The 121,896-nt window shown below is 38.1% G+C and overlaps 1 protein-coding gene across 2 annotated transcripts; it reads left to right on the plus strand.

Annotated features, from left to right (window-relative positions):
- Positions 1-32,630: 32,630 nt before the first annotated feature.
- FAM120A (family with sequence similarity 120 member A) lies at positions 32,631-100,853 on the plus strand. Of its 2 annotated transcripts, XM_070936978.1 has the most exons (18): positions 32,631-33,805; positions 40,776-41,022; positions 45,750-45,832; positions 73,134-73,262; positions 73,562-73,658; positions 75,040-75,137; positions 75,262-75,542; positions 78,264-78,351; positions 80,292-80,516; positions 81,239-81,413; positions 84,982-85,231; positions 86,432-86,546; positions 91,008-91,217; positions 92,194-92,374; positions 93,971-94,108; positions 95,337-95,478; positions 98,266-98,362; positions 98,951-100,853. In XM_070936978.1, exons 1-18 carry the CDS (start codon positions 33,332-33,334, stop codon positions 99,260-99,262), a joined length of 3,342 nt encoding a protein of 1,113 aa, XP_070793079.1. In that variant the 5' UTR covers positions 32,631-33,331; the 3' UTR covers positions 99,263-100,853. The 2 variants fall into 2 exon arrangements, with proteins under 2 accessions (XP_070793079.1, XP_070793081.1); XM_070936980.1 differs by lacking the exons at positions 91,008-91,217; positions 92,194-92,374; positions 93,971-94,108; ... (1 more) ...; positions 98,266-98,362; positions 98,951-100,853 and adding an exon at positions 88,055-88,258.
- The last annotated feature ends 21,043 nt before the right edge of the window (positions 100,854-121,896 follow it).

Here is a 121,896-nt window from a genome sequence, read left to right on the forward strand (position 1 = left end):
ACGCTTGTAATTGTGAATTAGCCATACAGCTCAGTCTTACATAAATATGTAGGAAGTATACCATTCTGCCGTTGTAACTTTGAACAGCCACTAAATGAACTGCTGTAAGTCAAGGACTATCTGTGTGGTAGACCTAACTTTCATAATTGAACTCTGACTGGGAATGATGGAAATTGAAATTCAACAAACATATTAACGCGGACAAATCTCTCTCCTTCTCTCATCTACCTGCCCATATATCATATTTTTCAGAGTATAAGATGCACTTCCTCCCCCCAAAAGAGGGTAAAAATTTGGGTGCATCTTATACACCAAATGTAGCCCCGCTCACCCGCCAGCCCCCACCCTTCGGCCTCCGCCTGTCCTCTCAGACGGAGCTTTTGGAGGCTGCAAATGCAGCCTCCCAAACAGAGAGCCTCTCAAGCAGATTTTTTTTTCTTATTTTCCTCCCCCCCAAAATAAGGGGTGTCTTATACTCCAGAGCGTTTTATACTCCAAAAAATATGGTATATGATTTAAGAAAGATAATTTAAGAGATAGTTCTAAGTCTTCTCTGAACTTATCTCTCTTTTATAATGTGTTAACATTTACTTTTTGTTACAACAAAAAACTAAATATACTGTGTACATTGTATGTTATATTATTAACATTAATTTATAATATTATATAATAAATTATAAATGAAAAGGCAGTTTGGTACAGTAGTTAAGATGCTGACCTACCGGTAGAAAGCAGGAGACTGTGAATTCGAGATCCACCTTACAGATGAAAGCCTGCTGAGTGATTTGAGACCAGTCGCCCTCTCACCCTCTCCAACCCACCTTATACGGTTGTTGTGGGGAAAATAGGAGGAGGAAGGATTAGATATGTTCACTGCTTTGAGTTACTTATGAAATAATAAACACGGGATAAAAATGTAATAAATACAATACAAATACAATACAAATACAATAACCACTCAAAAAGCAAACTAAAAAAGAAAGAAAATGCAAATATATGTTATTGCTCTAAATGCAATAAATACTGAGTAAAACATACTTTCATTGAAACAAAAAACTATTATGGTTGTTCACGCAGACAGACAGAAGCTTAGACTGGGTTTGGAAGATCGAACCTGGGTCAGCCTTCCGAGCTTTCAGACTCATAGTGAAGCCCATGGATTTGGAGATGGGTTTGGCTATTATATCCACCAATCTGAATCCTTCCCAAGACCTGGGATAGGCAAATGGTTGATGTTTGATGGTGTTGAAGCATCGTCGCAGGATGTAAACAGTTCTGAGTAAAGCTGCCTTTTGCCATTGACTGATGTTGATTTTATCAATGCAAATGGCATTCAAGTAATGCTCCACTTGTTTTGGAGTTGCACTCAGGACGCCTGTTATTATTGCTACTACAGTTACTTTCTTTTGCTATAGTCATTCTGCAGTACTTCTATTTGCAGGCCTTTGTATTTTGTTATCTTTTCCTGTTCTTTCTTTTCTACCCTTCTGTCTCCAGGCATTGCTATGTCCACTATTCAGACTTCTTTGTCTTTCTTATTGACGATTGTTAAGTCTGGGGTGTATATGTCTGTTTGAATTCTAAAATTCAGGAGGGGGGAGCGGACCTGGCGGGTATTACTGAGACCTGGTTGGGCCTGGAGGGGGGGGTCCCCCTCGTAGAATTGTGCCCACCGGGTTTCCGCGCATTCCATCAGCCAAGGGCCCAGGGTAGGGGTGGGGGGGGTGGCGGTTATTGTAAAGGAAGGTCTTGATCCTAGGGAGGCCACTGTACCTCAGATAGCCGGTTGTGAGTCTCTCCTTGTGAAGTGGGGCCATGGGAGGCAGATGGGCCTGCTGGTTACGTACCTGGCTCCTTGCTGCGTGGCAGCGGCCCTGCCCGAGCTCCTCAATGTTATAGCCGGGGTGGTGGTTGATACCCCCAGGCTTTTAGTCATGGGGGATTTCAACCTGCCGTCCATCGGTGAAGCATCTGAGGCGGCTCGGGAGTTCATGGCTTCCATGACGGCCATGGACCTGACCCAGTTAATTCAGGGCCCCACTCACATAGGAGGAAACACGCTGGACTTGGTTTTCGTCTCTGGTCAGTGGTTGAATGGCTTAGATATAGGGGATATAGTTATTGAACCCTTGTCATGGTCAGACCATTCTCTCCTTAGACTTGACTTCCTGACCGCTATGCCCCACCGCAGGGAGGCGGAACCAATTAGGTGGTTCCGCCCCAGGCGCCTGATGGATCCTGATAGGTTCCGAATGGAGCTTGGGCCATTTCCTGAGACTCTGGCACGCGACTCGACTGAGGACCTGGTGACCGCCTGGGATAGGGCGGCCGCTGGTGCTTTAGATCGGGTCGTGCCTTTGCGGCCTCTGACCCGGCGCCGAATCTGCCCAGCTCCTTGGTTCTCCGAGGAGCTGAGGGGGATGAAACGCCGGAAAAGATGCCTAGAGAGTAGTTGGAGGGCCAGTCGCTCCGAATCTGACCGTACACTAGTGAGGTCTTATATCAAGACCTACTTAGTGGCGATAAAGGCGGCGAAATGTAATTACTTTTCCGCTCTTATCGCGTCGGCAGAAAATCGCCCAGCTGCCTTGTTTAGGGTGACTCGCTCCCTTCTCCATCTGGGAGCGCGGGAAGACCCCTTGCAAGGTCGTGCTGAGGATTTTGCGCATTATCTGCACGATAAAGTCGCTCAGATTCGTGAAGGCTTGGACTCCGACTGGGTAGGTACGGGCGGGTTGTCCGAGGTCTGTCTTGAGACGGTTATCTGGGATGAGTTTGACCCTGTGACTCCCGAGGACGTGGACAGGATGCTGGGGAGGTTGAACGCAACCACATGTTTATTGGACCCGTGTCCCTCCTGGTTGGTGCTGGCTACCCGAGAGGTTACACGAGGCTGGCTCCAGAGGATTATAAACGCTTCCTTGAGTGAGGGGTTCTTGCCTCCCGCCTTGAAAGAGGCGGTGGTGAGGCCCCTCCTCAAGAAGCCCTCTCTGGACCCAGCTGTTTTAGCAAACTATCGTCCAGTTTCCAACCTTCGCTTTCTGGCGAAGGTTGTTGAGAGTGTGGTTGCGCGACAGCTCCCCCAGTACCTGGAGGAAACCGTCTATCTAGATCCGTTCCAGTCCGGCTTCAGGCCCGGGTACAGCACGGAAACGGCATTGGTCGCGTTGGTTGATGATCTCTGGAGGGCTCGGGACAGAGGTTGCTCCTCTGTTCTGGTCCTATTAGACCTCTCAGCGGCTTTTGATACCATCGACCATGGTATCATGCTGCGCCGGTTGGAGGGGTTGGGAGTGGGAGGCACTGTTTTACGGTGGTTCTCCTCCTATCTCTCCGACAGGTCGCAGTCTGTGTTGGCTGGAGGGCAGAGGTCGACCTCAAGGCACTTGGTTTGTGGGGTGCCACAAGGGTCGGTCCTCTCGCCTCTCCTGTTCAACATTTATGTGAAGCCGCTGGGCGAGATCATCCGTGGTTTTGGGGTGCAGTGCCATCTGTACGCTGATGACACCCAGCTGTACATCTCCACCCCAGACCACCCCAACGATGCCCTTGAAGTGATGTCCCGGTGCCTGGAGGCGGTGCGGGTCTGGATGGGGCGGAACAGGCTCCGACTCAATCCCTCCAAGACTGAGTGGCTGTGGCTGCCGGCGTCCCGATATAGTCAGCTGGTGCCATCGCTGACTATTGGGGGCGAGACATTGGCCCCCACGGAGAGGGTGCGTAACTTGGGTGTCCTCCTGGACGCACGGCTGTCCTTAGAAGAGCATTTGACGGCCGTGGCCAGGGGGGCTTTCTATCAGGTCCGCCTGATACGCCAGTTGCGCCCCTTTCTGGATCGGGACTCCCTATGCACGGTCACTCATGCCCTCGTTACGTCCCGCCTTGACTACTGTAATGCTCTCTACATGGGGCTCCCCTTGAGGAGCACTCGGAGGCTCCAACTGGTGCAGAATGCGGCCGCGCGGGTACTTATGGGGGCGGCATGGCGCTCCCACGTGACACCTCTCCTGCGCGAGCTGCATTGGCTTCCGGTGGTCTTCCGAGTGCGCTTCAAGGTGTTGGTTCTCATCTTCAAAGCGCTCCATGGCTTAGGACCCAGTTATTTACGAGACCACCTTCTGCCTCCGATAACCTCCCACCGGCCAACACGCTCCCACAGAGAGGGTCTCCTCAGGGTGCCGTCTGTCAGGCAATGTCGGCTGGCGACCCCCCGGGGAAGAGCCTTCTCTGTGGGGGCACCCGCCCTCTGGAATGAGCTGCCCCCAGGGATACGACTAATCCCGGATCTCCGGACCTTCCGCCGGGCCCTGAAGACGTTTTTATTTCAGCAAGCCGGGCTGGGTTAAAAAATTTTTAATTGGTGAATTTTATGGGTAATGGGGTTTTAAATTGGAGAAGCCTAAGATAATTTAATTCTGTTTTAATGTATTTTAATATTTGTATTGTGTGTTTTTAATTTTGGCTGTTCACCGCCCCGAGTCCTTCGGGAGAGGGGGCGGTATAAAAATTTAATAAATAAAATAAATAAATAATAAATAAAAGCTTACAGCACTTTAGCTTCTTCATTTTGTCTATTTTATGGTGCCACTCATCCTTTATTACCATTATTATACAGTAAATGTAGCATCAGGCCTTCGCTGGTTTTAATTATGTGGAAGCCAAAACAACCAACTGCAGAATTATTGACAAAGGAAACTAGACATATATTTATTCATGAGGATATTAATATTTAAACTCTGTTCATATCTAGGTCTACAATTCCAAACTCATTCACTTGGAACTATGTCCTATGTCCCTGCATTTTTATTTTAATAAACTCTTGGATATTTATTTTATTACCAAGATGTTTAGATTCAAACCCAATGGCATGCAGCAGCACCTCTGGAAATGTTAGTATGGTGTCATAGGAATGTTGCAGTAATAAAAATACTTTAATAACTGAATTTTAGAATCAGACTTAGAGAGCTATGCCTTTTTCTTCTGGGATTTAAGATATTTAAAGTGTTGTCAGATGTAATGAATGAATAAAACATGCAGCAGTATACAATATAATTCATTTGGTATTATTTACACTGGGGAAGGGAGAATCCTAATTCCATAGTTCTACAAGGTATGGTCTTGGGCTAGGATTCTAGATGAATTCAATTGTTTTACTATATCTTGCCTGAAAAAGTACTACGTCTCCTGAATTTCCCAGTAAATAGTGTCACTGTATGATCCTAGATTGTAAAATTATATGGAACACCTCCACTCCCACACAACCGGTGCTTGCTTCATGTTCATGTACCATCTGTTTAACTGCTAATATTTCAGTGTTGCAACTTTTATTCCAGTTGCTTGTTATGCTTCCAGTTTTCCCTTTCTGTATTATTTTAGCTCAATTTAGCTTAATGGTATTTACAGTAATGGGAAGCAGGGCCAATGCACAGGACTACAAAAAGCCATAATTTTAAAGGTAAAAAATATTTAGAACTGATCAATTAGATTTGCCATGACCATGAAATGGTCACCACTTTAAAGGAATGGATTGGCATGTATTTTTATTGTTGTTTTTTGGAAGGCCCTATTAGTTAAAAAGTCAGCAAGTCTTATTTATTATAACTTATATTTTATTGTGCTTCTGCTTAAAAGGCTATTGGTGTTAAATTTTGGTAATATCTGAGCACGAACAACAACAACAAAATGTTGGAAGTTTGTTTTTTGTGGCAGATGGCATAACATTAGGGGCTCAAATGAACTGCCAACGTTGCAGCTAGGTGTATCTACAGGGGAGGAAAAAATCCTGTCATTTGTATACAAAACCTGAAAAAATATTATCTTTTTCAAATAGAAAACAATATTTATGAGTTTGGAAAAGTTCCTACTTCTTCTCCCCTTTCAAAGCATATGAGTGTTTGCATTCCTAGGATTGTGTCATGCGGGATTCATTGGTTCCTGCCAGAGACTGGATTCCCTTCTCTCCCCCTGCATGATCCTCCAATCTGCTCTGGATGAATGAACAGTCTTTTGGAACAGATTTGGATTTGCTGGGTTGCATATACAGAAAAAAACAAAAGCGAGGAGGGAATCCCGCTGTGGAACTAAAGTCTATTTGCGTTCCATTTGAGGTGTAAACTAGTTATAATTCTACAACATCATTAGATTCTAGAACAGAATTTTTCTGGGAGAACCATCCTGTGACTCCTCAATCACATCGCCAGCTGATCTGGCAAGAAAAGTTACTGAGTCAAATTTATAGTCTCCTAGTCAAAAATGACTTTTACAGGCTAAGTAAAAGTCAAAAAGTAATTCTATCCTGAGATTGAGTGTGATCTTGAGAGAGCCACTCCAATTCCTTTTTCTGGTAGTTTTCCCCCCTCCTTAAAACTAGAGTTAAAAGGTCTGTGAAATGGAAGTTGTCATGACAGCAATAAATTCATTACATGTGTTTTTAGATAATAGCTCTGGAAAGAAATACAGAATTTTAAAGAAAATTTAAGTGCAAAGATGTCATTCTTGGGGATATGTAAATACAGCATGCTTTTACTTTTATTAATCTACATTAAAAATAGATACTGATAAAAAAAAAGTTTGAAAGATATTTTATGATTTTGGAATACTTCTAAACAAAGATAAATCTTACCAGTTACTTTCTGTCAAAAGGAGGAACTTTAATAATTAGGTAAATGGATTGGAAAAAGAACATAAAGATATTTTGTGCAAAAGTGTTTCCACAGTCCAAAAGGAAAGTCTTACCTGCTTCTTTCAAATAAATGTGATAAGGACATGTTTTTAGATCTCAGTGTACAAATGTAATAGTGATAATGATTGTGTACATTCTATTTATGTGTATCTTAATACTCTGGCCTGTTTTAAACTATCATAGGTTTGCATTTTTTTTTAGTTAGGAGAGAAAAGTACAGTACTGCCCAAAAGAATAAAATAATTAAAATTAAGTCCCTTGAAAAACTCTGTGTCCTTGAAAGTTTGATTATTATTTCAAAATGAAACATGTCCACCTAAATGTGGCAAGTGAAAAACTGAAATAAAATATAATTGTTTTAAGAGATTTTTGAGGCAATCACCCAATCTCTCACAATCTTGTTAATGGGCAGAGGTTGGAAATGTCTAACTACAATCTAATCATAGAAGTTAGTTATAATTTTAATTACTTTATTGCAACTGACCACTTGTATGCATTGGTTATGTGTCGAGGGTTGTCGTTCTTTGGCATCTGTGCTGCGATGGAAAAACAGTTGACTCCAAATGCTCATGTGTAACGCTATTGGTAAGGGTTCTCCTCAATCTTTCTAGCTAATGAGATCATTTGAGATTTCAGGAATTCATGGCAGTCATTCTTACAAAATGGCTGCTGAGAGTCTTACTCACCCACAAAGTGGCTATCGTGGTGTTAATAAATCAGGAAACACCCTTTAAGCAGAATGCTATTGACTCCTTCTCTTTAGGACTAATAATACTAGTTTTTATTTTTAAGCAGGCCAATAAACTTCAAAAATTAGACTGGAAAGCCACTAAAATTGCTTTTTGCTTTCTAAGGAAGCTTTTGGATACTTTTCAAAAATGTAAAACATCCATTTGGGTAAGGAAGCTGGCAGGCATTCAGGAAAGTACCTACAGGCATTCTGGCATCACAAACAAAGGGAGACACAGCCTTCTTCTTTAAAGAGTGGTTATTCAACAGCAACAGTGTGATGAAAAATACAGTTCAAGGGCATGTACAGTTCAGTGACATTAGATATGTGATCTTTGGGGATGTGTACAGCATTCAAAAGAGGAGCTCCGAACATACTGGATAAAGATGGCTGCGAAAAAGGGTGAGGTGGAAGTTGTTGGACATTCGATGCTGGCGGAGAGGCGAAGCGGAGGTCGCCAACGGAGGAATGATATGGCTCAAATGACGAGGGGGGATGGAAAGATCTGGGATTGGAGAGTCCGGTGGATGGCTCTGGGATGGGGCCTCCATGGGTGGCCTCTCCTCCCCCTTCTCCCCCCCTTTCTGGCCCTGTTATCGGCCTGGGAGTCAGCCTTCCTCCCCCCGCCTCACCCTCTCCTCTCCCTTGTGTATACATCTATCCTCCTACGGAATTATTGGGCAACTACTGGGCAGCTTTATTTGTACCCCGCTTTAAATCAAATCAAATCATATTAATCACTTCCATTGAAACTCCCGGCAGACGGGGACTTGGACAGTATTTTGTGGACCCTGAGGGAAGTTGGCTGTTTGAACCATCTTCTATCAGAAGGGATGATACCATCAAATTCCTTGCTTTTTGGACATCTGGCCGGCCACTGTGAGAGGGTGGCTGGGAAAAACTTTTCTCCTGCTGACTGTATAAACCAACTCCTTCCGCTGCTGTGAGAGAGCAGGGGATTCCAGGTTGCTGCTTATAAAAAGACCTTCTGTCCTAGGACTGTGGACCCTACCAAACTGCTTTCTCATTCTGATCTTATTTGATGTACTCGGCGGCAGAGCTATGTGCACTGCGAGACTCCCCCCTCTCGCAGGTTTGGCCCTCCACTTTATCGAGGGCCTACCTTAATGACGGGCTTTGGAACCCCGAGAGGTGGCATGGTGCGAGAAGGGGGTTGAGGGGTTTTTTAGCTAAATTTTTAACCAAAATTTTAAGGGGACCCGGGAGGAAGGGAGGGGGTTGTAAAAGTGGACCCGGGGGGGTTCAGATAGCAACTGAGCGGGGTGATGGGTCGATTGGCTGCAACAGAGGGGTCGTGAAAGGAAATTTAACCGGGGAGCAGGGGGACGATAGGAAGGGCTGTGTAATTGAAACAATGAGTGGGAGGGGCAGGTATGACGGGCGCAGGGGGCCATATCATGTGCTGGGGGTGCGCACACGCTGTCTACAAGTAATTACGCACCCCGGCCCCCAATGCGCGACTCGTGTCCTGGGTTGTGCAGAATCTCAGGCCCAGGGTCCGCGGCTGATGTTGTGTAATGCCAGGTCGGTCGTTAATAAAGCCCCCCTCATTTGTGATCTTATTTTAGAGGGGGGTGCGGACCTGGCAGGTATTACGGAGACCTGGTTGGGCCAAGAGGGGGGGTCCCCCTCGTTGAAATGTGCCCACCAGGTTTCCATGCATTTCATCAGCCAAGGGCCCAGGGGAGGGGTGGGGGAGTGGCGGTGATTATTAGGGAGAGTCTTTGTCCGAGGGAGACCACTGTTCCTCAGATAGCCGGATGTGAGTCCCTCTTTGTGAAGTGGGGCCGTGGGGTGCAGATGGGTTTGCTGACTGCGTACCTGGCTCCCTGCCACGTGGCAGCGACCCTGCCCGAGCTACTCGACGTCATTGCCGGGGTGGCGGTTGACACCCCCAGACTTATTGTCATGGGGATTTCAACCTTCCGTCTGCGGGTGAGGCGTCAGAGGCGGCTCGGGAGTTCATGGCTTCCATGACGGCCATGGACCTGACCCAGTTAGTTCAAGGCCCAACTCACATAGGGGGACACACTCTGGACTTGATTTTTGTCTCTGGTCAGTGGTTGAATGATCTTGGTAGAGGGGATCTAGACATCAAACCCTTGTCATGGACAGATCATTCGCTCCTTCACTTAGACTTTCCTGCCGCTTTCCCCTGCCGCAGGGAGACGGAACCGACCAAATGGTTCCGTCCCAGGCGCCTGATGGACCCTGAAAGGTTCCTGATGGAGCTTGGGCCGTTTCCTGAGACTCTGGCACACGACTCGACTGAAGAGCTGGTGGCCGCCTGGGAGAGTGCGGCCGCCGGAGCTTTGGACCGCGTCGTGCCTTTGCGGCCTCTGACCCGATGCCGATCTCAATTGGCTCCTTGGTTCTCTGAGGAGCTGAGAGAGATGAAGCGTCGGAAAAGACGCCTAGAGAGCATTTGGAGGACTAGTCAATCCGATTCCGACCAGACACAGGTGAGGTCTTATATCAAGACCTACCTAGTGGCGATAAAAGCGGCGAAATCTAATCATTTCTCCGCTCTTATCGCATCTGCAGAGAACCGCCCAGCCGCCCTGTTTAGGGTGACCCACTCCCTCCTCCGGGGGGGAGTGCGGGAAGATCCCTTGCAAGGCCGCGCTGAGGATTTTGTGCAATTCCTGCATGATAAAGTCGCTCGGATTCGGGATGGCTTGGACTCCGATTGGATGAGTCCAGGGGAGGAGACAGGAGCAGGCCTTGAGAATATTATCTGGGAGGAGTTTGATCCTGTGGCTCCCGAGGATGTGGACAGGGTTCTGGGTAGGATTAGTGCCGCCACATGTTTATTGGACCCGTGTCCCTCCTGGTTGGTACTGGCCTCCCGGGAGGTTACACGAGGCTGGCTCCAGGGGATTATAATTGCTTCTCTGAGTGAGGGTGCCTTTCCCGCCGCCTTGAAAGAGGCGGTGGTGAGGCCCCTCCTCAAGAAGCCTTCCCTGGACCCGGCTGAATTAGCTAACTACCGTCCGGTCTCCAACCTTCGTTTTGTGGCGAAGGTTGTTGAGAGTGTGGTGGCACGACAACTGCCCGGGCACCTGGATGAAGCTATCTATCTAGACCCGTGCCAGTCGGGCTTCAGGCGGGGGCACAGCACAGAAACGGCATTGGTCGCGTTGGTGGATGATCTCTGGAGGGCTCGGGACAGGGGTTGCTCCTCTGTCCTAGTCCTATTAGATCTCTCAGCGGCTTTTGATACCATCGACCATGGTATCATGCTGCGGCGGTTAAGAGGGTTAGGAATAGGGGGCACCGTTCTGCGGTGGTTCTCCTCCTTCCTCTCTGACCGCTCGCAGTTCGTGTTGGCAGGGGGGCAGAGGTCGACCTCGAGGCATCTCGCATGGGGAGTGCCACAAGGGTCGGTCCTCTCGCCCCTTCTGTTCAACATTTATGTGAAGCCACTGGGTGAGATCATCCGTGGTTTTGGGGTGAAGTGTCATCTGTACGCTGATGATACTCAGCTGTACATTTCCACCCCAGACCACCCCAACGATGCCCTTGCTGTGATGTCTCGCTGCCTGGAGGCCGTGCGGGTCTGGATGGGGAGGAACAGGCTCAGACTCAACCCGTCCAAGACCGAGTGGCTGTGGCTGCCGGCGTCCCGATATAGTCAGCAGGTGCCATCGCTGACTATTGGGGGTGAATTTTTGCCCCCCACAGAGAGGGCTCGCAATCTGGGTGTCCTCCTGGATGCACGGCTGTCTTTAGAAGAGCATATGACGGCCGTGGCCAGGGGGGCCTTTTATCAGGTTCGCCTGATCCGCCAGTTGCAGCCCTTTCTGGACCGGGACGCCTTGCGCACAGTCACTCATGCCCTTGTCACCTCCCGGCTGGACTATTGTAATGCTCTCTACATGGGGCTCCCCTTGAAGAGCACTCGGAGGCTCCAACTGGTCCAGAATGCGGCCGCGCGGGTGGTTATGGGCGCAACCCGTTGTGCCCGTGTGACACCCCTCCTGCGCGAGCTGCACTGGCTCCCAGTGGTCTTCCGGGTGCGATTCAAGGTGTTGGTTACCACCTTTAAAGCGCTCCATGGCATAGGACCCGGGTACCTTCGAGACCGTCTTCTGCCACCAATAGCCTCCCACCGACCAGTCCGCTCCCACAGAGAGGGTCTCCTCAGGGTGCCATCAGCCAAGTTATGTCGGCTGGCGACACCAAGGGGGAGGGCCTTCTCTGTGGGAGCCCCAGCCCTGTGGAATGAACTGCCCCCGGAAATACGCAAGATCTCCGACCTCCGGGTGTTTCGTTGCGCATTGAAGACCCTGTTGTTCCGCCAGGCCGGGCTATCGACTTAATAATTTTAAATTGGGGTATTTTAAATTTTTGGGGTTTTAAATCGGCCAAATTTATTTAATTATTTTAATTTTTAATTATTGTTGTGTCTTGTGTTTTTAAATTGGCTGTACACCGCCCTGAGTCCTTCGGGAGAAGGGCGGTATAGAAATAAAATTATTATTATTATTATTATTATTATTATTATTATTATTATTATACAAGACTGCAAACATAGCACCAAAATGTTAAGACTTCGAGTTGCCAAGTTTGGAGATCTCTGATCTAGCAGTTTATCTACCGAGTTTCTATGCATTTATGCAATCTATCTATGTTTCTAATACTAATCACCTACATACAAAAGCTCTCTAGCTCTTGGGAGCAATATCTTCCATATAAGATTATATGGGCTCACCAGTCAAGGATTGGTTCTCCTATATCATCAAAATGACACCCTCCTTTCCTAAGTCTTCCTTTTCCTTGGAAGCAAGGAAATTATTGTCCTTATAGTGAGAAGAATTTATCATGTTCTATCATATTCTCTGACTGTCTAGGCAAGTCCAGTACCTTCATTTCATAGGAATGTACCATACTTGTTAATTGAGAATAAGGACTATTATATTGTGCACAATAATTGATAGAAGGCCTTAGACTTATTAGTAATGATATATTGACAGTTTTACTTTTCTCCTATCTAGGTGCTTGATCTTCTGATCTATAATCATAATACTTTGTTGTTGCCTATTTATTTATTTATTTATTTATTTATTTATTTATTTATTTATTTATTCAATTTATATGCCGCCCCTCTCTGAAGACCCAGGGCGGCTCACAATACACTCAAAAAATCACTATAAAAACACTTAAAAATTAAAAACATTAAAGACATTAAAACCCATTCACACCATTCATGGCCAGATCTCGTCAGATCGCAAAGCGAGATCAACGGCCCCAGGCCTGCCGGAAAAGCCAGGTTTTCACTGCTTTTCGGAAGGCCAATAGGGTGGGGATGGTCCAGACTTCAGGAGGTAACTGGTTCCAGAGAGCTGGGGCAGCCACAGAGAAGGCCCTCCCTCACGGGCCCGCCAGCCGGCATTGTTTAGACCAACTCTGTGGGATCTTACTGGTCGCTGGGAGCTATGCGGTAGAAGGCGGTCTCGAATTTAAAAGATAGCCCTTATTTTATGTCTTTAAAAAGTTTGGAGCCATGGCTTTCTTATCCAATTTATAAACTCACTTGGATTCTTAGTTTCTTGAGACGGGTTATCATGCTGCTGTTACCCTGGTCTCTATTTGTCATTCTATTTGTTAAACATCTTGTCCAAAACTCCTGTTGGTTGCTTTAGAAGTTAATCCCAATTGTCTCTGCTGTCATGGGCATATGGGTAGTCCTTGTTTAGTGACTGTGCACAGTTATAACAGTGATAAAAAAGTAATGTTGTGACCAGTCTTCATATTTATAACTTTTATAGGGCTGTAAAGAAAAACTGAAGTAAGACCATAAAACTGATGCTTCATTTATCAATGGCTTTGCTTAATGTCAGAATTGTTAGTCATAATTGTCATTGTTAAATAAGGACTAGCCTTTCTATCTGCTGAGATGCCTAAGATACCTAAGAGAAGCTTCTAAAACAAGCATATAAGCTTTAGGAAAGACTATAACTATTTGAAAAGTGTGTTGTTTGTATTTCTGCATATTGCATAACATCCCTTTTAGACATGGCATAGCTTTAAGTAGTTCTCATTTCAGCTGACCAGTAACATCGAATATAAATTCAATAAATTCTATAGTGGTCAATCCTTCCATTTACATCATACATTTTCCTGTTCTATTTTATTCTTCATTTGCAAATTATAATCATTCAGTGATTAAATTCAGTCTTCAGTTGAGCAATATACTGATGCAGGGAAGCAGCCCCAAACTGGCCAATGTTGCTTGAGGCAATTAAATGGATGAAAATAAAGAGTGGGCCTGTATGAGATGCTTCAGCAAGGAGGTTTGCACCATGATTTAATGCTTTAACTTTCAATGCCCAGTGTTTTAATGCTTTAATCTAAACCACCCAGAGTCACTTGATAGTGAGATGGGCAGCATATACATTTAATGAATAAATACATGATTTGCTTAGCTGAAGGGATTTCTGTCTAGGATCTGTATCCAGAGACAGGCAAGGGCATGCTGGAGAAACTGAGCCGCATCATCACATCTCACTAATGCTTGGAGCAAACCATACCCGAGAAGCGGTTGCTGTATCCTCTTCAACTTTTGGTGAACAACCTGAAGCAGTACCTACTCCTGGAACACTCACTGAAGTCCAGTTAGTTCTGCCAAAGAGCAGCTATAAGCGGCTATCATGAAGAATGGAGCAATGCAACCAGTGGTGGGATTCAAATTTTTTTACTACCGGTTCTGTGGGTGTGGTTTGGTGGGCATGGCAGGGGAAGGATACTGTAAAATCTCCATTCCCACCCCACTCCAGGGGAAGGTTACTGCAAAATCCCCATTTCCTCCTGATCAGCTGGGACTCGTGAGGCAGAGAATAGATGGGGGCGGGGCCAGTCAGAGGTTATATTTACTGGTTCTCTAAACTACTCAAAATTTCCACTACCAGTTCTCCAGAACTGGTCAGAACCTGCTGAAACCCACCTCTGAATGCAACATGGTAATGTCACGTTGCTGTTAGAAGTGAAGTGGCCAAATTGCTTCATGAAGTTGTTTAAAGGAAAGTGCTTGTTTAAGCACTGTTTCTGAAGTAAGATTCTGTTTCACAACTTAGTTCTAATCAGGATCTACCTTCAAGGTATATCATAGGAAACAGACGTAACCAAGAAATACAGGTAGTCAATTTACGACCACAATTGAGCCCAAAATTTCTTTTGTTAAGTGAGACATTCGCCCCAGTTTACAACTTTTCGTGCCACAGTTGTTAAGTTAGTAACAAAGTTAAGTGAATCTGGCTTCTCCATTGACTTTGCTTATCAGAAGGTCACAAAAGATGATGACTCTGAGTCATAAATATGAGTCTATTGGCGTCTGATTTTTGATCACATGACCATGGGGATGCTGCAAAGATCGTAAGTGTGAAAAATGCTTTTGTCTTCTGTTTTCCTATTTTTTTATTTATGTTTGTTATGATATGCCTCAATCCTTCATTGATTGCAGCTGCTTTATACGATATCTTATGTTGAAATTACTATTCTGTTAACATGTAAAATTAAGGATATTATATGATGGTGGCAATTATTCTAGGAAGATCATCCATTCTCTCTCTTCACTTGCTTCACAAATGAAAGTGATAAGACATTTTTTTACAACACTGCCCTTGGTTGACATAGCATTACTCTCTTTGTAAAAAGAAAGCTAGCAGGTTAACATAGAGTTCCTGGTTGCCTTTTGTCAACTAGGACAAAGTTGTTCTGATTTTCTGTTTCCCAGGAAGAGTATGATCAAGCAGGCCATTAAAATTGTATTTCCTTGCCCATGATTTCATATCTGCAGTGGTATTATCTGTTTTATCAAGTCAACAATTTCCCGTATTATTTTCTTTCACATTCATGATCTACTGCAGAGAAAATTGTGAAAGGAGGGAACTAGCTGAGAGACAAGAACTTTTACCAAAAAAATGTATAAATCTCATTATTTGGGCACAATGCCAGACTTATTTTGCAAGATTGATGCTATTTACTTTGGGAAAAGCAGATCTCGGAAGCTTGTTGTGGATTGTTTCCTGTCTTCTCAGGGTTAAATCCTTTCAAATTCAGTAAGCAATAAGACTGCTAACTAAATGTTTTGCACTCATATTTTTCTTAGAAAGCGCCTTAATAGTTCCATAGAATGAGAAAAGATCTTATAAAATAACATTTTATATAACAATATATAATGGTCTGTGCTATCAGACTATGGTACTGATGGTATTGATGAACTGCTGAGGCTAAATAAAGTTTCCTCTTCTCTGATGATAAAAGTATGTAGAATTGTGCTTCCTTTAGGAAACTATGGAGTATTATCTGAAGAAGGCCTTCTATTTGACAACTGATTGTAGCATTTTATATGCAGTAAATAAATCAGTAAACAAACAAATAAATGCTCCTTATCCTAAATCACCAAATAGCAATAACACTTATACTTATATACCACTTCACAGTGCTTTACAGAGTCAGTATATTGCCCCAACAATCTGGGTCCTCATTTTACTGACCTCGGAAGGATGGAAGGCTGAGTCAACCTTGACATACACTGGTATATTGAATGTGGGGTTGTGCGATTCTTCATCTGCTAACTCCTGTCAGTTCAACCTGCTAAATATGGGCTGTTAAAAATAACTTACCTTATTGTAAAATGTCCAAAATAAAATCTGAGTTCCGTTTAAAATACAAAGTTACACTAACTGCAATCTGAGTGTTTTACTGGAGCTGCTTGAGCAAAGATTGAAACTGCATCAGTAATAAATTTCTACATCTGCATTTCTCGCTTACTGTTTTCTTAATGATGTTTTTCATTTCCCTTGTTGCTGAATTGCTATTTCATTCTTTTGGCTCATTCATTCCCTCTTCACCTCAGTTCCCCCACCTTCCCAATTTCCACAAGTTTTATTCTACTGTACACTGTTGCTTAGCAACATGTTTCTCTCTTCTGTAGTTTACTTAAGAGGAATAGATCAAAGACACCCACAGTTTTTACTTATTTTATAAATGAACTTGAAGAGATATCTTCCAAATGTCTATGGTGCTTGCATGGGGAAAAGAAAAAAAGTATTTCACTCCCAAGCCAAAAATTTCAGGAAAAGTAAGGTTCCTCCTTGTCTAAAACTGCTTTAGTTATTATCATTGGATTATCTTTTCGAACACTTCTTCAAAGTTTAGGAACATTAAGCTTTATTCAAGTAATAACTGCTGTAGACTTTCAAGAACACTTTAAGAAGGGATGTAATATTCTTAGCATATTCATAGATGGCTGACTTTGGCTTGCGTTCAACAGAAGACTGAGTATAGACTAGAAGTAATTTTAATTATTGCTTTCATTCAGAACAGGAGATAACAGAAAAGGAGACATCAAGTTTATACTAGAGGTAGGGTACTGCATGTCTGAATATTCTCTCAATCATCATCATTGCTATTACTGTATCATGATCATTCCTTCCTGTTATCTCAAAAAGTAAAATGTTTTGTAGAATGTATTTTGAATCTTTGTTTCTAATTCATATTTTTCAATGTGTAGTTATTGTTTACCTTTTTATAAAATGAGCTTTCACTGTAGGATTAGGTCTCAGTCTAATCTATAATCCACTAGCCCACATACAATGTTAAACCACCCAGTAGAAATTACACATGTAATTGTGTAATAGTATGTGAGAAAGACCTTGGGAAACAAGGCAAAGAGATGCTGCCTAGGGAATGGTCAGATAAGAGAGAGCATAGCCTAGGTGGGACAAGAGGCACAGAAGGGACCCTCCCTAGTTTCTCAGGGTGTAAAGGAGAAGGCAAGAGAACTGTAGCTTCAGACTTATAGATTCTGTTAACGTAGATTATTACCTCTTGGGCATATAAGGGTGGTTTGTTATTTAAAGAATGAGTTATTTTCCTCACTGTAGCATCCATGGCTGGAATTCAAAGCTTTTCCTTTCCTTTCCTTTCCTTTCCTTTCCTTTCCTTTCCTTTCCTTTCCTTTCCTTTCCTTTCCTTTCCTTTCTTTTCCTTTCCTTTCCTTCCTTTCCTTTCCTTTCCTTTCCTTTCTCCTTGATTTTAGAAATACATCCTTCTTCCAAAATAAGATTGAAAAGAGTAAGTGATTTGCCCCCAGTTCATCTAACCGTTTCCATGAAAACATTATCTTATTTTTGTTACATATTCTATTTTTGATACAGGCTTGAGATCAGCAGAACTTGGTTTTATTTGTTCAGATGCGCGTCAAAAGGGCACATACAGGAATTCAGACTACTCTTAATTCTTCATCTCAGCTTTTTTTCCTGGAAGTGCATAGCTAACAATTTCTCATTCTGTCTAAGAGCCAAAGTGCTTTCATTCTTCCAAATTCAAAAGGAAATGGTTATTCATTCTACAGAGATTGCTTTGGATTGGGTTGCTCCGGGCTGCAGATGTGTGCTGAGAGCCAAATCTCTGCAATCTTGGATGCCTGCAACCCTGAGGAGAGAGAGAGGGCCCTGTTTGGAAAGGTCCCTGGGCAAGATTCTTACTCTCATGCTGCGGACATCTCTGGCTAATTATTTTCGTCATCTGCAAGAGGAAAATTAGTTTTTTTTTCAGAATATCAATCAGTCCCAATCCAGGATTCTTTACTAGTCTTCCTGTGTTTTTCACTCTACAAACACCATCCACCATTGCACTAGAGAATATCTTGTCTGCTTCTCTCTTTCAGCTTCTCTGTAGTCAAAGTAGTGAACATTGCTCATTTTTTTTCTTCTTCCTGTTTGGAATCCACCCCATTTTAGATTATGACATTTGACAAATTGTGGAGAGCTTTTCTTATATTACTTCCTCGGCTTTTCTTCCTTTCTTGATCCTACTCTTCTACCTTCTTTCTATTTCTATATTATCCAGTATAGTTTTCCAGATTTTTAAAACACCCTATTCTGTGTCCTTTATAGAAGAAACCTGTTCAGGATCTGTTTTTGGCTTTGTTACTGGCTTGTGACTCTGCTTCCTTTTTTGTCTAAAATCCTTAAGAGAGTTGCCTTGTCTCAGTGAGTCTTCTGAAAGCCTGGTCAAACTGAATCAATCAGGATTTTGGACACTTAAATAAAATGCCAAGTTATGCTGGCATTGGTGTTGTCCTTTTTAAATCTGATAACAACATTTGACACATTAGACTATTCAATATTGTCTAGATATAGTCTTTGGGCATCATAAGCTTGTTTGCATTGAATTTCTGTCTTCTTGTTCTTTTGCAGTATCGCATGATGGGTCTCAGTCACAGGAATTTCCTCTTGCAGTGGTGTCTGCCAGACATTAGTCTTGGATCCTATTCATTTTTTTGTTTATTCTTGATAAATTTTCCTTTATATGGGTGCCCTGATCCACTATCAGGGCTTTCAGTATTATTATTAAACTGATGATATTCAAGTCCATTGATCTTCTGTGGCTCTTCATGGTCAGTTGTGTGATGAAATGTCTTCTTCTTGGACCATTGCTTTAAATTAAAACTGGACAAGAATGAGCTTGCTCTATTCAGTCTGCTCATCTTTCCATCCTCAGCTGAGTTTTCCCCCATTTGTTTTCAGGTCTCTCAGACTGCTCATTTTCTCTGCCTATTAATTGATTTTAATTTCCTCATAGAGTATTATTGGTCCCTATCATAGTTCTCTTATGTCTAGATTACTGTAATAGTCTTCCAGTGGGTGTTTTCAGTTAGTTCAAAATAGTGCTATTTGCATGTTATTCTCATGTGGCCTGGATTTTTCATTGACTCCCCATTCAAGCCAGGGCTTTGTTCAGATCACAAATGCTTGTTTAGAGGCCTCTGATCACAAGGTTTGCAGTGCTGTAACAACTTTCATTTATTTTCCCCTACAATTCACTTTTAACATTCCTCTGAGCATTGCCTTCCTTTTATTCCTTGCTCCAGGGTCAAAATTTCCAGGGTTTGACCTCTAGGCCAGTATTTTTCAACCTTAGCCACTTTTAAGATACATGGACTTCAACTGCCAGAATTCTCCAATCAGAGGTCCATATACATTATAGTGGCCAAATTTGAGAAACACCGCTTTAGCTCTGCAATTCTGAAATCATCCCCCTTTCACTCTTTGTGAAAATTTGACCAGGTTAAAAGGGTTTTAGAAATATTTTATTTAAATAGCAAATTAATGTAAGGTCTGCTTTCTCCACCCTATTCTTATATAATATATTGGTAATATCTTTTAAAAATTATTATACTTAATTTTTTACATATTGCATTGGTTGTTGTAGTGTTTAGTGTTTATTTACTGGGTTATGAGATAATTTTATTTGTATTTATTGGGGGGGTTGTTTCATACCACATCTTGGTAAAAGTGTGTAATTGTTGTTGTTATTTCTGTTATTATTACAGGATTTTCTTGAACCATTTGAAACATCGATCTACCTAATCTAATTGGTAATTCATTGTTTTAAAACACAAATGAATGGTTTAAACCTGCACTTAAACATTCCTAAACCAAGGTCAATCAAATCAATCAAGTGAGTGAATATTTCTGACATTCACCATTATTAGGCAGAAACAGAAGAGCATCAAGGTCCTGGAAAACTAGAAAATAAAAATATGTTCAATAAATTTGATCAAATAAAAAGTAAATTTGATGAGTTCACAGTTAAAACATCCTTATTAGTTTGATACTTCATTTCATTGGAGATTTTTAAAGAACTGCTTGGGTAGTATTATTATTATTATAGCTCATTGTAATCACTTATATGTTTAAACTGGATTTCTCATTTTTATCCACCTATCTACTTTCCCAAGGATCCAGGATAGGTGCTTCAAGGTTTTGATTACTACCTTTAGAGCGCTCCATAGCTTAGGACCGGGTTATCTACGAGACTGCCTTCTGCCACCAGTGGCCTCTTACCGACCAGTACGCTCCCATAGAGAGGGGCTCCTCAGGGTGCCGTCGGCCAAACAATGTCGACTGGCGGCCCCCAGGGGGAGAGCCTTCTCTGTGGGCCTGCCATCTGGAACGAGCTCCCCCCTGGAGATACGGAGGATCCCAGACCTGCGTGCTTTCCGCCGTGCCATCAAAACATTTCTTTTCCAGCAGGCCGGCCTGGCCTAACCTCTCTTTTAAAAAAAATTTTAAAATTTAAAATTTTTTAAATTTTTAAATTTTAAATTTGTCTTATGAATTTGGGGTGTTTTAAATTTCGTTTTTCAGGCCAATTATTTATTGTATTTTAATGGTTTTTTAACATTTGTATTATATGTATTTTATTTGGCTGTTCACCGCCCTGAGTCCTTCGGGAGTAGGGTGGTATACAAATTCAATAAATAATAATAATAATAATAATAATAATAATAATAATAATAATAATATTATTATTATTATTATTATTATTATTATTATTATTATTATTATTATTATTATATGGTTTATGTTTGATGGTGCTAAAGGTATCGTCCCAGGATGTAAGCTATTCCAAGTAAAGCTGCCTTTTGACTGGAATTACTCAGGAGCTAATAGGCTTGATGGTATTTCTGTTACCGAGCTTGGATTTTAAAATCTTCCTTACTCTTCTGATGTACTCACTACTAACTTTCTTCTTGTCTTCAGGGGTTGAAGGGTGCACAGGTATATGTAGTAACCTTCTTCACTCAGACTTTTGATATTATTTCCATAGGCATCTTGATTCTTTCAGTTTTGACTATTTTCCCCCTGTTGACTGTGAGAGTGGCACATTTGTCTAGTCCAAATTCCTTTGCAATAATTTGGCTATATACGCAGACAGTGCTGAGCATCAATTACATTATTATTATTTTAATCTACCCTTTCATATTTCAAACCCAGAGGAGAAAAAACACCCAGGAGATGATGCCAGTTTCCAGCTTGTTTAACCTTACTTTCATAGGCAGAAGACAGATGAGAGCCGCATATATATTTACACAATCAAACCAGAGTAATTTCCTTCAAATCCAGAAGATAAAAGAATGTTTCCCTATAGGGGAAAAACAAATAACCCCTCTAATGAAACCATACAGTAAGTAATAAATGAGCATTCAGAAAGGAACAATGATTCTTTTATGTGAGACAAAAGGCACTCAGTTCTTCTGGAGTGGCAGCATGTGGGTATTTTCAGGCACCAGAAACATATCAGTAGGTAAATTTCTAAAGGCAAAGGAGGTGTTATCTATCAGAAGTCAAAATTCACTACCATCCAGTGCACTTGCTCAATAAAATCTGTGGCTGTCAAGAAACTGGTCTGCTATTTTATAGTCTTCTTTATCTTGGGACATATGGTTGATTCTTGTTACATTGGTAGGGAAATAGTCCAATCTTAGTAAAAATCTGTGTATTTTTTTCTTAAGATCAAGTAGGATAGCAATAGTACTTAGACATATACCACTTAACAGTGCTTAAGACTTCTCTAAGCGGTTTACAGTCAGCATATTGGGTCCTCGTCCAATCTGGGTCCTCGTTTTACCAACATCGGAAGGATGGAAGGCTGAATCAACCTTGAGCCAGTGAGATTCGAACTGCCAAACTACAGTCAGCCAGCAGTCAGCAGTATTGCATTCTAACTACCACACCACCAGGATCCCTTGCACAACACTAAACTCTTAAATATAATCTATTTCAAACACTTGTGTAACGTCTATAAATCAGGACCACCTACAGGCTGTACTTGGTTTTTCAGAACTTTAGCTCTAGGATGCATAGATGGCTAAGGGAGACTTTGCCTAATTTTGGCTAGTGCACCAGTTGCAGTCCTAATGTGATGGAAGCCCATGGTGATAGTGCCCAATGCTTTTATCACCACCCAGAAGAACGAGGCCTGACTGAAGACCATTCAGAAGATATACCGTAGTTAGTGGCAAAAGGTAACAGCCAGCATGCTGGCAGGTGAAAGCTGCTACAGCTATATAAAACCGGTGTTGTGGTGCAGCTTTGTGTGCCAACTGATTTTTGTGTGTAACCAAAGGAGCTACTTTTTAACTTTTAAAACCCTACATACTTTGGCATGTAGAAACCTTGAGGTGCTGCAGACTGAAAGTATCATTTATGAATGCCCAGCTGACTGACGGCCTCCCAGAACCCAGCTGGCCGGTGTTAGCTGCAACAGAGCAGCAGCGACCCACAGAGCGGGGACCGAAGGCCATGACGTACTGGGACACCGGATGCTGGGAGCCACTTGACCAATTTGCTTCCTGCAGAGGACCTGTTTGCTGATGCCGGATGGTGGTTGAGTGGGTAGGCCCAGGCGGAGGGGGCATAGCCAAGGGTGGTATTCACTTACCTTCGCTACCAGTTCACAAGTGTGAGTGTCCGTGCTCGCTTTGTTCGCACCTCCACACATTCACGCATGCACAGAGCGTCAAAAACGGGATGTGATGACATCCAGGCAGGTGGGCAGAGCCTCCCGCCACTACCAGTTCACCTGAACTAGATAAAAGCGGCTAAATACCACCACTGGGCGTGACCCCACCTATAAAAAGTGCTGGGAGGCGGTATCTCCCAGCGCTAACTTTACAATGGACTGCTACTTTTACAGAACTCACTTTGTGCCAAGGCTCTGGCCTAAATAAACCCTGATTCTACGGTTCCAGAACACGTCTGCTTCTGTGTTAACCAGGTCTGGGGTTATATATAGAAATCATTCCAGAATACAATTCTAAATTTTGCAGAGGATCCAGAATTGATTTAGGTATCACTAACCTTTACATAAGCATAGTTCTGGCACCCACTGTAATATATGTGTTTACAGGAAAATGTTACTTTCCTCCTAATACTTGGATAGTATATTGGAAAATAAGGCTACTTTGCATGATGTCTGAAAGCATGATAACATTTTTGGATATCATTCAACTTTATTCTGATATTATTGCACATTTGTACAATAAGATATAAATAGGAAAAAAGATGTTACTTCAAGGACACAGTAACTGTTGGACTTAAAATGACTTAATGAGGAAATTAGTTGTATCTTTTTGAAGTAGACAGCAGTTGTGCATACCGTCATGTGGCCACTTCCCTTCACTGACCACTGGTAAATACAACTTTATTCATGCAAATGGGCAGCATCCTATCATCACAAGTTTTCCCCCTTAAAAATGTGAATCGTCACAGGTAGTCAAATAGTAAGAGAAAGCTCTCTGGTGACTTGCTATATAATACAGCTGTTATCTTCTATTGTCAGAAGCCTCAAGGGATGAATGGAAAGCCTTTAAAGAATAGATACAAATTATAGCAATGCCAAAAAATCCTGTCTTTTCTCAAATATGCAAGGATTTGCAAAAGTTAACTTCATATTAACAACTGTTTGTCCCTATGGGGTGTGCCTTCTGTACTATCCATTTTATTCATTTCATTTCATTTATTTATTTATTTTATTCAATTTCTATAGCCACCTCAGTCATTCAAGTGACTTTGTAACTCTCATAACAAAAAAATCCATTGAATCATATCTTAGGACAAAATTCTCTTCCCCCAGTGTGCCTACAGGAAATCCTTAAATAAGACATGAACATTATAGCATCCCCACTGCCACTATGCCAGTTCCTTTCCAAACAGAAAACAGAGATTTTTCTACCTCTGATATTTGAGGTAAAATTTACTATGGTGTGGAATATTGCCACATTCTTAAGGTGGTCTCTGATTTATGACCATTTGTTTAATGACAGTTAGAAGTCAAAAACTGGCTCTGAAAAAGCGACATGACCCATCCTTGAAGTTATGACTGTCACACTACCCCATGATTACATGATTGCAACCAGGCACTTGGCAACCGGCTTGCATTTACAATGGTTGCAATGTTTTGTGGTCAGGATTTGCGACCTTCCCAGTCGGCTTTTGACAAGTAAAGTCAATTAGGGAAGTTGGATTCACTTAATGATTAGCTAAAAACTGCAGTTAAAATTATTATAAAATTGGTCTGATCGTGTGATGAGTTACTTAACAACCACATTGCTTAGCAACTGGTCCCAATTGTGGTTGTAAACTGAAGACTACCTATGTTTTCTGTTTGGAAAGGAACTGGCATAATGGTGGTGGGGATGCTAAAACCTCTATTTTATATTATAAAAATGGTAATAATGAAATGGAACCGGAAATTAAAGCTTTTTATACTCACTGCAGGGAACTTATAATGATTCAGTGAAAATTCATCAGTAAAACAGTAAACCATAGCAAAGAAAGCACTATTTGATTATTACAAGATAGACCAGATTAAGAAACAGACTCTACAGGAAGATTAGAACTAAAGTTTGCTGTGATAGGTCATAGTAACAAAATTTTGCAAGCTTGATTGTGTTTTACCTCCTGTCCCCCTTATATCCATGTGAATCAGGCAGACCCTTGTATGGGTCTCCTCAGAATACTATCTTTGTTTCTAGGACTTAAGGAATATTTCAACCTTCTTTGCTTATTTCTTTCAAAGTTATCTCCTTAACTTGCTAGAGCCATCCAGTGCCATTGATGAATGAGAAATTTAGAAACTGAAATAATAAATAAAGGCAGTAGACTACAGAAAGAAGTCTCCAATTAAAACTATGGAACTGAGCAAATTAGTACTTAATATTATAGGTGGTGTTTGGCCACAAAACCTTGTGCTGTAGTTGTATAACCTAGTGGTATGCTAAATGGTTTCTGAAACTACTATTTTAATTAATGACATGGAACTAATTCATCAGTAAACCCTATAAATCTTGGAAGGAAAATACAGCAGAGGAATTTAACTGAAGTTGACTCTCATATTCAAAACGCTTTATTCCAAGTTCAGAACAACTATCCTAACTTTATTTTTTTAAAAAAGACCAAAGGATGAAATAAAGAGCTGCTTCAAACAGTTAGAACAGTGATGGAATACCTGGTGACAACCCTTTTTGAACATAAAAAACTGTTTAGAGGTAAAAATATTTTGAATTAGAAACATTTTTTACATTCTTATTAAAATCACAATGTGAGAGACAAAAGTTATCTTTGCACTGGCAGTTAACTTCCATATCAATGATTCAAAATGAAAGAAGGCAACAGAAAGGATTATATTTCTAAAGCATACTAGTTTGGCTGAAATAAGCAGACCTTGCAAATGGAAAAAATAGCTTTTATTTATAGCTTTTGCAAATCAAAACTTAATGCTCTGGGACAAACTTAAAGATGAATGAAATACGTTCCCAAAATGAGCTTGTTATCTCTGTAATACAATAATTGGATAAATTACAGTTAGATAATAAAGTCTATTTTTTTTCTCCAAAATTCTACAAGTTGATTAACAAAACTGAAATGCCTCCAAAAATTAACTTGGCGTTTGTTAGTTGTATTTATTTTTTCCTGCAGTTTCCAAATTGATGTAAAGTCTAATTTCAGCTATGTCGGGTTCCTGGTTAGCTGATGGACATGTTCATGTTACTTTTGTGGCAATGATAAGAAAGAGATTTGCCACTTTACTTTACTTTACTTTTATTTGATTTAAAGCCACTGCTTTGTTCTGCATTTAAAAAATAAAGTTTCCTATAGTACAGAGTAGTTTACGGCCCTGGGATTTTCTGGTGGTCTCCAAGTATAATCAAGTCCAACCATGTTTATCTTAATGAACCACTGGGGGAAAAAAGTACACAGGGATTTTTCTATCTCATTTCAATCTTCCACCAGTAGATTTCATAACATTTAACATCCAGGCTGATAGCCAAGTAATTACAGCAGAACAGTCAAAATAGTATTGTTGCATTTTAGGGATACACTATGGTGGCTTCAAGTTATTGGACTAGACTCCCTTTTCAGTGGATAATGAAAAAGTTTGCCACAAACACAATGTTAGTCTTTTGTGTACCACAAAGCATTTTTTCCATAATAATTGTTTTAATTGGTTCTTAAGCCATTGTAATAAGATGCAAATCTGTCTAGAGTTAAAAAAAGTTCCCAGTGCAAACAACACTCTAACCTTGATAAAAATTAATATTTCTTTGAACTGTTCTATTTTGAACAATTGTGTTCTTTGCCTAATTATAGTCTGCTGGCACGAAATTGGGTAATAAACATATAAACTACACATTTTAATAAAGCAAATGAGATCAGTTTTTAGTATAAACGGGGAAGACAGACGGTTGTTCTTTCCTTAAAAGATGACATAAAATAGTCTTTGAGCACCTTGCTTTAGAAAACCAGAAATAATTTGAGTTGAAACTAGAAGTTATAAATGATTATGGTTTTTTATTTATATAATTTATAGGGCAACCCCTAATCAGAGAGTACATCAAAGAAAATACAAAACAATCAAAATTTGAAAAAAGATACAATATCAAACTAACACAACAAAACAATGCAAACAAAGCTGAGGGTGATTATAGCAAATACTATGGCAACAGAACTGATTTATTTACCATGCTGGCTCAAAAGACAGGGGAAAAAAACAGGTTCCTGGTATCCAGGTAACTTCTGATTGTTAGATGCAAGATAGTCCTATTTTAGATAATTAGAACATAACAGTCTTTGAAACACTTTGGAATGCAGCTTATATTAATGTTTATGCTATGTAATTTTGAAAGGGTTTATTCTGTATTCTAGTTTCACCTTGATATAAAAGTCTTACTAATTATCTTATGAAGAAGTAATTGTGGGCATCCATTACAAAATGACTAATCTTCTAAGCAATATTTCTTAAAATTTGTGAACCTTAATTTAATGTGTGTAGGGGAGTAGAAAGGAAGACATTTTCAATTTTTATATGAAAATTATCAAGGTGATTATTTCTTTAGAATAAAATATTAGTACGGGATATCAGGAGACAGCAGTCGGTAGTAGTAAGATATTACACTACCCTGATATTACAGTAATAAACGGTGTGCAACCACAATGCCAGGTGCCATCTGAAGCTTTATCTAGGCCATGTGGCTGAAAGTTATCAGCCATGATATTGGAAACAGTTACAGGAAAGGCTGATGGCTCTGGTTGTTAGCATCCATCACTGACTATGCTAAAGAACCATTATGCCAGAAGGAAATGAGCCTGTTGTGAGGTGTTTTTTTCTTTTTTTTTAGACCTAAAGCAGTTTTTTATCTGGGAACTTCACAGGTGTCATTTTTATTATTTATAAAATATCAATTGTAGAAATTGATTGAATACACATCCATTCAGCCATAGCCCTATTCAGAATTTAAAATATGAAATTAGATAAGGATGAGACACAAGAAGAACAAAATAAAGGAGAGCGAGCCATGAATTCATTATATTTTATGACTATTTTAGGATTATCAAGCCAGGAGAAAACATCTTAGTAGAAATAGGGAATTTTGAATCATGAAAACTGACAAAACATACCCAGGCAGAAAGCATCAGCATAGATGGAGCAGTAAGACACTTTTAAAATGTATGTCTTTTAAAATAAAGTTCATGAGAAGTTTTAATAAGAAACAAAAGAGCAGAAATTATAGTAAAGTTAACTTAAAATATAATGAAACTGTGTTGGACATCAATGGACAGAAACATTTCACAAGCTAATTAAAGGATAGTCTTGGTTTAATTAGCAAGAAGGATAATGTTAACTGCTGCATTTTAACAGGAATAGAAAGTTCAGCAACAGAAAGATGGATGGTTGCACTTGTTTATGCATGAGAATGATTGTACTACAAAGGCTGTGAAAGCCAAATTATGGAAGATGTAATTGATTTTCCAGATGCCCCAAAACCAAGTGTTCCTACAATGAATTTCAATACTTATTTTAATGTAAAGAAAAAGAAAATAGCAAATCATATTTACACTTCACTCAATTGAAATCAACACGTACAATAAAATAAAGTGTGTTGTTGCTGATTTCATACACTTATGAAAAAAATACTCTACAATCATGATTCACAACCTGAGGCCCCCCAAGGTTCTATATAATCCCAATGCCAGGAGTACAACCCTACAAAACCTTTCTCTAAGTTGCCACCCATATTAATTAATTCAGTGGTGGGTTCCTACCGGTTTGCACTGGATCGGACGAACTGGTAACGGCGGCCGCAGGAGGCTTCGCCCACCCACCCAGACATTTCTGCACATGTGCAGAAGTGCCACAGGAGCGCGCTCGTGTGCACGAGCAAACCGGTAGCGACAGGATTTGGAACCTGCCCCTCAATTAATTACTGTTAAAAACAGGTGTCTAGAATAGCAATAAATACATATTATTAAATATATACTTCTATTTCTTTATCCTGGTCCTATCTGTTTTTTGCAGTAGGACCCCTGGCATGCGGCTTTAAAGTCCAATGTAATATTACCTTCAAAAATACAAGTTAAGAAAAGTATGAGTTTGTTTAAAAACATGGACATCAATTATTCTGATGAAAGGAAACTTAAGGTAGGAAGTAGAATTTCTTTTTCTTACGCAATCTTGTTCCTTCTTGTTATAAATTGATAGCTTAAGGGCAAGACCCAAATATTTTGTATTATTTTGCCTATCAATGGATGCATACAGTTCGGTTATTTAAATAACTAAATGTTAATATTCTTTATAATGCAGGTAAATATAAGTAAATAAACTGGCAGTGCAATCATTTTAATCAAACCATTAAATTATTGTATTTAAAAGAAATCTCTTCAAATCCTATTTCAGTGCCTCACCATAGCAGAATGTATGTGTGTATATGTTTCTGGCAGATATGAGTGATGAATGCCCTAAGCATATACTGTTAGAATATATTTCCAGTAGGCTCACCCAAGGCATCCTAGGTAAAGAAAACAGGAATCAATATTGGACAGGGATTACAGCAAAAGGCAAAAACACTTCTGTATTTTACAAGATAGAAAATAATAAAGTGATTGGCAATACAGAAACAACTGATGGACCTTCCAGTCAAATGGCACCCAAATAAGAGCCTTGATAGTACAGTGGTCTAAGCACCCTGTTATTAACACAGCTGCCTGCAATTACTTGCTGGTTCGAATCTCTCCAAGGCTCAAGGTTGACTCAGCCTTCCATCCTTTCTAAGGTAGGTGAAATGAGGACCCAGTTTGTGGGGGCAATAAGCTGACTTTGTATAAATATACAAAAGTATGAAGGCTATTGCTTAACGCATTGTAAGCCGCCCTGAGTCTCCGGAGAAGGGCAGCATATAAATCAAATTAAAAAAAAAAATATGCTACTGAGGGAGATCTGAGGATCTATGGGAGTTTATAGTATTTGTGATATTGCTAGGTTAATGTTTTCAGGATGTGTAAATGCTGATGTTGTAAGACAAGAAAATCCAAAGTTGCTGTCGGAACATGGAGCATATGAAGCAAGAATATGGGAAATTTATGCAGTAAAATAAGAAATTTATCCACTACTAATTGGTTTCCTACATGTCAATGAACTGAAATGGGTTGATTTTCAATCAGAAGTGAAATGAAGTCATACAGCTTACTGTTCAAGGCACAAAAAACAAAGGTGTACACATTTTTGTTTAACTGATATTTGTATCTACAACAATCAGATTTGGCCTTGTCAAATTGGTTTTGGAAAAAAAATGGAAAGGAAAAAGGAAAGGGGTTACTATTATTGCATAAATGTTGCTGCGGTTTTAAAATGTTTAGTCACTACTTTCTAAAAAAAATCATTGTGTAGTACTGTTTTAAATATTCATGGATTTAATTAATACTCTAATGGCCAATCTATATAAAATGCATTGCAAAGTATCATTTACATTCCTGTTTTCCCTCCAAATATTTTGTTTCCCCCCTCCCTCAAAATAAGCCAATTGAAACACTCCAGTAGGATATTCAGGATTTCCAAATATGGTTTGTCCAGAACAGGAAGTTGTCTGCAGTTTACTGGATGTAGTAACATCCAAAATATGCAAATGAAACATTTTCCATGCCTGATAGTGAATGCTAATGGCTGATTTTGGGGTTTTTTTCACCTCAAACTGTTAAAAGATTCTTGAGACCAAGAGCTCCTTTGGTATCAGTGAAGACCCAGCTGTTTACAGGTTGACAGAAAGCCAGTCAAAAAGAAGATAAAGCATTCTCTGTCCTGATGTCCTTTGGGGCAGGTATTGCTTACAGTATTACATACAAGATAACTGAGAAAGTCAAAGAATATTTTAAAAAAGTCAGTACATGCTTTGTTGATTATGGAAAAAACATTACTTTTATCAAAAACATCAAGCAGTGGAATGTGCTTAGGAAAGTAGAAATCTCAATACAAAATTATCTCGATACAAAACCTATACATAGGTCATGAATATGATGAGATTGAGTCATACAAGGTTATATACTCTTCCCTTAGTTATTGAACCTGTATGTTAGATATGTATTAAGAGAAGCTGGATTGGAAGAAATTTTACTGTTCTCTAATTGAGTGTTTTCAGAAAAGGCTGCCATATTTCTGTTCTGCTGACTACTGTCGATACATACATTTATCTTGTAAGTCACCTAGGGTATGTAGAATTGGATGATATATAAATTCTCATGAATAAAATTAATCAATAAACGTAGAAAATTGTATTTTTTCTTGGATTTCTGGTTTCCTAACTGAGGGGAAACCAAGAGGAATTGTGTTGTAATGATTTCAGTCCTTTGTGGAAAGTTTAAAGTATTTACTGTATTAATATTGGCATATCTGGTTGATGCCAGGGTCTTTGTTTGGCTTTAGCTTGTCATAGTCAGCAAGATGTTTAGATTGGATTTGGCTTTTTTTCTCCATCTACTGAGTCCTTTCCAAGGACCTGGGATAGGCAGAAGCTGTTATTTAATAATATTAAAGGTACTGTCTCAGGATATAAGTGTTTTAAGTAAAGCTGTCTTTGCAATTGATTGTGATTTTGTCAATGCCAATGGTGTTCAGATAGTGTTCCAGCTGTTTTGGAATGTTATATTTTAATCCGGCATATTTATATATAACTCAAGGTGGTGAACAATACTCCTGCCTCCTATTTCCCTACAACAACCCTGTGAGGTGGGTTGGGCTAAGAGACGGTAACTGGCCCCCCAAATCACTCAGCCTGCTTTCATGTCTAAGGGAGGCCTAGAACTATCTTCTACATAAATGGTCCTTCGCCTGTTTGACCCAAAACCAGTTTCCCAGTCTTGAATATTGTAAATAAATAATAAAAAAAAACCACAAACATCTAAGCAGCAGCAGTCCCAAACTGGATCCTCAACTCACAAAAAAGCAATTACAAATTGCTCCATTACCCCCAGGATATGCCAAATTATTCCCAGTTTAACAGCCGCTACGTGGAAAGTCAGAGATTTGTTTTAATATGCAGTTCTATCCCTTATTTCTTTCAAGTGTCTTAGTACAACACGTATGCAAAGCAGTTTCAGGATGGATGAGCAGAACCAGAGTGTAGGACCAGAATAATTGAAGTTAAATTGTTAGAAATTTCTGATGATAAATTTTGTTACTTAAGGGAATAGGCTGCCCCTTGAACTGGCAGTCTCCTTAAAGGTATTCAACTAAACCGCATAACATCTATCTGAAATGTTTTGCAAACCTTGCTCCAAACGGGGTTGGACTAATGATTTTTGACGTTAATTCCAACAGTACAATTTCTTGATTCTTTCAAGATCTCTCTATGTGCATATATATGATATATATGTGCATACATATATTATTCTTTAATCTTATAAATCTTGTGCGTTAAGCTTCGCCTTGTTATAAAAGTGAGTTCACTTTACATATAAAGTAACGAATTTAACTCACACGCATCCCTGAATGGACTTGCCTAATGCGTGTCACGTTATTGTGCATGAACTGAGGCGTGCACTTTCACGGAGCGGGGTTCATTTTCTCAGGCGCAAATGCAGTCGCGGGAGTAGAGTTCGAAAGTGGGGGATTTTGCACGTACAATAAACATTAGCACTCGTGCTCATAGTCATCCGGGAGCAAAGCCTCGCCGAGCGAGCTTTGTAGAGTTCAAGTCGGCCGCAGGTGGTTTTGTACATTTCCAGCCACCGAACGGCCGCTCCTCCTCGAACCCCCGGGAATCCTCTCAACCCCCGCCCCCACCTCCACCACCACGTCCCCTCCCCCTCGCCGCTCTCAGGCCCCCTCCCTCCCATTCCCTGCAGCCACTCGCCATTCACGCGCCTACCCCCCCCCCTCATTTCCGCTTGCGCGGCCCCGGCTGCTCCAATCCTCCTCTCCGCTTTCTTCCCGCCTGTCTCGCCGTGCGCATGCTTGGGTTATGCAACAGGCCATGCGCCCTAGCGTCCCAGCTGCAGGGCGGCGCTGCTGGGGCAGTTCTGTTTGCGAGAGGAGGCTTAGTCGAGGGTGGTGGTGGTGGTGGTAGAAGAGGAGGCCCGGAAGAGGAGACGGAAGGGGGGAGCTGAGCTGGCCTGACCCGGCCAGCCTGCCCTCCCGCTCTGCCATTCAAGTGGAAGTGGAAAGAGGGGAGTGCGGGCCGTCGGCCCTCCGCCAGCTGCCTTCCGCTTGCCAGAGCGAGCTGGCGGGCGGCAGCGGCGGCCTCGGCACTCTGGGCCAAGTCCCGCCTGTTCCGCGACGGCGAGTGGGCTGGCTTCCTGCGCGTTGTGCCGCTCCCCCCCCCTTCTTCTTTTCCTCCTTTCCCTTCTCCTCCTCCTCCTCCCTCCCCTCCTGCTCTCTCGCTTTTCCCTCCCTCCCTTCCTTTCCCCGGCAGTAGGAGCCGCAGCGGCAGCAGCCACAGCAGCAGTAGTCCGGATCCCCTGAGCCATGGCGCTGTGAGAGCAGCACATGGCGGGCGCAGCAGCCATGAACCCCCCACTAATCCATACAACTCCCCCCTGAAGGGCCACCGTGTAACTGCAGCCGCCGCCCGCCCGCTCACCCACCAACCAACCAGTCCGCCTTAGTTGAATAATACTAGACAACCAGCACCAGCTCTGCCCAGCACTACCCATCGCAACTGCTCCTGCCGCCTTCACGCCCGGACCGAAGACGCTCTTCTCAGCCAGCTCCTTCCCTGCGCCGCCGCCGCCATCTAAGCCCCCGCTAACAGCCAGCCCGGTCCCACCGTCGCCATGGGAGTGCAGGGCTTCCAGGACTACATCGAGAAACACTGCCCGAGTGCCGTAGTGCCGGTGGAATTGCAGAAGCTGGCCCGGGGCAGCCTGGTGGGTGGTGGTCGCCAAAGGCCTCCTCAGACCCCGCTACGACTCCTCATCGACGCCGACAACTGCCTGCACCGACTCTACGGCGGCTTTTACACGGACTGGGTGAGCGGCGGGCAATGGAACCACATGCTGGGCTACTTGGCGGCGCTGGCCAAGGCCTGCTTCAACGGCAACATCGAGCTTTTCGTCTTCTTCAACGGCGCCCTGGAAAAGGCCCGGCTCCACGAGTGGGTGAAGCGGCAAGGCAACGAGCGCCAGACCGCCCAACAGATCGTCAGCCACGTCCAAAACAAGGGCACCCCGCCGCCCAAGGTCTGGTTTCTCCCGCCTGTCTGCATGGCGCACTGCATCCGCTTGGCCCTCATCCGCTTCCACATCAAGGTAAGCGAACGAAAGCAACGGCCTGGTCGGAGGCTGCCCAGCGCCGTCTTCGCTGCCCCAGTGTCCCCTTGCATGCCCGTGACACCAGGGCCCTCTTGCAGCCCTGGTCTGCCCTCCAGCCCTGATCTGACTCTGCTTTTCGCTCCTTTTCTACTCCCTTCGCGCTTTCCGGCTCCCCGCCCGTATCACGGGGAGGGGGGCCCTTTAGCAGGGGCCTGACGCCCATCGGGGACCAACTCCTGCGCTGCCGTCCTTCTATTCATGGAAGCGACTCGCCACCTTACTGGGTTGAACACCCCCCCTCCTCCTCCTCCCTTCCGTGCGGTGGACAGAGGGGCAGCATTAATAAAGATGGCAGCAGACTTTTCCCTCCCGGTTATGGTTTGACTAATTCCAGAGGGAGGAAGGGAGGGAAGTTCTGTTTTCCCATATCCGCAAAATGTCGTCGAAAACTAGCTGAATTACAACCTTGGGCGGGGAGACGAGATTTCCTGGGATCCAGCGTGCTTCCTGCTGGTCGTTAATAATCATCCAAGGTTGCCCGGAAAAGTTTGTACACTATTGCGTTTGTCTTGGCTACAACTCTTCCCCTCCCAGGAACAGAGTAGAAATAAGTCTCCCTACGTCCTCACTAAGAGGCAGGAAGGTAGAGGGTGGCCGAGCTGGCATAGGAGAGGACTTAGTAAGCAAACTGATGTCCTCAATCTCTACAGGGATTTTTCTATTTATATATAGAGCTTTGAAAATCAGATGAGAGGAATAGGGAACATCCAAAGGCTCCCATCCACAATGTAAGAAGTCCTAATGAGTTGCTAAGATTAAACATTTCAGTTCAATTTATTACAGTCATAGACCAGAGACCGATTAAATATTTCAAGGAATCCTCTTTTGCTTTTTCAAACTTGGATTTCTAGTTTGTTAATAATACAAGTTTTTTTGCCATCTCTCAGGCCTTCTGCCATAATTCTTAAGTACAGGTCAAGTCCATTCTTTCCCAGTACAAATAGCTATAAACTATAGTTTAAACTATAAAGGAAGATAATTGGAATCATTGTACTTGATCCAGGAGTGAGAGTTGCATTGCCAATAAGGAACAAAATCCATCTTGTTATGTTTCTGTTCTGGGTTCACTCTTAATTTTTTTAACCATCAGGTTCAGGTACTTTAATTCCATTGTTTTGATCCCTCAGATTAGTAAAATGACCCTTGAACCTAATAACCACTCTTTGAATCATGGTTATTTTTTGATCCAGTTGTTTGTTTTAAGAATCAGAATCATTTCTATAATTTGTTTAAATCATAAATGGGAAATTAGGCAATTGTCCAGAAAATGCATGCAAGCAACAAGTTTTTTTAATTATGATTTAGAGAGCAAGGGGAACTTGTGGCTTGAACTACACAAAAGTTTGAAGTTTTAGGCTAATAATATCACCATTGTAAATCATTTAATTACAATTTTGTAGAAGATACTAAATTAAATTGTTACTGTACAGCAATGAAAAAACACAATGGTTGAATAAATTTATTTACGATATACTTTGATTTACAGATTTTATTACATGTAGATCAATGACCATAGAATTATTCCTCCATTTTTTCTTGTCTCCCCTCCATAATTATGTAGTATTGTTCTCATAGTAATTGTAATAGCATTTCATTTTAGTTCATTTTTGCCCTTAAAATAAATCTACTGGTGAGGTATCCTGTTTGAACTGTTAGTTCTCCTAAGTGGAGAGTTTTGACAATTATGCTGCATAGTTGAGTAAATATGTGACCTTTACAGATAATGTACAGTTTTGTAATTGAAGCTTGATGTTACTAGTCTCTACCTTGTGGCATATAAAGCCTTAGCTGTAGAGAGACAAAGGATACTCTCCCACCCCCAGGCCCAGAATATTTTTAGGCATGGATATTAAAAATTAGTTTTTAATAAGTTCAGGGAAACTGAAAACATAATAATACTTTGTTCTGGAAGTGTGGGTTAAATTATTTTCTGACTGAAATTTAACAGTTTAAGGCCTAGAATTCATTCTGTGTTGTAGAATGGCTGTGCTACTTCAGACTAAGTTGCTAGTGGAAGTCCCTCCCCTTGTTTCAGTTGTAATTGGTAAGAAATTTAATAAGCCTACAAGTCCACAAATCTGGTATAATGATTGGCTTACATAAGTGACAGACATTAAGTGTAACATCATAGTGAACAAGTTAGATTGCTCTGTTCTTGTTACTCATCTATCAGAAATGGAAAGCTGCTAAGTGCAATCATATTTCTCTAAATCTCTAAATGATTTACATTTCTAATGAATATATGATTTGAAGTTAGAAACCCATTTTTACAGTAGTCTTTGAAGAAAAAGGATCAGTGATTTCAAAGAGTATTGACATTCTGAAGTTTTTATTAAAACATTTTTCTTTCCAACAATCAGAATTTTCTTGTACAATAGAAATAAAAACAAATGTTATATCGTAATGTAAACTTTTAAATCCACTAGTAATAGCTCTCCTTACTCTAAATTTACAGAAAGTTGCAATAAGATATTTCTATGCAGTAACCTTTAAAAGTGAACTGGCTTAATGCCATTACATCTAGTGGAATAAAGTTCTTGTGAGCTATATTAAAGATAATATTAAAAATATAAAATAAATTCTATCATGATGACAGTTTATGTTATAACATGTACTGGGATTGTTATATGATTAATGAACATAATTCACATTATATTGGTGATATATATCAAGTGCATAATTTTAATAAGTTGCATAAGCAATAGAGAATATCTGTGAGTCTAAACAGTAAGAGGATCATGGGAAGCTATATTCAGAACACCTAATATGTCAATACATGACATATGCATTTTAACTGCCTTTCAGATTAGATACATAATACAATTTTAAATAGCTTTCAGTGAAATGTTGTGTTTCTGTGATTTGACACTCAGCAATACCTATTTGACTTTTACTCCAATTTATCCAAATGTGTCCGATTATACATTCTATCACCCATCTACTCTGGCCAAAGTTTGTATGTAATGAGGATTATAGGAGTTATGTTCCATTACTGATAGAAAAGAATGCTTGTAGCTCAGGATTGAGCTACAATCCTGAGCTGTGGAATCTTTGGTGGTCTCTTGAGCTTGGTTGTTTAGACATCCATGAACACCAACTAGCAGTCAGAAGACATGACTGTTCCTTAATTTCACAATTCATGGACAGATCATAGTTTTTTGATACTCAGCATCGTAGACCAAGCTAAATCCCAATCTCAAAAAATGCTAGTGAATTACTGAAAGCCTGGCACACAGACAAATCTGCCATCCACAGTCATATAGAGATAAACAACATTTACACGCTGTTCAGAAACAATCAAAAAGCCAAAAAGGAAACAAAAAAAAAAATCAAAATATTTCCTCATCAGCAATCAACACCCAGATGAGCAGAGATTAAAAGAAGTAAACAATACCCCAATCAAGGCACCACCAATTCAGGCAAGCAAGTTAACAGTAAACAAGATCCTAATCAAAGAATCACAAGACCACTTCCACCTACATTGACTGGGCAAGCCACTAGTATATAAAACAAGAGCAAACATTTTTTAGAATTGATGACGTTACCTTGTTTGATAATGAAACCAAGCACAGTAAACACCAAGGACCCTACATAATCCATTAAATTTGAAGGAGCTCAAATCTGGGAGACCTAATCTGTAATACAGTTATTTTGAAGCAAACATTTAGGCTATCATGCATAATATATTTACTTTCTTTTTCATGATTTTGATATTCTTAAATCTCTGAGAAGAGTTGTAATACTGGAGTCTTTCCATTGCTTTTATATTTTAATTAGCATTTGCTCATAAAACTTGACTTGTCAATCCCCCCCTCCCCCGCAATATTGGTTTTATGTGTGGGCATCTAGTCACCACCAAATTGGAGTGCTTTTTCTGGGCAATTGAGCAAGAATTGGTCGAATGGTCATTGTGGAAATTGAAAATTAATAGTTTTACTTTTTAGTTTTTAATGGAGCAAATAGGTTAATACAAAATATGGATTTATAAAAGGAAAAGGAAGTTCTGTTTATGGTTATGTTGAGTGTGGGTGTGTTTAAGAGACTGGGAGAGAATGTTCTAAAGAAAAATGATCAGTTCTGTTCTCCATATTCAAAATAGTTGTTCAGATGTATATGAATTATATTGTATTAGGAAAATTAGGGTATTAATTAATCAATACAAGAAACATTATAATATTCTTTCTAGAAAAAAGTCCCCCAAACTTAGTGTGTCCTGCATGATTGTATTATACTACCTATACATCATTTAAGACAGGGGTCTCCAAACTTGGCAACTTTAAGACTTGTGGACTTCAACTTCCAGAATTCCTCAGCCAGCAAAGCTGGCTGAGGAATTCTGGAAGTTGAAGTCCACAAGTTGCCAAGTTTGGAGACCCCTGATTTAACACATCTAGCATTCTGGTAAATTTAACAATTAACAGTTAAATACAGTAAATTACACATATTATTTATTTTTTTGTTTGTTTGTTTTAATTTGCATACCGCCCTTCTCCGACAGGACTCAGGGCAGTGAACAGCCAAAATAAAAGAGAACATACAAAATTTTAAAACAGTTTAAAAAATAATTAAATATTTTTGGCCACAATTTAAAACAACCCAATTAAAATCAATTCAATTTAACCGAAAACTGGGATCAAGCCAGCCCAGCTAGGTGAAATAAATAAGTTTTCAGGGCCCGACGAAAAGTCCGGAGGTCTGGTATTGTGCGTATCTCTGGGGGAGGTTGTTCCAGAGGGCGGGCGCCGCCACAGAGAAGGCTCTCCCCCTGGGGGTCGCCAGCCGACATTGTCTGGCGGACGGCACACTGAGGAGGCCCTCTCTGTGCGAGCGTACTAGCCGGTGGGAGACTATTGGTGGCAGAAGGTGGTCTCGTAGATACCCTGGCCCTAAGCCATGGAGCACTTTAAAGGTGGTCACCAACACCTTGAAGCGCACCCGGAAGACCACCGGGAGCCAGTGCAGCTCGTGCAGGAGAGGTGTCACATGGGAGCACCCCATCGCTCCCATAATCCCCCGCGCGGCCGCATTCTGGACCAGCTGGAGCCTCCGGGTGCACCCCAGGGGGAGCCCCATGTAGAGAGCATTGCAGTAGTCCAGGCGGAAGGTGAAGAGCGCCTGAGTGACTGTGCATAGGGAGTCCCGATCCAGAAAGGGATGCAACTGGCATATCAGGTGAACCTAATAAAAAGCCCCCCTGGTCACGGCCGTCATATGCTCTTCTAAAGACAGCCGTGCATCCAGGAGGACGCCCAAGTTGTGAGTCCTCTCCGTGGGGGCCAGTGATTCGCCCCCAATAACCAGCAATGGCATCAGCTGGCTATATCGGGATGCTGGAAGCCACAGCCACTCGGTCTTGAATTTAGCTTCTTAAAAGGATTGATGGAAAAAGGTGGTTTCAATTCCTGTTATGAAAATGTAGAATCTAAATGTGGAAAACAGTTCATAAATTTGAAGCAATGTAAGAGAAGGCCCCTATCTGCTTGCCACAAAGCCGGACATCTGACATTGTGGCATTTTTATGGAAACATCTCTCACTAAATGCCTAGTCCGGTTATTCTGAAATTCCTATGGCATGAAATGGAAATGGAAATTGACAAAATGATAAAGAGGGTCTCAGAATCATTAAATGAATCCATGTTCATAATCATATCATAACTAGCTTCCTAGGTGTATAAATTTTCCAGAAATGTTGATGTAATTAGAAAAAAAATACTATTACTGTTGAGAGTAGACCAACATTTTGAGGAAAATTGAAATGTATGAAATACATAATTTTGAAATGCAAAGAGTTTAAGATAAGTTGTGTTAATTTATAAATGTATGGAATATGCTAATTAAAGTATATTCTGTAAGAAACAGTGGAGCATGTATTTTTATTAGAAAGTTTATAGCTAGTTAAAATAATTTAAATTTTATTAAATTCTAAATAAATAGAATTACAGATTGCTGAATTCTTAGAAATGTGGAATCTACTCACTTTTTCTGGGTAAAGAGAAACCAGTAGCCGAAAGGTTTGAAAAAAAAAAATCACCATCACTGTAGTAAAGTGAAGAAAATTTTAAATTCTAATATATGCAACAAATATTGAAAGCACATATTTTTTGGAAAAAGGACTCTGAGAATAATGAAGGAAATCCCCCCCAGTTGACAATATTTGTTTTGCTATATAAAATATCATGTAATCAGTATTTCTGAAGCTGAAGTACTGTCATCTTCATTTTTACTTACCCTTTATTTTTTAAAAACCTTTTGAGAACTTGAGAAAGACCTCCCTATCCTTTCTAGTTCTAAATTATTTTGTATAGTATAAAAATTGTATTATGTTTTTTTAAAAAATATTAGGAAATGTTTCATAATACCTTTAATTGTTTTCCGCTTTGAATGATCTAAAATAGATCTCTTTCAAGGTGTTATTTTCCATAGAAATCGACCTAGTTCAAGTTCCAGGGTCATTCTGTAAGGAGTAGAAATAGAATTGTAGGTGAATTTCAGGGAAAGTTGGTCAAACTGTCAAGCACAGAAAAAGTTATTTGATTGATCTACCATCAGAAGAGTAGGATGGAATATGATAAACCTATTAAGGCATGTTTTCTCAAAATGCAGGCTGTGACTTGCCAGTGGGGAAGAGGTTTTAAAGAATTAAATGAAGTGTCACTGTACAATGATTTCCTTACAAGTTCTTTTTGAACAAGCTTACTAGTTTCATCCAAAGGAATGCTGAATATAAAGCAGTGTGGTGTTGAGGAGTGCCTGAGTATTTTTTTTTTATTTAATTGTATAAAGTTTAGCAAGCTATAACTTCATATTCTATATATGAACTTTTAAAAATGTTATATTAAAGTAGTATATGTACGAATGGGAGCCAACTTTTAATATACTGTTTTGCATCTCCTTTTCTTTTGCATAGGTTGCACAAAGTATCGAAGATCACCATCAAGAAGTAATTGGTTTTTGCCGAGAAAAAGGCTTTCATGGATTGGTTGCATATGATTCAGATTATGCATTGTGCAACATCCCTTACTATTTCAGTGCCCATGCCCTAAAACTGAGTCGTAATGGAAAAAGCCTCACAACAAGCCAATACCTGATGCATGAAGTTGCCAAGCAACTGGACCTGAATCCAAATCGGTTTCCTATTTTTGCTGCTCTTTTAGGTAGGTAAAATAACACATGACAATCTCTGTGTACATGTGTGTGTATGTATCCTGAAAATTTGTTAAATGGCGACTTATATGTTTGTAAACATAAACAGTGAATGTCCTGAGAACTTCCATTGAATCCGTGTTTTAGGTATTTGGAAATCAGACTACTTTCCCAATTTAATCGGGAAATTGTCAAGCCAAAATTTTCGTATCACTTAATTGAATGTTATATGAACTGTACATGCAATTAAAATTTTCTTAATTTAATTGGATGATATTTACAGGTACAATCATTATTATGAATGAATAAAGCTTACTAGAAAAGGAGACAATTTTAGTTCTGGATAATTTTAAAATGAAGAGCATATCTGTATAGAAAATGCTAATGTCCTATAAAATAATTATAGAATAAAATAAGATAAACAGGGAACGTCAACAAAATAAGAACTATCTATTAAAATAGAAATTTTTAGAAGGAGTTAGTGACTACAGATGTGTGGGATTTTGTCCTGATTGGGCAGTGAAAAAGGCAGGAGAGTGCTGTTTTGCACGCAGCTCAAATTATTGTTTGGGTGTTGGGTGTAACTGCCACCAAAATGCTACTTATTTAGCTAGAAATTAAAGCATTTTATTCACTACAGTATATTCTAGTTGAAGAGACACTTAGTGAAATGCAGTATTACAGTGCTACATATGAATAGCTTAATTTTAATAAAAATCTAACTGAATAAGACCAGAAATAGTGAAAGAATGGTGATATGTAAATGCTAAGGTAATTATTAAGCTTACTCTAGTACCCACAGCAGCACATTTGTGTACACATACAGTACATAAGAAATTGAGATAATGATTTATTCCAATAAAGCTAATCAAGAAGTATTTGTTTGCATATAATTTATTTGAAGATTTCAAATGGTAGTTTAATATTATCAATAAATCCTCATTTTAAATCATGGTTTCAAGTTATTTGTCAGCCTAATGAGGTAGATCAGATAGGAATAGCAATAGCACTTAGACTTATATACCGCTTCACAGTGCTTTACAGCTCTTTCTAAGCGGTTTACAGAGTCAGCGTATTACCGCCAACAATCTGGGTCCTCATTTTACCAGCCTCGGATGGATGAAAGGCTGAATCAGCCTTGAGTTGGTGAGGATTGAACCCCCGGCAGTCAGAGGAATTAGCTTGCAATACTGCAGTCTAACCACTGTGCCACCACACAACCAGATGAGCTAATTCTACTTAATTGTAAGGTCACATTAGCAGAATCTTGCGTGTCTGAGAGTATATCCTCATCTCTATAGCCCTAAAACTAGGCAAGGGCTCATTGAGTCTCAAGCTCTACTCACTTCCCTGCTGTGACCAGCTGCCTTTTATCTGACTGTTCCCTTAGTTGTCCTGTGTCCCAAAGGTTATTCCCACATACCATTATACTTCATTGATGGACTTATTTATTGACAATATTTGTTAATATTGTAGCCCACCCCAATCAGTATTAATTCTGGGCAACAATAGTATATCACAAACTTCAAAATTCAAATTATATACCAGTGAAAATAATTAAGAAAAGATACAAGCTATGAGAGATTGCCAGGTTCAATGAAAGACTGAAAGCATCCAAAATTGCTTTAACTTGCTTAGGAGAATTGGGACTATTATACTTCTCAGAGAAGGATATCTCAAGTAGAGAGCACCATTGAAAAGGCCTACTGTCAGATCTGCATATTCTGTTCCTTTTGAGGAGAAAGAACGAACACTCTCTAAATGTTCTTTGTTGTTGTTGTTAGTTGCGAAGTCGTGTCTGACCCATCACGACAAGAGGTGGGTTTCAGCAGGTTCTGACCAGTTCGGGAGAACCGGTAGTGGAAATTTTGAGTAGTTCGGAGAACCGGTAAATACCACCTCTGACCGTCTCCGTCCCCATCTATTCTCTGCCTTCCGAGTCCCAGCTGATTGGGAGGAAATGGAGATTTTACAATATCCTTCCCCTGGAGTGGGGTGGAAATGGAGATTTTACAGTCTCCTTCCCCTGCCATGCCCACCAAGCCACACCCACCAAGCCATGCCATGCCCACCAAGCCACACCCACCAAACTGGTAGTAAAAAATTTGGAAACCCACCACTGATCACGACCCCATGGACAACGTTCCTCCAGGCCTTCCTGTCCTCTACCATCCTCTGGAGTCCATTTAAGCTCACACCTACTGCTTCAGTGACTCCATCCAGCCATCTCATTCTCTCGTCCCTTTCTTCTTTTGCCCTCAATCTTTCCCAGCATTAGGCTCTTCTCCAGTGAGTCCTTCCTTCTCATTAGGTGGCCAAAGTATTTGAGTTTTATCTTCAGGATCTGGCCTTCTAAAGAGCAGTGAGGGTTGACCTCCTCTAGGAATGACCAGTTTGATTGCCTTGCAGTCCAAGGGACTGCAAATTCGATTTGGACAAGGGTCACACACAATTAGCCAATTCACAGAAGAGAAATCAATGATGTTTAGAAAAACTTTTTATTTATAAAAATATTGTTCAAACACATATACAAAATAAAAAAAAGGCAGTCATGCACCCTAAACACAAAAACAGCCTTTTCTGCTCCATACTAAGACAGCCATCCTACAAATACCCCAGTGGTGGGTTTGGAACGGTTCGCACGAACCGGTAGTAAAACCGGCGGGAGGCTCCGCCCACTGCCCCGGATGTCATAGGCAATATGCTCAGAAGCTTGGCGCACGCACAAGCGATCCCATTGCAAACCGGTAGTAAAGGTAAGTAGAACCCACCCCTGAAATACACCCTCTAACAGACTCTGGTTCAGATTGTTTGAGTAACAAATTAGGTATTGGCAAAAGAGATATAGGGAAAAATCTTAAATCAATTTAATTTAGTCCTTGAATGTAGGCAAGCATCTACCACAAAACTGGATATAGACAAAGATTGTTTTCAAATCAATCAGTTCTTCAGTTTTGTGTTTTAAAAGATGAAGACAAGAATGATAACTGGTTGATGCTATCAGCAAAGAGAAGATGGAACCTCTAGAAAAGATATGTTGTACAATGTAGCTTACTTTGTGAATATAGTTAGTATAAGGATTGTAAAACTGCTGCCCATAGCAGCAGTGATACTGTATATACTTTTTCCTGGAATAGCGACGCCATCTGGATTACTGAATTTAGCATTGGTCAGTAATGTATTTCTTATTTAACTGTTTTCCATAAGAAAATGAGGATCAAGAAATGTTTCAATACAGGATTTCCTGATTAAAAAGGCTGGATTTGAAGATAACAGTGGCTCCGGTATCCCTATCAAATATACTGTATTGCTTAAACAAAAGTGGAATTTTTGTACGATTGATAAGGCTTGCCATCCAGTGTACAATTCCTTTCTCTTTTAGGATGCTTGCATCAAAAATGTAGTCTTCCATCTTATTTCTATCTTGGTCATTTAACTGTGTGTTTTTCCAACAGTTGCCAAGAACTTTGATAGAAGTAGTCGGTAGTATTTCAGTATGTTTTGATATGACTGAAAGTACTGATTCAGCAACTTTATATTTGTTTTCTCAAAACTGGAACATCTTTGACAATCAACCTCAGTGTCTTGTGTATTGTCTTCATTATCATCATAATCATCATCAATCTTATAATTACAGATGAATGATTGCTTGGCTAGCCACTTAGTTGATGTTTATATTTTCTGGGATGGGTCTGTCTATTTTGCTTTCTGCATTCTATTGTGACTCAGAACTCTGACAGAAAAGTTCTTAGAACAGAGGAAGACAAGTTTGCAGTTGATTTCAGTATTTTACTATCTGAACCTACACTGTTGCATCTTAACTTGTTCGCATGGTAGAACCAACAGTACCATAATGAAACTATGACTTATAAACTATCACATGTTTTAATCAGATAGATTTTTGGGATGTCAATATAAAAGTTGAACATCAGCATTTCATCTTTGTTGATTGGCAGTGTTGGAAATGTATCCATTCATTCCAGAAATATGGGTAGATCACATATTAGAATGGTTCTATGCTATGCTGCCTGTTGTACACTGATGCAGAACCATAATTTAAATTTTGGTATATCACCACCACAGAAGTAGAAGTATTGGAAGAAGGGAGGCTTGTGTTTCTTGTTTCCTTCTTCCTTCCTACTAAAATGTTTACACAGCTTAGAATGGTTCAAAAAAAAATTTGCCTTAGTGAATCATAGAATATCTTCAGTTGTTCAATTTTTGTTTTATGGTTGTTACTTTTTTTGTAACAGATGTAGAGCCCTGATTTTACATTCTGTAGCTTAGGAATTGTTTCATTTTGTTGAAATGGTCCATGTAGCAAGTGATGTCTGAAGATCTTAACTCCTAAACATGATTACTTGGAAATAGGTTTCTGTTAAAGAGATTTTACTTTCAGATAAATATATGTAAGAATTAGAAGTGATATTAGGAAAAAATATAGATTAATTATGTCTATTAACATAATGGAATTCCATGATATGGGAGTAGAATTTGAAGCTAATCTTTAAAATAAAAGTTCTATCAGGCTTCATTAATTCCAAGCACTTATTTAAGTTAATGCATATGTGGAGATTCATCTATCTATATAAACATACTATTTAAAATAAATTGCATTCATATTCTTACAGTTTTAAAAGTTATATTGACCCTAGTTTTAGTACTGTAAAATAGGATATTTTAATTTTCCAGATACTGATGTAATTCATATGGACATGTCTTGTATTGTATATTTTAGGTAATCACATTCTACCTGATGAAGATTTGGCTTCATTTCATTGGAGTTTACTTGGTCCAGAACATCCACTGGCCTCTCTTAAGGTAGAACTTCAATACAATTTGTTTCATTTTGAAAAAAAATAACAGGATACAAATAATCCATAATGTGAGGCATCTTTTATTATTTTTGGATGTTTCCTGAAAAATAGTCTACTTAATTAGAAGAAGTGACAAAGACTGATAAGAGTACTAATGTCGAGATAACAGATTAAACTGCAGTTGCTTGCTTTAAGGATTTTTTGGCACACATACACTAATAGGGTGTTGTAAATCCTGTTTTTTCTCATTTCAGTTCAGTTCTCATTCTTTCATTCTAGAACCAGCAGTATGTTTAGACCTTTTGGTTTTCACTTTTACTCCCCTTTTATTAACAAACAGTCTGAAAAAAATGTTTTCAAGTATACTATGGTACATATATTTATAAAACACAAAATTTGAAACATTTGTGTAACTATAAACTCTCTTATGAAAATCCAAACTCTTTTTTTTAAAAAAATAGAGCACTTGTATGTTGATGAACCAGAGTTCATAAAGTAGAAATTTGAAAGAACAACTGTGGATTGGGAAGAACTAGGTTTATTGGATTTGACTGATTATGCCTCCCTTTTAATCTAGTTTGGCAGCTAAAAGATAAGTTAAATTAAAACATTTGAAGAATTTCTCTTGTTATCTATAACCAACATTAAAAAAATACACCAGCAAACTGGGATTGGGCCTGTTTCATAAATAATTTGGGAAAAGTCCTTTGAGCCCTGTATGAAGACTAGCCCCTATCTTCTGTTCATAAAAGAAGCCTATTGCTTTTTAGACTTCTAAGTGAACTTGAAGAAATTGCAGCTGTGTAGGAGTCATATTCGGATTAACTGATTTTTTAAAAGCAGCTGCAGCTTTTTTCCCCATCTTCATTCAGTAATTTGAGAAATGGTTTTTTTAATGAGTAGCAGTAAAGCGCACAGAGATTTTTCTGAATTTGTTTTCAAAATATTCCTAATATAGCTAGTTGCTTAATTCAGATTTTGTACCCTGTTTCCCCCAAAATAAAACATCCCCTGATAATAAGCCCAATCAGGCTTTTGAGTGTATGGCAATAAGGCCAGTACAATAAAAAAATATAAGACAGGGTCTTATTTTCGAGGAAACATAGTAGTATTTTACTACTTTCTCAACTGGAGAAATTCTTTATAATAAAAGAAAATGTAGCAGGAACTCTAGATCCATTTATGGCTTTCAGATTCTCTCATTCTTTATTTAAATTTTTTTAATACTATTATGTTGAGTAATGACCATTTATGCACAGAGGAAAACTTTATTTCAAGAATTATTTTTAAATAGGATATATGGAAAATATCAATCTTAATTATTAATAATTGTGTGTTAACATTTACTTGAAAATAAGTACTACTGATGATAGTGGAACTTAATTTCAAGTAACTGTGCTTGTGATAGTTACCTAAGCAATATAAGACTAATACAGCAACATAAGTTGAAAAAGATACTAATTTTATTTTATTTATTCAACTTTACATTTTCTTTCACAAATTTTTTTTGGAAGGAGTAGAAGTACTCTTAGGCCAATCCTCCAGCATCACAAGATCACAAGCATAATAAGCCATGGCATCACATGTAGATAGGATATTTCAAATCTGCATGCAGGTTGCTTCACTTGATTTTACGATATATTGATCCAGGCATTTACTTTCTGATCATAAGCACCAATAAAATGCTTTTATTGGAAAATTCCACCCAATACATTATAGCTTACTGAAAAGGGGATCCATTGCGTGCAGGTGTATCTGTCTTGTATACCTTATTAAATCAGCAATTTTTCGCCACTATCAAGCAGTCGATTGCCTTTTCTTCTTTTGTAAATCAGAAAAGAACAGAAGAGTTCCCATGACTCAAGATGGTGGTCAAACCTCTTGCAACAAAGCTTTTAACTCTTTATTAACAAACTTGAGCAGTAAAGGCATGTTTTGATTTCTAAGTAGTTTATTAATTAGAGATTCAATTAGTGGAAATATGTATATATGTTCATATGTCTCCTCTAATGTACAAAATGGAGTAGAGCAAATCTAACTGCAGCAAAGAGAGATGTTTGTTTTAAGGGAGTGGTATCCTTCCTTGTATTTCTCCTGTACTTAGCTGTGTGCAATTTTACTTTGAGATCAGCTCCGATTTCATGAGTTAAATCTGTGCCCATAGATGTGAACAAGTCAAATAAACAAAGTAACTGCCCATATCCTGTATTAGATATGGATTTGGACCTATTTATGGATGGCTGTATTTTTCAAAGAAGAAACTTGCCTAGCAAAAGCATATTAGGTTATAGAGAAGGCCTGATACAAAGGTGTTAATATTGCAGTAAATTCTTTTTTTTTCCATTATAAAATTAACAAAGAAGGAAAATGCCAAAAGGAATTTATAGCACTCATTTCACTCCATTATTTTTTAAAATTTGGGATTATGTAGACAGAGAATATAGAAATATAAATTTTTAACAAACTAGAAACCATGGGGAGTTGAGTTTTTATATATTGGTTCTTAAGGAGGAAAAGTAGAAACTTAATGCAATCTGGATTTTGTTACTCTAAGAAGATAAAATGCATTATGTATACATTATGTTAAAATTGAAAATACAAGCCACAGTAATTATACTCCAAAGGTTACTATGGTTATATTTTAGTTAATCAGAATATTGTGTGCATATATATATGAATAACTTTTATTTATGTTTTGATACATATTTTATTATATTATTTCAGCCCATTTATAGGCTGAATATAGTTTGAGATTAAGATATTTGATGGATTTGACTGTGCTATATGTATTCATTTCATTTCTCTTACTGTGCTTTTGTACTACCGAAGAATGGAATTTATTTGGTTTGTTCAACAATAAAAGTTAAAATCGTAAATAAGAATGGAACCAAAATTTAAAAGAAAAGCAACAACATAAAAGCAGCATATGACAGAAATAATCAATGGTATATTTGGCTTATGCAGGCAGCAAGTTTACTCACTCACTCACTCACCCATCCATCTGTTCTGTCCTCCGCCCAATACAGCAGAGAGCTATATGAAATATAACATAGCCATTAAAATGATTTTTAAAATTGTAGCTTTAGATTTTCCTGTTTTAATATACATCAAAAGCATAGCATTTTTCACTCTTTTATGCTATAGCATAAAAATGGCTTGATTCACAATAGTACCATACGTGAATACAGCCATTGTTATTTCTAAACCATGATTTATAACTTAATATATTGTGTTAACTAGATCACTAACCCTTGTTTGAATGGACTAGCTCAGAAGGAATACAGCCATTGTCTGGTATCTGATTAGTTCAGATTTTTTTCATTCAAGATCAATTAGATATTTTAGTGTTTTGCAAACCTGGGTAATTTCAGTCTTGTTACTTTTACTGCATGACATATTTTTCTACATTTTCTACATACAATGTGTTTCTGCATTTACATAAGAAAACACATACTTGAATTTAGCAACAGCATGGAGTATTTATGAATATATATATTTGCTTATAAAGGGTCTTATTGGATTTGAGCACTCTTAGTGTCTACGAGTTTGGGATACTTTACCAGACTTTCAGTACTTTATAGGCTACTGCTGTAAATTGAGTCTGTTGGCACATACCTTCTCCACACTAAAACCTATAAATATTTATTAAACAAAACATATTAATGAATAGAACTGGTACTGCCACTTGTCTATCCTCTAACATTGCTATAAAATTCTTTGTAACGAACAAATGGACATTCTATTTTTAGCGACATTCTCCTAAAGTACTCAGTCTAGCCCTTGTCTGATTTGGAAAAGCATGAAATAGCATGCATTGATTTTCATGCCATCATGATAAGATCATATGAATCAGAGTGCTACTCCTGTTTGACTGATTACAGCAGTTCCTGGTATTGTTGAATTACTTATGGCTTCCTCAAAGTGCCATTTTTATTGTATAGTAAGAACATTGTATATGAAATTATGCAACCTGTATGTAGATTATCATATAAAAGTTATACAAGCATGTAACCTTTATCCTCTATCTTCAGTTCTAAAATTAATCCATTTAGTCATTGGTTGTACTATATTAGTTTATTGGTTCCCTTTTCTTTTTATATCGTTTTTAAGCTTCTGTTAATTTCAGAATATATTTGTTCTTTTGCTCCTCTTTATTACCCATATTTTATGTTGTTGCTTTTGTTCCTCTAATACTTACATTCTCTGTAAACGAAATATTCATTCTTTTTATGTGTTTTAATGCCTTGCCGCTTCATTACAAGTTTTTACCACTATAACATATGTCTAATTCCTTCCATATTTTTAAATGAGTGATGAAAATTCATTTCTTCACTGTACGATTCTTCTGCTGATCTCTCATTGTTACCATTTTTAACACTGCCTTTTCCTCATGTGTCTACTATACTTGAAAAATTTAATGTTTAAGGTGCTGGCACATAATGCCGTTTGTTTAGACACTTTGAGAAAAAAAGAACTATATATGCATTGTGATGAAATATACATATATATGTATACACATATATATGCAAGTCTTCTTCCTCCATAATGTCATTGCTGGAAATGGCTCTTGGAGGAGTCCTGCTGGCCAATTAATGTCCTAATGGATTTGCACTTAAAAGGCAATGCAAATGTCTCCATTCCTTAATCGGAAGTATCTATATAAGACTTCATCAGTTTACATTGCAGGTGTTGGATTTTATGTTTTGTATCTTCTTCCATATTCAAGATAAAATAATGTAACATGAAACACTAAATTAGAAATCTTTCAAACCTGTAACTTTGAATGTAGAATTATTTGTATGGAGAAGTTTACAGAACATGAAAAAGTATAGCATAGTTGTACTAAATGAAGTCAAATGAATGCTATCACATGCTGTTTGTTGTAAGCAGGACAGGGAAAAAGTTGTATAAGGATGAATAAATAGGGAAACTTATACAAAACAAGAGGATGAAGAAGTTGCCCTGAAGGATTCTACTTTCTTTGTAAAATATGCCTGTTATGAGATAATACAGTGAACATGACAGTCTTGTTTTGTCTGTGAACATGCTTGCTCATTTATTTTCGCAGAAAAGGAGAACCCAACATAATATGTTTGAATTAAAGATTTTGAGATCAAGAACTTTCCACTTGACCTCCCTCCCCCTCCCTCTGTGCTTGTGCAGAGTGGAAGAGTTGCTTACTCTTGTCAACATGCATATTGATTTAGGAAACTGTTAGCAAATAGTCTAGTCCAGTCTAGAAGACATAAAGATTTTTTTGAAACAGAGACAAAATAATATTTGGTATTGGTGCAATAATAATTAGACCTTATGAAACTAAGTCTTTGGGAAGTTGTTTGACTCAAATGAGTGGTTTGCAATCAAATTTGTTTCTCATTATTCTTAAACCACATCATTTGTAGTTTCCTTTCCTGTTTTACATTTTAGACTTAACAATTTCAGCTATATTCTCAGTAACCTTATTAAAAACTTGATATTCATTTTAAAATCATCTAATGGAGCTTACACATGAGCATTTTTTTTTCTTTAAAAAATCTGTAACCATTTTCTTTTACATGATCTTCTCTTTGGCTGTGCTTTATGTCCTTTATGAACTTCAGAGCATCCTCATTATGCTAGCAGAACTTTTTGAGGTATTTCTTCTAGTAGTTATAGAATAAAACTCTATTCACTGCCTGTCTTTTTCAGCCACTTAAACTGCTGCTGCTGCTACTTTCTTTTGTGGACTTCTCGGTTCCAGTTACTGGGTAAAAAAATTAAATCTTCTCCAGGATTGCAGAATTCTCCTTTCAAACTTCCATTGTCCAGGTGTGATGTCACTTCCTCCACCATAATTATAGTGCTACCCAGTTAGATTTCTTTTTTAAAAAATAAATCACTACCCATTTAAGTATGCTTTGTAACTGACTGCTATGCTATTAAGTGCTTTTGTTACAACATCTATATGTTGTGGCTGTAAGAAGTGTACCATAATAAATTCTGACTTTCAATTCCAACAGAAATGTGTTTCCACAATTGATTACAATATGAAGTAAATCTAAAGTTGATGACTGACAAAAATTGTTACCTATGATGTTGAATTTCTGATAACTGTAATAATGGACAAAGTATAGGTATCATTTTAAAATAAAAATAAAAAAGAACCCTTATATCAGTGAGCATTTTTAAGTGGTATTTCATTAAAAATATCACAAATAAAATTAAAGGCCAGGCTATTCCTTCCTTTAATCTGATCATAGTAATATTTATTGGAAGTTCTTTTCCATTCATTACTATCTTATTTTGGAGGTTTTAAAAAAGGAGAGAGAAAAAAAGACTTGGCAATTAAAATTTTAAAACTTGTTAAACTATAATTTTCTAATGAAAATGCTGTTTTAAAAAAGTTTATATTAAATGCAGTTGGTACTATTCATATAAAGTGTTTTTAGGTGAAATGGCATCAATAATTGAAATGGATTTATCTTCATCCTGAATGAAATATGCACTCTGGAAGAGAATGTGAAGGGGGAAAGAAAAGCTGTGGAAGAATAGAAGCCAAGTCATTCAGTGTTTGATATCACTCAGTGTGGCTTTGGGGTTTTTTTCATTTCTTTTCTTAAAAAAATAATTTCTTCACCATATGTTATTAAATAGTTTTACATTATTACGTTAACTGTACTTAGAGAATTTACTTTATTCTAATCTGTTATTAAACTTCAAAAATGTACTTAAACCAATATTGATTTTTCAGAACACTTGGTAATACATCATTTTACTTCTCCTGCAAGGTCCCAGGAGTGACCAAGAATGGGTTGAATCGTATGTTTCCTGCTGAGACCGAGCTGTCTGTTTCTTTTAACCACGCCTCCTGCCTCCACTTTCCTGCCCCAGTTTCGGCTCAGTCTTAACCTGAACGAGACATTTCAAAGCATTCCTGGTCACTTCTGATCTTCACTTCACAAAAGAATCACATCGTATTGGTATGGTAAAATAGTTTTGCAAATAGGTAACCATAGAATAAGGTCTAAGAGTTCATTGGAAAGATAGCCTTACTAGGCAGATATCAAGAATATGGTAGTACTCATATATTATGTTAAAAAGTTCCTCTAAATATGTGCCAAATTCCAAAAGTTTGAAATTGTCCTAGTTCTATCACCTACAGTAGTAAACATAGGATTTGTGGCTGTTGTGAGGCCTGTGTCTTAAAAATGAAACTCTATTCCCTTTTGCTTGCTGTTCTGGAGAGCAAGATATTTCTCCCTATAATAATCTAATGTTTTAATAGCTCTGGTGTATTTTTATAGGTCAGTTCCCTTTTTTTGCCTCCTCTTTCAAGTTATCAATCTGAACCCCCAGTTGCTAATATGAAAAACTAAAGATCTTTAGTTTTCATAATATACCTAATTACTTGGCTATACAAGGTTCAGGTTCATCAATTTAGCCAAAGGTCACCACCATTGGCAGCCTCCAGATTTAATTTTTGCTGGAAGTAAACTTTCATAAATACCTGAGATAAGACATTGTGATCACAATTCTCCTTAATATGAGACATATTTTCAGTCTTACTGCCCGTAGTCTATTTATTCATTTTTTTGTGCGAGCACCCTTTTCTAATAAAAGTTACAGTAAAGATACCAAACTATTAGAGAATAATAGGAGCTGACAGAATGCACATATTCGTATTTGAAATCTGATATTGCTTAACATAAGCACTGCTTCTAAAAAATATATATATATATCTGGCTTGAAGCAAGATAATTTGTCTTTTTCATGCCATACTTTAGGAATTCTCCCTATGTTACTTTTTATTATTTTTCAGGATTATGGTAATTGTTATTTACTTGATATTTGTGAAATATTTGAAAGATTTGTTTCTTCCACATTGGTTTAAAACCTTAAAAAATTACACTTGAAAAAGAACTGTAGATTTAGTGTATTACACAAGATTTGGAAAAGGCATGTTATGCAAGAGTGGGGAATGTAGATAATTTCTGTACTCAGAAATAGTTTTAAGATTCTTCTTTGGTTGACAGAACTGCAATTGGCTTGTGGTTTTGAAGTTTATTAAATTTTTGTTTAAACTTGTGGGACATCTCCAATGTAGAAGACTGGAATATACTGTATAGTGCTTTATAACCATAACAGTGTTTTATAACACTAAGTTCATAATATCCTTCTTACATAATTTGTATATGTGTTTTATTTGACTGAGCAGCCCATGTAAATAAAATAGAATAGAAAAATACATAGTCCCATCATAATAGAATAGAATAGAATATAAACATGACATTCATGACAGAATTATATTACAAAATATATATTACTCAAGTTTCAACTGCTTGTAGAAAAATCCAGGTGCTTTTTGTTTCAGTGCTACAAATTACATCTGGCTGTCTTTGGGAAGATTTTTCTAGAAGGGCAGGGATGCCACCGAGAAAGATAGCTTCCAATATACTCACTAATCATTCATAGAGGAGAACTGGATGAACTTAAATGTTTCTGGATAAACATTTAAACTGAACAGCGGGGACAGAGAACTAATTGATACAGAACATTTCTGTCTCCAGCAAACTAAAATTATTAGGGTTATCAGTGCATGTAACATAGATATTTGTGTGGGTAAGATTATCAACCTTGCTGTCAAGCAAAACCAAGCATTTAATAGTGAGTGCCATACCATGTGCACTAATCAAACAAGTGGCAAGAAAGTAGGGACATTCGGCACAACACAGGTTATGTAGACAGTAAACACAGGGTCAATCAAAATGGACTCAAATGTCTATACACCAGTGCACAGAGTATGAGGAATAAACAGGGTGAATTAAAAATTCGAGTAAATGAGGGCAGATATGATATTGTTGCCATTAAGGAAACTTGGTGGGATGCAAATGGAACATACAGCTAGAGAGATTAAAATTATTTAAAAGAAATAGACCAGATAAAAGAGGAGGTGGAGTTGCACTATATATAAGAAATAACTACATCTCTACAGAAATCGAGCGCAACAATGGCGAAAATTACCTTGAATGCATTTGGGTCAATATTAAAGGGGGAAAAGTGACATTGCCATAGGTGTATACTATAGACCACCCAACCAAGCAGGAAGAAATAGATGAACTTTTTGTTAGTCAGCTAACTAAGGTATGTAACTAAGGAAGCACATCACAATAGTAATGGGGGATTTTAACTACCCTGACATCAACTGTGAGACAAACTGCACCAAGTGGAAGATCCAACAGGTTTCTAACAACCTAGCAGACAACTTTGTTTCCCAAAAAGTAGAGAAGGGAACAAGGGGATCAGCCATATTGGACTTAATTCTCATTAACAGAGATGAAATGATAGAAGGTGAAGCTACAGGAAGCTTGGGGGCAAGTGATCATGCAATATTGGGATTCAACATTATGCAAGCACAAGTAATAGAACAAAGTCAAACTAGAGTCTTGGACTTTAAGAGAGCTAATTTCAATAAACTTAGAGCTTGGGAAGGATTCCATGGATGAGAATCATCAAGGGGAAAACAACTCAAGAAGCTTGGGAAATTTTGAAAAGTGAGATTATAAAAGCCCAGTCTAGCACAATAACAATGAAGAAGAAAAATAACAGCTCTCAAAAGAAACCAGCATGGCTGCATAAAGAACTCTCTTGACAAATTGAAAGACAAAAAGGACAAGTATAAAAAGTGGAAAGAGGCAAATAACTAAGGCAGAATATCAGCAAATAGCCCGAACCTGTAAAGATGAAGTGAGGAAAGCTAAGGCTCACAATGAACAAAGGCTGGCGACAAAAGTAAAAAATAACAAAAATGCTTCCAACATGTTAAAAAAAGTCAAGGAAACAATTGGTCCATTGCTGGGAGAAAGTGGCAAGAAGGTGACAAGCAATAGGGAGAAAAAAGAACTACTTAACTTGTTTTTTGCATCCAACCTATCAAAAACAGCACCACAAAAAACAGATTCGGAACACAAGTTAAAATAGGGAAGAAAATGGTAAGTGAACACCTGTCTACCCTAGACAAGTTCAAATCACCAGGATCGGATGGATTACACCCCAAGATTTTGAAGGAACTGGCAGACGAGATCTCAGAACCACTGAACTATTATCTTTCAAAGATCCTGGAGCATTCCTGGGGAATTGCCAGAAGACTGGAAAAGAGCTGATGTACTTCTCATCTTCAAAAAAGGAAAAAAAATAAATCCAGGAAACTACAGACCTATCAGCCTGACCTCAATACCGGGGAAGATTCTGGAAAAGATAATCAAGCAACGAATCAACGAACACCTAGAAGCAAAGTAATAACCAAAAGCCAACATGGGTTTGTCAAAAACAGATCATGCCAGATCTTATTGTATTCTTTGACAAAGTGACAAAATTAATGGACCAGAGGAATACTGTCGATATAATTTACTTGGATTTCAGTAAAGCATTTGATAAAGTAGACCATAACCTACTACTAGATAAAATAGAAAAAATGAGGGTTAGACAGCATCACCACCAGATGGATTCGTAACTGGCTGACCAACCACACTCAACTTGTAGTCCTTAATGGAACTGCATGTACATGGAGGGAAGTATGCAGTGGAGTACCCCAAGGCTCTGTTTTAGGCCCAGTACTCTTCAACATCTTCATCAATGACTTGGAAGAGGGGATAGATAGGGAACTCATCAAATTTGCAGATGACACCAAGCTGGCAGGAAAAGTCAACACTCCAGAAGATAGGCTTAAAATACAGAAGGATCTTGACAGACTTGAACATTGGACGCTCACAAAATGAAATTTAATGGTGAAAAAAGTAAGGTTCTATATTTAGGCAAGAAAAACAAAATGCACAGGTACAGTCTATGTGGTACCTTGCTCAATAGTAGTAACTGTGAGAGGAATCTTGGAGTCCTAGTGGACAATCATTTAAATATGAACCAGCAGTGTGCAGCAGCTGCCAAAAAAGCCAACACAGTTCTAGGCTGCATAAACAGGGATAGAATCAAGATCACGTGAAGTGTTAATACCACTTTATAATGCCTTGGTAAGGCCACACTTGGAATACTGCATTCAGTTTTGGTCGCCACGATGTAAAAAAGGTGCAGAGAAGAGCAAAGATGATTAGGGGACTGGAGGCTAAAACATATGAAGAACAGTTGCAGGAACTGGGTATGTCTAGTTTAATGAAAAGAAGGACTAGGGGAGACATGATAGCAGTGTCTCAATATCTCAGGGGTTGCCGCAAAGAAGAGGGAGTCAAGCTATTCTCCAAAGCACCTGAGGGCAGGACAAGAAGAAATGGGTGGAAACTAATCAAGGAGAGAAGCAACTTAGAACTAAGGAGAAATTTCCTGACAGTTAGAACAATTAATCGGTGGAACAATTTGCCTCCTGAAGTTGTGAATGCTCCAACACTGGAAGTTTTTAAGAACCATTTGTCTGAAGTGGTGTAGGGTTTCCTGCCTAAGTAGGGGGTTGGACTAGTGCAATATTTCAGGCAAATTCTGCCCACAACCTGGGGTTTGATCCTGACAGGGTTCAAGGTTGATTCAGCCTTTCATCCTTCCAAAATTGATAAAATGAAGACTCAAAATTGTTGGGGACAATATGCAAATAATGCTTACATTATAAACCACCCAGAGAATGCTGTGGAGCGGTATGTAAGTCTAAGTGTTATTACTATGCTATCTTGCTCAGATCTTCTCCAAGCAGATGGTATCAGGGTCTCTCGGGCCCTACAACTTTAAGTTAATAGCTTTGGAAAGGGCTCAGGTTGATCATATAAAATAAAGTTACCTTGTTGATTTTGTTGCCTCACTAGGATTGTAGATGTGAGGATAGTGGGAAAAAATTCAATCTCCCTCACCTTGGTTAAAACCTACCGCAAACTACTTAATGCTTTGCAACCACTGGATGAGTTAATAGCTAAGAATTATGGTTCCTGGTTCTCTGACTATAAAAAAGTTTCCCTTGGAAACAGATGATCTTCATTTTATTTATTTTAAATATTTATTAATCACACAGAAAGCAATTCTGGATGGTGTACAACAATCAGTAAAACTACAAACATAAAAAACACTCATTAAAATATAAAAAGTAAAAATAAAAAATGCTATATAAAGCTAAAATATACAGACCCATGAAAAGAGTAAAACAATCTACCACAGTGGAGCCATCTAAGAATGTCATATGGTGAACACAATGGTAAAAAAGGCTTGCCTCTTGGGATCCACCAAGGGTAACAGTAACACATGGGATTCGCAAGATTTCTTCTCTACCAGATCTAATGGGATGATCTGATGTAACTAGGGAGCGATTGTCCCTCAAATAATCTGGTCTCATGCCATGAAGGACTTTAAAGATTAAAACCCACACTTTGAATTGGACCCTAAAAAAATCCTTACAGTTCTAAATCTCTGGAGATATAGAGACCCTAAACAAATTTTGAGACATTTCTTTCCAGTCTGTTACTATTAATACCAATGTGTCTGCCTCCAGTTAATAAAAAAGGCAGAATTAAACATGACAGAAATTGAGATTAGGTTTATTTTGTGGTTCACTCCTTGAAAAATCTAGCAGTGTATTGCTGCTCTCCAAACCTCATTACTGGAATTTCAGTATTAAAGAATCCTGCACTTGCTTATGCTTTAGTCACCTCTATGCCCTACATGGGGCCCCTCTTGAAGACCATTTGAGACCTGTAGCTGGTCCAAAGTGCACAGACAGTTCGACTGCACCTTATAAACCTCAGCTCTATAAGATGCACTAGATTGTAAATGTACATCAGGATGGAATTAAAGGTGCTGATTGTCAAGTATAAAGATCTCCATGACATAAGATCAAGTTATTTCCAGAGCACTTCTCTCCAGTTTTCATTTGTCCCACTAGGTTCATCAGAAGGGACAGACCATAAGGTGTCTTCAGTTGATGTTATCTTTCAGGGCCTTGAAAGTATGTCTTTCTATCATGGCACCTGCCAACTCCTGGAAGTCTATTTACACACTTGCACACATACACAGACACACACACCAGAGATCAGGTTGGCCATGACTCTTTCATAAAATGCTGAAGACCTGAATGTGTTCCAGTTCCTGGGAGTTGGAAAGTTAGATGGCTTGTTGACAGATTTCTGTCTATTGTTTTATTAGGTTCTTTCTCAGTGATCATTTCTTTAGTGTTTGCTTTTTTAAAAAAAATGTTTTGATAACTTTTTTTTAGCCATTCAATGTAGCATTTTTGAGAGGAGAAGCCATATAAATTGATTAATTAAATAAATTTTCTGATGTGGTTAGATGAGAATAAGATTTGCAGTGATTTAAAATGCAAAACATTCTTTAATTTGAACACTGCAGTTCAATAAAACAGTAGAATTGCAAGGGTGGAACTAAATGCCCAGTTACTTATGTTGCTTATGGCAATACAAAGCAGTCTTTGTACAAGTGATACACAATTCTTAGTTTTGACTTTATATGTCATTTGGCCAAGTGCTCTCTGGTTCATCAAGATGCTGTATGCTTCAGTTTCAGCCATAGAACCATGCAATAATTTAAAATTTGCAGCTTGAAGTTAATCTCATACAGTACCAGTAAAAATGTAAAAAATGCTAAAAATTCAAACACACACTTCTCCTTATAATTCAGCCATGATCTTATAATCTATAAATTTGGTTTTCCCTATAAAAAGTTATTGCTATTGTAGACTCTTAATATTTACCTGTTATCAAATAAACTAAGTCATTACTTGGCTCCTGTTGACTAAACCAGTTAGTTCATGGGAGTACCTCAGTAACATATTGACTTTTGTTGTAGTTCATAAAGGTCACAAATTCACATAATTTCCGCTTGCTTTGGTTATGACTGAAGATTCTAAAATCTAAAATCTTGCTATCTGGATTTTAAAAAGTTTACATTTACAATTTTAAATTTAAATTAGTTTGCTTCCAGGTACAGTTCAAGGTGTTGGTAATCAAATTTAAAGCCCTTTATGCATGGGTCCAAGGTACTTGACATATCATCCTACTGGGATTGGCACACCTCACCTATGCCAGCAGAAGAGGCATGCTGCGAGCCCCATCGACCAGGGTATTCCAACAGGTGGAGTCCAGGAGAAGAGCTTTGTCTGCCATTGTGCCTGTCCTTTGGATCATTTTGCTCCCCAAGCCAGAGTGAGGTTGTCTCCAATCCTTCTGACTTTCCTCAAGAGCTTGAAGACCTGGCTCTGCCAGTTGACTTGCAACTCCAGTGGAGCGGTTTCACATTGGGGTGGTTGACAGATTAACAACATTCCACAGGGTCATGTCATCATACTTCCTCCCTCCCTATCTTTTAACTAGGTTAATTATCAGGATTTTTATTCATATACATTTTGTACAGTTTAATTTTAATACTGTAAACTGTCCAAAGTTATAGTAAAATGGGTGGCTAATACATTTTACAAATAAATAAATAAATAAATATAACACCATTGTAACATATGCAGTTGGAAAATGGGAAGTAGAACTGTTTTCTTAAGGAAAACCAATTTCTTATTTAATGTAACTTCCTGGATTAAATGCTTCATCTATCTATCTAATGTGGCGAAGATGGAAGTAGAGAAAGTTGCTGTTTTCTTTAAAAATTGCTGTGTGACTCATCACATTCTTATATAGCAACTTTCAACATGTGAAGGCATGACTACTCAAACACAGGTTTTAAGTCTTGAATGTGTAGAATAGTAATCATTGCTTGTTGCTGAATATAACCACTAGTAAGTGATTTGGGGTCTTTTCTCCTTACATAAGGCAAGATTCTGATTACCATATGTTGGCAACTATAATTACTAACAGGAATTTTTTCCCCTCTGGGCATTAACTTTATGCTGGAGCAGCTGAATAGTTTCATAGCCACACTAAGCTGTTTAAAATGCAATCTTACAGTAGGCTATTTTCTACTGAGAATTCTTTTCTTAAGGCTGAATAGCGGTTGCCTTGCCACCCAGTTTTCTAAATGGGTTCTAATGTTCCCTTTGCTTTTCAGGTAAGATTTTTCTCCTAGTGCTCATGCTCGCTCGCTCTCTTTCTCTCTCTCTCCCTCCCTCCCTCCCTCACACACACACGCACACAGACACACTTCACACTGGAATTATAGATGTTCTAAAAATCATTTTAATTTACTTAACCTTACAGTCTGATTTCCAGCACAATAAAATTGGTAGTCCAGAGTTAATATTTCTTTTTAAAAGATGGAGTTATTTTCATAAGTTTTGTACATTTCTGAGTCAGTGATTAAGGGTTAGAATTGAAAAGATTACATTTCTGAAGCATATCTGACTATAGTTGGAATAAATTTAAATTATACTTTAAATATATTTTGTAATATTTTATCAGGTATCAAGTAAATAACCACAGTACAGGTACTCCTCAATTTATAACTACAGAAGGATTGGAATTTCTGTTATAAATCAATGCAATCACAAAGCAAGTTATCATATGAGCAGTCCCAATCTTACTACCATGGACATTAAAAGAATCAGTCAGTTGTTAAGTATGATAGTATGTGTACCTGGATAATCAATGGATAATCGTTTGGGCAATATAGATTTTCCCAGAGAAAGGTCCAGATTAAGGAGACTGTGCAGTGCCAAAATAGATGAAGGAGGGGAGTAAAGAGCTTCAAGGCAGTCGTACCCTAGAATCTGTCAGGATATATTTAGTAGATTTGAAGGCTTTAGTTTGGCAATATTCTGTCCATTAGGTATAAGCAAATAAAAGGTTAGACTTGACTGGATTTTGCTGTGTTCTTTTTGGCCTTGGGCCTGACATTAAGTGAACTACATAGTCATTAAGCAAATCCGGCCTCCTGAATTGACTTTGCTTGTTAGAAACAAGCTGGGAAGATCGCAAATCATCATCACATGACTGCAAGATGTCCAGCCATTGTAAATGTGAATGGCAACCAAATTACAAAATTACAATCACCTGATCATGGGGGTGGTACAACAATCATAACTTCAAGGAAGGGTCATAAATCACTTTCCAAGACCATTATAATTTCAACTGTTGTTAAATGAACAGTCGTAAGTCAAAGACTAGCTGTACTCATATATCTGTCTAATCAGCTATTATTCTCTCAAGTTAGGAATGGCTGTTCCTTTCTGGACCATGATGACTTTAATCTAAGATATCTGGAGGTCATTGGTATAGAAAAAATATAGCATTGATGACTATTTCATTTGTTAACTCTATTCCATCAATAGAAATAAATATATATTTCTGATACAGAATTGCAGAATACAGTTGCAGAGTTTTCTATCAAAACTTAAAATAGTATCTACAATTATGTTTACTAATTATGTGTTTTAAATAAATTCTAACTATTCATGCCACATTTCTTTGTTCTAATGGGGTCTACAGACAATTAAAATAATTGTTGTTAAGACCAAATTACTGAAATTAAGAATGCCATTTTTTTTCTTTTTACGACCCTGTAATCCGTTTTTATCAGGGTTGAGTCAAAGTGACTAAATGGAGGTTTGCAGCAGATATTTTCTCTTTCTGCCTTGACAAGAGTAAATTCTCCAAATACTTTTAAAATTTTCATTAAGCCCTTCACTTACTCATGCTACTTTAGCCACTGCCCATGCAATAATTTAGTGAAGAAGACATCACATAATGATTGAGCAAAGCAGCCATGCAACAATAATTTAACAAAATTGCATGGCTATCTGCACAAAAAATATCCGTGATCAGGTTGTTCATATGTTAGCTGGAATTTGTTTCAGAATCCTAGTTTATATGGAAGTTAAGACAAAAAGGGGTTCCTGAATAGGCTTCTTCAGGTGAACATATAGCAGCCTGGATCAAGATTGACAATTCAGCCCAGTTATTAGACAGATCTACATACTATATAATGTATATATTGCCAAAATTATAGTAATTCGGGAAACAGAATTTTCTGCAGGTGTTGAAGTGAAGTCATGTAAAGTAAATGCTATTGTTAAAGTATATGGTATGTGAGAGATGATAAAATCTAGTATCTCTGATCTATTTGAGAATCATCTTAATTTGCAAATACTGTTATGTTTTTTGTAACTTCTCAAAGGGAGTTTTTATAAAACAATTTGGTTTGTATTGCATTTTAACACCAGATTGAAAATGACTTCATTCATTCATTCATTCATTCATTCCCTTTGGCTTCAAGAGTGCCCTCTTGTGGTTTTATGTAACTAAAGTAGCATGTGTGCAAGACATTTTCTAACAACTCTGTTCAGTTAATGGCTATCACCTCTGTAAATAAAAAAAATTAGGATTGAAATAAATACCAAGACAGCTAAAATAGGTCTGGTATGCAAATAGATATAACTTGCATACATGTTTTCAAATCATGAGAAGGCGGTGGATGAGAAATCGGTGAATGTGGAAAGGATACAAAGCCAAGAATAAATATATTTCTTCAGTAATAGAAATATGTTGAAAAAGTGTTAGTTCAATACTAAGAGTTTAGTAGGTTCTGAATAGATTTCTGTGTTTGCCTTGGCAACTGTAAAAATGGTGGAAATAATAGCTGCTTAAGATGTTACCTTGAGAGAGGAATATCTGAAGACTCGCATATCAAAACACCTAGAAATTTTAATTAGAAATTATATATGGAATTATAAGTCTCCTACAAAGAAGTATTATGTTTCATGAGGCAAAACTGTGTGGTATATTTGTGGGTAGTGTTGAGTTTCCCTTATTTCGTAGGAAGAAATGGTATTTCCTAATTAAATACTTGAAATTATCTGACTGATAGCAGCATTCTAAGAAGGCTGCACTGTACATAGGCATCTTTTTTGCATAATGCTGCAACAGCTGATTTATTATTTTTGGAAGGCATATTTACTCTTTTGTACTGAAGGCTTATCTCTACTGTTGTACAGGATACCTCTATATTCCTGTAATCTGTCTTCTCTAACATACTATTAATGTCATGTCTCTCCTCAACTCCCCTTTGCTAAAGAAAAAAAAAGCCATCACAGTTCAGTTTGTTGTGTAGTGCACTTGTTATATTAATTCTAAATATAGTCCTTTTCACTGCAATTTATATTATAATGCAGTGATAGCTATTTCCAGAATACTGCCGAAGTAGTCATGCAATAATATCTTGATACCTTGTGTATGAAATTTCTCTTAAAGACTTTCAAAAATGCTGTTACAGACTACATTAGTGCTAAGGCTATACAATTTGTACTCCAGGGAGGCATATAAATATATTGCAGATCATGCTAACTTTAAGCAGTAACAGATGCTTTAATAAAGAATCATTTTTTATTAATCTAGACCATTTTTCTGAAAAACAGTTTAGGAATGTTAACTTGATTACAATAAACATATTTATTAATGTATTTGTATCATGCCTTTTTAATTTTTCCAAATAAGTCAAGATAGCAAACATTTCCAACACACCTTCGTCCTATTTTTCCCACAACAATAACCCTGTGAGGTGACTTGGACTGACAGAGAATGACTGGCCCATAGTCACCCATTTGGCTTTCATGACATGGGCATTGGCTTTAAAAAGAAATAATGTAAATGCTGATATCCTTGAATACTAAACAAAATTAATTTGCCTTGTATAAATCATACCACTAAGCTATAGTTTTCCAAGGTCTTAAGGAGATATTATCACGGGCCCTCAATTGAAGATTGAAAGTTTTCCATTCCTTTTCCATTGAAAGAATGAATCACTGGACTATGATCAACCATATAAGACTGTTGTTGAACTTGTTCATCTGGTACAGACGGCAGCAGCCTATGTTCTAATGGGTATTCTACTTATTAGAATAATGGCTGTCAAGATCTTACCTTAATTCCAGAGTATAAGCTTATTATTTAGAACTCTTTTGCTTTGGATCTACCATGAAATCTGCCTCATTTTCGATGCCATGTAACAATTTATACTATTAACTTAAGCTCTCCCCTCACTGTACCATCTCTGTGCAGAATCCATATGACAGGGATGCAGAAAGAAGCATTCTTGGTGGCTGCTCAACCAGTTATGGAATTTTCTTCCCTTGGAGACTTACTAAAGTTCATGGACCTTTTGGAAGCATTGTAAAATGTTTTCATTTGGTCTGGCTTCTAGTGACTTGGGGCTAAGCCATTAATAGGGTGATTAAAACTTACATTAAAACAATTTCAATTTAAAAGTAATATTACTGTGCCTTAATTTTTAAAGTATTTTTATGAATGTCATACTGGGTAAAACACTCACTTTTCAATTTTATGTGTCTTAAAATCTGATTTGGGACATACTTCAAGCAGGCAAGATTTGTATTTAAGGGCACAGAAATACAATGCTTGAGACAAAAAGCATTTACAAAAAGATCTACAAAAGATTTAATTGCAATCCTAAATTTAATATGCTTGTTTTGAAATTGGGTAAAATGTTTTCTAGGAAGAAAGCATATAAAATTTATGACATTAGGCAATAGAAATAATCTATTAAAGCTGTACTTTGGAAAACCAGAAGAATTGCATCTTTTTATTTAATTATAAATTTATTGGTCACTTGGCAATAATTTTCTTTTGAGCAATTTAGCAAAATAAAAAATACTGCACTAAAAATGTAATATTAACAACTATGGAAAATCAAAACTTTCTTTCAGACCTGGAACACTAGAATGGCTCTTGCTTGTCATTGAAATAATGATGATCTAGGTGCCTCTAAGAATTCTGTCTCCTTAGTTACCACCTACCACACCTCATTTCATTGGTTGTGCGCATGTGCGAAGATGGCGGCATCCAGCTAGCTCCCGTCTGACGATGGGACTCTTTTGGTCTTTTTCGGGGGCGTAGGGGCCGTTAATATTTTTTATGGCACTAGCCCCGGCGAGGAGAACCCTCACCCAACCTGGGGAGGGCTTTATGCCCCTCGGAACATCTCGGCTGGAGCTGGGGAGCCGGCGGTCGATGGGGCCCTGCGGAGCGCTGCTGTGGAACACCGTGGAGATAAGGGCGGCGGTGAGGGAGGCGACGCCTTAACTCGGCTGCAGCGACTTTCCTGGCTGCAGCTTGATGCCAACAGAGACAAGGGGTTTGGAGGGGGATGGCGACTCTGGCGGCAACGCGAGGAGTCGTGGGGCGATGTCCCCCCTCCATCTGAAGTGGCGGAGCGGCGGCAGCGGCGATGAAGGAGGCGACGCCCTAACTCGGCGACTTTTCTGGCTGCAGCTTGATGTCAACAGAGACGCGGGGCGACCCCTCCTTCCCCCCTCCCCCCCACTTGGAGCAGCGTTAGCTGAGATGTGAGCGAGGAATGAGGAGATGAGGGCGGCCAGGACTTATTCATCGGCGGAGGAGGAGATGTATCCTCCTCTGGGGATATTATTCCCCCCTCCCTCTCCCTGCCTCACCCTCCCCCCTCCCTTTGTGGGATGGGTTTACGAACTGCTACGCAGGACCTCTTCCCATGTTCCAACCTACGCCTCTCGCCGGAAGGAGAGACCAAGCACTACTATGGGGGAGCTGAGGGACTTTTATACCCAACGGAGGAGAGAGAACATCATCCCTGGTGTAACCATCTCTAGGGAGACTAACCATCGTGAGAGGATGGTTTGGATATGGCTCTCTGTTGGGTGAAAGAAAAACATCAAAGGACTTTGGACCTTCTCCCTGTCATGAGAGGACAGTGGAGTCCAGCTCTACGATGGACATTTGTGATCTGTGCATGGTTATCTCTCTGGACTATGGAGGAACCCCGAACTGGCCCTCCTTTCCCGTCCTTGGTTCGGATGATGCTTTTAAAAGCTGACCTTCTAGCACTGCGAGACTCCCCCCTCTCGCAGGCCTGGCCCTCCACATTATCGAGGGCCTATCTTGATGACGGGCTTTGGAACCCCGAGAGATGGCATGCAGCGAAGAGGGGGTTGAGGGGTTTTTTATTGGGATTTTTAAGGAAAATTTTAAGGGGACCCGGGAGGAGGGAAGGGGGTTGTAGAGATGGACCCGGGGTGGTTCATATAGCCACTGGGTGGCATGATGGGTTGCTTGGGCGCAGCAGAGGGATCACGGAAGGAAATTTGTCTGGGGAACAACGAGGTGTTGGAAAGGGCAGTGCAATTGAAATAGTGAGTGGGAGGGGCAGATACGACGGGCGCAGGGGACCATATGTTTCGGGGGTGCGCATACGCTGTCTACAAGCGATTGCACACTCTGGCCCCCAATGCGCGACTCGGGTCCTCAGGCCCTGGGTCCGCGGCTGATGTTATGTAATGTCAGGTCTGTTGTTAATAAAGCCCCCCTCATTTGTGATCTTATTTTGGAGGAGGGTGCAGACCTGGCAGGTATTACGGAAACCTGGTTGGGCCATGAGGGGGGGTTCCCCTCGTTGAGATGTGCCCACCAGGTTTCTGTGCATTTCACTAGCCAAGGGCCCAAGGGAGGGGTGGGGGAGTGACCGATTATTAGAGAAAGTCTTAGTCCGAGGGAGACCACTGTTCCTCAGATAGCCGGATGTGAGTCCCTCCTCGTGAAGTGGGGCCGTGGGAGGCAGATGGGTTTGCTGACTATGTACCTGGCTCCCTGCCACGTGGCGGCGACCCTGCCCGAGCAACTCGATGTTATTGCCGGGGTGGCGGTTGATACCCCCAGACTTATTGTCATGGGAGATTTCAACCTGCCATCTGCAGGTGAGGCGTCAGAGGTGGCTCGGGAGTTCATGGCTTCCATGGCGGCCATGGACCTGACCCAATTAGTTCAGGGCCCCACTCACACAGTGGGACACACTCTGGACTTGATTTTCGTCTCTGGTCAGTGGTTGAATGATCTTGGTAGAGGGGATTTAGACATTAAACCCTTGTCATGGACAGATCATTCTCTTCTTCGCTTGGACTTTCCTGCCGTTTCCCCCCACCGCAGGGAGACGGAGACGTTTAAATGGTTCCGTCCCAGGCGCCTGATGGATCCCAAAAGGTTCCTGACGGAGCTTGGGCCATTTCCTGAGACCCTGGCACACGACTCAACTGAAGACCTGGTGGCCGCCTGGAAAAGGGCGGCTGCCGGGGCTTTGGACCACGTCGTGCCTTTGCGGCCTCTGACCCGATGCCGACCTCAATTGGCTCCTTGGTTCTCCGAGGAGCTGAGAGAGATGAAGCGTCGGAAAAAACTCCTAGAGAGCATTTGGAGAACTAGTCAATCCGATTCCGACCGGATACTGGTGAGGTCTTATATCAAGACCTACCTAGTGGCGATAAAAGTGGCAAAATCTAACTATTTTTCCGCTCTTATCGCATCTGCAGAGAACCGCCCAGCCGCCTTGTTTAGGGTGACCCACTCCCTTCTTCGGGGGGGAGTGCGGGAAGATCCCTTGCAGGGTCGAGCTGAGGATTTTGTGCAATTCCTGCATGATAAATTCGCTCGGATTTGGGAAGGCTTGGACTCTGACTGGGTGAGTCCAGGGGAGGAGACAAGGGTAGGTCTTGAGAATATTATCTGGGAGGAGTTTGATCCTGTGGCTCCCGAGGATGTGGACAGGGTTCTGGGTAGAATTAGTGCCGCCACATGTTTATTGGACCCGTGTCCCTCCTGGTTGGTACTGGCCTCCCGGGAGGTTACACGAGGCTGGCTCCAGGGGATTATAAGTGCTTCTCTGAGTGAGGGTGCCTTTCCCACTGCCTTGAAAGAGGTGGTGCTGAGGCCCCTCCTCAAGAAGCCTTCCCTGGACCCGGCTGAATTAGCCAATTACCGTCTGGTCTCTAACCTTCGTTTTGTGGCGAAGGTTGTCGAGAGTGTGGTGGCACGACAACTGCCCAGGCACCTGGATGAAGCTATCTATCTGGACCCGTACCATTCGGGCTTCAGGCCTGAGTACAGCAGAGAAATGGCATTGGTCGCGTTGGTTGATTATCTCTGGAGGGCTCGGGACAGGGGTTGCTCCTCTGTCCTGGTCCTGTTAGATCTCTCAGCGGCTTTTGATACCATCGACCATGGTATCATGCTGCAGCGGTTGAGGGGGTTAGGAATAGGGGGAACCGTTTTGCGGTGGTTCTCCTTCCTCTCCGACCGCTCGCAGTTTGTGTTGACAGGGGCGCAGAGGTCAACTTCGAGGCTTGCATGGGGAGTGCCGCAGGGGTCGGTCCTCTCGCCCCTTCTGTTCAACATTTATGTGAAGCCGCTGGGTGAGATCATCCGTGGTTTTGGGGTGAGAGTCCATCTGTACGCTGATGATACTCAGCTGTACATCTCCACCCCAGACCTCCCCAACAATGCCCTTGATGTGATGTCTCGCTGCCTGGAGGCCGCGCGGGGAGAAATAAGCTCAGACTCAACCCCTCCAAGACCAAGTGGCTATGGTTCCCGGCGTCGCGATATAGTCAGCTGGTGCCATCACTGACTATTGGGGGTGAGTCTTTACCCCCCCACAGAGAGGGCCCGCAATCTGGGCGTCCTCCTGGATGCACGGCTGTCTTTAGAAGAACATATGACGGCCATGGCCAGGGGGGCTTTTTATCAGGTTCGCCTGATCCGCCAGTTGCAGCCCTTTCTGGACCGCGACACCTTGCACACAGTCACTCATGCCCTTGTCACCTCCCGACTGGACTACTGCAATGCTCTCTACATGGGGCTCCCCTTGAAAAGCACCCGGAGGCTCCAACTGGTCCAGAATGCGGCCGCGCGGGTGGTTATGGGCGCAACTCGTGACACCCCTCCTACGCGAGCTGCACTGGTTCCCAGTGGTCTTCCGGGTGTGATTCAAGGTGTTGGTTATCACCTTTAAAGCGCTCCATGGCATTGGACCTGGATACCTTCGAGACCGTCTTCTGCCACCAGTAGCCTCCCACCGGCCAGTTCGCTCCCACAGAGAGGGTCTCCTCAGGGTGCCATTGGCCAAATTATGTCGGCTGGCGACACCCAGGGGGAAGGCCTTCTCTGTGGGAGCCCCTGCCCTTCGGAATGATCTGCCCCCAGAAATTCATAAAATCTCTGATCTCCGTGTGTTTCGCTGTGCCCTCAAAACCATGTTGTTCCGCCAGGCTGGGCTATCAATGTAAAGATTTTTAATTGGTTTTAAATGGGATTTTAAATTTGGGGTTTTACAAATTGGGCCTATTATTTAATAATTTCAATTATTTTTAAATTTTGTCTGTCTTTGTGTTTTTAATTAGGCTGTACACCTCCCTGAGTCCTTCGGGAGAAGGGCGGTATAGAAATAAAATAAAATAAAATAAAATAAAATAAAATAAAATAATAAAAAAATTAAATTAAATTAAATTAAATTAAATTAAATTAAATTAAATTATTAAATTAAATTAAATTAAATTAAATTAAATTAAATTAAATTAAATTAAATTAAATAAATTAAATTAATAAAATAAAATAATAAAATAAAATAAAATAAAATAAAATAATAAATAATAAAATAAAATAAAATAAAATAAAATAAAATAAAATAATAAATAAAATAATAAAATAAAATAAAATAAAATAAAATAAAATAATAAATAAATTCAATGTAGAGTCCTCCAGTAATGATGTTTTACAGTATATCTCCACTGTTTTATATCTGAAAATTTAAAAATGTTTAGGTGTATTACCTTTATTTTATAGTAACTCTGAAAAATTGTTAGCTGACAGGGACAACTTAAAAGACAGTTTGGATACAAAATACCAATTGTGTTTATATATATAAATTACATTATTTGCAGAATCTAAGTATAATGGTTGCTTTTTCAGATCAATTCCCCCAAGTTTAATAAAATTATCAGATAAGCATTGGAGTTGTTATGTAAAAATTGTGAATCATAGTTCTCTCTCTTCCACACATTTTTGCAGCCATTACTATAAAAGGCTGTTATTAGGATATAAATAAGATTTATTATTAGGTAAAATAATATCCAGCTGAAAGAAAACAGTAGTAATTTCAAGTTTGGGATTATCAAATGTGTGTGTGTGTTTCTGTTTGTGATTACTTATTCTGGCACATGATCTGTAAAATTTTTTTTAAAAATTTAAAAATGTATAATACAATCCTATAAATGTCTGCTCATTAAGTTCAGTGAAACCTTTTACTCTACCAGATAACTGTATAGGAATGCAGCCTTATGGTTCTAATTTTTCCTGCTTTTGAATAATAAAAATTATGTAATAATCCAATAATGTTTTATAAAATGTGCAGTGTGTGTCCTTATCCATATGCCAGATCATTGTGTTTTAAATATCTTATAATATGGAAAACATCTTTTAGGCTGCAATCCTATCCAACAGTTACTTAATTAAGAGTAATCTGATCTCTGTAGCTTGCTTATAAATCTCTGCATAAGGTTGGGATGTTGAAATAAAAAGGAAAATGGAGGAGGCATAATGGATATGCCAAAATCACCTAATATAAGTAATTTTGTAGAAGTTATGTAAGTAATAGTGTGGAACGTTCTGAAAATTGCATTAATACTGTTAAAATTAGAAATGTAGGAAATATATTTATTCAATATGTCCTTAAATATGAACCAGTTTTGAAAAGTACTCAGTTGCCCATGCTATTCTTCACTAAATTTCATTCTGATTTATATATTTTGCCATCAGCTACTAAAAATAATTTGCTATAAGGTTTACATTTGTAGATTATTGAAACAAGAATAACTTTTTTGGTCAAAATAATTGCACGTAAGTGTACATGTATATAAATGTAAGAATTATGTTAATATTCTCTTGTCTCTCAAAGTATTAAAAACATTTTATGAATTTTGGTATTTAAAGTTTAACATTTACAAATAATGTGAGTGTCTTTATCAATTTTAAATCCAAGTTTTTCATTAGGTAATTAATATATTTCCTGATCAACTGTGCATATTGGAAATGAAATAATAGAATTTAGGAATATCTAAAATCTGAAATCTTTGGTCACCTATCTGCAGGAATTGTAGAATTAGATCTGCTTTGATTTACCTTATATTCATTTGAAACTATTAAACAAAATCACTTATCTGTAGTTACACACTTGTTAAAGCGAGACAGTTGTTTTGTAGGAAACATGCATAAAATCCAACTGTTTACTGTCCAGAACTTTCAGAAGCAGATAGGAAAATAGCATTTCTATCAGAGGCAAGGAAAAATTGTCTTACAAAAGTTATAATTTGATAGTTAAAATGTAAAGATGAAGATTGTAAATCGGATAAGAGGAAAAGTTCATTTACGTAAGTTCAGAGACTTTACAGATTCTATGGCATTGTACTATAGTACAATGAAGTCTTAATAAATCAGCTAGGAAGACTATTGTTAGTAATACAGGTAGTCCTTGACTTAACAACCAATTGTTCAGTTTGAAATTATCACGGTGCTAAAAAAAGTGGACCTAACAACCTGTGCTCAAGGCAGTATACAAGATGGCTGAAAGGGCAGAGATGAGGGGTTGGGGAAATAGGTAGGTGGAGGGAGCTGGAGGTAGTGCTTCTATTTATTGTATTTATTTTTTTATCAAATGTATTGGCCATCCATCTTACCACAGGGTAACTCTAGGTGGCTTAAATGCAGTCCTTTACTGTACTGAGGTTCAGGCAAGGCTAAGCGGGGCCAAGTCAAGAATGGGTGGGTGATCACTTAACTACCTACAAATCTGAGTTAATGACCACAAAGGGAAGAACCAGAATTACCCTCAGAAATCAGTGCAGTCATGTGACATCTTGCTTTATGACCGCACCAGTTTACGACAAGTTCCTGTTCCAATTGTGGTCATGAGTCGACAGGACTACCTGTACATTTTATGTGGCTTATTGTGCCAATTATATTTTTGTCTGTAGAAATTAGATGTTCCCTGTCCCATCTGTCTTTGTGTCTCCTCTTTATAAAAAAAAGTAGCTTTTAATAGCTCTTCGTAGTTGGCTGAACTTAAAACATATTTAGATATTAATGTGCTCTCTATGTATTTTAACTCCATTTTAAATGAATTAACTTTAAACAAGATACTGTATAATTGAAATGTTAAAATCATTTTTTTAAGCATTGATTTTATCTGGTTTGCAAACTTTCATATTGCTCTTTTTCCATTAACTTTTTTCTTGCTCATTGCCATCGAGTTTTAAAATGTGGCTCCACTTGATTATGCTCACGTATCCCTTATGGAAATACTTCAGTAGCTGCCACTTAATTACCAAATTACTACTATGAATATAGAAACATGCTTCAAATCTGCCAAATCAGAAGAATAGCAACAATATAATTTGCTCTTGTTTTAAAAAAATATTGTAGAAATATCTCAAATGATTTATTTATTATTTATTAAAGTTGTCAGTAGAATTCCTTGTTAGCATATTTTACAGTGGAATTTAATTCAAACTCTGTTACTTATTGTAAATGGAGTGTGAGTAGGGCAGTTCTAACATATGTTTGTGTTTCTAGGTACGAGCACACCAGTTAGTTTTACCACCTTGTGATGTAGTGATCAAAGCTGTAGCTGACTATGTCCGTAATATTCAAGACACCTCTGATTTGGATGCCATAGCTAAAGATGTTTTTCAACATTCACAGGTAAAAAAAAAAAGAATAAAAATTCATGGGTGTTTAGTTCTTAAAGAGTATGTTGCGGTACTTGTGAACTGCATTACATGAATATGGCTTTTATTTTTACTTGTGTTTTATTATTCTCTTTGTAAGAATTGCTAAAGATGATCAGAACTTAGAAGAATTTTTGCTTATTACTTGTCCATGAAAGAAACCCTTAGGTTCACTGATTGCCTTTATACAGTTGCAAAAAGTTTATAACTATAGTAATGTTGGTTCATTTGTGTATTTAATTTTAATAAAAGTTAATTTTAACATTCTTTTAGTCTAGAACGGATGACAAAGTTAAACGATTTAAGAGAGCAGTTGCATATTATTCAGCAACTAATAAGCCTATACCATTTCATCCACCACATTACCTAGGTAAGTTCTTATACTCATGTAAGATATTGAAGGACTTTGGTTAAAAATGAATTGTTTCTGCAAACTGGCAATTTGCAGTCTGAAATTGAGAAATATTATCTTATGACATGTAAAATAATAGAGAAGGTATAAGATGGATCACACTAATTCTGTCAACTAATTGACCATTACTAGTATTTTAAATGTAGCAATAGTGTGAAATACAGTATATTTTATTTGAAGTGTATGTATGAAAAAGTAGCCATTTGGGCCTCATTGGTCAGTGTAGTACCTCAACACAAAGGTAAACTTTGTTTTGAAAGAAAGGCAAATAATTTTATGTAGATTCAGAATGAAATCTCTTACTAATCAAGACAAATTTTATTCCATATAATCATGAAAATCTAAAGCTAGAGGTTTTACTATTAATTGCATTAGTAGAATAGTTTCTTTTTTAAAAAAAAAATAGAAGCACAAAACGAGCAAATGAGTAAATGTCAATCTTCATTGGTTGATGATGTTACTTCAATTAACAATTCAAATTGTAGTTGCTGAGACTTATTCTGTAGTAGATATTATGACACTTGTCTTCCTATTTCACAATAGTCTGATTATTCTGAGATTTATTTATTTAGTGTATTCTGAGTTAAGTCACATTGACAAAGGATGCAATGTTGATTTGTTGCATGGATTGTCTTCTGTATCTTAAACTGAAGACTGGAAGAGCAATCTGTTTATGTTCTGTAGAATAAGACCTATTTTCCCAATTTTAGTGGGCTAGTTAAAAGTAACAACATCAGTAGCTATACAAATAGTGCTTGATCACAGTATGCAAAATAAGGTAATCTTCATGTACTTTATTCTTTGTCATTTTAAATCTTGATTTCTGACCACCATAAAAGAATATGTTACTCGACTTAAGACAGTTATGAATTGTTTACTGCTATAATAAAGTCCCTAGATTTTATGTTTTTATTTCTGCTTCTAGTTCTAAAAAACAGAATCAGAAGCAGTACCTGTACACTGCACTTCTTTTCTATTGGGAAAAAAAAAAGAAGCAAACAGTAGAGACTAAAATGGTGGGACTGGATCTATTATGTAAATAGAAAAGGAGAGTGTTTTGGAAAGAACATGAGATTGCCAGAAAACTGGCAGTCAGCATAGAAAATCTCTCCTGAAAGAGGCAGCAACGAAACAGAAATTGACAAAAGCTCTGAAATTTGAAGTAAACAAAAATAAATATCACTTTAATAAATCAGGTCAGAATTAAAAACATAAAATGGAAGCCTAACACCATGATTTAGATCTTTTGTTTTCATATCAAATAGTCATCCAGATTTACATTGGACTACACTTCATGTAAGAGGGAAAAAAAAACCCTTTTGTTTCCTCCCCTAAACAGGCAGGCCAAATCACTTGGGAATGCCGGGTATAATGCCACCATATGTGTCTCCTCAGATGCTTAACATTCCACAATCTGCCCTGCAAGCAAAGCAAGCGGCAAGTACATCCCCCCCCCCTTTCTGCTAATCCTTCTGCTGTTGGAACCCATGATGCATGTATATGCGTGTGGGCAATATGCACAACTTTAAGAAAACATGGCCTAATTTATACTTTCTTTTAGGCCCAGCCTATCTCTAGTCATGGTAACGCCCAGGGTCAGGGCCCATATCCCTATAGTCTGTCAGAACCTGCCATCACGTTGGACACAAGTGGAAAAAATCTTTCTGAGCAGAATTACAGCAACATTCCTCATGAAGGAAAACATACTCCATTATATGAACGATCCTCTCCAATAAACCCAGCTCAGAGTGGGAGCCCCAATCATGTTGATTCAACATACTTTCCTGCCTCTTCTACATCATCTTCCTCAGATAATGATGAAGGCAGCGGAGGTGCTGTGAAGTAAGTACAACAAAAGACAGCAGGATTGGCTAAAACAACCTGCTGTTGGCATCCAATTTGTTAAGATGGATCCAGATCAGGGCAAATAACTGTTTGGTGGAAGATTTCCCAGCTGTCTCCTCAGCAGACCTTCAGCATGAAAAATATTGAAGAGTATAAGAAGGATCTTGGGGGAATGGTATGAGCTGTAAAATTTGATGAAGATAAAGTGGGAATTCTTTAATTAAGGGATCTTTGACGTGTGCCCTTTTGCTTGAAAGAGACTTCTGAAGATCATGCTCAAGTTGGTAAGACAAGATAAAGTGAGGAAGATCACATTGTGCCCATCGGTTTCTGTGGGATCCCTCTGATCTATTGTCTCCATTCTTCTTGTTATTTGTATATTAATCCATATTTATGGTAACAATTTTACTTATGAAGATTTTTTAATTAAGAAAAGGAGGAGATTTTTAAAAGTGGCATTTTCCTAGTTGCCTCAGCAAAATATTTTACACTGGTCCTATTACTGAAAAATTATATAGTATTTGTGAAATATTTTGTATATTTTAAAATAATATTTTGCTCTTAACTGTTTGAAATGTCAAAAGCTTTAAACTTTAACATAAATAATATTAAACTAAAGCCTTCAGAAGCATAGAAGCAACTTTCAGAGTAATGATGACATAACCATAGTTTGGTCTGTACTAATCAAAATAAGTTAATCAGTCAATCAGAATAGAGCTGGAAGAGACATTGGAGGTCTTCTAATCCAATCCTCCTGCTCAAGCAGGAGTCCCTATATCAGGGGTGGGCAACTGTGGCCCTTTTTCAACCTGTGGACTTCAGCTCCCAGAATTCCTGAGCCAGCTTGGCTGTCTCAGGAATTCTGGGAGTTGAAGTCCACAGGTTGTAAAAGGGCCATAGTTGCCCATCCCTGCCCTATATCATTTCAGACAGGTGGCTTTCCAGTCTTTCCTTAAAAACCTCCAGTGATGAACCTCCCCAACATCTGAAGGCAAGCTGTTCCACTAGTTAATTGTTCTCATTGTTAGGAAGTTTCTCTTTAATTTCAGGTTGCTTCTCTCCTTGATTAGTTTCCATCCATTGTTTCTGGCTTTTATTAATAAAGTTAGTAACAAATAACATTCATGAATTGCCACAGGCACATGTGTTGACATATATAGGTTCAGTAAAGGGGGGGGGGGGGGAAATCCATTCGAATACTTTTTTATTATTTGCATCCATAATTTGGGTGCAAATGTGACTTCTTAAATTATTTTTGTCTTTTGTTTCTTTAATTCTTTATAGATACTTAAATCCATCCCTTTCCATATTCTCAAAGTGCTTTATTAAAAATTAATATGACATAAACAAATCATGCAAATAAGCAGAAGCAGCCACTCTAAAAGAGCAATGTAAAACAAGCATATTTAAATCAATTAAAAATTTTAAAAGGACTTACCTGGCATCATGACATCAGCTTGGGTGCAAAATACCAAGAATGGTCACTGAAAATGCTTTTTCATCTGCTGGCTGAAACTTCAGTATAGGTAATCCTTGATTTACAACCACAGTTAGAACAGGAATTTATGTCACTAAGCAATGCGATCATAATGTGTGTCCTCACGTGACGCATTGCTTAGTGACAGCAATTCTTGCAGTCCTAGTTGCTGTTGTAACTCCAGACATACAGATCATTAAGCAGGAAATAGGAAGGTAAGGTGATCAGGAGCACCATAGAGGTGAGGGAAGCTAGTTGGGATACTGCAGTACGGTGCAAGCTCTGGGAGGCTGGGGAAAGAAGATGTTGAATCCGTGCCTGTGTTCCAGTGCAGGAAGGCTGGAAAAAGACTATGATGCTGCTCATGGGTTTCTTGGCAGTCTGCAGCTCTTGAGCTCTCAGAAGAACCCCTGAATTGCAGCACAACATGAAGCCTAGCCCCAGCCTGATCCAGCAGTGTGGCCAAAGGAGCTTCTTGCCAGTCTGGAAAGTGCGCCACTTCCAGCCTAGACCCAGCTGTCTTACCGCCTTGTACTCCAAGTTCCGTACTGCACCCCACTGCCCCAATTGACCTTTTGCCAGCTGATGAGGTGCCTGGCTTCGCCCTTTATGAAGCAGCTGCTGGACAGATAAAAGCCATCTTCTCCAGGTCCTGCAAGGAAACTACTGTGTAAGACAGGGAAGAAAGCCTTCTGTGAAGGACCAGGCCAGGCATGTCTCATTAGCAGCTGCACAGTAAGAAGGCAACAAAGGTCAACTTAGGGTTGTAGGGCTCTGATGTGCAGGATATAGATTGAGGGAAGTAGGCAGTGGGGATAGTTAAACAGCCTCATTGACAAGCAATCAAATTTTTATCATGTGGGGTTGTTGCAGCAATCATAACTTGGAGATTAGTCATACTGTAAGTGTCTAGTTCAACACCATCATAACTTTGATCAGTAACTGACTGAATGGTCATAGATCAAAGATTATCTGCAGAAAGAGAAGTCCATGGATTTTCAATATGCAGCCACACATATTGAAGGAAAAGGAGAAAGGTAGAGAGAGAGAGCCCTTTTGATTGCTCAGAATCAAGCTATCACAGTCCTTTCAAAGATAAGAACCTGTTACTTTGACTTTATTCTGAAATAGTTGGAGTCAGCATAGCACAAAATAAATGTGTGTTTTGCCTGGATACTCTTTTATAGAGTCTTGCATTATAATCCTTTTGTTTGTCTGGGCTTTTCTCTCTCTCTCTTCAGTCATGTTGGTGGAAACAAATTGAACTGGGAAAAAATAGGAACTCAGTCAGAAAATCAAGCATGTGGGGATCCAGGAAACCAATCAAAGGTAGTGTTTTGAGCAATATTAAATTTGTGTATATGTTTTAATGATTATTTGGTTGTTGGTAGAGGACACGGAATCACCTAGAAGATGCACCCATCATTTTTCCTGGAAGATACAAATTGGGCTCCATCCACTGACCTGTGAAGCAATGTTTTCGCTTCCTTCTGTGCAAGAAAAAATAATCCTCTCTGACTGCTATTTGACTAGTAGTGCAGAGCAGAAGAAAAGTAGTCTCTAGTGTCCATGAATGCTTAGAAGGCTGAGCAAGTTGTAACCTAAAACTGCCAATGAAGTAGTTTTATTAATGTGATAGTTCTATGCTTACTGGTGTAGAACTTTAAACTCATTGAAATTTGTTGTGTTTACTTCTCAGTAAAAACATGAATTATATTACCTGAGATAGAGAAGAATCAGGTTGCATCTAAGTGATATACTTTGCTCTGCATAATAATGAATGTAATTTTAGGTGAGGTGAAGAACTTGAGATTCTGATACTTATTTATTCTTTATGGCATCAAACAAGTAACTGCAGATTTATTTTTCTTTTCCTGCTGAGAATAATGTTTATCATGGCATGGGCACAAATGGAAAAACAAAGTATAATAAGTTCATTCAGAAACTGTAATAAACCAGTTTTCTTTAAAATTTGGCTTATCTAAGAATACTTTATATAATTGAATCTTGTCCCAGTTCAGCTGTTCCTGCTAAAAAATATGACTAACACAAGTTTTAAAATCAGTTTGTACTGATAAGAAAATCACCTAACCAAAATATCTTTTTTTTTTTTTTTTAAAGGAAGGCTTAGTCTATTATCTAGAAAGGTTGTGGGAACTTGACCATGATTCACATATAGAATCATGATGTATAGCATGCACTGTCACCACCCCTGGCAATTACACTGTCCTAAATCAGAGAGGAGGCACTCGGCTTTAATTTTTATTTTCTCTTCTCTCATATCCTTCTTCCTCCTCAAGTGTATATTGTAATGGTTCGAATTGATAACTTTAAATCTAGTGTTGAAAAATGTGCAGTGCATAATGCATAATGCAAAGACGTGCACAAATACAAAAAAAAGTGCTGACCTTACCTTACACAGTGGGTTGTCAAGGCTTTTAAAAGGTTCCCCTTACACATATGTGCTAGTCATTCCCGACTATAGGGGGCGGTGCTCATCTCCGTTTCAAAACTGAAGAGCCAGAGATGTCAGAAGAAGTCTCCATCGTCATGTGACCAGCATGACTAAATACCAAAGGCACATGGAATGCTGTTACCTTCCCACCAAAGGTGGTCCCTATTTTTCTACTTGCATTTTTTACGTGCTTTCGAACTGCTAGGTTGGCAGAAGTAATGGGAGCTCAACCCGTTACACAGCACTAGGGATTCGAACCGCTGAACTGACGACCTTTTGATCAACAAGCTCAGCGTCTTAGCCTCTGAGCCAAGGCTTTTAGCATTTGTCTAATATTAAGATTTCCTCCATTGGCAGGGGAGCTGCCTTCCCTATTTCTCTAATCCATAAATTAGTTCAGTCAGTAGAAAATGTATCACTTCTTAAAAATTAAAATAAAAAATGCAGAATAAAAGTAATAGGGCTTGATATACAAACGACAATACAATTTTTATCAAAATATTAATTTTGATAAAATATTAAAAGTTTAGGAACTTTATTTTAGGATTCTAAACAAGCCATTTATAAAAAATCAAAAGGAATTCAAACTGTTTGAACTATGTTCAAGCTATATCATTCATGAATATTATACATTATTATTCTCAGCTTCACCTCTTCTATACTGTAAAATTGAATTGGGTTGCTTGTTCTATTTTCTGTAAATGTGTTGCAAATGTAATTGAATATACATACAGCCTTCTGGCTCTTAAGATTTCACAATATTCTCATTGTAAAAATGTTTCCATTTCAAAAATGACTTTATTGTATATTGTAGGTGGAAGGTTCCTCTACTGTTTCTTCAGGGAATCAGGCAGCTGAAGTTAAAGGGAACCAAACCAGTAGTGCACAAATCCCATGTCTGTTGTCAATGCCCACCAGGAACCATATGGATATTACTACTCCTCCATTACCTCCTGTAGCACCCGAAGTATTAAGAGTAGCGGAACACAGACACAAAAAAGGATTAATGTATCCCTACATATTTCATATCCTAACCAAGGTAAGATTTTCTGGCAAGAATTCCAAAGAGATTAATGTTATCTCTTGCTTTTAGTTCCTATGTGGGAGAAAATTTGATTTAGTAAAATTAACAATATATTTGGTTCACATTTATTCAGTTTACTCAGTACTTTTTAAAAGAATTTCCTTTGATAGTGTACTTTACAAGATCCTATTTCTAGTTTGATGCCAATTATCTTAATGGTTGAATATATAAGAAATATTTGTATAAAACAAATTTTGTGTTAGGTTGTTTTAAGTCCTCAGTTTTCATTCAGAACAAATCTCAAAGCTCCCTCTTCAGTTTATCTATTCTAAAATGTGTTCTTTCACATATTTTTAAATTTTGCCCATATCATATCTTACTTACATGCTACCATGTTACTTAGTGATACTCTTTGGGATCACATTCCTGTCAAATGAGATCTAAATTTTTAATATATTTGAAAACAGTGGCTTTATAGATTTAGATTTTAGAAATATAGCTAAATTATAAATATACATTTATATACAAACAAGACATGAAATTAACTGAAACTGAATTAAAATTAAAAGGGCAGTGGTGAATGAGGTTGGGGTATTAAAGTTATTGTGTAAATACTAAAAGAACCAAATTTGTATGTCATACAATTATTTCCTGAAAGTTGTAAATCTTTCAGCAGGTAAGATACCATGCCATAAATAAGATCCCTGAAAGCTGCTCATCATTTTGTTCATCTACAGGGTGAGATTAAAATTGCAGTTTCTATTGAAGATGAAGCAAACAAAGACCTGCCTCCTGCTGCTCTTCTTTATAGGCCAGTTCGTCAGTATGTTTATGGAGTCCTGTTTAGTTTGGCAGAAAGCAGGAAAAAAACAGAGAGGCTTGCTTTTAGAAAGAACAGATTTCCTCCTGAATGTATGTATTTGTCTTTTATTATAATGGTGAAATCACTTGAAACATCACTAATCTATTCTTTGCATCAGTTATGATGTAGAATAAACTGTGATTTAAATTTGCAAATATAAAAAAACTATAATTTGCCAAAGTAATTCATTTTTCAGTTGCTCAGCATTTTTGTACCTATAGTGCAGGGGAATTTGGGGGTGGAAAGCAATGTTTAAACAGCAGGTAGCACATCAAGGTTTGGAAATCAGCATTTTGAATCATGCTCTGGACAAATTAGAAGCACTACAATATTTTTAATTAATAAAACACAGTAAACATCACACTGGATTGGTTGCAATTGCTGACTATTCATCAAGAGTATGGACAATTTTGCATAGGCTGTCCATAGCCGGGGAGATATAGCATTTAAAATTATTTATATTTTTCTAAATCTTTCAAAGTAAAATAATGAAAGTTACATTTTAGTAGTTTCAAGTAAGCACATCATGGAATCATAGAACAGTCCAATCAAGAAAAGTGTTTTGCTTTTTTGAATATCTTACATGACATTCAAATTCATAAATTTATACCTGCATTGATTTTACTCTTAACTGGAATGAAGATCTTTGATGTGTATAAAGTATGCATAGCCCCCATTAGATATAATTTACTAGATTTGTGTATAGATTTTCCTAAAATAAATGTACTTGTGAAAAAAATTCTGATAATATTTCAGTTACACAAGGAACTATTAATTCCATCCCTATGCTAGACAGGAACAAACCACATTATTGTATAATGGGAGAGTGATAGAATTAAGCTATTCTTTGAGAAAAGATAGAGTTATTAATGGCAGGAGGAGCAGATGTTAACACAGGTCCATCCATCAAGATTTATTTTAAGCAAATCTGGCAAAATCATAGTTTAGCTAGACTTTTGCCACTTTTCAAATGAAAATTTTGGGGTTCATTTATTTGTTTTAATTTCTGGCTGTGAGATCAGGGGTCAGTCAGGGTAAAGAAGCAGATAAAGGAATGCCAAGAGAATCCATACCAAAAGGAGCACGGAATAGGTTGCCAAAATATTTTGTCCAGGACACTGGACACCAGGACACACAGGACACTGAGGAGATTAAATCATTAAAGCATGGAGCTAGGTTTATCTGAAGAGAGAAACAAGATGCCAGAATAGATGATCACCCTTATTTGTTACTGCTCGTTGGGCCCTTGTCCCATTCACTAATGAATAAATTTGCTTTTCCTCTCTCGGACATTTTCTGTAACTTCTTTTTTTTTTTTTAGTAAAAGAAAAAAGTCCAAGAGAGGGTAGATCATTATAGAACTGAGCATTTCTATAAACTGAAGTTACCATAGCTTTGGTTTGAACTCAATCCTTATCAAACCAAGCTTTGTGCTTATCAGAGCAATAATGGGTTGAAGTTTAATTGGATTTTAAATGGTCCTGAACTAAAACAGAAATGTTTTGAAGAGTGACAAAAATGTCATGAATATCACTGGTTGTGTCAATAACTATTCTTTTGAACAGAAGAAATAGGCAAAAAGGTTGCACACCTTCCTTTCATTGAATTATGCTCCTTTCCAGAAAAATATAGCAATCTGGATTTATAAATATTAGATGTCTGTAATTCTGGCCATAGTTTGGTTTTATTATTTATTCCTGCTGTATTTTATTCCAGTTATTGTTTGCAATTTATACAGAATTTAATTTAATTTGGCAGAAATTGAAAGCATATTCTAGTTGCTATATAAATATTAAAACCTAATGGAATTACCAAAAAACAAAGAGGTGTTCAAATTATCATATACCAGAAGGTCATTTCCCAAATATTTCAGAATCAGATGTGCTTCTGACATTGGGGAAAGTTAAGATATGTATTCTGGCATGGAACCTAACCACTTTTCTATTCATGCAAAAGAATGGGGCAGTTTCTGCAAATGTATCAGTTTTCAGACCTTTATACCATGGTCTATAGTACCATCCCTTATGATTACCTAACAGGAGCAAATGGAGCACACGAAGATTCCAGTGGGAGATTGCAATGAAAATGTCCTCTTCTGTGGATGGGAACTTTACTCTCTTTGCAGAAAAGAAGCTAGGGCATAGATCAGTGTGTTATTTTGCATTGATTATCATGAACAGTTGGTACTGGAAGGAGCCAAATCTTGTATAAAACTCTGCTGCTCCATTGTAAAATCAGCATTCCTACCCACTGACAATTTGCACTTTTGAGGTAGTAGCCATCTCCCCTATTAACTCGCATTACATATTTTGGACGAGCTCACCATAATCATTTTGAAAATCCCAATTTAGCACACCACATCAAATGGCACTATAATGCCTTGTTTGGACTTTGAAACTAAGCATCATCAGACCTGGTTAGTACTTTGATGGAAGATTACCAAGGAATATCAAAGCTGTAGGCTAGCTTGAGAAATCATCTATAAGAAGACAATGGTGAACCATTTCTGTTGCCAAGAAAGCTCATTTTGTCATCAGGATACTGACCTCAACTAAAGGAATTTCATTTTTCCTTTTATATTGCAGTTTCATAGAATTGTTGGGTTGGTAAAGATTAAACCATCCACTAGAATTCAAATGTTTGAATCTGATTTTGGTTGTAGCTAATACATAGCATTATCAGACTAAGGGCTCCAACAGTGATGAGTCTGAAATTGATTTAATCAGTTTATGGGATGAGTTTGCCATAAAGACAGGGAAAGAAACGAAGTAGATGAATACAACAGTATTGTTTCTTTCGGACTTCTGAGTAGCTTTCAGTACCATTAATCATTGGATCCTTTGGATATTTGTATTTCTATTTGGATTCACTGTACAGAAGGTGAAGCTGGGTGATTATTATTCTGTTCTATGGCATTCACAAGGTACTTCAGGGTTTAGTTTTCTCCTGCTCAACTGCTTATCAGTATGAAATGTCACTTACTATTTTTCATATAATGAAGGAGACATAGTGAATTTTTTAAGCTGGTCCCTGAGCAGGATAATGGGCTTCATGATGGCTAATAAAGTAAACCTCGGTCTAAGCATCCTGGAGGTGGATAGGTTGAGGTTTTTTTTCATCCATCCATATTCTTCATTCTGTTATGGAGGAATTTTTGTCAATGGAGATACAAATGGCCTCAGTGGTTAGAGCTGCCTTTTATCAGTTCAATTTGATATGCAAGTTTTGATACACAAGCTGCAGCCCTCTTGGGCAGGATAACTTGGAATACTTTATACATGGGCTAGTAACATTTGAACATTTAGCTATCTGTGCATATGGTTTTGGAATTTAGTTACTTCAAAATCCAACTGCCAGATTATTAATCGAGAGAGGTTTCTGCAGTTGTAATCACCATGTACTGGCTGCCAGGCCTGATTCAAAATGTTAGTGCTAACTGTTAAAGCCATGAACAACTAAAGTGCCAACTATCTGGTGAAAAGTCTCCTCAGTGTTTCTTTGGCTGATTCCTAGTATAAGTCTTTGCATGTTATAAATGCAAATAAAATACATAAAAGGTATGGGCAAAACGGCATTTGTGCACAAACTATTTTGTTTCTTTTTTAAAAAATTCTGCAGTCTCGCCAGTGATAATTAAAGAATGGGCTGCTTACAAAGGAAAGTCTCCCCAGACTCCTGAGTTAGTAGAAGCTCTTGCATTTAGGGAATGGACTTGCCCTAATTTGAAGAAGCTTTGGTTGGGGAAAGCAGTAGAGGACAAGAATCGACGAATGAGGGCATTCTTGGCCTGTATGAGGTCAGACACACCAGCAATGCTAAATCCAGCTAATGTGCCCACTCACCTAATGGTGCTCTGTTGCGTATTAAGGTGAGTATATTGTTGATTAGCATATGGTAAAAATTCCTCTTGATAATGCTGTATGTGTGTAATTATGTAAGAATGTTATTGTTCTATTGAAAGAACTTTTCATGTGACTTAGAGCATAAATAATTTGTAGAACTGTCATTTTTCTCTAGACTAAACACAAAACAAAATAAGACTTAAAAGTTTGTTATTCAGTTTACTTTACACAACAATTAAGAGATATACATGGAAATACCTACTGGGGTGGAGAAAGCAGCAAAGCATTTCTTTTTTTAGGTACAATGGAAAAAACAGATTAGTTAAAAGAGAATATTTATTTATTTTATTTTATTTTACTTCAAATTTATATACCGCCCTTCTCCCTAGGGACTCAGGATGGTGTACAGCCAAGTAAAAACACATAAATACGTAATACATAAATTAAGAACAGATTAAAAGGAAATATGTCAATTTGGCCCAAAATTTAAAAGACAAACGAATTTAAAATCATTTAAAAGGATTTGTTAGGCCAGGGATTTAGGGATGTAATCCATTCAAATATGGAGGTATAGGTTGAAAATATGTTGAGTGACTAAAATAGAAAGCAGTTTACAGAAGGCAATCTTAAAACTCCCAGGGTTAACAGTTCTTGATTTTCAGCCATGTCGGTTTGATTCTAGCATTGAAAATAATGTGCTTAGTTTAGTTCCAGACTGTTTTAAGCCTCTTCTGCCATAATTTTAGTTAGATTAGTTAACTTAAATATTCACTGACTTTTTTAAAATTGTCACAGGAAGACTACGTAAGATCCAGAATAAAAAAACCAAAAATTCTAATCTTTTATTAAATACATCCTATAGTACTTTCTATCAAAATAATGTAATTAAGTTTCAGTTTTGTAAAATCATAAGTTGAAGTCTCACACAAATTAAAGGCCTTCTTTCCATTTCATAGAAAGAAAGAAAAAAAAAGCTGTCCATTGATTCCTCCCTGGTACCTCTTCTCTGTTCTAGATTATGCTATGGGCTCTGGAGCAGTTTCTGACTTTTCCGCCTCTTGCTCTCATAGGCTTAATTTTCCACACCAATATTTTGGATCCACTTTGGATGTAATTACAGTGTTTTAATTAATACTATACCTTATTTAAACATTGTTGTATACAGACATGAGAAGTATTACACAGCTTTTCAGAAATGGTTTACCCAAAATTCTTTGTCTTTGTAGATATATGGTGCAGTGGCCTGGAGTTCGGATACTTCGTCGCCAAGAACTTGATGCCTTCTTGGCTCAAGCTTTATCTCCAAAACTCTATGAACCTGACCAACTGCAGGAACTAAAGGTGACTTCTGAAGTTGGCCTTTATGGAACATTTAATCCTTATTAATTCAAGCGCTTTGCAAAGCAGTATTATTTTCTTTTGTCAGTATTTTCTATTTTCATCCACTTGTTCATCAAAATAGTATGTGGACAGGAAAAGTTTCTGCCTTCAACACCAGCTCAATAATAACTTGCAGATAATGAAATCTGCTTCAATTTTCAAAGGAAATGTGCTGGTTTTTTGCTTTTCTTTACCTAATACTGTATTCATTTTTGTTTTATATCAATGGCTTTCAGAGCTCTAACCTTTAAATCATCACTTTTCATTTTATTTTATCTTTTCCTAAAGAATACTTGCATGTCTCCACAAGATTCCACCTCCACATATGTACTCCTAAATAAATAATATCAGAGAAATTGTTACTTAGGCATATTGATCATGATTATCAGTAGACTATACAGTAATGGGATGGGTAGAATTAAATTCTATTACCAGTTTTCATTTTCATTTGAATTTCTCCATTTAAAGCAATTACATTAATATTATTAAAATGATAATTTACTACCACATTTTAAAATTCATTCATGACCTTGTTCAAATAGATTAAGCATCCATTTTCAGTAAAGTATTTATAGATGGATGCATGATAGATACTGAAAACTTTTGTTGCATTGAAGAACTGTTGTCTTAGTAGATCACCTAAGTATTAATGATATTTCCAAGACGTTCTTTTTAATCATAGAAAAACACTATTTTACCCATTTTTGCTTTAGATGTAGTCATGTGCCTTGCTTTAAAGTCCCTACATATTTTGTAATGAAAGTTAAATAAATTTAATTTTTAATTTTTCTCCCTGCTTTGTCAACAACCATATACAATTCCTTAATGGAAATGACATTCATAATTAAAACATTTAAATAAATATGTGATAGGCTAAAGGATCTGCACAGAAGTATGTATACACCTTTTATTAAAAAATATCTGAATTTCAAGTAAAAGGTTGAAGTACAAGTATTTGGCACTTTCATCTGAAAATATCTGCATTTCCTCCACTGAAATAGGCAGCAGAGAGGAGAGAATTCCACCCTGGACTTAATCCAGTTTTTGGTGGATTTATTCAAATCAGTATTTTTTAGTCAGTTTCTTAAAAGGTTATTTGAATTGGCCCCCTTTTTACCAAGAAACCCAAATACGGTTATACCCATGTTGTGGAAACCATTGATATCATTTTCCATTCCCAAGGTTATTCTGAAAAGTCTCATATAAGACATAATTCATGTTTAATCTCAAAAGATTCTCAAATTTAGAAAATAACAACATTCAAATCATTCAGCAGAAAGAGTTTGTGATTTTTTTTTTGTTAAACTGAACTTTTTGATGAAGATTTTGTCCCATCTATATAGGTAATTTTTGTTTTTGCTTGTCTTGCTTCTTTCTGTAGAACTTCCCTTTCCTCCCCTTCCCCACTTTTCTGTCTTTTTCTCAGCAACCGCTCACTGCTTTCCTGCTAACAACTTGTACTTCCTTAGGGAGGCCTACCTCACACCATGGCTCTATCGTCTGATATAGGCTAGCGTTGAAGACAGGATGCTGGGCTAAATTGATCATTGGCCAGACCCAGTAAGGCAGTATTTGTATTCTGAATGTAAATTACCCCAGTTAAATCAGTATGAGCTTAGAATTACAGGTGAGTGACTTGGAAAAGAACCATACTGGATGACAGTAAATCTCAAATTTTGTCCAACAATAAAAGGCTGAATTCATCTTGTTGACTTGTACTTTCATTTTCAAAATTCAAGCATGTAGAATAATTATGTATACACAGTCTATTTTATTAGCAAGTTAGGTTTGACAGAAATAAAATACATTTTTCGGTCAACAGTAATGCATGCTATATAAGATTTATGGCATGCTGTGCACATCATATAGGACTTCATTTTCATAATGCTACTGTATTTATTGCAGTTATGACACTGTCACCATAAGTTTGTTTCTATAGGACACATTGGAAGTACCTTGAAAATCTGATCTTACTGCTCTTGTTTGGTAAACCTATCCCTGACAATACATAAATCTACATTTAAGAATTTGAATGTTCTGGCCAATCAGTTGTTCCCTTCAAATGTATTAGACTTCAGCTCTTGTATTTCCTAGATAGCATGGTCAGTGGCTATGCTGGTTAAGATGTGGATGTTGAAGTCTAAAACTTTTTGATAGCATATAGTTACTATCCAGGTTCAAAACATAGGCTGATATTGATAGATTGTTGTACCAATGTAAACGAAATTAACATTTGACAGGTGGAATCCTAATATACACCTACGGCAATGGAAGAGTCTTTGGGCTGTTAGAAACTTTTGCTAATGGAAAGTGAAAGGATCTGATTTTACTAGTCTCCTGCTTCCCAAAGCTACTTCCCATTCTGTGCAAATCCTTCAATGTGTGTTTCCAGAGCTACTGCAACGAAACAAACAGACAAAATATTTCCTCCTCTCTTTCCAAGAGCAAAACTTGATAATATACTTGTTGATTCAGTTCTGTAAATTATATCAGAGATAGTTATGGTACTCATAACCACCAATGTTTATGGATATCTTCATATCTTTAATTTTTAAATGATTCCTTTCATTTTAAAGAAATGAAAGTTTCAGCTTTAGCGTCACTTTTATTTAGGATCATGTCTCTGTCCTCCAAGCAAACTCCACAGACGTTCTTTGAAAACAAAAATGGCAGGTAAAGGTAGTTCTGTGCTAAATTTACATGTGTATCTTCCTGCTACCCAAAGCTAAAGAGATTTTGCTGATCATACTGTTTCTGATTAGACAAGCTCTCTTATAGTGGCAGCCATTTTATAATTAGGCAAATCTTCATCTTTGGCACCCATTTTATAAATAAAGCTTCTGCTCATGGCAACCAGTTTTTGAGAATACATGCAGCAAAGTTGCAAAAATCAAAACATCTCACCATCTGAAAAGCTTGTTTACCCCTGCAATAGACTATTAGAATTCTTTCACATATAAAATAGTTCTAAGCTATTTTTTCTCATATCTAGAAAATCCAGTCATATCTTGGGCTCCTTGAGGAGTGAACAGTGGATAATCCATCATCTGTACTAAGTGACAGCTCCTCTGATTTTTAACTGAGAAAAGGAGAGAAATAATTGGGTTTGGCTAGAAAGCTACCCCAATTTCCTTTTATAATAATAGTCTCATAAAAAATGTGAAGATATGCATTATGTTTATTAATGTTGCTAAATATTGTACTTAAGATAACAAAAAAAGGATATGCCTCAACTTTTACTGCAGATATTTGCTATTCTGTTAGTTAAATTGTGATTTGCATCATTAATTTCCATAAAATGTCTGTACAAGCTTTTTCTACGATGAAATCAATTTATTTTTTTCTTTGCCTACTAAGGCATTCTTGCATTTTCCTCTGCCTTTGGGATATTTTCTTCTCCAGCTTTATCATGCTAGCAGTGCTATAGCTAAACTAATCACACCACTCATTGTTCAGGTTTGTCAGTAATTGGGGCAAATTTTATTCTTTTGAAAGAGGCAAGAGACATGCTATATTTCAATAATTAAAGCAAGCATGGCTGACTTTTCAGTATCTACAGACTGCAGGTATCATTTGGGGGAGAATCAAGTGTTGCAGAGAACAACATTGCAGATATGAATGTAACTTGTGGGGATTTCATTTTTAAACTCTAATTTATTTATTTTTGAGGCGTTGGTTTTCAGCTGTGATGGCGAAAGTGGGCTTGGGTAGGTACAAAAACTGAATTTGGAAGCCTCATGCAGCCCCAGTACTGCAGGCTGTCTATCTTTAAATAACTTAGGGCTTCTGTGATCGGGGAGGGACAAGCATTTCTTCTTAAAATCAAGTCTTGTGCAGGATTGGCAGAAGAGAGAGACAGACATCCTAAGAACATGCATTGCTATTTTAGATGTCTGTGCAAATGCCTCTTTTGGGCTAGTGATGGAAGAAAGTTAGAGGCTCTGTTAAGTCAGGTATAGCTTTACAGGTACATCCATGTATTTCTTTTGGCAATATTGAAATGCCATAATGTCTTTCATAATAGTTTTTCCCAGTATACCGTACAGCTCTGGTATAGTTTTTCTAGTGATTCTCTATCTAGGTACTAACCAATTTGATTCTGCTTAGTTTGAGTGAGGTGTGGAAATGGCTAAATGCTGTGAGTATTAATATACAATTTCCAATTCATGTGCACTCACAGATTTCTGTAGTAGTTCTCACTAATTTACAGAGAATAGCTAAGCTAACTATGATTTATGGGCTGTTTCACAGACTTCTAAATAAGACTAACTGCTTAACAGCAGTGACTGCAAAAATTCATGCCTATATCTTTTTAAAAGTATTATTTAAATCTATTTTAATACTTTGTCTATAGTTTAATTCTTTAATCTTGGATCCTTGTATAGACTTTAACCAATAAAGTTCTACACTTTTGTTTTTAAGATTGAAAACCTAGATCCTCGAGGAATTCAGCTCTCAGCATTATTCATGAGTGGTGTTGACATGGCATTGTTTGCCAATGATGCTTGTGGGCAGCCAATTCCATGGGAGCATTGTTGTCCATGGATGTACTTTGATGGGAAGTTGTTCCAGACGAAGCTCATCAAAGCAAGTCGGGAGAAAGCTCCCCTCATTGACCTCTGTGATGGTCAGGTAATGTTGGTCCTGTGATGGGTGCGATGTCTAATTGAATGTGTATGTGTATGGACAAATAGGTAGTCAGTATGATTGTTTTTGGTAATGAGCTCAAATTCATTTGTAGGCAGAGGATTTTAGCCTAAGGGCAAATGTATAATTAAACATATAATAGAATGTATTATTTATCTGATAGGTTGTATCGTGCTAAAAGCTTTCTTCAATGTAGATTGCTATAAGTATGTCTGTATGCAAGTAAAGAGGTTAATCCTTGATTGTTCAAATCCTTAAAATGATGATAATTATTTTGTGCCGCAGTAATTTGAGTTGATTTGGAATATTTTTTTAAAAAAATTACTTCCATTTAAATGGCCACCCATCTCAAATTCATGATTCTGTGTGCTAACAATAGTTAATTTGTAGTAATTTGATATGGGGTATGGACATACGTAGGTGATCTGTGACACATACAAATTTTATATTTGCTTACTTTTTAAGTGATCCAGAATCTGCTTTTTTTTTTTGTTAATTGGGATGCAGTATTTCTTTAAAAAAAGAGAGAGAGAGAGAGAAGTTTCAAACAGGTGGAGATGGCATTTTTCAAATCCAGGAGACCCTGTCCTTCTTTGACATTCCTGTATAACTAAAATTCAAATAATCCATATTTTTGAACACTATTTGAAAGATTTTTAAAGCTTTCAAATCACTCTGGGTATTCTGACAAATTCTTTATTTTCCAAAACATAAACAACGAACAGAGGATTATATTGTTTTCAATATTTTGTTAAGAAAATAAAACATTATATGGGAAACAATTTTGTCTTACAGGGAGATAATTTGTTGATGTCTTGATTTTCTGTCCCTTAATGTTTAATGTTTGCAAATACCATCAATTACCTGGCTAGCTGCCTTCAATAATGTCATTTAGAAATGTATGAATATACTTAATTTGTATTCATAATAAAAATATGTTGTGCCATATTGTTTGTTGTAGGCTGAACAAGCTGCCAAGGTAGAAAAGATGCGCCAGAGCATCCTTGAAGGTTTAAATTTCTCCAGGCAAAACCATCCACTCCCTTTCCCACCACCACCTGCCATGCCTTTCTATCCAGCTTCTGTTTATCCTCGGCACTTTGGGCCAGTTCCACCTCAGGGCAGAGGCCGAGGCTTCGCTGGTAAGACTGCTTCACTGTTAGATAGTTAATCCAATATAAATTAATGAGAGATTGTATTAGGACCTTTGTGTAGGAAGCATGTTTTGGCTAAGATTTTGGACTATAGTAGGGAGACTCGGGTTCACATCTCAGACCAACCTAACTCATAGTTTTGAAGTGAAAATGGAAGGAAAACCCCTACATCTATCACCTTCAGCTCCTAATGGAATGGTGGAATATCAGTCAAGCAGATCAATACAGATTAAGACAATTGAACTGGCAAAAATAGTTAATCAATTTACCCTGAAAAGCTGTTTATATACAAAGAGAGATATAAATCTAGATAATAGCCAAATTTAAATATGTAATTCAACTACATATTTAATTATATATATATAATTGCATATTTACACATAGAGATAAACAAAATTACACACCGTTCAAAAGAGTTGATAAAAAAGTTAAAAGAGAAAACAAAAGACCTGAACATATCACCAGCAATCAACAACCAGATAAGCAGGAATTAACACCAGACAAACAATCAAGTAAACAGCAACCGAAGTAAGGGACTACTGAGGAGAAAAAAACAATCCCCACCAGCACTGACAAGGCAAGCCACTACATATACTGTAAACAGCAAATCTCTTCTAGCACTGAAGAAGTTATCAAATTGTGAAATGAAACATCTGCAGAAAAACAACCAAGCTCAGAGAGCACTAAGGACTCAATATGTAATCTAATTATGCTTTAAATTTTGAAATATAAATTGTCCATCATTTCTTAAATCTCATCATTTAAGAGTAGACATTTTTTTAAAAAATACTTTCAGATTTTAATCACTCCTTATATATAACATTGGCACGCATCAGAAATTGACAATGCAAAAGAGACTGACTGACTGACTGATTGATTGATTGATTGAATTGATTAGATTTATGTGCCACCTGGCTCCAAAATGGGTCTGGGCAGCTCACAATTTTTTAAAATAGCAATATTTTAAAAGTGCATAATACAGTATAGAATAATAGAATTCTTACTGGCCAAGTGTGTATATAATATGTATTTATATACACACTTGTATATAAATAAACAAGACAGTGTCTGTCCAAACAGTGCTACAGAGGGAGGGAGGGAGGGAGGAAGAGACAGAGATTAACAGGAAAGCAATATCAGTTACTAGCCCTAGTCATTTCTCTTGGATTATTGCAAGCATTCTACATGGGGCTGCCTTCGAAAAGAATCTGGAAGCTTCAGCTAGTACAAAATATGGCTACGCAGGCAATCTTGGGTGCCCTAATAGTGGTGCATGTAACACCTCTGCTGCACAAACTGTTGGGTGCTGGACTCCATTTGGTACAATTCAAGGTGTTGGTTATGATTTATAAAGCCCTATATGGCATGGGCCCAGGTTACCCTTGAAACCGTTTTGGTCCCATTATATCAGCCTGCCCCATTTAGTCAGACAAGGAAGGTATGTTGCAGACCCCGTCAGCCAGGTAGTCCTTGACATACACCGTAATAAAGTCTGCCCATTGCAGTCATACATCAAATTGTCATAAAGCAATATTAGTTTGGAAATTAATCCTCAAAGAGGTTCTGTCCCTTTCCTTTTCACAGGAGTCTATGGCTTTGGAGGCCCTTATGGGGAAACAGTTGCAGCAGGCGCGTATCGGACCTTCCGAGTGACTGCCACAGGAGGACACTCTGGACCTTTCTCTGGCAACGATGGCAACAGGACTAGCAAGTTTCAGGGCGGTAATACCACCAATCCCCTTTTCTTATTGCTCACAACAGCAGTGCATTGACTGGAACTTTCCAAAATTCATTGTATGAGTTTGTCTTTCTAAAATAAAGCACATACTTTAAAGAAAGAGTTCTCCCATTTTCTTCAGTGTATGTATGTGAAAAGATAGAATAGGAAATTCCTACATTTGAATTATTTTTCACAGATTGCTATGTGGTCTCTAAATCAAAGATCCATTTAATGTCCCTTAAAGTTAAGGTTGTCCTCAGACTGAGCTCAGTCCCTGGTGATTACAGCCGTGTAGTAGCCTAACCTTGCTTAGCTTTTGAAATTAAGTTGGCTAGATGCTGCACTTGCTATTTATTGCTTAGTAGCCTAATGTAGCAGCTAGTGTGTTGTTACCAGATAATAAAATACAAAAAAAGAATGAAATTCTGTGACTATATCAACATTGCAGTCATTAGTACATTTACATTACTTCTGACCCAACTACTTTTAACCTTTTTGCCATTAGCTCAAGTTAGTGATGTATAGCTAACGTTCCTTCCTTAGATCATTGGAAATGCTTGTTTGAAAGTAAAATAGAAATTGTAGTAATACCGGTAGATACTAATGTTCAAATTTAAAATTAGATGCATTTTGAAAGAAAAGCTTTTTAAAGGTTTTAGAATGCATTTATACCTTTTTTCAGTGTTTTTAATATTAGTTAATGCAACATTCCTTTTTTGGTAAATATTAAACATTTGAGATTCTCACAGCATCAGGGTATTTTCAAGTTATTCAATAGGAAAGTTTGAAACAACTGGATTAAACATCCAAATATTTTCTTTGAAATATCAAGTCTATCATGGCTATGTTAGCAGCCCCCTAGTTATTCACTTACATGCCAACAAATCCCAAACTACTCTTTATTGACAACAGGATGAGGGTTGTGGAAGCAAAGTTTCTGTTGGACGGGACAGTTTTGTCTTCAGAACAGGTCACTTAGAAGTAGTTTACCCAAGTGTAATTTTGGAATGATACATTTACATTGTACCCCATTTCACAAAAATGAATTGGATTTTGTTTGTGCTTGCTGTGCCACTGATCTCAGTGGTCTTAAATCCTACTTTGACACAAAGGCTATGCAGGTATGTGCCAGATTTCACTCTTGCAAAGAAAAAGAACTTTTTCAGAGATAATAACATTCCTCCATTTAAATTCCTATTGCAGAATAACACATTTTAAATCTTGGTTTAGGTGTCCAACCTATTCCTTCTCAGGGAGGGAAGCTCGAAATAGCTGGCACTGTGGTGGGCCACTGGGCTGGAAGCAGGCGTGGTCGAGGAGGAAGCAGGGGGCCATTTCCTCTGCAGGTGGTTTCCGTTGGAGGGCCAAGAGGGTAAGCAAATACCAACATTGCAATTATGTTTGGATTAATTAAAAGAGATGCCTGCTGGATTTTGACTTGATTATGACACAGTGGTGGTGATTGTCTAGTTCAGAGTGTATTGGCTCAGCTCTTTATTTTGTTAGAATGTAAATTGTAAAGACTGATTAATTTTATTTATCAAATTTTTATACCGCCCATCACACTTGTATTACTTTGGGCAGTTTGCAAGGTGTGGTGTTAATTGCTGTAAAATATTATTGGTTTCCTTTGTGAGCCTCCTTCATTGGACAATGAAATTGACATAAATCTGTGAATCGTTTCTCAACATAGAAGGCTACATTGCTGACTCTGAATTTATTGGAAACACTCAAGTTTTTTTTTATTTTTAATAGTATTGTTATATACAAATATTTAAAGACAAAAGGCAATCTTAACTCAGATATAATTTTAAAAATTAATATTTCATGCTAAGTAATGAGAAGATGCAAACCGATCTATACATGTATTGTGAATGTATGACCCAGGCACTTCTACAGAATGCAGATTCTCAGTCCACATCCCTGTGAGCGAGGGCTGGCTTCTTGTCACATGCAGAGTAGATTGCATCCCTTTTGGATATAGAAAAGGAATTCTTTTTGGAAAAATGAGCACAGAAGCTGGGCAAAAAACATGGCATCCTATGTTCTTAGAACTTCTGGTTAATGTTGGAATCTCCAAGAAGCTGGACAAATCCAAAAATTGAAACAGGACTATTCAGGAATTTTTCTGTTTTCTATAGAAGTAGATTAATGTATGTGGCCAGGAATTTGTGCTAGCTTTTTTTTTTCCTGAAGAGTTTATCATGATTTTTTTTAAAGAAATTGATTTATATGCCGCCCTTCTCCAGAGACTCAGGGCGGCTTACAGTGCGTTAAGCAATAGCCTTCATACTTTTGTATATTTTATACAAAGTCAGCTTTGCATATGCATGCATATTTCAAGCTAGTTTCACTTTTTATTTAGAATTATATTGTGATTCATAATATTCAGGCAGAGACTTCTTCATCTATAGCAGGGGTGTCAAACTCAAGGCCTTTGGGCCACATCCAGCCTGTGGGGTGCTTAGATCTGACCTGCGGGCCCACCCTGGAAACAGTGAAGGACCAGCCCACAGTGCCTCTGCCAGTGAAAACGGAGCTTGCGAGGGCTGCATGCAGCCCTCCTGAGATGCATTTTCTCTGGCAGACGCTTGTAGGAGGCTGTTCCAGCTGAAAACAGAGCTCGGGAACCCATTTTCACTGGCAGAGTGCTCAGGCCACCAAAAGCGCCTCCAGACATCAAGCTGGCCATGCCCAGCTCAGCCCCCTGAGGTCAAACACAACCCTGATGGAGCCCTCAGTGAAATTGAGTTTGGCACCCCGATCTATAGCATATCATCACTTTGGGTTCTCTAGAGAACATTAATCATGACTGTTATGCGACATGGTTACGAGGTGACATTATTGTAACTTTCGGATTTTGACTTTTTAATTGTAAGAAAGGCAGCACAGGTAGAGTGAGCTTTGTCTCTCACAGCTTACCAGGCTAGACATGTATATCAAGTATGGTAGTCCCAAAAGATAGTTGTTTGCATCCAAAAAGCCACGACCTGAAAGAAAGTATACAGGAGATGGGGTTAGGGTATGAAGAGCCTCCGGGATTGGAGGTTAGTACATCTTGCTTTTCGCCCTGCAAAGTCTCATTACATTGGATTACTGTGCATGGGACACCAAAAAGTACATGGGCTACTAGAATGTTTCTCAGTGCAATTCCAGGTGCCGTATTCACTTTCAAAACCTTTCATGGCTTGGAACCAGGAAACTTACAGGACCATCTCTAACCAGTTGTTTCTCCCCATCCTATCTGATCCATGGGGGGAGGGGGGAGGCATATTCCCATTCCTTTCTGCTAAGGCATGTTGTATGGCACAGTTTAGATGGACAGCCTTTTCTGCTATAGTACCTGCCCTCTGGAATGCCATTCCTCCAGAGAGAGATTGTCCTGACCCTACTGGCCTTCTGCAAGGCCTTGGAAGCACAGTTCTATCTCAAGCCTGGGGCCCTGAGTAGGTGACTGGCATTTCCTGGTTGTGTTAATTATATGATCTTATTAAAAAAAATCTTTCCTGCTATGTGTTTTTAATGTGATACTTGTATGCAATTTTATTATTATTATTATTATTATTATTATTATTATTATTATTATTATTATTATTATTATTATTATTCATTGGCTAGTTACTTTTTTGAGATGTGCAGCCATGTAAACCAATAAATAACTAAAAGTATATTGCATTATAATTAGGAAATTAATGCTACAATAATTAGGAACTTAACCCTACTGCAGTTGGAAAAATATAGCAACACTAGGGTGAGATTGTAAAAATAGAGTGGTAATTAAGAATCAATAAAGAAGTATAATTGAATCTATTCATAGAAAGTTTCTTCAACTCTAATCTTACAGTTAAGATTGCTTAAGAACATGTTTTAGAAATGAGGATAATTTTATTCCAATATAAATTATATCATCAATGATTACTCAAATAAACATAAAGTTTTCTCTTGCTAGATTAATTAGCTGATAAGTGGGAAATGCATAATGTAAGGAGAAGAAATATTGCAAAGCTAGAATTCAATCTATTAAAATAAGGTTTTAGTTGCTTACTGAAAATAAGAAAAACAGTTGCTTTTTTGGTTATGCACAGGAAATTGAATTCTGCTGAATTTCCAGATAAATTTATGAAATTAAATGTGTTTACCTTTTTCTGGTTCTATAAAGACGTCCTAGAGGAGTTATTTCCACACCAGTGATAAGAACATTTGGCCGAGGAGGAAGATACTATGGGAGAGCTTATAAGAACCAGGGAGTTATTCAGGTAATGGAAACAAAAATAGGTATCAGCTCTTTTTGTTAATGTACATACATTAATGTTGCATTGGGATTGTGTTTTAGAAAACACAATTGTGTTTTAGGTACATTAGGCCAAACAGAAGGTTAACAAATTCATTTTCATTGTGGTTTTTGTTAAAGAATAAAAAACCAGTGCCAAATTGTTGAGTGAGATCAATGTCCTGCTTAGTATTCTATTTCCAGAGAAAGCAGTAAGATAAATCAGCATATTCTCCACTATGTATAGTATAGTAATATACTATAATATATAGTAATTGTTTAAATAACTTTTGTTTTACAAACATTGATATTTTATTATCAGATATTAAGCCAGTTAATACCCCTGACTATGTGGATTGCAAATAGCTAGCTAGAAAATGTGAGTTACTAACAATATTTCCCAGACTGGAAAGTGCTCTTAGTATCACAGGCATCATATTCTGTGTAACAAAAATCTCAAGAAATGCTGAATTTCAGTAATTTTCCTAAATTCCTGGTAACTCTTTCAGTTGTGTTAATAACTAATTTCATTATTTCTTTCTTATTATTATTTTATTTTTATGTTTAAAAACAGGGCAAACCTCCTTATGCTGCTTCAGCAGAGGAAGTGGCCAAAGAACTTAAATCAAAATCAGAGGAAGGAAAGTCCTCTATTGTGTCTTCAGAAGGATCCCTGGCTGAAAACGGCATAATGAATGAGGAGAAACCAGCTTCCCATATGAATGGGAGTACAGCAGATGTCAGGGCTTCCAACCAGTCTGAAAGTGCCTTGAGTAATGACTCTAAAATGTGCAATACAAATCCTCACTTAAATGCACTAAATGCAGACAGTGTTTGCCATAAAGACGATGCTCTTGAGGCTACTGTCTTAAAAAAAGAAGAGTAAACTTATTTTTTATAGAGGGTGAAGGATGTTGGAAGGGTCAGGATTAGGAATATCTGGAAAGAAAGAGAGCCTACAGTTACGTACATTTTTTCCTTTCCGTAAGAGAAAAATGAGGACTTGGAAATTCGGATCCCTCTTGGATGTCAGAGATTTAAAGAACACATTTTTAGTTTTAACCAGTTGTAGTCAAAATGCTACAATACAATAAAAATGAAAGAGAATGAAGAGCATTTGACTCCCGCACTTAAAATGATGTATACACAAAGTTTAAACTGGTTATGACAAAAGCTTGTAGTTTTTGTTTCTTGAAATATATTAAAAAGGAAAAGAAAAACAAATTTTGGCAGTCTTTCAGTATATATAGCTTAAAATATAATTTTTAGTACTTGGCACCATATGTATGCCATTATATTTGATTTTGCATTACTGTGTCACAAAGCTTTCCTTAAGGCTTTGATTTCATGATTATGGGGGGGAAAGGCACAACCACAGTTCTTTCTTTTCTTAAATTTCATCACCGTTGATGTGGTTTCTTTTTATGTTTAAAATGTGCAAACTATCAAAATAAAAAAAAATTATAGAGTAATATTGGAGTTCTGCTGATTTTAAATATACATCATAATACTTTACAAGCAAGTTAAAATGGATTTAACTTGAAAATCATAGAAGATGCAAATGACCTTTTCAAAAGAAACACAATGTGTTCTGATACTTTTTGTGACTAATACCATGCATCCGTGATCAATGAACTATGTGGTTTTTGAATCAGACGTAGACCATTAGTACTACTATTTGAGCTAAACTTCTGCATGGTTCATAATTTTAAAGTGTGTAGTTAATATTATGCATGTTCTTGTCCTTTCTTCCATTCTTACAAGTACTGTGCCCATTTGCAAAACAAAAAAAAAGCTAATAATCAGTAATAGTCCTATAAAAGATGTTAACTATGTTTAGTCATTGACTGATCTTGCTCTAACCTTAAAATTTTGTGATTATTGACCTCTGTTGCATTTATTCTAAAACAAAAAAAAAATTATCTAGCCGTTTTGAATATCAACGTTACCCTGGTGTACTCATTGCTGTATGCATTATTGTTCTCTGTTGCTGTTTTATGCCTTCATATTAGCAAATATGAAATTCTGTGGAAAAACACAAAAAAAGCTTTGATCTTCAAGAAATACCCCCCTTCTGTAGCAGGAAACAAATGGCTTGTTCTTGAGAACTTTCCCATCAAGAATTTAGTATAAGCAAATATACCTGTATCATTTTGATGTTTTTGTTAGTGTTTCCAAACTTAATGTACTTCAGAATCAGAATCATTTCTTTATATTCGTTTTCATATAATTCTCCTGATGCTCTTCATCACACATTAGTGATCAGAAATGAGGTGTAATTCCCTATTCCCTGCCCGCAAGAGCTAAGTAGGTATCTTAATGTAAGTTGAAGGGAGTTCTGCCCCAACTCATGGATTGTGCAAGAATGAACTACTGTTGGGTTTGATTGGTTGTAGATGGATTGTGGTGTGGTGTATTTGAAGGCTATTGAATGCAACTTACAATGCTTAATAAAAATCTTTATTCTTTTAGTATAACCTTGTTGTATGGTGTCTTACTTGTGTTCCCAATAATTTTCTTTTTTAAAAAAAAAATTTCACACAAATTTGAAGTCTTCAAACATCAGCAATTTTAGTAGTTGATGATGAGCTCTAGAAATAAAGATGGTAATGACAACAAAGTGGAGCCATGTTGAGCAGATGTTAATTTTCTTCAGCTTCCAGGATGTCAGTTGCAGCTGATGGGTTTTTGTCTTGAGAACAAACATCAATACACCACCTCTCTGGTGGAACTTTTAAATATTAAAAGTTCCTGTTGAATCACCTCCTTTTATTTTGCCATCCTTGAAAGCAAAAGGTTGGAGTTGCAATTTTGTAAAATTCTCGAATACCCTGGAATATAAAAATGAATTCCACATTATCTCTCTACTATTAGAATTCATAATACCGGGAAATCTCATAAATAATAAACCTTGCTATTTTGAGTTCTATAATGTGCTATAAAGCATCTTGCTGACATCAACCAGTGATTTTGAGAGGACATATAACATGTATCGGCACAATTTGCTTTGGAACCCAAACTAAACAAGCATTCAATTTCTTATTCCATTGTGGACAACGGCCTCTGTGCTCCTATATTTCATTATAGAATTATGAATTAATTTAATTCAATAACAAAGCTATGGCATTCTCAACAGAAACCAAGAAAGGACTTCTTCAAGTCATATCTGAAGTGCGACTTTCCTAATGAATGATTTTCAATGAAATAAGGCTAACCTGCAACCATTTTAAGTGGGGAAGATTGCCTCCTGATTTTTTTAGTTTCCCATCTTGTGTGGAACTCATTTTTTTATTTAGAATTATATTGTGATTCATAATATTTTGGCAGAGACTACTTCATCTTTAACAGATTAACAGAGTTGGAAGGGACCTTATAGGTCATCTAGTCCAAACCACTGCTCAAGCAGGAGAGCCTACTCCATTTCTGACAAATGACAGTCCAATCTTTTCTTGAAAGTCTCAAGTGATGAAGCTCCCACCACTTGCGAAAACAAGCTGTTCCATTGGTTTATTATTCTCACTGTTGGAAAGTTCCTCCTCATTTCTAGGTTGAATCTCTCCTTGGCCAGTTTCCATCCATTATTCCTTGTCTGGCCTTCAGGTGCTTTGGAAAACAGTTTAACCCCCTCCTCTCTGTGACAGCCCCTCAAGTATTGGAAGACAGTGTCTAGTTTTCCCTGGTCCTCTTCGCTAGACTAGCCATACCCAGTTCATGTAACCATTCTTCATATGTTTTAGTTTCCAGTCCCCTAATCATCCTGGTTGCTCTCTGCACTTTTTCTAGAGTCTCAACATCTTTTTTTTATAGTGTAGTGACCAAAACTGGATGCAGTACTCTAGGTGTGGTCTTTCTAGGGCTTTATAGAGTGGTATTAGTACCTCACTTGATCTTGATTGTATCCCTCTGTTAATGCAATTTAGGATTGCATTGGCTTTTTTAGCTGCCTCTGCACACTGCTGGTTCATGTTTAGCTGATTGTCCACTAAGACTCCAAGATCCTTCACAGTCACTGCTATTAAGCCTGGTTTCCCCCAGTTTATATGTCTACTTTTGGTTTTTCTTATCTAAATGTAAGACTTTTCTCTACATTGAATTTCATTTTGTTAAATAGGGTCCAGTGTTCAAGTCTGTCAAGATCCATCTGGATCTTGAGCCTATCTTCTAGGGTGTTATCTATTCCTGCTAGCTTAGTATCATCTGCAAATTTGGTGAGTTCCCCTTCTATTCCCTCATCTAAGTCGTTTATGAAGATATTGAAGAGTACTGGGCCTAAGGCGGAATGCTTACTTCTCTCCATGTAGACTTAGACCCATTAAGGACTATTTGTTGAGCATGGTTTGTCAGCCAGTGGTGAAGCTAGTTATCCCACTTTTTTCTAGCTTACAAAGAAGTAGGTTGTGGTCTACTTTGTCAAATGCCTTGCTGAAGTCTAAGTATATTATGTCCACAGTATTTCGCTGGTCTACTAATTTAGTCACTATGTTGAAGAATGAAATAAGATTGGTTTGGCATGATCTGTTTTTAACAAACCTGTGCTGACTGCTAGTTATTACTTTACTCGTTTCTAGGTGTTGGCTGATCTGTTTTTTTATTATCTTTTCCAGTATCTTCCCAGGTATTGATGTTAGGCTGATTGGTCTGTAGTTTCCTGGGTCTGTTTTTTTTTTTTTTTTTCCTTTTTTGAAGATGAGAACCACATCAGCTCTTTTCCAGTCCTCAGGTAGTTCCCCGGTATTCCAAGATTTTTGAAAGCTGTGGTGCATCTATAGCAGAGGGAGTCAAACTCAAGGCCCGTGTGCATAGGGTTGAGACAGAAAATGAATTTCATTACTCCGCAGCAACTGCCATTTTCAAAGTGAGGTGTTCACCTTGGAGATGCCAGCAGTTTTAACAAATATAGTGCCTGGTAGTGAGAATCTCATCGCTATTGTCAAAAGAAGACAGGTATTTCTTTAGATAGATAAATAATTGTCTGGAATTGGTCTACTTCCTGCCACTTTTCTACTTTTTTGAGGCCGATAGGAAAAAACATAGGACAGAATCCAAATAGATTGTAATACATACAGTGCATTTCTGTTTTCTGGCTATCGATGGAAAAAAACAGGAAGGAAAGACTGCTAAAGATCCATTCCCATGGTCTTTTATATATTGTTTCTGATCCCCAGTTGTGTATTTTGTCCCAACCTCTGTATCTTTGTTGCATTGTCCCCAAATTGTTACTATTAGCGTGTATGCATTCAGTTAAAATATTAATAGCTATTTTTGTGCTGACTGTGCCAAACTAGAGCAGTCTAGTTTCTACAGCAGTCGTAACTATTTTTGTCCCTTGCTTCAAACTGCACTGAAGCAAATCACTAACCATCTGGTGCAGATTTGTGGGGTGGCACTGCAAGGTGAAGGAGAAGTCCATTCCTTTTCTTTCTACCATTCTGGTTGTGGACAAGCAGCACTAAATGTTGCCTAGTGAATTAATAATAACCTGCTTTCAAATACTCTAGAGCAGATAGATTCATTATAACAATAGAATAAGAAATCCTGGGAATTTTCTCTGGTCCTCCAGTCAAATGTTCGGTAAAGTGTTACCAGATAGCTACCCAAATTTCTACTTGAACATATCCAGTGAGACCCAACTTTTCATCTCTTGGCTAATCTTATTGTTGAATTATTACTACATTAACTTGGAATCTGCTCTCCTGTAATTGAAAATAAATCAAGTCATTCAGGCCCTAGTCATCTCACAGTTAGACTATTGTAATGCACTCTAGCCCTGAAAAGCATTCAGAAGCTGCAGCTGGTGCAATGTGCAGCAACGCGGACAGTTCTTGGGGCCCAAAGAATGGCCCATGTAACACCATTGCTCCGCACACTGCATTGGCTGCCGGTGCAATTCAAGGTGTTAGTAGTAATCTTTAAAGCCCTTCATGACATGTCCAGGCTACTTGAGGGACCATCCCATCCCACTGGGATAGGCCTGTCCCATCCTTGCCAGCAGAAGAGGCATGCTGCAGGCCCCTGATTATTCCAGCTGGTGGAATCCAGGAGAAGGGCCTTTCTGATGTACTTGCCCTCTGGAACATCTTGTCCCCTGGAGTAAGGTTGGCTCCAATCCTTCTGACCTTTCTTAAGAGCCTAAAGACCTGCCTGGGCCAACTAGCTTGGGGCTCCAATGTGGGAACATCACAATGGAGGTGGTTGATCAAATAACAACAAATCTCACCTCCATACATTCTGTCCCCGCCCTCCCCATCTTTTATTGGATCATAGCATTTGGCTTGTTTTATTTTTTTTTTTGGTATGTATAAATATTTTTATATGGTTGTAAATCATCCAGAGTTACTCTGTGGTAAGATGGATGGCCAATAAATTTTATAAATAAAAATTAAATTAAATATTCACTGTTTTGCACTCTAGAATGATGGAAAGGGGAGTTTCAATGATATACATTTCTAAAAACCCCGGTACCCATCCATCCTTTGAAGTTCTTTGTAATTGTTGCTTTAGTATTTACTGTACCTTAAGTTCCTTTTCCCATTCTCCTGTCATGGAATCTCCTGTCATTGCTCTTTTGAAAGAAAAAAAAATCTAATTCAATCATACTCCAACCAAGTTCCCCTTAAAAGTCAAGAATTCCCCTTAAAAGTCAAGAATTCCAGCATTACACGGTCATTTTTCTCCAATATTCCTGTTACTTTTATATCCTCAACTAAGTCATTTTGGGTTAGTGTCAGTGAATGATAGCTGTTTTTGTTGTGTTTTCCTCCAGTCTGAAGGTGAATGTTATCAGCAAGACAAGTCAATAGTTTGTTAGAAGAACCATACATAGCAGAATTTGCCTCTCAACAGATATCAGGTTAATTTCAGACCTTCGTCTATACTGCTTTCTACTCAGGTGAAGTGAATAATTCTATTAGTGTTCCCCAACTTAACTGTTTGTAGCATTTCAAAAATATGCTATGATGATAGTATTTCAATTGCCCAGTCACCTACTGGTTACCATTGTGAGTGTTGCCAGTCATAAAATTTACTTAACCAGAAGATATGGGAGGTGAAGAAAGTCCTCAAACATCCTTTGTAACTTCCCACTACTCTTGACTTACCTTGGTCTTTATTCTGGGTGAATAAGTATGCTTCTTAAAAAAGGGCTGGTCTCTAACTACTGAGAGTGACAGATTAATTCATTTAAAGAATTATTCAGCCCATATAGTTAAAATAAAGTTGGATTCAAAATTTAAAATAAATAAAACAGCCGGGGCATATTCTGAGCTATGTTGGGAAACTCAAAGTTTACAATTCTACTATTCTCTCGCTTTCCAAAAGTTGAAATCCATTTCACAGACTACTTCCACTGCTTTTGGGACCAAAAAGGTCCCAAAAGCCTCCCCTGAGGTGACAAAATAATAAATTTCAATAGAGGTTTGTATGTGAATTTTGGTTCTCAGCTGTATAGAATACTTTGAGAGTTACTTGTATGGAATGCAAGAGGCTCTTGTGACCAGGAACAATATCAGGAAAAGGAACTCCATTTAAATGTTTGCTTGTTAAATCTGGTCCTGTTACAAAAAAGCCTGAACTTCTGTGGATCCATGTTAATAAAGGGCATCGGAGTGCACTGCAATTCATTTCTGTTAGAATGCCATAGTCGAGTAGTAAACTCTTGATGTACACAACTTTCATTATCAGACTTTGGATGCAACAGACAAAAACCATTTATTCTCTTTCAAACCATTCTGACATGGTCTACGTCTTCTCATGAGTTCATTAACTTGAAAGTTTATGCCACTGAAATGTATGTATTGGTAGTAGCCTCTTCCTTTCAAGGAATAGTCAGTCACTGTAGCATACCAGATTCTAACCATTTACTAAAGACAAAGCTGGAAATATTTGCTGTTGCTTGACCTATCAGTCATTTGCAGAGATTCTTTTTTATTTAATGCCCTGTGTGTAGTCTGTGAAGTCAGCTGTAGAATCATCCCTTTGGTAGTTGTTGGACTCACACCTGGTTTCACACTGCTATTTAGGTGCAATGAAGACTTTATTCTTTTTTATATGTGTTGCTCAACTGGTCAACCATCTGGCTGGAAATTGGAGAACCCATATATTACACTTAGTTAGAACAATCAATCAGTGGAACAACTTGCCTCCAGAAGTTGTGAATGCTGCAACACTGGAAGTTTTAAGAAGAGATTGGGCAACCATTTGTCTGAAGTGGTGTAGGATTTCCTGCCTGAGCAGGCAGTTGGACTAGAAGACCTCCAAGGTCCCTTCCGATTCTATTCTATTCTATTCTATTCTATTCTATTCTATTCTATTCTATTCTATTCTATTCTATTCTATTCTATTCTATTCTATTCTCACTCTGTAAAGCCTTAAAATTAGCCCATCATTGGGAGAGTTCAATGCATATTGTGTTTACGTATGATGGGTTGACATATATACATGGAAAGTATTCCAAAGTATAGAATCAGCCAATGTCCTCATGCATCTGCAGGGTACAATAAGGCTCAAAAAAAGAGATTTGCATTGAACTGCCCCAGCAATTGCTAAGCACTTCTAGCCTGGAGAAATTAGTCCTGAGCCCACTGTTAAACTCAGTCCTCGGAGGCAAGTCCTGCTCTCTCTGCTGCTGTGTTTATTGCCACTGCTGCAAGTAAAATTATACTTGCAAGTGATATTAAATTCAATGTCCAATATAAAATCTGTGATATGTAAATGTGTTACATGCACATAGCTGTATGTATAAGATTGTAACTAGATCAATCTTACAAATGCCGCTGCCAGCTGTCCCAGGTCCTGGAAGGGTCACATCATGGCAGGGTTTGAAATCATAAACTGTTCAGAAGTCAAAGGAACATTTGCTTTAAATGAGTGCTCTGTATTGCCTGGACAATTTTATTATCCCTTATTGTAGCAGCATGCACTTTCTGCAAGGAGAAAAGGTTGGTCTCCTCTTAATTCTGCTACTTGAGTCCCTTTTTTTTTCTGAAAAGAAAGATCCTTCCAACTTCACTCCCCACCCAGCCCCTTTTAAAGGACTCTCTGCTTTCTTAGTTTTGCACTTCGGAATTTATTTTATGAGTTCATGCTCCTCGCTTACCCAAGTAGTAATATAAATCCAAGCATTTGTCTGATTCATTTCACTCCATCTTCATTTGCAGAGATAAAAAGGTGAAATTGACCTAATTCACTAAGGCTCAGTAGTATAGAAAGATCCTGAAGACTGGCCTACAGGGCCGAAAATCATGGAATGGCCTTTTAATATATTCTAGTTCAGTGATGGCTAACCTTTTTGGCACCGAGTGCCGAAAGGGCGCACATGCACACCCATAATGCAATGTGTGTATGACCCCCCCCAGGTGCACCCCAACCTCCTGCACATGCATGTGCCCTGCCCCCCCCCACATGTGTACAACCCCCGCACATGCACATGACTCCCCATGTGCACCCCATGCATGCATGCGCAACCCCCATGTGTGACCCCCGCACATGTGCACACGTCTCCCACATGCCCTCCGCCCCCAGCACATGCGTGGCAGAGACCCAAAAATCAGCTGGCCAGTGGGAGGTGCACGTGCATACACAGCAGAGCTGAGCTGGGATGGGGTGGCAGCTTGCGTGCCTGCAGAGGGCTCTTCTTGCCACCTGTGGCATGCATGGCATAGGTTCGCCACCACGGGTCTAGCTGATGGGAGCCTTTAAAAAAAAAAAAGCAGCCAATGATTATTAGCCCCACTTGGGAGTAGGTCCAACCACCCTTCTCTTGCATTCAGTACCATACCTGGCGGTAACACAGGAAGGGAGAGAAACAGATAGTTGGAACCCACCAATTACTGCCTTGACACTACTACCCACATTCACTTGTGGGCATTCTGCCAAGGTGTTGCTGAGGTATAAGGGTAGTTTGTTCAGGCTGTCCTTAGTGTACCAACATGTACCAATTTCATAGATTGAAGAAAAAAAACATTGGTTTAGCAGCATGGAGAATATGCCCTGGCATCTTTCCTTTTGTTTTTTTCTGTCATGTTGCCACAGATTAGCCTTAACTTTGGCCTCAGCCAATACACGAGGGGCTTACATTGTTCTGAGTTACTATTCAATTGATATAAAAGTGATATTTTACATCATGAGAGACCAAGTGTAGCATGACGATGTATCAGATCTGTTAGCCTTTGTCCTCCATGACTTTTGAGGAAAAATAAGAGGATAGGGATCAACAATTGGAAAAAAGAAAGTTCCTGTTAGTGTAGTTCTCTTCCATCTCAAGGATAGGTGATGAGTACTTAGCAAGAGGAAAGTCCCTTTCTCTTCAAACCCTGAGATAATTAAGATCAAGAAAACAAGCAACTGGATTGACACAAAACGTTTCAGGTAATATTGTTGTGCAAACTATACATTTCACAGGGTGATGATGATTGTCCTTCACTTATAAGCCTTCCTTGTTTTTTCATTGCATTGGTTCTTCTTTTTCCTTTTTACCAAAAAGGTAAAAAATACGAAAAGAGAGGTACAATAATCACATAATGCCTATTGATTAAGAGTAACCTTCAAAAGCCTTTTCAGGTTGCTAACCATGGAGATTCAGCGATTTTTCTGAAAATGCAATTCTGAAATGTTGTTATTTCAAGACAACAATGTAGTTGAGAAAACATCTATTCAAGTTCCACCTCTGGCAATCATGTGAAATAATGAAAGCCATTTCAAAGCCAACTAATAATATGGTCAGTTGACTAATGTATGTATGACCAAGTGAACAAAGATGGAAGACCTTATATCCATTTTTTCTCTCTTTTTACTTCAGCTTCTATTTTTCTCCCCTTTCTTTGAATTTAGAATGTGGGCCCCTTGATAAAAGAGACATGGATCATGATTATTACAAAAATAAAATGAAAAGATTAAGTATTATGTATGTTCACCGCCTTGAGTTATTTATAAAAATAATAAAGGCGGGATCAAAATCAAATCAATAAAATGGGATTTCACTGGCAAGCCCTTTTCTCTGCACTCTTTTAAACAAAGGACCCAGATATCTTGTTCAATATTGAGGCAACAACACAAACTATGGAAGAGAATGAAATCATAATCTATTTTGTTTATGTGAATGTTTTTAAATGTTATCTAATTTTAGGTTTATTTAATTGGGCCAAACTATGTTATAATAATAATTTTAATTAGCAATTTTATGATGTTTGTATATCTATATTTTTCTTGACTGTACACCGTCTTGAGTCCTACGGGAGAAAGGCGGTATAGAAATATAATAAATAAATAAATAAATAAAAAAAAAAAATAAGAATTGTTATGATACCATTAGTCTTATTCAAGGGTGGGTTCTACTTACCTTTACTACCGATTCGCAACGGGAGCAAGCCCGCGTGCTCACTTTGCTCGCACGCGCTTCTGCACATGCGCAGATCCTCCATTATGACATCCGGGTGGGTGGGCGGAGCCTTCCGCTGCTTTTACTACCAGTTCGCAAGAACCGGACAGAACTGGGAGCAACCCATCACTGGTCTTATTTTTTTTTAAAAAAAAACCCTACATTTAATTTTTTTTTTGTTTTTTTTTAACTGCATTGTGATCTTTGAGCATATCAGAAACATTAAATAAAGTCTGTTGATGAGTGTGCTTCAGCATGTCAGTACCCCATGGGCAGAGTTAAAGTTTAACTAAATCTCCATGTTAAGTTGATGAATTGTTCATGCTTACATAAGATGCAGGAAAAAGAATCCCTAAGAGCCTTCACCATGGTTGGGCATTCAGCTGAAGTGTGGATGTTAGAAATGTTTAGCAGGGTAGAAGAATAATGTTTTCTTTAACAAGACAGCAATCAACCTGCAGGAGGTCCTTAAGTGATCTTGGATGTACTTAGCTGTTTTAGTCATCCCAACTTCCTTAATAATTAGTAGTTAATTATTTTGAACTATGCTGCTAACCATCTTATAATGAACTTTTTTTTTACTTTGGCAATCATTGTAATCTACAATTCTGTTTTTGCTGCTTGATGAGGTTTTAAAGGAGTGGTAGAAGGATTTGATTGGCTAGGTGGCAAACACATATGTAAATTAATTTTATGAGCATTCATTCTCACTATTTCTTGGCATCTTTTAACACATTTCCAAAAAGGCTTTCAAGAAAGCCCTTCTAATGCAATTTCCAAACCACAACATAATTAACGATGCATATACATTTAGGTAAATGTAAAACATAAACAAAGGCTTTCAATTTCTACAATGGCTTACTGACTATGACTATCATAGCCAGGCCACTAAAAATCCAAGTCATAAAACAATTAGTTGAAATCTATAAAATGGCTAAATCTCAGACTTCAGTCATTCCGACAAGACTTATGCCTCCTGAGATTTCTGTCTACTGGCAATTTTGTAAGACTTCTGCATTATGATTAAAGTTCTCATGACAGTTGGTGATTTTTTTTCAAATTTCAATCGTATAATTATGTTTACAAATGTGGGAAATGGAAAAAGTAGCAGCTAATCAGAGAATCTTCAAGGTAATCACAAAAAAACTGTAGGCCTGTCTCAAAAAACAAACAGACCCTAAAGCTCTGAAGAAAAAGATAATTACATTTTATTGAGATAGGCTATTGTAAGACAATCTTACAAGACTGACTAAATTTTCTCTTTCCTCTCTAATATTTCAGGGCATCAGGGAAGGGGCAATCTGAATCTTTTCTTCCTTTCTCTGTTTCCTGACCTCAAAGCATTTTTTGCACATGTTGTGCAGTAGTCTCTGAATATTTTTTTCCAAAGTCATTGCCATGGCTCCCTGCATGATACCAAAACCAACCAAAAGGATTAGACTTCACTTGGAGTATTGTACAAGTAGTCCTCAACTTACAACAATATATTTAGTGACCATTTGAAGTTACAATCTCTGGGCAGTGATATCAATTATGTCAAAAATCAACAGTTGCCTAGCCTCAGGGTTAAAAATCACATGACAAAATTCTTTAATCCATGGGGAGGATGGGGAAGGGGGGGAAGAAAGGACTTATGTATAAGAAGGGACTACAATTTTGTACTGATAGAGGGCAATCTATTATTCCAAGTGGCTCTTTAGTAGACAATAAAGCTTCTTACCCAAAACCATACAATGTCTTGAGCGTCGAGTTGAGCTCAAGAGCCTAAAAGTCAAGTTATATCAAGCTATGCCACCAAGGTTTCTGTGGGAAACTCTGCTGAGGTCTTGCCAATGAGTTGATAGCAACTACAATGATTGACTAGCAATAATAGGAATAAGAAAAAGAACTACTGTGTTTCCCCCAAAATAAGACCTGGTCTTGTTTTCTTTTGGGCCCCAAAATAAGCACCAGGTCTTATTTTCGGTGATATCTTTCCCGCTTACCTTAGGACAACCGTAGCCAGGCCCCCCACGCCTCGCCACCTGTCGCACCACCGTCTGACTTCTGCGACCGCTCACGGCCAGACTTCATGTGGCGCATCATGCCAGTGCCGCCACTGACTTGATTTTTCAAATTTAAGTCATATACTGTATGTATGTATATAAGTGTAGTGGATTTCTATCTCACTTTTCATCAGTTTCATAAACATGGAAGTTACATTTCATTCATATGAAGGTCATAATCATAATCTAATAATTGTAAGAAGAAAGAAGAAGAAACTCCAGGTTCAAAAGGTGAAGACTTAAGACTTAAGAATCATTAAAGGAAGACATCAAACTGAACCGCCAAGAGGAATGAAAATGACTCTTCCAAAATAACTTAACTTCTGATGTTTCTTTATTTACAGTCTGAGAGCCCAGCAAAGCATTTATGAGAAGGTTGTTCTGTGACATAAATTAGAAGGAAAGAGATGGAAAATCAGAAGAATACGCTGATGAATACACTGAAGTAATTGATATTAAGGCACAAACAGGCCAGCTTTTGACTCAGAAAAAAAGATAACAGTGATTCACAATCAACAAAATTTAATGGAAGTAAACAAGACCTATAAAAAGTCGAATTCTGTTAAACATACACACTTCAGGGGGGTCAGATAAGTTACTGGTTTATAAACTGCATAAGTAACAATATAAAATAAATATACTTTTATCAGGGATGGAGCAGTTCTCACCTCCATTGGTAGATAAAAATAATCATAATAAATATAAAAATAATCATAAAAATCTTATTTTATAATTGATACGGTGCTGACCACTGCTGTTATATATTACTTGCTCTTAGTTTTTATCTATCTATCTATCTATCTATCTATCTATCTATCTATCTATCTATCTATCTATCATCTAGCTATGGTAGCTAGCTATTTTATTATATATTAGCTCCTGGCTCTGCCAGATGGCTTGAGACCCAATGGGGAAGCTACATATTGAAAATGGTTGACCAATTAAAATTCAACCCTACCTTCCCATCTACCTGTGTCCAGCCTCCTTTTCTGCCATCTTGTGTACTGTACATGATTTTACCTGTTAATGTTTTTATTTGCTGCGTTTTTTTTAGAATGGATGATTATAATGTTTTTATATTAGAAGTCACCCAGCGTCATTGGATATGAGATGGGCAGCAAATAAATGTTATAGATAAATAAATTAAAATTAAAATTTACAAATACAGAAATAAAAGACTACAGTAATACTAAGATGGTCTAAAGTTTTCTAAATAATATTTTATTTTATTCAAACTATTAAAATTAATTAAATATTGAAAATTCTACCCTAAAAACTGGGATTGTCAGAATTTTCTTTCCTGATCATATGTACTACACAAGACAGTTTGGGCAGCAAAAGGCTGGCCTGGAGTAATTTTAGAGCCAAATCATGTAGTATTTATATATCAAGACCTGCATTTTGAATTGCACCCAAATCATATTAGTAATCAGTACGGAGCCCATGAACATCAATGTAACGTGTTCCTAATGGTTAAGCCCTGCCAATAATTGAGCTTCAGTAATAGTCAGTACAATTGGAGCTTCCCACTGGTCTTTTTTTTGCAATATAAGTAGTCCTTGTTTAGCAACTGCTTCGTTTAGTGACTCTTCACAGTTACAGTGGTGATGACAAAGTAACCGATCCTAACATTTATGACCTTTGTAGATCTGCAAAGCAAAGGAAAACTGAAGAAAGATCATAAGCACAGTGGAAGTTTCACTTAGTGACTGTATCACTTAATGACTGAATTGCTGATCCCAATTGTTGCTAAATAAGGGGTATCTTCAGTCTGCACACCTGGAGATAAGAGCATGAATTACTTGTGCAAGATCCTTCATTTCCAGGGATAGCAGCTACTGATCCCCAGCCAAAGTTTGATAGAATAGAAAATAAAGCAGACTTTTGTATTTCTGCAGAAGAGAAAACAGAGAATTAAAGCTGTGTGGGAAAAACAATAAAAGGAAGGAAAGGAAAATTTCTCATTCCTATTTCTGCACTCCACATACTATTTTCAGAAGGCAACTTCATTTTTGTTTACTTTTAAGGACATTAAGATGGCATGCACCCATACAGCTTATCTCTTAACTTCAAGTAGAATGGAATATCTTTGGAAATTTCTGCTGATGTTTTCAGCATCAGACTGACTGCTGTTAAAAGGAACGAGATGAATGGTTATTGTAAAAGGTAGAAAGCTGGCACTTAAGACTAAAAAAGGCAAGAAAGAATCCTTAACAACTTAAAAGATTCGTAAACTTTTCAGCTCCAAGCCATGACTCTTGCTACGACATCTCAGGAGCTCATACGTAGAACAGTGGTGCAAAAAAAATGCCTCAAATGAATGGATAAATAATGAAAAAGCATAGATTAGAAATGCATTAATTCTCATGCGAAACCTGAAGAGGGCTGCCAAGTGTTATCAGAGTCTGCTTTATGAAGTAGGAAGGATAGAAACTGATGCCAAAAAAAAAAAAAAAAAAGCTGGAAGAGCTTAGCCTTTAAGGTATCATTTTTATGGTTGCCACTTAACAGTTTCCAAGGGCAGAGTGCTTTCATTTATGCTTTTAAATACATGTGAAACTCCTCCACGACCAATTAATAGCTGGAATATGCCATCATTAATTAGGTAAAATTATTTTGATGTTTTTCAATTGCTTAAAAAACATATGCATGTAAAGCCTAGCTACAAAGTAAGAGTAGTGTCTTCTTGGTGACTTTGTTTGTTTAAAAGCAAAAAAAAAAAAAAAAAAATTAGAATACGATTCCCAGTCACCAGGTGAGTCTGGAGGTGTCCCAAAAAGTCAAGAGAATAGACACAACCGTGTGGTCAAACTTCTGCTCTCTTTTTACATGGATTCCCTGTATTCTGCCAGTTCCAGCTTTTCAATTTTCTTTTGAAAATTGAGCTTAGAAAAAGGAGGGATGGCAAATGGACAGTGCCCTCCTATCAAATGACTGGACTGCTAATATTTTACCTTCTTGAAGCATTCATGCATGGAGACTGAGAAGGTCTGGGTTTATTTCAGTAACATGTTTTGGTTAGCACTGCTTTAAAAAGTCACACGGACGTATGACGGTATAACATCACCATTAGAAGAAAAGTTGCTTCAAATCACCTGCGAAACATCTGATTATTCTTATAGTATGTCAGGTGAAACCAGGGGTGAAATGCTCCCGGTTTGGACCGGATCGCCCAATCTAGTAGCAATGGAGGCGGGTGGTTTGGAGGACCGTTAGCAAAAATCCCTGGCCCCCCCATGCCCAGCTGAGCCACGTGATCATTAGAGGCATTTTTTCTTTTAAATGCCTCTGACGATCCCAGCTGAGTTGCCTGATCGGCAGAGGCTTTTTTTTCCTTTTAAATGCCTCTGACGATCCAAGCTTAGTTGCCTGATCGGCAGAGGCTTTTAAAAGAAAAAAAGCCTCTGATGATCAGGCAACTCAGCTGGGATCGTCAGAGCCTGTTGAAAGCATTTATTTACAACCTCTTCGCCGAAGTGGTTGTAGAAAAAAATGGTTTTAAAAGTTAAAAAAAATTGGCCACACCCACGCAGTCACATTACCCCCCCACCAAGCCATGCCCACAGAACCGGTAGTAACAAATTTTAGATTTCACCACTGGGTGAAACCTTTAACTTCATTGTCCCAAAGTGCTTTTTCAAAAAGCAACTGGACTTTTTTTCCCCCTTTTCACTTCTCATCCAAGAAGTTTTCACTTCTCATCCAAGAAGTTTCCTGGATGAGAAGTGAAACATTTTCAAGGGAAAAAAAAAACCCAAAAGTCCAGTTGCCTTTTAAAAATTACCATTGGAGCAACCATGACCCAGATATTGAGACTCTCCATAGACTTTCAGCTTCATTGCATAAAGCATAATTCTTATTATGAATTGATTCATATTCCATTGCATTGGATCACCAGACAAGGAGACTTTTGCTGGTTGCACTTCTAGTTGGCTTATATTGTGCTATTATTATTTTTAAATGTGGAGGATTTCTTAATAGTTAAGGGGAAAAGGCAGAAAGCAAAAGGGAGAAGGTGAAGGAGGAGAAGAAGTTGTTTACATTGAGTGGGCTTGAGTACTCAAGACTAATCTCGCATTAGAGTGTAATTTCTGTACTGGATCAGATTAACTTTAATAGGGGGTGCAGATAAAGATCTCCCTTGAAACTGCTCTCACATACCATGAGAGAAAAGGAGCTTCAAACAGTTAGTCCCACAAAGAAATAGAGGAGAACCCAGCAGGATATGAGAATACCCAAGAAGCTTCTGCATTTACTGTTTTTCCCCATTTGTGTCCTTCTGTCTCTCCAGTGAGACTGCTGAGAGCCTTTGGAAATCCTCACACTGGTATGACTTGTGATAATGTCAGAGAGACCAGAGGATACCCTGCCATTGTTTGCAGCAGAATAGTAGGCTCACCTCTCTCCCAAGGCTCAGACCAGGGAGCTCCCCTTATCACTTCTGGGGCAAACCTATCAACAACAACAACATGGCATTGATAAAAATTACCACCAGCTAATTGCAAAAGGCAGCATCATTTGGAACAGCTTGCATCCTGTAACAATACCTTTGATATTATTAAATAATACCTGCCTATTCCAGGTCCTTTGACTCAATAGGTGAACAAAAATGTCAAATCCAACCTAAACATCTGGCTGACTTTACAACCAACCATAATTATAAATTATACATCCATGCTGCCCAGGTCTCAACAACTGCCTTATTATTATATAATTATGTTGTTACATTGTTATGGTATAATATTTTAATGTTATTATTATTATCCCATATTCCTACTTTCTACTCAATGTAGTAAGCGAGTCCCTTGGACTGCAAGGCGATCAAAGCAGTCAGTCCTAGAGGAGATCAACCCTGACTGCTCTTTAGAAGGCCAGATCCTGAAGATGAAACTGAAATACTTTGGCCACCTAATGAGAAGGAAGGACTCACTGGAAAAGAGCCTAATGCTGGAAAAGATTGAGGGCAAAAGAAGAAGGGGATGCCAGAGAATGAGGTAGCTGGATGGAATCACTGAAGCATTCAGCGTGAGTTTAAATGGACTCCGGGGGACGGTAGAGGAAAGTTGTCCATGGGGTCGCGATGGGTCGGACATGACTTCACAACTAACAACAACAACTCAATGTATTTCCAGACTGGGCAGAGGGCTGGACTAGATGATTTGTAATATCCCAATGATTCTATAATTCTACAGATCTCTATATTTCCATGACAAGAAAAGTGCTCAAAAATGCAGTAGCCACTGCAGTGAAGATTTCCGAGGAGTTTTTCCCACATCAACAACTCAGCAATTATACTCTCAATTGGCAAGGGCTGAACATTGGAGCTGAGGTTGATGGAAAGTTGGTTTGTCCCTACTGGTGATAGATAAAATAACAGAATAACAAAGTCAGAAGGGACCTCCTAGTCCAATCCTTGGTCAAGCAGGAGCCCTATATTATTTCAGACAAATGGGTGTCCAATCTCTTCTTAAAAACCTCCAGTGATGGAAAGTGAAATGAAACTAAGTTTAGCTTTTTCTCTATCCTATTTGGACACTTACATTGTTATCTTTCGGTCCCCCTGGAAATGACTTCAATGTCATGTACAGTAGATCAATTACTATTTTTGTATTTTAAACTTTATGACACATGTGTTTGGGATACCCAGGAATACAATATTTACTGCTGCAATGCTACTAGTTAGCTTCACAAATATATTATACATGTTCTAATAAAATTGTACAAGCTTTGCAAGCTAACCCAACCTGATAATTAAGCGATTGACAGTTCAATTATTATTATTATTAAATTTTCAGTAAATAACGATTGGCAGCATCCTTATCTGGATGAGAAATTCAATCATTTGCTTCTAGGAAAGTCCCAAAATGTCCTATCCCCCAGAGCATCCTCCTATATCATACACAAAAGATTCAGCTTTCTTGAGAGATCTATAATGATGGTTAAAGAGGAGGAAAAGAAAATGAAAGAAGGGTGACTTGCAGCAAAGTGGATGGACGCCATTACAGCAATAGTGGAAAACCTGAAGTGTCAGATTAAGGACAGATCGTCCTGGAGGTCTATATATGTTGGCACATCCTAAAAAAAATAATCAAATTTATACTAACACAAAGTTCATGATACTTCATGATATCTACTGCAGATACAGAAGACTGCAGTCCATATCTAACAGTTAACCCCCTACAGACACCAGTTCCTGCCTGTAAAGTCACAACTTGAACACATTGCTTGAGTCCAGACCAACCAGTTTCAAAAGGATGTAGTTGCCTCTGTCAGAAAAGACCACTTTGAATACTGTGGATCAGCAATTCATGTGAGTTTGTGCTTGAATCAAAGAACAGCTTCAGCAGCATTTATTCTAAGAAGAAATATAAAGTAAATACTACATTCAATCTTTTCTTTCCGCACTAAAGTTCACCTTCAGCCTTATTATGTAATATTCATTTACCAATTTCCTTCTCACAACCAGTCATAATGAAATCATTACTGGTTTTTTTATATAATATAGCCATCTATGTCCAGTATGGTGTAGATAAGAAATTCTGTCACTCCTATCATATTACATTAAAAGGGTGACACCATCTTATAGGTTATCTATTGGATTAATACCAGGGGTGAAAAGGTCCCAGTTTGGACTGTTTCGGCCGAACCGGTAGCGATGGCGGCAGGTGGTTCAGAGGCTCTGCCCACCTGCCCAGTCGTCGTTACTTCCTGGTTTTAACCAGGAAGTAACCTATTTTTTTACCCTCTTGCGCATGCACAGAGGGTCCATGTGTGCACGTGCACTTCCGAACTGGTTGGGAAGGTAAGTAGATTTCACCCCTGATTAATACATATGAATTAATAAACTTATGCCAAAGAAAGAAAATGGGAGGGGAGAGAGAGCGCATCCATTTTATCAATGATCTTTGCCATTAAAATGATAAGACAGGGCACAAAGAATGATCATCCCCTTAGTCATAAATTCCCAACCGACATCTTAAGCCTGTTGGGTTAGAAAAGAGAGATTCCCACTGTTAGTCAATTCTGATCATCATGTCAGTAAATCTAGAATTCTGCTAGGCACCAAATCAGTGATACTACTGGAAAACTAGGACAAAACCATCCATCAGAAATCTTCGATCACATCCCTGTGAATCCAGGAGGACTTTATGTGCTCTTATTCCCGGGAGAGTTACTTTTAAGAGCACCATAACTGTTAGGCTTTACTCTATCAAATAAAACATTCCCTGCAGTCCTGAAGTGTAATGTTTACTACCAATAAAAACACCCAAGATAACATGTTTAGCTTATGGATGGGAGGACAATTGATGTACATGCATTTTAGAAATCATAAATTTGCAACATTGAGAAAAAGATGTATTGTGCAACCAGTTAGGAAGCAGGTCAGAAAATTGCATGTAATATAATTGTATTCTAATTTGATTTGTCAGTGTTTGCATCAGATAGGGTATTATTAAAGATAAGGAATCAAACATATACAGTAGAAGAATGAATTTTACTGAAGAATAACTAAAATGGCTTCTTCAAAAGAAGTGGTTCACTTACTCTTCTGGATTTCTTTTGGGGTAATCAACAGAAAAGGTGAAAAAAAGGGAGGGCATTTGAACTTTCAAATAGGTTTTTTTTTTTGCAATGCCTCTCAATAAACATTCACTGTCAACACTCAACACCCCGTGGAATTAAAGAAAATATATGTTTATGGGCTAGCAACTTCCTTAAGAAACAGCAAGCAGACAGTAGGAAAAATGCATAAATGCGCAGTTTCACAGGGACCAATGTAGCTTCTTACTTGTTTATAAATGACCTGGAGTTAAGAATATGTTGCTAATTACATTACATTTCAATAATTGGGGATGGTAATGCAGAAGAAAAAAAAAAGATAGCAAGGGTCTTTAAAAGCATCTCTCCAAATTGGCTGAATGAATGGGCTTCAAAATGCCAAATGTAACTCAATGTAAGCAGGTGCAGAGTGATGCACATTGGCATATAAGGTCCAAATCTCACATAGGCGTTAATGGAGCTTTGAGTTGACAGCGAGTGGTCAGGAGGAGAATCTTGGAGTCATAGTGAAGAGCTGAATGCAAATGTCAATAGCATGTGTCTCTTCTGTAAAAAGTAATGCTAGGAAATATATTGAAAATAAAACTGCCAATGCAGTAACGACCTTATAAATTTTGTTGCAACCGGATTTGGAATACTGTGCAAGGTTCTGGCAACAGCAACTGAAAAAAGGATCCTGCAGACTTGTAAAAGTATGAACACAATTATTCCACTGCAAGGAAAGACTATAGGTAGTCCTCAATTTACAACCACAATTGAGCCCAAAGTTTATGTTGTTAAGTGAGAAATTTGTTAAGTGACTTTTGCCCTATTTTACGACTTTTCTTGCCATATTTGTTAAGTGAATCATTGCCGTTGTTAAATTAGTACCACGGTTGTTAAACGAACCTGGCTTCCCCGTGGACTTTGCTTATCAGAAGGTTGCAAAAGGCAATCACATGACCCCGGGACACTGCGATTGTCATGCATCCAAATATAAATAACGTGACCATGGGGATGTTATAAAGATTGTAAGTGTGAAAAATGGTCATAAATCACTTTTTTCAGTGAGGTTGTAACTTTGAAGAGTCACTAAATCAACTGTTGTAAGTCGAGGACTGTCTGTTCAGCAGTTGGGTTTTTAACATAGAGTAGCAATGGCTTAGGTGACCTGACAGAAGTGCAGAACAGGTAGTCCTCGACTCACAACAGTTCATTTAGTGATGATTCAAAGTTACAACAGCACTTCTAGTAAAGATAATGTATATTTGATTATCCATGTAATAACTGCAACTAGGACTGTATTTGCACAAAACTGGAAAAGTGAAGAGATTCCTACAGATGAGAATGTGATTAGGAAAATATTAGAATGTGCAGAAATGAATAGGTTAACACTTGCAATTAAAGAGAAGAAACAAACTGAATATTATAATGTATGGGAACTATTTTACCGATGGCTAGAGAATAAATATGAAACTTAGAAATAAAAGTAGGTTAGTGAAATATAGAAATAAGTTAAGAAGAGAATTGTTACAGTATTAGACATGCAATGTATATCAATATTAAGTTAAGAATAGATTAACAATGAATATGGCTGTGTAGGAATCTGTAGTTTGCATATGTGCAAGGATTTTCCTATCTTGGATGGCAAACCTCAGATAAGGAAGGTTACTTGCATGTAAGCGCCAGGAAATTACATTAGAAGATAAGACCCTAATTCTGTAAACAAGAGGAACAGGAGAAGAGGAAGTGGGATGTGTGTTAGATTTTAATTATAGCCAAATATTAGAAGTGCTTAAGCCAACAGTAATGATTAACCTATGATTTAAGTTACCTGGAAGATTCTGTGAGCCAATGGTATTCTGCCAAGTATGCTGTAACTTGAAAGTAACAAACTATATAATGTCACTATGTAAGACAATAAAGTTACCACATATATTCTCAACCTTTGTGTGTGTGGTCACTCAACAAGTGGCGCCTGAACAGGGACCCTTACTTCGTCCGGCAAGGATTTGGTGCACTGTCAACTCGTGTGGTATCTTCAACCTTTTAAAGGTTTCTGTAAGTATTCGTGGTTTCTTCAACCTTTTAAAGGTTTCTGTAAGTATGGGATCCTCGTTTTCTGAGGAACAAGAAAGAATGATGTATCACAATGCGGTCTCTTAAGGCTGGTCCAGGAGATTGCGAATCAGTGTTTATGGTATCCTGAAAAGGGGTCTTTAAGATTATCTGATTGGGAAAAAATTGAGAAAGTTTTATATGCTGAACCAAGAGCTAAGGTAGAGATTTTGCATGTATGGCATTTATGTAGATATGCAGTGGAAAAATTTGGAATTACTGAACTGTCTCTTTTAACTCCTCCACCTCCATGTTACTCCAATGCTGTTGTCTGTCCTCTTTCCTCCCCGGACTATCTGACTCTGCCTCCCTCAGATCCTACTGACACAAGTCAGATTACTAAACCTTTTAACTCTGCTGTTCTATCCTCTTTTCAAAAAATGGTGAAATCCTGTAAACAGGATTCCTCCATGCCTGGGACAGAACTTGCTGAATTATTGTCTG

The sequence above is a fragment of the Pituophis catenifer genome, unplaced genomic scaffold (genome assembly GCF_029215685.1).
Source record: "Pituophis catenifer annectens isolate HBS135680 unplaced genomic scaffold, rPitCat1.0.hap2 SCAF_2, whole genome shotgun sequence".
NCBI classification, from domain to species: Eukaryota; Metazoa; Chordata; class Lepidosauria; order Squamata; family Colubridae; genus Pituophis; species Pituophis catenifer.

Coding starts and splice junctions, on each gene's coding strand:
- FAM120A (XM_070936978.1), top strand. CDS start 33,332: ATGGGAGTGCAGGGCTTCCAGGACTACATCGAGAAACACTGCCCGAGT. Junction 73,659..75,039: donor TCATCCACCACATTACCTAG/GTAAGTTCTTAT, acceptor TCCCCTAAACAG/GCAGGCCAAATCACTTGGGA. Junction 91,218..92,193: donor TTGACCTCTGTGATGGTCAG/GTAATGTTGGTC, acceptor TGTTTGTTGTAG/GCTGAACAAGCTGCCAAGGT.